A 120,719-nucleotide genomic window follows, 5' to 3' on the forward strand; every position below is an offset into this window, starting at 1 on the left:
TTATAATTAAGTTTCTCCGGAAATGTAAGTATTAGGTAAGGCAACTACAAAAAAGCAGTTTTTATAAATAATGGTTATGACTACAGCCTACACCATCATGGGAAGACTGATCTGTTGAAAATTGTCCAGCAGACAGTTACTGACATTGTTCACAAGAAGGCTAAGCCCCTAATGATCATAGCTTAACACGTTAACTTTTCAGAGTGCTACATCCAAGGACATTAATGGAAAGTTGAGTGGAAGGTCGAAGTGTGATGGCAAAAAGGTGTACTTTTTTATTGAATTACTGAAACAAATGTTACATTTTTGGTATTGAAAGTTATTACAATGCACTTGCACAACTTTATATGATTTCTACTTAAATTTTCAAGAAACAGTCATAGAATTACATCCTTGAATAAAGAGAACGGACACAGGGAAGTTGAAAATCTTACAATGTATATAATTGACACAATATTGCAGGTACAACAGCAAATGAGACATGTTATTGTGGATATTTCTCTAGCTCTTTCTGACACCTGTTTTCACCATAGTAACAAACTCTCAACAGATTTCTGATAACAACAAAATTAAAGTAAATCTAAACAAGAAATAAAGCATTTCTTTTCCTCATACATTGGTGCCATTTTGACACACAATTCTCAGCTCAGAGTAGATGGACACTGTTTTTAAGATGGATAATATGGATTGCATTTTTGCCACCTTCAGTGCATTGCAAAAGTGTTCATACAGTAGAGGCAAGCAGAAAACCAAATTAAATCCATCCAATTTAAAATTTGCCATAAGTCCAGTGGTGGACAAAGCAAACAGGTGGGAAAGTGTGCTCTGGTCAGGTCAGAACAATACTGAACTTTCCGGCCTACGTGTAAACCACAATGTGTGAAGGAAAACTGACAATGTGCATCATCATAAACACAATGTTCACTCAGTGAAAAATGGTCACGGCAGTATCATGCTGTTGGGATGATTTATTTAATTTAGTATGGGAAAACTATCCGAAGTTGGTGGAAAAAAGGATGGACCTAATGCAGGGCAATACTGGCGGTGTCACCTTCGATCACAATACGGACCCTAAACATAAAGCCTAAGATAACATGGAAGGGTTTAAATAAAAGCATAATCATTTGTTAGAATGGTCCACTCATAGTCCAGATATAAATCAAATGGAGAATTTGCACCAAGACTAAAAACTTGCAAACCCTCTCCATCCACTCTGCTGAATATGGAGCTTGAGCTATTTAGGAGAAAATAATGGCAAAAAAAATGTAGTCTTTAGATGTACAAAGCTGGTGGAGACATAGTCCAAAAAAGCTGTAATTACAGCAAAATGTGGTTCTACAAAGAAGAGACTCGGTGGCGCTGAATACATACAGAAACCACACTTTACAATTCTTATTTGTAAAAAAAAAAAAGTAAACAATTTTATGATGTTTATTTCTGTCTATCACAAAAAAAAAAATAAAATTGGAGATTTTTGTTTGTAAAGTGACAAAATGTGGAAGATGTTCCAAGAGGTATGAATACTTTTGCAAGGAAACAAGCAGCTATGAAGGAAGGCAGGGTCGAGGAATACATGCTGACCTGAGATCAGTGCAAACCTTTGTCAAGCTTCTGGAGTTTCATGTTTACACTCCGTCACCATACTCAAACAGGAGTCAGCCTGCCGGACCACATCTATCTGCATACACACATTCCCGAATCAATAGTCTTTTCTGGAAGGTGTTGACTTTCTTATTGATCGAGTACTTTGTGATGTCTTTGTGCAGACAATGCCATTTAGTGGCCTCATAAAAGTGCATGTTTCAGTAAATGGGAGGGGAACAAAGAGAGCAACTATGAGATCAGAAAGTGAATGAGAAAAGGGGTTGAGGTTTGGAGGGGGTTGTGCAAATTTCAGCCGATGACATTGTGAAGGAGTCACTAAAATTGAAGTTATTGTTCTGAAAGGTTGTCTTTGAGCTGGAATGTTACCATAACAGGCTAAGTAATTTATTATGTTTTTTTAGGGCGTTCACATTTATTGTCCGTCATAAACTGAGACCCTTGCAGTGCTACTTGTTCAATGTTAAAATATGTAATTTTCTATCCTCACTAACCAACATCGTACTATTTCTCTCTTTATATCTCTAAACTGACCCCAAAGTATCAAAGGCAGTCACAGGCACATTTCCTAGCCGGGGACAAGCAGAAAGACAAACAGCAACCACTCATTCATTAATAAAGCTCTTTTTTTCAAAAAAATTAAAATATCATCTGAGAGACTTTTCTATCAACACGTGAAAACAAATGCATTCACTTTAACAAAGCCCAAATGGAGTTGGATTATTTCCAACACTCTAGGTGCATATAGAATATGTTTTTTTTTTAACATGTACTTCCATGGACAGTCCCATCTGTAGTAATGACACACTTTAAAAAAATCACATAAATTTAATTTCTCTATTTCCATTTCACTGTCACATGTAATTCTGACAGCACATATGCCATTAATAGAGAATGTGAGCTATTACAGCAGTATTTGAAAATGCTATTTTTGAAAAATGGACTACATTAATCTCCTGTTGCTGTCAGTTTAACAGTGCTCTGTCATACATTGTTAGACCGGAGCATTTTAATAGACCAGAATATTTTAATAGATTTCCTTTCTGTGCCATCTTAACAAGATTTATGCAGACTCCTTTGTTTGTCCCCTTTGCTTTGTCGGTCACAGACAAGTACACACATTCACATTTACGCAATGAACTCATACATACATGCAAGCATTGTCCCCTCATGCTGCATGCGAATTCATTCGAACTGAGCACTGCGTCACGTCTTTGAATTAAAATGTAGTACATGATTTCTTCCTAGCAAGCATCTCATCAGGAAAAGCTATTACGTTTTCCCCAAAACATTCCCTGGAAGGTTGACACATAATAAAGCACTGTGTCATTGTCATCTTTGCCTCACCATCATGAAGAACACTCTAAAGGTCATTATAACTGATGAGTGGAAAAAAAGAAGAGAAAGGAGTTGGATATGGAAATGTTGCAGGGAAATAAATGGCAGATAATGATAGAAATACATAAGAGGGAGAGCTCATTGGATTTTTTACCACAAGAAAACAAAATCAAAAATATGTACACTGCTTAGTCTGCCATTTTTAAAATGTCCATAATTTGCCTTGACTGTGGCAATGACCGTTGCTACACTTACACATAAAACCTACTGCACTAAACATCTGACTATGTGTGCAATGGTTTGGATCTGCTGTGAACCTTAAAAGAAGTACTGGACAAAGTGCTGCAGGAAATTTGTGTTTCTGTTTCTACATACATTTTTGCTCTCTTACAAAGGCCACCTTTAAACTAACTACTCTATCCCACTCTGTCAACTGGGACTTGATCCGGTCATGTGAGCATTAAAACCAGAACCTCAAGTTGATGCTACACAGCCAGCAGGGGAGTGGAGTAAATGAGGGGCAGGGTGGGAGATGGATGTGGTGGTAGCAAAAGGGAGGAGAGGATGGATGGAATGGAAGACAGGACATGTTGCTCCCCTACGTAGAAGGAACATGTCTGTGTGAATATTATGACAACTTTTATTGCAGATTAAACATAAACTGGTGCAAAGTGCTGACGGCATGAGCTCACATTCCCCCGCAAAGAAAGATTATATGTAATAACACCGCAAAGCCTAATGCATCAACAGCTCTAATGGGTCATGTTGTTCTGATTATCCTTTGTGAAAATAATCTTTTGAATTTCTAGTTTGTGTTTTTTGCTTATAGAAACAGTGATGTGATTATTCCAATTAGTGCTCTACTGATAACTTCTAATAAATAAATAATTTCTAAAGATTATAAATGGAGCTCAAAATAGCACATAGGGGCTGCCATAATGCTCCTTTCTCTTTATTCCCACCATGTCAATATCTACATTACTCTTAGCAGTATAGTCTGATAATGTCTTAGATGAAAATATTATTTCAGAAAACCCAAATTCTAGGAACAAAACATTAGCGGATGCCAAAAAACCAACTCTAACAGTGTCATAGAATATCGACAAATAAAGAACAGGATAAGAACAGAAACACAGATGACTACTCATGACTCCATTGTGTTTCAAAACCAAAGAAGGTCCATCAAAGAAATTTTTGTTATTGTTTTTTTATATGCTTACTTTTGGCAAGGCAACTAACCCACAATCTTTCTTCCCTCCCTGTTAAAACTCTTCAGTCCCCCATGTCCCAAGCTCAGTCCCATGTAAGAAGACTATCCCATCAATTATCGCTGAAGCAGCAGGACGAGCAGTGAAACCAAGAGGATGCTGATGGAAGGGAGGCTTTGTGACGCTGAACCTCTCACTTCCTTGTTCCTTGGTGGGTAGGCATAGACCATGGGTTGCTCGGTGACTGGGGCGACAAGGCGTGGCCCCCGGGAACACATGTCATCTGCACACATGCCACTTCCGGACCCGCTGACATCATCACCTACAAAATAAGCACAATTGGTTTTTCTGTAATTATCTATGTGGTATTCAAAATTGATATGTCTTTTCTTTAGGTTCACCTGTCTAAAACTTCAAAGAAAAAGTAAATGAAATTTTGCATGAGCATTCTTTAAAAGCCCAACCTTATTGACTTTCCGGGGAAAAGAATATACAAAAGCTGTCTCATATAACATATGTCTTGGAAATATTAAACACTTTACAGATAATTTAAGGGACCATGATTTCAGTTTAACGTTATCTAACGTTTCCAACCACCACAAACACATCTGACTCAGCATATGAACCAAGAATTTAGAGGAAGACGATAATTATACCCCTGTTACACTGTAGCATATGTGCTTTGTGTTTCAATGGTGCAAAATGACGTGGCTTTGAGCAAATAATAGTTGCCTTTTTATGCAGCTGAAATTGTAGCACATGTAATGCAATCTTCACCTAAGCCGGGCTGCCACAGACATTTTAGGTGTTCAAAAACTCCACGTCACGAGCGAACATGGGCCTGTTATGCAGCTTATCAAGCTGAGTTTTTAAAATATATTACACATTTTATTTGTTATGAAATACAACTTTCCAATTCAGTCTTCTTAAAGCATAATCATTTTTGAAAAATCGTTTTATTAATTAGGTCCATGTACATTCATTCTTCAAGGTTTCTAAAAAGTTGAGGGCATAAAAAGCCTAAATGCTTACACCAGCAGAGACAGACTTGTTTCCAGTGGATGGTCATGGAAAATGTTTTGACTGTCTTTTTCAAATTACTCACTGGTATCCTGAAAGTCGACATCCTGGCCATTGAGGGCATTCTTCAGCCTGTGGGTCATGATCTTCAGCTGCATTATTTGCTGGCGTATTTTCATGTCTGGTTTGGTGATGTCGATTTCCACTTCAGGGTTGTTGATCTGACTGGCCAGGCCATCACCTATCACCTCAGGCAGATACCTGGTAAACATAAACATTTAAGAAATGTCACTCTAATGGGTCACAATACCCAAAATCTTCTTTTTCTTAAAGTTATACCTGTACATGCTTATATGGATTTTGTGTAGTCACTGTGACAGTATAATGGGTTATAGTTTTTTTGCAAACGAATAACAGCTTCTATTTTTGTTATGATTTGCGGGTGTTTTTGGGTTTTGTTGGTCTGTTTCACAGTTAAGGTTTTGAATCGTTCTTCCGTTTATTGTTTTCCTGGTTATGCTTTAGTTTCATGTTTTTCTAGTTGTATTTCTATTAGTTTGTATCCTTGGATTTCCGTTCTGCTCAAGCCATGTTTTGTCCTGTCAATCAACATTTATTTGGTTCACCTGCACCTAGCTAATCTGTCTTCTTGCTTTTCACCTGGTTCACGCTCCATAAATACACACCTGTTCTGTCATTCGTCGCGGAAACATTTTCTGGATCATGCTCATGTCTTGTTTTCTCGATCATGCCATGCCTGTCTTGCTTGCCTCGTCTGCCTGTTTTGTTCCTGCCTCTTTTGTAGTGAATGTTTTGTTAATTAAATCAATTTTCACTTACCGTCATGCTGCCTGCTAGTCTGCATTCCGGGGTCCTCCAAGTCTTAAAAATTTTAAATGTAGCCTCCCTTTCCCCTATAATCATTTACATGGCAGTTTATAGAGATTACACAAACTAATAAAAAAATATTAAAAACTTCGTCTCTCGATGTAGCTGTGCCCTGGTTCAAGTCCCAGCCATGGTGAACTATGCTGCATGCCTTCCCTCTCTCTTCATACCCTTTTCCTGTCTGCCTACTTTCAAAGAAAAATGGCAAAAAAAAAGAATTATTGAAACAGTTTTATGGAATTACTGACAGCGAAAATAACCTCCAGATTAACCAGATATCATTCAAAAATCAATCATTGAAAGGGCAGAGAGTTATAATTCAAGGGGGGATTTTAAATACAAAATTCACATGGTGCACACTAAGGAGAGGTTTTTGCACAACTATATGTTGTGTAAACGTTGGTTGTTGACTTGCAGTTGGTGTTTGCTGTATTTTTGTCTGATCTGTTTTGTCCAGAAATATAGTCAGAAAAAGCAAGGCAAAGCTCAATAATTATTTATTTTATGTTTTGGAAAAAGGTCATATGAAATAAATAAATAAATGGGTATTCTTCCCACTTATTTTGAAAAATTAAAATTAAATTAGTCATTTTTGCTCTTTTTTAAACTGCACCATTATTAAAGAATTGTGAACGGTCTTGAAAAGCAAGCAGGGTAAATGAAAGTTCCTGAAAATAAGTGCCTGGGGAAAATATTCTCATAGTTGAAATGCACCTTCCTGCATGGGACAGATCTTTTTTTTCGGATTTGTACTCCGTATCAGCTGATGCTTATTCTTAAATGACTCGGATTGGTATCTGGAACAAAAAAAGTCTATTTAAGATATCACTAATTGTTATGTTTTAATTTTGCTTAGCTTTCATTAGCATTAGCATTCATTCTTCAACTTATTTGTTTATTTTAAATACACATTCATTTTTAATCCTTACCTGGCACGACTCATGCCATTCCAGCACTTGTCCTCAGCCCCCGTTCCACTGGCCACTCTGTCACTGCAAAGAATCTTTGGTAGAGAAACCCAATATGGCCGCATTTCTTTCAGCTTCATGTTGACATCAGACACCTAAGGCAGAATTGACACGAGATCATTGTTAGTAACAGCAACAAGGCACATTTAAATAGAAGAAGGAACTAAAAACTAGCATTAGTCAGACACAGTGTGCACTTTTCTGACTGATTCAACCAACTAACATTTATTGACTTCTAATCACCTCAGTTTCTGTACAAAGGCAACAATACAAGCTAAAGTGGTTTAATGTTTATGTATGTACATGTTTGGATAGGTCAGGTAAATTCATTGATTCAGCTGGGTAAATACTAACCGACTTTGCTATTTTGTTGGTGCTGCCTCCCAATCTGTCATCGCTGATGACCCTTCTTCTGCTTGTGACACCTTCAAATCCTGAACCAGTGGCTCCTCCTTCACTGAGGCTGCCACATGCCTGGAACAGCTGGTGAAGGCAGAATCAAGAAAACATAAAAAGAGAAGAAGAGGGTAGAGAAAAACACCAGAAAGGGGACAAGTTGATGAAAGGGGTGATTAAAGAGTGACGCAACTAAGTGTTCTCAGTGATAGATTGTGCAACATTGTAAGCAAACACAGAGATTTTTGGTGGAAGTAGAAAAAAAACATTTTTTGTAAAACCAAGAAAGACACATGTTACTGGTTATTTGCATGACCAAAGAGTCAACCAGTGCATTTCATACTCATAGCTCATTGAGTCTTGTCTCCATGGACTGCACAGGTTGGAAACCCACTGCATGGGGAATATTTTCAAACAGAGCCATAAAAATGAAATCTTTGAAACTTCATGCTTAGCAAAACTATATCTGGCATTAGATTTATCAATAAATGATACTGCATTACATTGTTTTGGGATAAAGTTCCATGTGAGAATGAATGTCATTTTTTAAACACAGTGCTTTTATAAAGAGATGAGAATCAAAGGGTCACACCGTGTGTGGTTAACATATTGACACAGGTAAGAGATGTTCCACCAGGCCACAGTTCACCTCGGGCCATCTTGGCCTTTTAGGAAACCTACACAGAGGAAGCTTTGTTTCTCCTTTTGCCATCCACAAGGAGTTCCGACTTCACTAAACAATTCAATGCGGTTTTTTTTGTACTCTTGCCAGTTGCTATTCAGGGCCATATAAAACTCTTGCCCAAACGCCATTATGTCTGTAAATAAAAGTTTGCCTGCAGACTGCATCATGACTTACAACTTCATTTTAAACTAGATATAAGTAACAGTACAATAGTGTCAATGTGGTGAGAAGCACAAAGTGTATTTTATAAACATAATGTGGAAAGACTAGACTTGACAGACAGTACCTTAAAATGTATCACATAGTGGAGACCTTTTGTCTGGGATGCTATTTTTACTTCTTTAGCAAACACATTTAACATTTTCAAAGCCTTTGAAAACATTAAATAGTTTTTTAAGTAAATATTTATGTCAGCAGTAACAAAGACGTCTGTGGGTACAAACATTCATTACTAGTGGACTCATGAGACAGCAGACAGGTGCTAGGTAACCAAAAGGACTACAGCTTCAATGGTGGCCAAAGCAAACATTCAGGTATGAAAGGAACTTGGAGAGGGTATGGTGAAGGACTTTCTGTTGGCATCAAGGAAGTTCTGGAAACCTCAGAAAAGGTATGAAGGAACTATTTCAGGCCATCAATGTTTCTGAGGGGGAGCTAGTAATGCAAAATGAGGATATTGTTGGGTGGTGGAAGGGGCAATTGTATAGGGCTTTAACAAGTCTGAGGACTTCAAAGCTATACTACAATCAGTCATCCACCCATTCAAACACTTGCAGTGGTAGGCTACATTGTAACCACAGCTGCCCTGGAGCACAGCTGCTACAATCGGCACCACCAGGCCCTCTGACCACTATCAGCAGGCAAGATGGATGCAGAGTCTCGCTCAAGGACACAACAATGGCCATGGTTCTCTGGGAATGCTCTGGTTGAGGCAGAACATAAGTATATTGGATGGTAAGATGGAGCAGGAGATGAATAGACGGGTCCTCATCTGCTACTCTGGTCTATTTTAGTAAAGAGCTGGCTTTTCTGGCCAGGTACTGGCTTTCTTGGTAGCATTTCATCAGCTTGTCCGATTGGGGCTAAAAATGGCTGATGTATGACGTAAACAGCCTGCAGATCACTGATTGGCCATGAGTGTAGTCAGCTTTATGTCAGCAGAATGAGAAAGTGTTTGTCAAGGTAGCAGAGAGAATGACAAGCCACAGATTTAACCGCACACCGCAATGCCGAGTGAGTACAAAAATATTAAGGACCACCATGGCCAGAGCAGGTCAAACCGATAGCTGTGGCAGAAGTTCAAAAAAACTGTTGGAGGACATGTTGTGTGACAGTTAATCTTTATTTTACTCTGCATGTTTGCACTTGAAACGTTTGTCATGTTTGGTAGGCTCACACTAAACTATAAGGCAGTAAGGCTCGATAGCGGCACAGAAGAAGATGCTGACGGGTTGAGGTGGAGCTTTAAGCCAGCCGAAAGATATTGAGACTAAATTGGGGGGGGCGAGATTAATTACTCCAGATATTCTGCGGATCCACCTCGAGAGTTGGTCATAGAGCTTAAGTGGGAAACAAGTGTGAAATACTGATTCATTACTAAAAAAAACAGCTGCAGCACATGAGTCCACCAGTGCAACTTCCTCTGGTGTCCAGCTAATCTGTTAAACCTAATGATCAGCAAAATTCCATCAAGATAAAATGTTGAAGAATGGTGAACACGTTTGAATGCATTTGGAGATTTAATGTGGGGATTCATCAACACATATTTTTTGTAATTGGTCAGTTGAATGTTGCCAAGTTATGATTCATGCCCCTTTGGTTTTGCGATCCCAACTGCACGTTTTGATAGGATATATAGCTTTGTGATCTTACCAGATAGACTTGAATGATGCAAATAATAAAGTGAACTATAAAGGGTGGTTTTGTGGTTGCATGCCTATTGTCAAACTATGATCATAAAAATGTTGAAACAGTCTTTAAGGTCTCATGGATAAATAGGCACTAAATCATGTAATTTTATAATGATCCAAAAACTTGTAAGATGAAGAGAACTGCAATCCAATATCTCTTTTAATAACACCTAAAATACAAGGCAAAAACACAACTGCAAAAATCCACCTTTAAATAAACAAAAATATTGAGTAAAAACATGGTGAAAAGACCTTTAAAGCTTGTTTTTTATTTGTTGCATACTGTAAGAAATATTTCTAATTTCATTCAAGATCTTCATCTCTGCAGGTAATAAAAAATTTTAAGAATTTTAATTTAGACAAGTTTCATTTCAGGATGTGATTTACAGACAAGCATTATATGAATTTAGTTCTTTAATTAATTATTCAAAATTGACACCTGTATTGATTGTACAAAGTGAATACAAAGCTCAAAGGAGTACATTTCTCATTTAGAAGACACAAAGCAGACTCATTTGTAGTCAAGTCTTTTCTTGGTTTAGCCTACTTAATTATATGAAACTCATTTACATAATGCTAGTAGCAAGTTTTGACCATCACAGACAATCAGTAATTGTCTTGCAGTCCATGGGAGGATATAAAGATACTGCCACGAGCAGACAGAATTGTTATCAGTAAAATAGGAATAAACATGGCATTACATATTTTGACTTTTGTTGTTTTTTAACTACATATAAAACTTTATGGTTCAACCATTCTATAATTTTTATATCTTTTTCCCACTTGTAGTAAAACAGATTTTGTAGTTGATGCAGCTGTTTAAAGGTGTATGTGTAAACCAAAATGTAATCTAACCTTGCTGTTGATGGTGGGCATGTTGTCCATCACAGTGGACATGGCTTCTGATATCTGATTTGGGAGGGAAAGGATCACGCTATCCACATCATTCAAGCGACGCTCTCCCACCTCAATCATTGTATCTGCAAAGCATTAAAAAAGAAGGAGCAATGAAAGAGCAACTATTTTTCAGGCAGTTGTGAATTGACATATTGGGCATCTTTTCAGCAACCTTTATTGATGCTGTGTTTTGGGCTGAAGCTCTGAGCAAACATATGAAACAAAATATGGATAAACTCAATCCATATCTCAGAATTAGGGGTGTCACAAAAATCAGGCTTTGGTGTACCTTTATTTGAAATCATGGTTTGGTACATTGAAATCAAAATAAAGAAAGATACAAATGTCCGTCCGTCCGTCTGTCCACCTACCTACCTACCTACCTACCTACCTATATAGTTATATATATATAACCATATATATATATATATTAACTATAACTATATATATAATATATATATATATATATATATATATATATTATATATAGATATAGATAGATATGTATATATCTATCTATATATATATATATAAAGATGTATATAGATATATATAGATATGTATATAGATATATATAGATATGTATATATATATATATATATATATATATATATATATATATATATATATATATATAGATATATACATATCTATATATATAAGATATTTTAGAGTTGTTTTAATATACTGTAGATGATACAGTGTATGAGTTGTACCTAAATGCACCAGGAGGTAAAGCACAACAAGTGGACCACGTGGGGTCACCTCCCACCAGAAAGATTCTCAAAAATATACTTTATACAGACTATGGTCCATGTCTGCATCTATATTCTGTAATGCAGAATATTGCATTGTACATTGTATATTGTACATTGTAAATTGTAAATTTGTATATTCTGTAATGCAAAAACAGAACAAAAGAGCAAAGTGTACCGGAGTCAAATTCCTTGTTTGTATGCACGAACTTGGCAATACAGCTGATTCTGATTCTGATATAGATGGTATTTGGAGCAGGTTAAATGCAAATGGGAGGCTAGGCTTGTACCTCAGCTTTACTTTACTTGCAAAAGTCATGCTTACATTTGGCTTTACTTCTTTTCAAGTGAGTAATTAATTCAGTAAAAATAAGCTATGTACCTTAACGCCTTTAAACATTAGCTGAAGTGACACATTTGTCGTTTCACTTCAATGTTTTTCAGTATAATGGTGGACATCAGTGAGCAGAAAAGATGCTAAGTTATTGTTTAACTTGTCTGGGAGGCACCTAAAACTCACAAAACACGTTTGTTTGGCAATTTGCTGCTTTTATTGCACCTTACATCCGAGAAGTCGCTATGACTTTCTTTAAAGCTGGGTCTATTTTTCCATAAATGATAGTGTGGATGTTGTTCAAGCTAAGACGTCTGAATCCATCTCGAAGCAGATCTTCGTGATAGTTGGGACTCTATAAACTCTGCTTTGTTTTGGTGCTGGCTTTAAAAGTTGGCAGGAGAACCTAGAGTGGCGCACTTCAGTTCTGGACAGAAATATTCTGCATCTTCTCTAAATTCTTAAAAGAATGCTATATTTGTTTGCTACACTCGCATGGCAAACTGAAAGACTTGAACAAAAGTGTTTTGGCTTGAATACATGTACACCCCTGGCAATATGTGTTTGCGAACTGACCTGCTAGATGTGACCATTCTGTGTGGAGGTCAGCCTGATTGGCGAAGCAGCCCTTCATGACATTGCTACAGTAGTTGGCGCAGGGTTTAGCAGTGGGCATGCCACGACAGTGCGGACAGTAAGTCATCCTCATAATAGCTCCCATGCACTTCGGGCTCAGTGGCACCTGCGGTAAAGCACAGGCAAAAATAAACATAAGTCCCATGAAAGAACATAAAAACTTTCTAAAAGGAATACCTGAAATCACTGGTTCATAAAACTGGACATTTGTCCACTTGTTTTAGTGGCACACTTATATTCTAATGGAGAAATGAATATTGGATTTAAGAAATTAGTTTTTTTATTTAATGTGAAGAAATACGTTTTTTGCTGAGGCAGTAACAGCCACAGAGCAGTGGGAGGTAAACTCCTGTGCCGACCTTTGAGTTTGTACCAGACTTTGTTCAAGCACCGTTACCTTGGAAACCACAAAGGGAAAATTTATTTTTCTTTTTACATATGATAAAAAGACCCTGACATTGATACAACTGTTCTCTGTCCCCCACTCTGTCCTGCCTCCCTCTTCCATTTCTCTCTGTATTTCCACAAGGCCATTCCCAAAGGGGAAGAGGCCTTCGTGCGTGAAAAATGAAACTGGGTTAATACCAGTAAGCTCTGTTCACAAGAGAGTACAGCTATGCATACAAAACCTCAAGAAGTATGTAGCGTGTGTCTATGTGCAAGAGGGAGAAAGAAGGAGAGAGGTGGAATGAACCCAGCTACGCATACAAAGCTCTTCTAAGCTGACATCTGGGCCAGCTTGATGCTTTTACTGAAAACCCCTCCTCTAGCAGCAAAGTCCCAGTTAAAACCACATTTTATCAAATTTAAAGTAAAAATAGGGCAATAGTAGGGGTATGATAGCAAGAAAAGACAAAGACATGTTTTACAAAACATGGAATGTGCTTAAGTCAACTTGTCATTAAACTAAATTACCTGAAAAAAGAATGAATTGCCATGTTAGGGCATTAAGCTAGATCATCTCAAATCAGAAAAAGTGGAATTAAAAAGTAATTTGTGCTAGAGAGTCAAAAAGTGTTCTAAGGAAAAGAGAAGACAAAAAAAATCAACACATTTCCAGATACAATTTCAACTCAAATGACACATGAGTCACACCCTCATTCCTTCACTTCTTCCATTCTTCCATCCATAATGTTGCCCTAATTATCAAGGGATAAGTAATAAGATTGCTTTTTAGGGAGCAGACGATTCAGAGTGGAGTACAGTAATGACTGGGGAGGATGACAGAAAATTTTAGAAATAAAGGTATGAAGAAATATGGTCAACTAAGGTTAATAAAATGCCTGTTAAAAAAGAGGAGGGTGATATTTTTTTAATCTGTGGGTTTAGTAACATCTCATTAAAGTTCAGTTTGGTTTTGGCTTTAGAGATGACTCCGATTGTGAAAATCTTATTTAACTCACATCTAAATGTGTATTAGAAAAGACAATCAGAACCTAAATGATAACATAACTGTGGTATACATCCCTAAAAATATATTTCTTTTGGGGTAGACATGAGACACTTGGTGCTAGACTTCAGATGGTTACCAGTATCAAGCCACGCCAAGGTCTTAAACAGTTACGGTTTCAAAACCGCTAAGGTTTTTAGTAATATCTTTTGTACACTTTAAAGTTCTTTTAAAGAGATGCCAGGGAAAATGCTGGAATGACCCCAATGTTTTATATTTGCTATGGAGCACAAAGTGCCATCCAGTCCCTTCTCCACGTTGCTGTGCACAACTTAACACAACTTAGCTGGCAAAAAAAATAATACCTTCTCATTCAAAGAAGACAGATAAATATCATAAAAAAACATGGACTGTCAATGTGTGTAAACTTAAAGAATGCCATGGAATGCTTTTTGTGGAACTACATTATTCGTCCTTCTTCTCAGAGTAATCTTCTGCATTTTGAAAGGTTGAGGAGGAGCAGAAAGAGGGACATGCCCAGAAAGCAATCTCAAGAAACTTCACTGGTCATGACTCAATCATCTGAGGGTAACACTGTTTTTAAAACTACAGTTGGTAAGCTAAAGTTGGTTTGACAGCTGGTTTAAAATAAAGCCAACGATCATTACCTCAGTAGATCTTTACAATTTATTCAATTTCAATTCAGTTTATTTATATAGCGCCATTTCACAACACATGTCATCTCAAGGCACTTCACAAACGTCAGGTACATACATTTCAATTAATCCTAATCATTGAACAGTGCAGTCAGATTCAGTTATTTATTCAAATTGGATAAAAAGTTTTTCTGTCCAAAGAAACACTGCAGATTGCATCCAGTCAGTGACTTGCAGCATGAGCAATCCGGGAGGAGGGTATTATTGAGTTAATACCGTGATATCATGAAATCATGGTATAATCGCCCAAGGATACCATACAATGAGAATCTTATGCTGGCCCAAGTCTAGTTGGAACAAGAAATGTTTACTTCCCAAGAGCATTCAAAATCCCTCCAAGGCCCTCCAAGGCAACTCTCAAACTCCAGATTGCTCATCTGCAAGCCCTCAGAATTGACAAAGACTACTAGATAGATGTCGAAAACATATTCTGAAAAAACTGAAACGAAAGTTTGGTTGCCTTCGATTTAAGCCTGTTGTAGCTACCTTCACATTGGTGATAGATTCTTTACACACACACAGAAACAACTGTCAAATGAAACTATCTGAATACTCCATATGGTTGCATTTCATGAGATGTGGTTGGAAACCATCCAGTTTTTGTTTGTGATTCCTTAACGTGTTTTTAGAGGGACATACTTTTGTTTTTGACCCTCATAACACTGACCCACATCACTACTGTCTGACCCATAGCTCTGTATTAATATATTTCCTGGTAGATCTGGTGTCTCTCTTCTGTAATTAGCATAGATATCCAAACTTCCCATTCTCACTGCAAAAGAGAGTAAGACAATCTAGACTGCGTGCCTCCAGAGTCAGCTGTGCAGCACATGGCCTACTTCCAACATTCCCCTTCCCGAGGGTATAAAACAGACCAGAGAATGTTAAGGACAAAGCAGCTGGCATAACCTAATGCTTTACTGGAAAGAGAGATTGAAACTTCTGGCACAGATCTTTTCTCAACATTTATTTTTACCGTCTGGCGCTTAATTAAGCTTTATTTTTCTACAGTTTCCTAATGAGACAATATCATGTTTTATTACACGCTTCTATTTTTTAATGAATCCTGCCCCACGCAGTAAGAATTTATGCCAACTTTACAAACGGTCTTTTCTGGAAGTCATGAAATGTGCACATACATTGAAATCTTGCTGATTTATGTCAAATTAGCTTAAACCCTCCAGGAGAAGGACACATTTAAGATCTTGAGTCATTTGTCCCTTTCATTTTGCAAGCTTAGTTATAAATAGAAAAGCAGATCTCATTAGTGCCAAATCAGTCAAAAATTACACATTCTCTTTCAAATTTTAGAGATCCTCATTCTCAGAATGTAAAATATTAAGCAAAAAGGGACCTGAGGTTGTATTAAAATAGGAACACATTCGATCATTTTGCATTAGCTCTGCTAATTATTCATGCAATTTTCCCAGCCAATATTGTTTAATGATACATTACCTGGTGTCCTTCATTGTATCCACATATAATCAAATTGATTCAGGGTAGAAAAAAAACCAAAAAACTAAATAAATTATATATATATATATATATATATATATGTATATATGGTTTTATTTATGTAGCACTTCTTAAAAGGTTCTTCACATGGATAAAACCGTACAAAAAATTTAAAATATATAATAAATACAAAAGCAGTGTAAAAAGCAGGAATAAAAAGAATAAGAGCGAGTTCAATGTACAAAAGCTGATTCAATGAAAAAAATGTTTTAAGGAGAGTTTAAAAGAGGACATGGAGGAGGCCTTTCTGATATCAAGTGGAAGAGCAATCCCAAAAAGTTGAGCCCTGACCATGAAACCCCTACAACCTTCTGTTGGAAGCCTTGCTGTGGGAAGAGAAAGCAACAGTTTATTAGATGATCTTAGAGTCCTAGGAGTGATAAGCTCAGAAAGATACACAGGAGCAAGACCTTTCAACGATTAAAAAACTAATAATAAGATTTCAAAGTCAGTTCTGAACCTCACGGATAGCCAACTGCTGCAGGGGTTGTTGTTGTTGACCGTTTTGTTTTTTGTTTTTTTATCCGTAACGAAAAAATCTGAAGGCCATCATTTTGAATGATTGTAATTCATACCCCTGACCACTTGGTGGAGAGTTTGCAAATTAATTAGCTGTAGAGAGAGCTTACCGGATCGGGAAACCCCTCGTTTAGCCTTGTTGACTTCTGATCACTTCCGTGGCAGAAATGTTCCCTGATTTCAAAACTTTGGCTGAAGTGATGCTTGTAATTCTGGTGTCTAGTGTGGTGGCAGAGCGTGGATTCAGCCTCAACAGCAACATCAAAACAGCCACGAGAAGTCGTCTATGTGAGGCAAAAGTCCAAAACCTCATGACTGTAGCCTCTGCAGCAGTGACACTCCATATTTGATTAGACACATACAAGTGTGCAATTCAGGTCCGTGTGGACCAGTAGAAAGTTGTGAGACTGTCTGTTCAGGTCACAGTTCAGGTTTTTTTTTTTTTTTTCCTCTTGCTCTTGGTGGAAGACACACGCGTTTTCTCTCTCTCTCTCCCTCCCTCCCTGCTGATCGTTGCTTCTGCTTTTGTCTGTATTTTTCTCAGAGCCTCTCTTTGCATATCCTCCAAACTTGTAAATTATGGATTCGGTCAGCTGGTCTCTCAACGTAATTGATAAAATCTTTTCGACAGGAAGACAGGGTAAAAGAGAACCCTCTTGTCCAGACGGGACAAGAATACACAATGGATTCTTGGCAGCAGTGGAAGATTGTGTGCCTGACTACGATGTCGGTCGAGGACGTAGAAGATGTGTACATATTTGGACTTTTGATAACAGGGATTTCTGCTTTTTGGAGTTGGTGGTTACCTGGCTTATTGAGTGATTAGCAAAACGTGGGCGGCTGTTCATAGCATTCCAAAGCTGCCTGCGATGATGGATGGAGTCTGTAGAGCGATCAACACTCAGACTGAAATGTTAAGAGAGCAGAATTGCAAGCTGGACACGATTCTTGAACAGAATTGCAGCCTGGCAGCGTTTGGACTCAGAGGTTAAAGGATATAATCTTGGAGAAGTTGTACGCTCGATATCTGCGAAATTACCAGAAATTTGGCTATTTGGATTCGCAATTGAGACATACTAGTAAAACTCTTAAGTTAGTTGGAAATTCACAACTGCCTGAACCACATTTATTGTTTTTCTACATCTGGCGCCCCCATGTGGCCTTGGCAACTTCTGTTAACTGGCTATCGACAAAATATCTCACGACGGTCTTACCCAGCACTCCCCTACTGTGTGCTGATAGGACTATGCAGCCGATTGATAAAACTTCCACATCTCTTCTCAAGGACAATGACGCTACTATTAGTGTTGACAGTCTAATTCTTCAACACACTCAGACTTATATATTCGCACCCTCAAGATTCCACCATACCCTTGCTAAATCTTTACTTATGTGTGTGTTGCTTACCCCTGCTGAGATTTTTTGTACTACTTCAGACTGTATTATGCTCAGAATAGAGTCTGAAATATGATTTTTTTCCCCCTCCTATCTTAATGTACCTAAATGTGTGATTTCATTACTTTTCATAGATTCTCAGATTTCTCAGAAGGATTACCAGCAAAAGCCAAATATTATTAGTATATGAAAATTTGATTAAGGCTGTTTTTACACCAATGAGCAGAGATTTTTAGATTTATTAGAAGGACTGTATTACAACAAGTTCATAACAGTTAAAGCCAAACATTACTAGTATTTAAAAAGTTTGTACTAAAAATGTTTTATACCAGTGACCCAGCTACTCTACTTATACTTCAGTGAGTGCCCATGACTGTTATTATTTGAATGATGGGACCACAACTGCCGAGCATCTGGGCTAGTTAGCGTCTTGTCGATAGAGTCCAGGACATCAGTGTAGCTTTTCACTGGAGATATAGAGGGGTGCCAGGCGGGTACTCTAAACGGGTGCGTTTTGATGTTGCTGTGGTCATAGGTGCAGATTTTTGTGGCTTGCCCATTACAATGTTTTCAAAACGTTTGTCCACGTAGCTCTCCAGGCTATCCAAGGTTTCCTTGCCAGTTTGTTTTATTGTGACAATATGAGACAACTGTCAGTATTTTAAATATTTCTATTTTTGGCTTGTTTTACCTGAACTTGTTGTGTTTATTTGTTTACCAGTATACTCCCATATTACTTACACACAGCTCACGCAAGATAGTAGCCACTCATTTCCCTCTCTGCAAACCAGTTTGTTTTCCAAAGCCCCTTGGATTAAACCCAAACTTTAACCCTGAAGCATTTCAAGCATTGCATTTGTGACATATGACTTAAACCTGAATAATAAAGGTAAAGAACACATATTTGTGGGTTACATACAGGGGTTGGAGAATGAAACTGAAACACCTGTCATTTTAGTGTGGGAGGTTTTATGGCTAAATTGGACCAGCCTGGTAGCCAGTCTTCATTGATTGCACATTGCACCAGTAAGAGCAGAGTGTGAAGGTTCAATTAGCAGGGTAAGAGCACAGTTTTGCTCAAGATATTGAAATGCACACAACATTATGGGTGACATCCCAGAGTTCAAAAGAGGACAAATTGTTGGTGCACATCTTGCTGGCGCATCTGTGACCAAGACAGCAAGTCTTTGTGATGTATCAAGAGCCACGGTATCCAGGGTAATGTCAGCATACCACCAAGAAGGACGAACCACATCCAACAGGATTAACTGTGGACGCAAGAGGAAGTTGTCTGAAAGGGATGTTCGGGTGCTAACCCGGATTGTATCCAAAAAACATAAAACCACGGCTGCCCAAATCACAGCAGAATTAAATGTGCACCTCAACTCTCCTGTTTCCACCAGAACTGTCCGTCGGGAGCTCCACAGGGTCAATATACACGGCCGGGCTGCTATAGCCAAACCTTTGGTCACTCATGCCAATGCCAAACGTTGGTTTCAATGGTGCAAGGAGCACAAATCTTGGGCTGTGGACAATGTGAAACATGTATTGTTCTCTGATGAGTCCACCTTTACTGTTTTCCCCGCATCCGGGAGAGTTACGGTGTGGAGAAGCCCCAGAGAGGCGTACCTCCCAGACTGTTGCATGCTCAGAGTGAAGCATGTGGGTGGATCAGTGATGGTCTGGGCTGCCATATCATGGCATTCCCTTGGCCCAATACTTGTTCTAGATGGGCGCGTCACTGCCAAGGACTACTGAACCATTCTTGAGGACCATGTGCATCCAATGGTTCAAACATTGTATCCTGAAGGCGGTGCCGTGTATCAGGATGACAATGCACCAATACACACAGCAAGACTGGTGAAAGATTGGTTTGATGAACATGAAAGTGAAGTTGAACATCTCCCATGGCCTGCACAGTCACCAAATCTAAATATTATTGAGCCACTTTGGGATGTTTTGGAAGAGCGAATCAGGAAACGTTTTCCTCCACCAGTATCACGTAGTGACCTGGCCACTATCCTGCAAGAAGAATGGCTTAAAATCCCTCTGACCACTGTCCAGGACTTGTATATGTCATTCCCAAGACGAATTGACGCTGTATTGGCCGCAAAAGGAGGCACTACACCATACTAATAAATTATTGTGGTCTAAAACCAGGTGTTTCAGTTTCATCGTCCAACCCCTGTAGCTGCTTGGCATAACAGGGAGAAGGGGAAATGAAAATATAGATTTTTTGCTTTGTTTTGTTTTACTGTTATTAAAACCTCAGGGGAAACATTGTGGTTGCTGTCTGTCTAAGAGCATTTTGTGTTGGGTCCTTTATCCAACACAATGCCCACACATTTATGGCACTTCTGGCATCCCAAGTTGTCTAAAGTCATACATTTGTGACTCGAGTCTATATTCTAAGTCAAATGGCTGGTGTCCAAGCCTCTAGTCACTGTGCAACTATTGTAAAATTACATCATAAATCATATGAGGTACCACTTTTTGTCCTTCTCCTCTTTTACAATTTATTGCTAAATATAATGCCAGGCCTTTTATTTCACAGTGTGAAAAAATTTTTTTTAATTTGAAATGCAGATTTCACACTAGAACTCCCAGGGCTGTCAATTTGACGGTTTTGAAAGTTTGACATGCCATAACTCGGGTTTATTAAAACTCTTATCTTCCTGTCATCCTGACTTTATCTAAACCTCTCTTGTGTATTCCTATGTCTCTATTTAAAAAAAATAACAAAGTATATAAAGGTTCTAAGTATTTCTACCTCTAACAACCACAGCCGCTATTTTGACGGCCCTATTATTTACATTGATATTTTTTTCCCGCGGCTGAGTATTCGCGCGAGCGTTGCCTAGCATCCGCCACTCTAGACGTAGTCTAAGAAGGAGATTGTTGGCATCCTATAAATGGCTTCTAGAAGGATATTTTCTGCTCAAGAGGCATTGGAAATGCTTGAAAAATTACATGTTTGTGATTCTGGGGTCGAGAGGGATTCTGACGGCCCTTGGTCAGCATTCAGTTCCAGTGACAGCGGGTCAGAGAGTGAGCCTCCCCCCGGCTAAAAAACACGAGTCGTCCCATTAGCAGGAGGTTGTGCCGCATTATTTCAAGGTAGTAAAAGACTAGCCTATGTAGCGATTTTATCATTTTAGGCTATAGTTTACAGATTAGTAAACTAATAATATATAAACTACAGCAACAGTGCCACAATCAGCGCAGGTTCAGAGATAGGGAGACGAGCCAGGTGCCCAGTGCCCAGCTATAAACCCAGCAAACCAGCTCACTGGCAGGAGAGAAACTAAAAACAAGGTACTGATAATGGAAAAAGAAATACACAATAAGTTAGGTCATAGATATAGTAGCCGAGTAACAACAATCTATTCTGCGCTTTACAGTGTTTTCATCGCAAGACGAGTGCGCACCTGAGAAGTAGGAGGAAATAGGAAAGGATGGCACTGTGTGGACAGTGGTAGGGGAGGAAGAAAGTAGAGGGAGGCGTCAGAGCCAGAACGCGTTGACAGAGCGCCAGATCCAAGATGCCCAGACCGCATTCCTCTGCTTGGTGGATGCCGAAATGCACATCCACGTTCAGGGCTGTAGTGTGGCTGAGGCCCGCAGAGTTTTAGGAGATGATTCCTCCTCAGACATGAGTGTGGATGAGCTGAAGGCATTTTTAGCACTGGTTTATGTCCGCGAAGTGAAAGGAGGGCGTAACATGGAGCTGTCCAGCTTTTGGTCAGATTAGTAAAGCTTTTTTTTAAAAGCTGTATTATTTTTCAGTACTATTTATAAATAATAATAAAGCATAATAGGTTTCGATTAAATACTATTATTATTTCCTGTCCAAACCATAATTTTATAGCGTGCAAGAAAACCTTTAGCATTCTGACCGCTTGTAATGCGATGACTCATCACCGCCCTCGCATCCAGAATGCTCGCCGCCAAATTGACGGACTTGGGAGTTCTAGTAGTGTTAGAATTCTGGGAGTCCTAGTGTTAAAAACTCACATCTTGCTTCTTTTCCCCCACAATCTACAGTATATGTGCAATTTGGAGGTGTGCATGTTTCTACCCAGCTGGCAACCACATAGAGCACAGCACATCTCTATAATTAAGAGGGTTGAGCATAGAGCTTTTTTCCCTAGTTAACTTTTTGGTTTTCCTTTTTTCAGCTGCTCAATTCCTTTTAGTATGGCAAAAAGTGGCAAAAACCAATGCACATAGCAGCTGGAGTATAAAAAGCATTAGAATAAATCAGACTACTTTGACCATGTCTAGCCAGGTTTTGGTGTGATTAGATTGTAGTCATGGAATGAGGTCAGCATTGGTACTCCTCCTCTGATGACCAAGCCACACAGGTGCATGTGGGCCACACCTCAATATGAGAGCAACTAATGCTGCTGGACATGTGCCAGTGACTTTGCTCCTTCTAACAGTGGCAGAGAGAGGCATGCCAGGCCATGCTGCCTGGCTCTCAACACCTTCTGCCTGTGCCAGCAAGACCATAAATCACAAAGTGAAATCTGAAAGGATGGGGAAAATTCTTTATGTGAGGTCACACAGTTTGTTTGTTTCTTCTTGGCATTTCTTGTTTCATGCTTCTATACAACATCACCTTGCGATTTTTGATCAAGAAAAGATTGCTAAATTCATGCCTTTTCTTGCTAAATGCCCGTCTCCTTTTCTCTTAGGGGTACTTCTCTCACCGCTCTCCTTATCCAGTGCCTGACAAGAGATAATTTTAGCTGTGGCATCAAAACTGGCTCAACCACGAAATGATTTCTTGGTTTTGCTCCAGTCTTAACCTTACTCTTGTGTTATGAGCAGAGGGAACAATTTCTCTTGGGATATATTAACCCTCCCTACATTCACAGGAAACATTTTTCAGTTTGGATTTGACATTAACTGGTGTTGCAGGGGATGATGGTCCACACTGCAAGCCATACTTTATAGAGTCAAGTGCTTCTACCACCATTAATCTGCCACAGCTACTGTTCATATGCAGTGGTAAAACTGGCATGTGTGGGTCTGTTTGAGCTTAGATGTTTACATCAAGCAGCAGAATAATAAGCATCACTATGGAGAGATACACACATACATTTAGCACACTTATATTAATAAAAATGTTGCAAAACATAGCATTGTAAAGTATAACGTAGCATGATTTTTTTAAAGCAGTAAAAATAATCTTCTAAGATGGGGAAAACAGGACTAGAAACGTAGAATCTGCAGTTTTGAGTGTTGAGGTTTACCTGTAACACTTTGCCCACCACTTCTCGACTGGTATTTAGTCCCTGAAGGAATGCACGTGCTGCCACAAATGTACGTGTGACCTGTGTTGTCACTTTATGGGGTGCCTCGCCAAAAAGTCGAAGTGTCTCTATTTTCTTTGATACACACTCCTGGTAGTCCTCACCTGTAATAAGCAGAACATATTATCTAAAACGTACAGTCTAGGTAGAGCATTGTATATATTGCAAATGCTTTAATTCATAGGACACGATATAAGTTGACATATTTTTTTTTTCATACACTCCTTAGGAATGATTTTAAAACAACAAAAATATCAACATGCTAATTTGTTTGATTTTACTTGTTGAGTTCTAGCTTCAGCTTATTGATTGTTCTTGTTGAATACCATACAAAAATAAAGCTTACAACCAAATACCCAATCACTTCAAGATCATGTTGTCATGTTGTTGCAAATGATGTAAATAAAATAATTTTACATGAACAGTGTTTTCTTTCTTTTCAAGGACTCTCACAAACATGACCACATAACAAATTAAGAGTTGTATGCTTTTCTTGCCATTATTGTACTCCCAAACGTTTTGCAAAACTATTTTGCAGGCAGGACTAAAAAATTTGTGTTTTCTTAAAATAAGAAATAATCTCAGAGAAAGGGGCTGTCATACGTTGAATTTTCTGATTTTTAAAGCAGCATGTGATAATTAACTATTCTGGCTGACAATGACAATGACATTCCACTTTATTAATTACTTTAAGCTCAGTTACAAAACATAGCTCTGTACACATCAGTTTTTCAATTGAAAATTTGTCAGTTATTTTATTTTTTTTAAAATCCTGCATAATCCCTGTATTTAACAACATCCATCTCCATCAACCTACTTCTCTGGCTTCGATGAAGTAAGCATCACCACAGCATGTTGCTGCCATTAACATGTTTCACTGCGGGGATGATGTGTTCAAAGGTTTAATGTTCTGTTACACAAAGCATGTTGCATACAGGCTTGGTCTCAACTGATCATAGCACCTTCTTCAAACATGTCTGCTGGGTTCCCTTAACGGCTTGTGGCAAACTGCAAATAGGAGTTCTAATGGCTTTGTTTTACTATTGACTTTATAGCCACTCTTCTATAAAGGCCAGGTTTGTGGAGCTTCTCTGATTAATGCTCTCCTTGTCTGGCCCAACGGTATAGGTGAACTCTATTCCTGAATAGGTTTGCAATTGTACCATCCTCCTTCCATTTTTTAAAGATTGATTGAACAGTGCTCTGTCAGATATTCAGAGATATGCACATAGCTTATAAACTAAACCTGCCTTAGACATCTCCACAACCTTGTCCCTAAGCTGTTCAGTGTGTTCATTGGTCGTAATGTTCGAAAATGTGAAAGAATTATGTTGTATAAATACTGTAGCTTCATTGGCATACTTTAAATCTGTCTTAAAATATCAATGTTTGCAAAGCACTCTTAACAAATAATTTGTTCTTTAGCAGAACACATCGCAAGTCATCATCTACTGCAATAATTTTATATTACATGAACTTACCCAATGAACTCTGTTTATTTGCCTGGTAAAAGAGCTTCTCCAGCAGCCTGGTCCAGAATTCATTTAGCACCTCTTCCAGATTGACACTGGCACGTCGGTAGTAGTCCCTCAGATCCTGGTATAGGTCATGAAAAAGCTGGGAATTTCTGGAGTATAGAACGCCCCATGTTGAAGTGAAAGTATCCTGAAGGGTTATCATGGACCTGTTCATCAAATCATCCATGTAGCCTAAAAAACACAAACAAATAAATACATTTAAATCATAGTTATATTGCCAGCAAATATAACCTTGTTAATTAGCCACTTTGTTCTACAAATTGTTGTTGCTCAAAAAACATAATCATGTAAAATGTGAAGAATTTGATTTGACTTTATTTGATTGGGAAGGTTTAGTTGAAGCTAAAAACGTCTGTGGAGACGTGCTCACATTTCCAAATGGTATAATAGAGATCTGACCTTCGAGATGAAGTTGTTTTTTTATTCATTCTGCATTTTAAAGGTTTACATTTGCTTGGCAGAAGTTCGGAAGACACAAAGAAAGGTCTGTTTTTAGAAAAAGACAGGGTCACTGGTGACAGAAACAGGAGCATATGAAGTGAAGTTTCACTGTAGCAGAAACATAAAACCCACATTTAAAAGAGCTAAAGTGAATCTCGGCATTTGAGTTACATAATGATTTAATATGCTAAGCTCATACTGCCCCATCTGTGTAGCATAATTTAAGCACTGGCCTTGTTAGACACCACATATCAGTTCTGCTTTTCCCACTTAGTAAGAAAAAGAAACAGTTTGCTGCTTTCTTCTGATGATTTATCATGCTTCAAGGTAGAAACAGGACACTCACTGAAGCTGTTGATTTTTAACAGGTCTGTATACCCCAGAATATTGATAAAGACAACATTCTGTCATGTGGGTGATTCATATTTCACTTCACAGAAAAACCACCACTCATCAATTATTATTTCATTACTATTTTCTCTTTTGAGTCTACACATCTGTTGCTAAAACTAGCTACCTCCAGAGATTTCCCTTGTTCCAATTCATACTGAGAACAATGTCAGTAAACACATTTTGCAACTAATGTTTTAACTTCACGGGGTTGATTTTTCCAAGTTACAGGCTACTAGTATTTGGTATTTTGTCTAAACTATATATAGGATTATTTTAACAGACTCAGGATGAAATGTTTGTCCATTGAGTTTCAAGCCTTTGAGCGTTTTCTTGTCCAGGTATTTGGCAGCACAGGTTTGAGGGGTTGCTGCTTTGATTGGAATAAAGAAATACAGCCAAATTAAATGTCTGAGGGGAAAAGAAGGAGTATTTTCTGAAAGAGAGACATTGTGAGTTAAAAAAAAAGTGCAGTGACAAATAATATGTCCCCTTACAGTTTGGTTTTTGGTTTTTTGCAACACTCTATTACAATTACTGTAATTGAACACATTTTAATGTAATTACACAATACCGTTTTCAAATGATTTATTGATTTATAAAGAAAGACTATTTTTGTCTCTTTCTCACTGTTGATTCATGAACACTAACCTTGACTGAGGCAAGTGAGGTCAGCAGTGCTTTAAAATGTTCTGGCTTCCTTTGTGACCTTTTGGAAGAGTTGTTGATGAGGTCTTGAAGTAATGTTTGCAGACTGACACACTATTCCATGTTTTCTCCATTGTGGCTCTTATGGTTGGTTTGTTGTAATCTTACAGCCTTAAAAATGGCTTTGCAGCCATTTCTATACAGTTATATGTCAGTAACTTTTGTTTCTCATCTGTCTCCGAATTTCTTAAGATAATAAGATATATATATATATATATATAAGATAAGTGAGATTTTCGTAAAATTCATTAATATACAGTATTCATACATATAGGTTATATGTTAAAGTTTAAGTGTATTTAAGTGATTGATGAGATAAAGAGAACATTTCCAGTTTATTGCAAATGTTTGCAGTAAACTTGTTATTACCTTAATCTTTTCTGAGATTAATTTATCAGAAATGTCACAGCAGTAAGTCGGTAAATCAATTGACTGCATGACACAGCAACCCCTTCATGTTTTGTTTTATTTCTTGTCATCTAAACATAAAAAAAAAACTATCCAGGACCTGCCTAATATTTTCTAAAGTCAGTAGAAGGGCAAGTAGAGGCCAGAATTAAAGCTACATTAGATTCAGTTGTTCACCTAAGAGGGCAACATACCTTCACATAAATACACGCACATCAACTATATCCCCACTACAGAGTAGGCAGAGGGCATGCAGACAAGACTGATGCAGTTAAATGATTCACCTTTCTCTTTACACTGGTAATTTGTCAGTGGGATCTGGTAAATGGCATCATGCTGTTGGAGTGACAAATATCATTAGCATGATGCAAAATGTTTGTGTATGCCTGTCTGTGTTTTGCATGAGGAAGTTATCTCTGTTTGTGTCGCTATGGGAACCACTAAGAGAACCACAAGCTGAAAGATTTCCATGTTTTACTCCCACTTAGTACCATGCATCATTAGGGCCTCGCCCAGGATTCAAAATTTTGCCTATTTTCTAGAGAGAATGTTGATGAATATATTATCTCTGATGCAAATACATTGTATACATTTAAATGTACACTTAAATGTACACCTCTTATCCAGGTATTAGAATATTTTACATTGAAGTACATTGAAGTGCATACAACTGTATGCACAGCATATATGCTGTGCAGGCAAAAAGATAATACAAATATAAAATTGATCGATGTAACATTTATGGAAGGAAGACAAATATTGTCACAGAGGCTATAGGGTTAAATGTAAACACATGGTGAATATACATGAGGTGAGTATAAATAAGTATCGGCGATTTTGCATTTGTATATGTGTATTTTTCTTCTTTTAGATATCTGATATCTATATATATGTATAATCTTGTAAAATTCTGCCCTTCTTTGAGACACCAACCATAGGAGCAACATACTTCGAGGAATGTTCCAGCGTAAATTGGTACCACTAATTTTTGATGAATGTGGCACTGGATTATTTAAAGACACATAGCATGCTTGGTGCGACGAGTTGTGCCATGCGGGAGGGTGGGTGGCCGGCATCCTGGCATACCTCCGGTGTTTGAATGTGGAGTTGGCGTGCAGGGGCTGGGGTAGCGTTGCGTGGGGCCCTTGCCTTGCCATTGTGGGTTGCTGTGCAGTGGGGCCGGGACGTGGCGGGGGTGCTTGGAGCGGGGCTGTGTGTGGTGCTTGCACTGTGTGGTTGTTGCTTTGTCGGCTTTTCAGGGATGAAGCTCACCTGTGGGGGTGTCCCCATGTGCTGTGGGGAGGGGATTCATGGCATTTGGGCTCGGTGGCATGTGTTGGATATCTGTGTCCTGGTTGGGGGTGACCCTGTGGGGAAATTCATGTTGGTGTTCAATGGGGGAGGGGCTCATGGGGTTGGGATCGGAATTCATTGTGGGGTTGGGACTATTATATCATATGGCGGCTCGGGTTGGTGGGCTAGTTTGGACCATGTAGACCCCTCTTTTGTACATGGCCCCCTCTCCTGTTGAGGATGGGGGTCATTTGGGACTGGGGTCAGGGCGGGGGGTCGGGCTCCAGGCCGGGGTTGCTCAGGTTCAGGCACGAGCCCGGGTTAGCACCTCTTGAGTCCGGGGGCTGCTAGTCCCTATGGGATATTGGCACCTGGACCTGGCAGTATAGAGTATTTATGGGGAGTGTGAGTGAGTGTACAACATCCATCGTTGTTTGTCTTTAGGTTGGGTGCGTGGGTGTGAGTGTTTTTATGTGTACGCATGAAGGTGGGAATGTGTGAAGGTGGAATGACTGTGTGTGCCTGTGTTTCGTGTCAAGTTGGTTCTTGGGCTGCTCCCTCTCCTGGATCAGTTTAGGCCCCCCATCAAATGTGGGGCCTATTTCCTCCCTGCCACACTCCCTGCCAGTGGTTGGTGTCTCTGCCTGCTGGTGTACTTGTGGTTCTCGGTATCTGGGGCTGGGTGCTTTGGTGTGTGCTGGCTCACACCTGGTGGTGGCTGCTTGCCGGGGCCTGGACCCCCAGGCTCAGTCGGGCCTCTGCTTGGGGAGTGATATATCCTGATGTCTCGGTTCTCTGGGTCCATGGCTGGATCTGCTCGAGCATAGACGGCTGCCGGCGGGGCCTGTGGTCTCGTCGCTGCAGCTCCCTGGGGCTTCTGCACTGTGGCTGCTGGGTGGTTCCCCTGGGGCTCTCCTCTGCTTTTCTCTGTGGGGGGGGGGGGGTTGTGGTAGTCCCGGCAGTGGTTCTCCTGGGGTTCTTCTGCTATGGGGGCCCTTTGGATGTCTGTGGCTCGGATCTCCTCCGTATCTGTCCCGGGTCCAGGGGGGCAGGTCTGTGGCTCCTCACACTCACTAATGCATATTTTTATGGATAAACCTTGTATACACAAGAGCGCTCACACTCAGATCCACAGGTGTTTAGAGTCAGGTGTTAATAGATACCCAAATGTTCTAAATTGAATCGCATTTACCACTAAATACATCTTGCATTCATAAGTACCGTGCACTTTTTGGTAAAAAAGCTGGTAATATGAACGTTTCTGCAGGTGTAGAAGCAAGCAGGGTGTTATCTTGTATCCTCTTCATCCTTCTTGCTTTCCTCCATTCTTTTCTCCTTCTCTACCCTTTTCCTTTTTGCCCCACCTTTCTCTCTTTCGTGCTTTTGTTTTTCCTTTTCCTTTTTGCCTCCATGACTAAAAACAATTGAAATAATCCGAAAGCAGTTTCTAATAAAGTTTATTTTTATAAATATTAACTCGGCCAGACAGGACACAGTAAAAAAAAAAAAAGACACATAGCAAAACACATTGTGGCCTGAACAGACAGATACACACCTACAAAAGGTAAATGAAGCATGCATAACTTAATGACTTTATTCCTGGGGTTAGAGTGGAAATAAGGATTTTAATTGTAATTACCCTACATATCACATCCAGGCTCTTTGACAAGTCAGAGTCTCATTTAACTAAATTTTTTACTTCTTACCTCCCACTCCTTTTAAACTGACCACATACAAGTACAAAGGGAGCCACATCTAACATTCATTCATCTTCTATACCGCTTATTCCATAGTGGGTTACAGGGGAGCTGGTGCCCATCTCCAGCAGTGTACGGGAGAGAGGCAGGGTAAGGGAAACATAAAACTGTCCAAGGATTAGAGTTGTAACAAAATATCCAGCTAATGAGACTAAACAATACACAATACTGGGTTTACAAGAAGGAACAGAAAAGGAGAAAGTTTATCAATATATTTTTCTTCATTTTTTTGTATCAAATGTTGTAGGCAAGGTCCACTGAGAAACCATTATTAGCTCAATCTGTCAATAAAACATAGACACTCAAAAACAATTTCCTTTTATTACATACTAACATAAATGCAACAGGGTTTCAGTCTTACATCATACCCATTACATACCTAATGGGTATGGTGTAAACATTATTTTCATTTGGACTCTGAGTTTAGTTTTGTCTAAGCTCTGTGCTTCTACATTGCTCGCTTTAGCTTAGTTGCAGTGTGCTAATATTTGAACTTGCTATTATTGCCAATTCTTTAATCACCAATTGAGCCACCTATTTAAGCATTTCTTGTTCTCAAAACTGAAATGCATGGCAATTTCTGGAAAGTTTTTTTTATCGGATGGAAAAACTAATTATTAATATATGAAGAGTAGTTTTGTCAAGGCAAGGACACCTCCCCCTCTAAATATACAAAGGATATTTAAAGATTTGCACTCTTGTTATTTCCCTTCTTTAACAAGGACAACAAAACAGTAAACATAGCAGGCAAAACCAAATGTCTGCTTCTGTTCTGAGTAGCATCTATGCACAAATGGCTTTCTGGGAGCCGTTAGACTGTTTCTGAGTCAGACTGACTCTCCATCAATGGCAATACTTATCACAACCACAGTATGCCCCAGGAACACTGCTAAAACCTCAGTGAGAATTTAGATACTATTAAAAGGTGCCCTACATTAAACAAGCCAACACATCACATAATGCATGCCATTTTTCAAAAAGCTCTCAGTGGAAGCCTTTATTGCGCTTTCTCTCGTCCCTCTCCAAACATTATCTGGCTGGCATAATGCACCATTTATTCAGGCTTTTTATTTGAACTACCCATCTGGTTCCCTTTCACAACTTCTTTTTGTTATATGTTTCATCTAACACCCACCATTGCTTATGCTTGCTGTCATTTTGTTCATTTTTTCTCTTTATATCTTAATTTGCTTTTCACATCTTGCCCCAGTTTCTGTATTCCTTACATAGGTATTCTCTTTCCATGTTTCAGTTTTTCATTTCATCATTTTATTCTCCTAATGAGCCATCACTTCACAGAGGAAAAGTGTATTTGGCACAATTAGGTCAGTGTATGCTGTGTCCCCATAGACCTGATTTGGATGTAGATAAAATGAGTCAATCAAGCCCCATGATGGTAGTAGATGTCCTTGTCTTTTCTGACATTATCAGAGGTGTCCCAAAAAGCAGAAAATTAGAATTACCCTGTAGTAGTTCCCTGTCCAAGTAAGCCTTCATTTAGTCATTTGGAGCTTCATAGTAGGGATGTCTCCATCCACTCCCAAGTATTGAATCAGGGTAGTGTTCAGAACATTGTTTAAAAATGTTGTAAAAATCAAACAAAAATCAGGAGTTAAGTTTAGTTGGGGAAGCTGATATCAGTCATTTAGAATCTGGTGTTTGGCTTGCAAAACTGTAATGTAGGCATGAAAATTATTTTGATGATCTTACAAATCTGTAGTTTTGTTAACAGTCTAAGTGTTTTCACCCTTTACAATGGTGTTCACAGAGAAATAAATACTTTGTAAGCTGCAGCAGTATCCTGTCAGCGTCCATGTTATGCAATCTGCTCTGTAAGTTGCACTCAGCTCTTAATGTAGGACATTGTTGCCAACATAGCCAAACCCTATGGCTGCCCTTGACAGGTTTTTATTTTATAGATTGTTTTGGTAAATATAGTTATTCAAAAGGTAATAATAAAAAAATGTAAATGGCGTATCAGGATACGTAAGCTCCTAACTCTATGCCCTCTAAGACCATATGGTTAAATCCCAAACTAGACTTTATAAAACCAAAAACAGACAGACAGAAAAACTTCAAGTCAAACATAGACTCCAGAGTCCTGAATGTCACTGGTGAGTATGCTAAGTGGGACACAATTACATTAAACTAGACCATATAATACTACACTTTGAAGGTAGTTTTTAAGCATATATAGTAAAGCCTGCAATTACTGGGAGAGTATGTGTTAAAGTACACTTCTACCAACATGTTTCTTGTGACTGGTAGTAATATTAATGTTTTGGAGTGGCCCAGTCAAAGTCCCAACTTTAATCTGACAGAGAACATATGGAGGGAGCTAAAGATTAGGGTGATGGCAAGCAGGCCCTTCAGATCGAAACGTGCAGCAAATGAATAAACGAGCTGCAAACACAGAACATGCTGCACATACATAAATGATGCAAACGCACAAATGCAAAAAAAACAAAAATGCTGCAAATAGCAAAACTTCTTGCAGTTGTTTTGCTATTTGCAGCATTTTTCCTTTGCAATTGTTTAAAAACATGCAGTTGTTTTGCTATTTGCAACGTTTCTCTTTAGCATTTCTTTTTTGGTAACTTGCAATTTTTTTGTTGTTGTTTTTTGACATCATTATGTGTTCACAGCACATTTTGTGTTTGCTGCCATTACACCTGACAGCCACTGTACTTCAGCCTTTTGGAGCTCATCACCAAAGACACCGTTTTCAAGGTACTGCTGGAAACATTTAAAAAGCCTGAAAGTGTTTAAAGCAAAAGTTAAATTACTGTAATGAATATAAAGATGTTTCAACTGATTATTAAGAAGCATATTAATAATTTTCAATATGCCATTGTTAATAAAATGTAGATAAAAAACTGTTTTTTTTGTTTTTCAAATTAATGATCCTTATATATTGTTTTATTTTATTTTGAGAGACACCTGTTTCATTCTCTGTCAGAAACAAACTTCTTGCTTGAATAAAAAACTATTTTAATTTTAATCTGACAGTGATTCAATTGTAGTCAAACTAAACCAATAGGGTGGCATCACTATTTATTACTAATTATTTCTGTATTTTTCTTTGCCTTGGTTGCTTGTGAAAAAGGAGCACTATACGTCCATCTTAAATCACAACTAACATATTGGAAGCAGTAAAGTGAGAAAAGTTCTCCCATGTGTACCAATTAGCGAGAACATTATAATAAACTGGGATCTGCATAAGGAAAAATGTACTAGTGATACTATTGTTGAATATTGTGATGATTATATCAATAACAATACACAAATACGTCCGTCTTCTCTTTTTTCTCCATCTTTACAATTTCTCCACCACTTCCTATAAGCTTTGCCATTCTAAACAGTACAAAAATACATATGGTATGCATCATGGGCACTACAGAATTCCCAACAGGTCAAATATAGTACGTGCATGTATTTTACCTTATAATAAAGAGGAACTTGAAATGTATCACAGCAAATATTGAAACCAAGCAATTGCAGGCATTGATATACTGATGACCATTGCAATTCAACAAATGATGCACATCTAATTACACCCACCTACTATTCAGTAGGTATTTCTTTTGCCACTAAAGTAGCCCAGACTTGTCAGGAATGTTAACCATCTTTCCAGTCTATATTTCACTATTTAAGCAAAAGCATGTCAAATGAGCACACTAAAGGGAAAAGGATTAGGAGAGCAGTGTGCAGTTGTTTGCAGAATTGGCACAATGAAAACATTTTAGCATTCTTCCATACCTTGTCATAATTGTGGGACAGGATGTCATGTACTTGCTTCGTTAACAGGTGGATCTCCTAGTGCTCCTAGTGTGGTAAGGCATATCCGTCACTTCCTGTTTTCGCTGTTGCAGTCAGTGGATTGTTTGGTGTGTGAAGGCTTTCTCGTTTGATCTGATATCTCTCTACTGTGATATCTCTTACTTGTTCTAATACATAAGCATGTTAAAATATAATTCCTGTTGCTGCATTTAACGTTTGGGGACTCTCCGTGTCTTACACGGTTTTTCTAGTAGTGGTAAGGGGTCGCTAGCTTAGCTTTAGCTCCACCATGGCTACCCGTTCTGCTTTTTCTCTCTCTGAGTCTCCTCCTCTCTCCTGCTCTCTGTGTCAGATGTTCAGTTAGTCCTCTGCCTCCTTTAGTGATAATAGTACTTGTAATAAATGTAGCATTTTTGTAGCTTTGGAGGTGAGGGTGTCGGAATTGGAGGCCCGGCTCCGCGCTGTTGAAAAACCAGCAGATAGCCGAGGCCCCTTAGCTAGCGCAGAGACACCAAGGGTAGCTCCCCCGAGCAGTCCTTCAGCAGAGCCCGGGTGACAGTATGTAGAAAGCATAGTCCTAGATCTGTGGGAAGAAACTTGTACCATCAAAAACTGAATTTGAATTGCTCAGACTGAATCTGTAGTTGCGTAATTTAAAATTAAATGCATTGGTTTGAAGATGAATTTCACTAAACTGAAACTGAATATAATTGTTCAAACTGAATTTGTTTGCTTTAAAATTGCTTTGCTTTGTATTGAAAATTCAGTTTGATTAATTTCACTTTCAGGTCAGAAATTCAATTCCTCCGTGGCCCACCCTATCCCATGATTCATTGCGGGTCGAAGTTCAAACGGAAGTAGCAAAGGCCGGAGAGAGAAAAGTTGTGAATAAAATTATATTGCGCATTCTGTGAACTTTAATAATGTTTTTAGACCAGAATGTAGTTGTGTAAACCTAAAATATCTGATCAGTTTATCAAGATATCGCTTAGTTGCACAAATGCGCCGATGTGTTCGTCCGCTGCCCCAGCAGCCGCTCGCCTCGCCAGCTGTCAGCTGACAGGGTGGTTGAGGTGCGCTAAACCCCAAGAGAACAGCTGACTCCCGCCACATTGTTTTCAAACTCCCGCTGGGTTTCCCCAATGGGTGGAAGTTAGAAAGATATAATTTAGTTGGATGAAATCTAATATTAATCTTTAGTTTACTTATAATAATAATAATAATAATTACTATTATTATGCACTGCAAATAAACTGATTTAAACGTTATTCCTAAAGTTAATATGTTAGTGTTTAAGTTGTTGAAAGCTTTACAAATACATTAAACAAATGGTATTTGTCATCAATGTATTTTATCTAGTGTTAGATTTATATCTATAAACACAAAAAATATGTTCAACATTTTAAATGGCTAAATAATGAACAAGATCATAAAACAATAACATATTAAAACAAAACAGCAATATAAGTGTGATACCCTCCAAGGTAGAAACATTGTGGATTAATTTAATATTTTATTTTATTAATGAAGAAGGTCCCATCACCATAAATGATACACTGATTTTAGTTGGACTGTAGTTGTAATTACCATACTTCGCTAGCAGAGGGAGTTGCTCCCAGAAGTGTGTGCTAGGTGTGGTAGTTGCTGGGAGCTCAGATACGGTTAAGAGATGGTTGATATGTTGTTAAGAGTTGTTCAGTAATGGTTTAGAGGAGCACGTAAATATTTGCACTGAATGTGATACATTTATATTTCGTATTCTTAAATTGTACGTTATTAGAGTGAAAGAAATGCTCCAAACTTAAGGGAAAGTAAACACTAAATGGAACCATAGTAATTTCTGTATACAAGAATGAACCAAGAAATAACTTGGAATTTGGCAAAATGTTCAGAAGTATTGTGAAACTGAAGTAAGATTAAGGTGTATTGTTTATTATTGTGATTTTTCTGGTAATAAATCAGAGCAGAGCCTGCTTGCCGACAGACCGCATCTAACATGTCGTCTGTGCTTTTTCCTGCAAAATACAGAATACAGGGTATTAGCATGGCTAAAAACAGATCTCTTTTGAGGCCTGTAACATAAGCCATTAGCAGTATGTAAAAGAGTAAATAAAAATCGTGTAGTTATTTACAGTAGAGACAGCGTTATTAACCTTCAGGCTCCATTTGTTAGGACCTTAGCTCTGCGCTTCATGCTAACACGGTTCCTAGCCAACGGAAGTTACACTGAGGTAAGGGCAAGAGAAACGCAGACCGACGTAACACCGGCGGCAAACTATGCTAATCTGGCATGTTTAGTTAATAGCTACAGGTAGCATAAGTGTTACTGTTTGACCATCATTTGTTTACATGACACTTCTTATAGATGGTCATTTGACTTGGTGATTGACGACCGCCAAGCTCATGTATGCTGCACTTTTCTAGCTCAACATGCCGTAAAGGAAGTTTAACCTGATGTGAAACGTAAATTGATGAATCTGTGTTTGATTAATCTGTGGCTATCCTCAAGGACCCGGATGTGTGACACAAAAAACTGAATTTTGGAACTCAAATTTAATTACAGACTTGAAAGTAATGAAGCTGAATTTTTAATAAAACAAAATACATTTTAAAAGCAAATGAATTCAGTTTCAAACCATAAAATTCAGCATCAGTTTAGTGAAATTCCTTTTCAAACCAATGCATTTAATTTCAAATTACACAAATACAAATTCAGTCAGAGCAATTCAAATTCAGTTTCTGAGGACACAGGTTTCCCATATAGATCCCAGCCCACAGGTCACCACCAACCCATCTGCATTTCTAACAGATTTTCCCCGCTCAGCAACACACCCGCAGAGAAGCCAACTCTGGTAATTGGCAGTTCCATAGTCAGAAACGTGGCACTAGAGACACCAGCGACCATAGTCAAATGTCTGCCAGGCGCCAGAACGGGCGACATGAAATCCTACCTGAAACTGCTGGCTAAGGATAAGTGTAAATACAGTAAGATTGTTATTCACGCTGGCGGTAATGACACCCAGTTATCTCAATCGGAGGTCACCATAGTTAGTGTTGCTTCGGTGTGTAAGTTTGCCAAAACAATGTCGGACTCCGTAATTTTCTCTGGTCCCCTCTAACCAGTGACGGCATGTTTAGCCGCATGCTGTCATTCAACCGCTGGCTATCTAGGTGGTGTCCAGAAAACGATGTGGGCTACATTGATAATTGGCAAACAGTCAGTAAGTCAGTCATTTTCTACCGCTTATTCCATAGTGGGTCGCAGGGGAGCTGGTGCCTATCTCCAGCAGTCTATGGGCGAGAGGCAGGGTACACCCTGGACAGGTCGCCAGTCCATCACAGGGCAACACACAAACAACCACGCACACACACACCTAAGGGCAATTTAGAGTTACAAATTAACCTAACAGGCATGTCTTTGGACTGTGGGAGGAAGCCGGAGTACCCAGTGAGAACCCACACATGCACAGAGAGAACATGCAAACTCCATGCAGAAAGACCCCAGGCTGGGAATTGAACACAGGACCTTCTTGCTGCAAGGCAACAGTGCTACCAACTGTGCCACCGTGCAGCCCCAAAAATTAATTGGCAAACATTTTGGGGAAAACCTGGTCTGATCCGGAGAGACGGCATCCATCCCACATTGAATGGAGCAGCTCTTCTTTCAAGGAATCTGGCCGAATTTATTAGTTCTCCAAAACTCTGACAACCCAGGAATCAGGGTCGTAGCTTAACACTCTTCTCTGCAGCTTCTGTACTGCTACCCACCCATTACCCTATTAAGACAGTGTTTCACCCACAGCCAAAATTGAATAGATTAAAAAATAATCTAAAAGGAGGAAATCATGAAAATCTCATAAACATAAACACAACTCAGACTAAAAAGAATAATAAAACAATTAAATGAGGCTTACTGAACCTCTCTGAAGATCTCTTTCTTCAAATACTTTGCTAGTTAGTGACCTGATTTGTGACAATCAGATTGATCTATTTTGCCTCACAGAAACCTGGCTGCAGCAAGATGATTATGTTACTATAAATGAGTCAACTCCTACTAATTATTAAAATTTTCACATTCCTTGAAATAATGGGCGAGGAGGTGGAGGAGTAACAACCATCTTTCAGTCAGATTTATTGATTAATCCCAGACCAATCAATAGCTACAACTCTTGAATATTTAATCCTTAGTTTTCCTCATCCAAATTGCAAAGCACTAAAACCACTTCTGTTTGTTGTTTTGTACCATCCACCAGGTCCTTACTTTCAATTTTTAGATCAGTTTTCAGACCTTTTATCTGATTTAGTGTTAAATACAGATAAGGTTATTATAGTGGGGAATTTTAACATTCATGTTGACACTGAAAGTGATAGCCTAAATATAGCCTTTAATGCTATCTAAGACTCAATTGGCTTTGCTCAAAACATTAACAAACCTACCCACCTTTGTCTTCATTCTATGGACCTTGTGCTGACATATGGCATTAAGTGTAAAGACATAATATTTTTTCATAACCCTGTCCTGTCTGACCATTTTTTAATAACCTTTGAGTTTAATTTAACCGAGTACTCCACACCTGAAAAAAAATTTCATTATAGTAGATCATTATCAGACAATGCTGTAACAACCTTTAAAGAATCTGTTCCACTTTTGATTTCTTCATTATCACAGAAAAACACAGTGGAGGGCAATCATTTTATTTCTTCCCCTTCACAAATTGATTCTCTTGTTCATAGTGTTACTTCAATGATGAAGTAACACTATGCAGCCCCCTTGAAAAAGAAGGTAATTATTCATAGGAGGCAGGCTCCCTGGTTTAATTCAGAGCTGCGTACTTTAAAGCACAATGTTAGAAAATTGGAGAGAAGATGGCGCTTTACACACCTAGAGGATTCCTACTTAATCTGGAAAAATAGCCTACTGTTGTATAAAAAGACACTTCGCCAAGTTAGAACAGCTTATTTCTCATCATTAATAGAAGAGAACAAGAATAATCCTAGGTTTCCCTTTAGTACAGTTGCTAAACCTACACAGAGTCATAGCTCTGTTGAGCCATCCATTCCCTTAGCTCTCAGCAGTCATGACCTTATGGGATTCTTAAATAAAATTGATTCTATTAAAAATAAAATATTTGACATACTCCCAAAGATGATTACTTCATCCTTAGCAAGTGAGACAACATTGGAAATAACTGCATAACCTGATTTGTGTTTGGACTGTTTTGATCCTGTGGAGCTTCCTGAGTTATCAGAAATATTAGCTTAATCTAAACCTTCAACTTGTATGTTAGACCCAATCCCAACCAAATTATTTAAGGAAGTGTTCCCTCTAATTACCAGCCCCATTTTAGATGTGATTAATCTATCCTTAGTAAATGGATATGTACCACAAGTTTTTAAGGTAGCTGTAATTAAACCTTTACTTAAGAAACCTTCACTTGATAAAGATGACTTGAAAAATTACAGACCTATATCCAATTTTCCATTCTTATCTAAAATTCTTGAGAAAATAGTTGCTAATCAAATGTGTGAGCATTTACACATCAATGACCTGTTTGAAGAGTTTCATTCAGGTTTCAGAGCTCATCATAGCACTGAAACAGCTCTGCTGAAAGTCACTAATGATATTCTTATGGCCTCAGATAATGGACTTGTGTCTGTTCTGGTTCTGTTAGATCTCAGTGCTGCATTTGATACAGTCGATCACAATATTATCTTAGAAAGGCTGGAATATGCTGTAGGGATCAGGGGAACAGCGCTAGGCTGGTTTAAATCTTATTTGTCTGACAGATTCCGGTTTGTTCATGTAAATGATAAATCATCTTTAAACTCCAGGGTTAATTGTGGAGTACCACAGGGTTCAGTGCTTGGGTCAATTCTCTTTACTATATATATGCTTCCAATAAGTAAAATTATCAGGCAGTATAAGATAAATTTTCACTGTTACGCTGATGATACTCAGCTTTACTTATCCATAAATCCTGATGAGCCCAACCAGTTAAGATAGACTACAAGCATGTCTTGAAGACATAAAAACTTGAATGACTTTACATTTTCTGCTTCTGAATTCGGACAAGACAGAAGTTGTTGTCTTTGGACCGGAGTCTTTATAAAAGACTGCTTAGTCAATCACTTAACCTGGATGGCATTAAATTGACCTCTGGTAATAATGTAAAAAACCTTGGTGTTATTTTTGATCAGGACATGTCATTTAAATCCCATATTAATCAGGTTTCTAGGATTTCCTTCTTCCACCTCCGGAACATTGCCAAAATTAGAAATATCCCATCCAGGAATGACACTGAAAACTAGTCCATGCATTAGTTACTTCAAGGTTGGACTATTCGTTACTATCAGTGCTTCAGCTGATTCAAAATGCTGCAGCAAGAGTTCTGATGAAAATTATAAAGAGAGATTATATTTCTCTTATTTTAGTTTCCTTTCATTGGCTCCCTGTTAAATCCAGAATATAATTTAAAATTCTCCTCCTCGCATATAAAGCCCTTAATGATCTAGCTCCATCATACATCAGAGATCTGATTGTTCCATATATTCCTAACAGAGCACTTTGTTCTCAGACTGTAGGTCTACTGGTGGTTCCTAGAGTCTCTAGAAGTAGAATAGGAGGCAGATCCTTTAGTTATCAGGCTCCTCTCCTGTGGAATCAGCTCCCAGTTTTAGTCCGTGAGGCAGACACCCTGTCTACTTTTAAGGCTAGGCTTAAAACCTTCCTTTTTGATAAAGCTTATAGTTAGAGCGGCTTAGGTTATCCTGAGCTATCTCTGTAGTTATGCTGCTATAGACTTAGGCTGCTGGAGGACATAATGACCATTTTCACTCTCTTCGCTACATTCTCATACTACTCTCCAATTTTAAATTTTTTGCTGTTCAATTCAATTCAATTCAAAAATACTTTATTAATCCCAAAGGGAAATTAAATATTATTTATTTATTTCAGTGTTTAACTTTATGTTCTCTCTCTTTTCTCTTTCTAGAAGCTACACCTGGCCTGACTCTCTGTCTACCTGTGACAACTTCATGGAGGGGTGCATTGTCCAAGCTTCTGCTGGCAACAACTTAATGCTCACCTTCTACTGATGATACACTTGGCCCTGTCTTTCAGTGTTTAACCCTATCTCTCTCCTACTGACTGAGATTTTACTGTGACTAACTGTATGTGCTCTTTTTCATACTCTAACCTTGAAAACTGGTTCAGAGTTTATCTGTTCTTTCTTCCTAGATGAAACGACTAAAGGAGCTACATCCATTAACATTTACTTTTCCTTCCCATAGAAAGTACTCCTGGATCAATGCTTCTGTGTTCTGCTTCTGTGTTCTTTTGTGTCTCTGCTCTGTTCTCTCAAACCCCCAGTCAGTCGCGGCAGATGGCTGCTCACACTGAGCCTGGTTCTGCTGGAGGTTTCTTCCTGTTAAAAGGGAGTTTTTCCTCTCCACTGTTGCATGCATGCTCATCCAGGAGGAGTGATTGCTACAAGTCACTGACTGGATGCAATCTGCTGGGTTTCCTTAGATAGAAAACATTTTATCCAATTTGAATAAATAACTGAATCTGACTGTACGGTTCAATGGCTATTATTAATTGGAATGCATGTGCCTGACTTGAAATCTAAATGATTCGATTGAATTGACTTAGCCCATTTTAACGTTACCCACCTGTCACACAGTGCAACAGGAAACAACACTCTCCAATTATTCTTAGCTCTGCCCGCCTCCCTCCCTGTTGGATGGGGTAAAGGGGAGTTAGGTTTAGCCCTAACCGGCTAAGTTATGCTTGAGGTGCAAACACGCCCTCCATTTCTGCTACCTGTGCAACCCCTTCTCTTTTCCAATGGTTATAATCAGTCTGACAGAGAGAGGTACCCCCAATCCTTGTGGTTTTTAGTATAACAATGGCCACCAGTGGGCACTACATGGACACAGTGTATTATTTTACTTAGAAATGCAAAAAGAACAGACACACTCCCCCCTCACAATGTCACTGAAGGCAGTATTTGGCCAAATGCCAAATGTCAGGTTTGGGACTTTTGTCTGTCTAACACATCTGGCCACTAACATGAGCCAGTCAATTTTACACTGAAAAAATTATGCATATAAAACACATTTGCATGCTCATATATACACAGTGTACACACTTTCAGGCCCAGAGCCAGCTGTAAATGAGTATACTAGTCCTTTAATCTGTGGCTTTGCTGGTGCTTCAACCAAAGTTCCTGGACTCAAAAGGCCTAGCCATACTGGGTTGGAACAGTAACACCCTGCACTTAGCCACATGGCACTAGTTAGCCCACACCCTGCTAAATACAGCCAGATGTGCAGGAATGGAAACAGGGTACAATGTCACTACATGTTTTTCTGGTCATATAAAAGAAAAAAAGGTTTTCTGTTTGAAACACTGTTCTTTCCTAAACATTTGTTTTTTACAATTAAATCAAATGAACGTGACACCTTAAAAAAAACAATATGTTAGTCAACAGCAATGGATGTTTAACTGTTGCCTGAAATAAATGGAATCAGTTTTTTGTTTCACTACAAAACAAAAACAGGATGTCTTTAACAGGAATGACTGACAAAATGTCATTTAAATGGTAGCAAATATAAAATGTCGCATCTTTTTAACCCCTGTCCAAGGCTTAGTTCTTTCTAAAAGCACAGTCAACAGCAGACAATGTTCAGATTTTTGCATTAACAATAAGGACATTAGTCAAACTGATATGTTTCTGCTGGGAAACAAAAAATGAAAATACCCAGTGAAACCACCGTTTAAGAAAAAAGAGAAGCCAGTCTAGGACAGCCAAGCCACAGGAGCTCTAAGGTCTCCACAGCTTCAGAGAAAATGCAGTGACTCCCTGTTCTTGATCTTGGATCTATGTGTGTGCCACATGTCTGTTCACAACCAAAGCCTAATGCTCCTTATTGTGGTGTAAATCTTGAGAGAAACTCCACCTTCTCGTTTTTTTTTTTTTTTTTTGGCCTCTATTAAAAACATGAAGTGAGTGTCATATATTGATGATGGCATATCTGAATCCAGAGTGTCTAATGGACTATGTTAAGATAAGACATAGACTGTTGTCTTGATAAAATTAGAAAAGCACTCAGAATGTGCAGACCTGTTCCAAGGCCACTGAATGGCAGCTGCTGACAGAGTTGACAAGTTGTCCTGTCATGGCCAGGCAATGAAAAAAATATTGGATTCAGATGGTGCTCCGCATCACCACCAAAATCTGTTCCTTGTCCCAATTTACACCTTGTTTGCAAATTTTATCAAAATCCATTAATACATTTTTTTTTAGATATTTTGCAGATGGACAGACAGACAGAAAAACTAAATAACATAACCTCCTTGGTGGAGGTAAAAAGAGATTTTGAATTAGAGTTCCCCAACTTCATGTGTGGCTGCTCTTTCGAATTGTTTGTGACTCTGTTGTTTGGGTAAATGGGAGAGCTGATGCCATTGGGTATCAGAATAACAATGCTGGTCAGAACAAGAGCAGAAATTACAACATCTAAAATAGCTGGCAGAGTTTTAGTGCTTTAAACTACAGGTTTTGAAGCAACTGTTTATTTTATCAAAATGGTCAATTATCAGAAGAGTGGAGTCACAACAAAGCACATTTAATCCCATAATAACAGATCCAGATTGTCTGGTTTCCTAGCAACTGCAGCCACACAACATTTGTCCTGACTTTCTTGTTTACTAGATAAACTGACATATAAATCATCATTTTATGAACTGAATGTCAAGTTCAGTTTTAGCAATTTTATACATAATAAGTAGGGTTAGTCTTGATATAAAAATATATCCAATTTATTTTGATGCAACTGGACTTGTTGCTTCTCCATCAAAGTTCATAAAATCTATAGAAACAGTAACAACAATGACCAGTTGAAAACAATAAAGCCAAACATCTCAAACTGCGTTAAAAGCCAAGGAGAAAAAAAGTGTTTTCAGAGAAGAAAAACAGGAAGTGAGTCAGCCAGAGGTATTCTACATGTAAGAGGCGCTACAGAGGAATTAACAGCTCCAACACTGGAATCCAAAAAATGTCTCTTCATTAAATAAGATCAAAACCACTCTGGAGCAACACCCTGTTCTCCAGGTGAGACAGAAGGATTTGATGGGCCACTATGTTGAAGGCAGCTGTTAGATAGAACAGCATTAAAATAATGCAGTGACCAGAGTCTGTGGTTAAAAGAATGTCATTAAAACCCCTCAACAGCCCTGACTTAGTACTATGATGGTTTTGAAACCAGATTCAAATGGCTCAAGAAGGTTGTGCTCATTTACTGTAAGTATAAAATCAACTGGCTGTAGACAATTTTCCAGGATCTTAGACAGAAAAGGAAGTTTTGAGATGGGCCTAAAATTTGAAATTCCTGTGGAGTTCAGGCCAGGCATTTTAATCAATTGGGTCACCATTGCATGTTTAAAACTTACTGGTACATATGACTAGCAATTGTAAGACACGTAGTAGTAAGAGAAGTAGGATAAGGTCAAACTGGTTAAAAACAGCACTGTGTAACAGAGATGGAAGGGTCATAAGAAGGATGACTAATGAGGGCTCTAGTGCTTGCAACCTTGTTAATGAAAAGGCTCAGAACGTTCTCACACATTTCAGTCAAGTTCTTTAAACCTGCTGATTGTGGGACACTAAGAACTGAGTTAATGGTTTTAAAAAGAACATGAGGATTGTTACAGTTAGAGGCAATTATGTCAGATTTTTTGGGGGTTTTTGCAGTTGTAGAATTTGTTTAATAAAAACACCAGCTATCCAGCAATCTCTCAATGTCTGGAAAGACACCTGTAACTTGCCCCTCAGGTCTTATTTTCAATGGAGCCACAGCATCTAAAACAGTCTGGCAGGATGAGTTAAAATGAGATAAGACGGTCTCGGCATCTGAGTAAAGGCCCATAGAATCACTGGGTCATACCTCAGAACAATAGGCTGCGGAGAACTGTGAAGCAGTGGAGAAGTTAATAACCTGACAGGGCTGCGCAGGAGTGGGAGGTTTCACAGTATGACAAAGGAGTGTCATGTCAAACACAACAGGGATGTGGTCTGAAAAGGCAGCATCGAAAACCTCCACACTGAAAACATTAAAACCATGAACTAAAAAAAGATCTAAAGTTTGGCCACATTTTTGTGTTGGACCAAACACAAACCAAACATAATCAAAAGAATCAATAAGATATAAAAACTCTTTGGCCAACGGTTTATCAGGACAGCACACATGAATATTAAAATCTCAATTTAAAGCGCATATGTAGGCAGGATTCCTGCCAAAATATCTGCAAAGTCTTGTGTGTATTTTAGAGGTTTTTTTAAAAGAGTGATCAACACCGAGAGGGCAGATACAAATTTAAGTCAAGATGTTTCTTGCCATATACATAGCAAGCAAAACAATAGTTATCCTATGCAATGCAATTCTTACTTTGTTTTGCATCCTTATCTAAATATTTCCACAAAACAAAACCACAACTACAAAGAAGGGATAGTGCTGTGAATATAATGAAAGCAGTAGTGCCAACTTTGCACACCTTATTGACTAGGGTGTTGATATTACATTTAGTAAAAGCTATGTGTGTGCAACTGTTCTTGTGGAGGATGGGGTGGGTGGGGTTCTCCGTCAGACTTTCGTTAATGGGTCTAACAGCCTGAGGGTAGAAGCTATCACTTTCACACTCCTGTTGCACCTCCCTGAGGACAGGAGTGTGAAAAGGCAGTGTTGGGGGTTTGTTTTGTCTTTGATAATATACATATACAGCACTCTTGTGCTGTATATGTCCTGCAGTGATGGGAAGGTCTGCACTTGTAATTTTCCGTGCAGTTTTTATGACCTGTTGTAGTGGCTTCCCGTCATGTGTGCTGCAGCTGCTGTACAAACACTGTGATGGCGCTGGTGAATGTCTACTTCCCGACTGACTAACTTTGGCGTGTCAAACAGGAAGCCCAGCACCCAGCCAGTGAAGGGACCAGTCCAAGTCCAAGGGATCACAGCTTCTGCGAGAGTCTAAGTGCGATGACAGTATTAAAAGCAGAAATAAAGTCCACAAATAGCATTCTGACATAAGTGTTTAGATGTTCCAGGTGTGTGAGGGCCATGTGGAGGACAGCATTAACAGCATCTTTACTGGATCTTTTTTGCTTGTATTAGAACTGCAGTGTCAAGGTTGGGTGGAATGTTTTCTGGATGTGGTAGTAAGTGCAACTAGTCGATAGTTATAGAGTCATGTGATGATGTTTTTCTTAAGAACAAGCACAAGCGTTGAACTGGAAGCAGTTGGGATCTGTGGCTAAAGTGAGGGACATGTTAAAAATATCAGTTCACACATCTGTCAGCTCCAATGAGAAAGGTCTGAGCAGGAACATTATTCGGCCCTGCTGCCCTATGATGGTTGGTACTCCTCAGAGCTGAACACACCACTGTCAGTGATGTGTCTTGTGCATCTTCAAAGGACAGGATCAGTCTTCGTCAATCGGAGTTGAGGGCGTCAAAATAGGCGGCAAAATCATTCAGCTCTTCAGGCAGCATGGTGTGTCTCTCTGTTGGACCTCTTTTCTTCTGCTAGAAGTTGGTAATGTGTTGCAGACCCTGCCACAAGCATCTGGAGTCAGCTGAGAGATAATATCCCTTAATCCTGGACTGTCTTTTGCCCCCCAACATGTTTGGTTTAATGACTTGGAATCTGGTTTATTCCTATTTATTTTGCATAGTATGACAATGTAAAGCTCCGTTCTGAAAGCAGGACTGTAATGCAGTTTTTAAGCACGCCACTAGGGGCGCTACCAGTTTACATACACATACAAGCCTCTACCTCTGTTCCTATCCGAGGCTGCTGACCGGTCCCCATGGTGAATGGAGTCTTTGTCAAGCTGAACAGCACAGTCTACTATGGCATTTGAAAGCCAAGTATCTATAAAGATGAGAGCACAGAATGTACTCATTGCTCTCCTCTCCTGGGGCCTCATGTACGAAAGCGTGCGCAGCTTTCATACTAAAAGTTTGCGGTAGGGAGACATTCTGAAACCTGCTGCGAAGACATGTCACCGCACATGTAGCCTTTATACATCTCAATTTGCGGTAGATTTGACGTAGTTGCACGTGGCACTTGGACCGCCCAGTCCCCGCCCCAAATACATATGTAAAGTAGTATAAATAGCCGGAAGTGACATATCACGTGTCCAAATAACCATAGCAATAGGGCTGTGACAGTCAAGGAACCGTTTCCTGATGGCGAAAAAACGCTTCGCATCGTGCCACTGCATTTGCACATCACAAATAGGTTGCACATATATTGAATTAAATGTATAATCATAAAAGCATTTTCACTTAGAGCTGGTGCCCTTATAGCAGTATGAGAGCAGGAGTGTGATGACTGTTACACCCGACCTGTCAGTCAGCTCCATCTGAAAAGCTCCGGTTGAAAGGCAGCATTGTGAGAACTGGCAACACACGGTTCCTCTTGGTTTACCTCTGTAACACTGAGGTCACCTCCGTGCAGAGCTCCAAAATAATTACTCTGCCCATGGCTGATAAGCCATGCATCATCATGCGCCACCAGATCAGTACGATCTCTGAAAAAAAAAACACTTCCTCAAACTTCTTCCACTGGAGATGGCCTCCAGCTGTGCCAAAGCTGCCATCATTCCAAAATAACGCACAACTTTACGCAGCTATTTATGGACATGTGTGATTGTCTCCAGCTTGTCCACTTTAGGAATCATCAAACCTAACTTGTTAGGAATCAATCTGCTGATCCAACCCAGTTTTCTCTTTCAGTGAGAACTAAAGTGCCCCTTAGATTATTTACATGCATTCTATGCTTCTCAGTGCACAACCGATGCACATTTACATCTACAGGTGAAAAAAACAGGAAGCTTCACAGTTTCCAGGTGACTAAGGTTGTTTCCACCATTTTCTGAGGTGTTACATTATTGTATGGGGGAAAATGTGATTTAGTTTCATCGCTCAGGTTTAAACCATGAAAGCTCAAACTCATGAAAAAACATCAGCTTTGATGCTCTATGAATTAAATAAAACTGGATTTAGTCTTATTTCAGTGGATTTCGGTGAGTTTTAGTTTTCAGTAGTTTATTATTGTCGATTGAAAACGTTTGCGTGGCTTCCGCACATTTTCACGGCAGGTCAAAAGTTTGCGTGGATTTACACACACTTTCACGTTACGTTCATTTTGTACATGCCAAGTTGTGTGTAAAACGCTTACGCAGGTACGCTTTGTACATGAGGTCCCTGGTCATCAGCTCATCCATCTTACTGTCAACCAAGCGGACATTGGCTAACAACAGGCTAGGCAGTGGTGGTTAAGTGGATCTGGCTTTTAGCCTAGCATGTAGCTCATGTCTCCTGACACGTTTCTAATTGGGATGTGCTGGTCCTTGGCTTGCTGACTGGTTGCTGGCAGTTGCCAGTCCGGCGAAGAAACAGTTAACTCTTTCAGCTCGTGCCACAGTTCATAAGAAAAGTGTCCAGAATGAGCATTTACAATATTGAGGAGCGTTCTGCTGTATTTTATGATTGCAATTGGGAATAACCCATTTAATACAAATAATAATAATAATAAAATGTAAATAAAATGTGCACAAAGTTACTTGGTTGAGAGAACAAAACAAACAGGTCAGCCACACTGACACCATGATCAAACAAATCCATCTTGAAGCTGGAGTAAGATAATATTGGTGTAACCTGTTCACAGAGACAGCCATCCCTGTAAACAGTGGCTAAACCTCCTCCATGTCATCCTTGAAGAGCTCAAGTATTTACAGTTTAGTGGCAAAAGTTCACAAAAAGGACTGCACTCACTTATGGTTGTCCATGTTTTAGTTATAAATATAAGTTTAGTCCAGTTTATGGGAGGTGAAGAAATCCTTTATAATAATCTTAACGAGAGTGTGAGCCAGGGTCTTAGCCATTCAAGGTGCCCAGAGTTGCACCATCTATCATTCACAAAAAAACGTCAGACCCCCTTCTCTCTTCCTACCCCTCTCATTGTTTTGATTACCATCCATGTTTATGTGTGTGTCTGGAATTAGCGAGGATAGCCATGTCACAGTCAGCATTACCAGGCTTCTCTCTCTGTAGACTCTATGAAGCTAAGTTAGCGCTGCCAATTCATCCACTATGTTGGGAAGGGATCTCACATTTTCCATGATGATTGATGGGATTGTGGGTCTGTACCTTCTCCTCCAGACACGCAATGCTCTTGCAGGTTCCGCATCTCTTCCTCCTCAGCTTGCGGGGAATATTGGGCTGCTCAGTGGGAGGCGGCACAGTGGAGCTGCCGATAGCTAGCAGTTGATCTCTGGAGTTAACAATGGGAGCATGGTTCACGCCATCTCAGAACACAAATGCCATTAAAAAAATCTTAAATAAAAAATAAAAGTAAACTTGTCAGCAAAACGGTCAACTCCATAATGTGTACAACAAGGCAGAAAAATAGGAACACACAACACTTTTAAAGGGATTTAGATTTAAAGAAAGAAAAAACACAAGAAAGAGTGGGAGCTGCAGAAACATGCTGCCTAATCATGTGCCACCTGAAAAAAATATTTCCTTTCTGTCCAAAACTACACTGCTCAAAAAAATAAAGGGAACACTTAAACAACACAATAACTCCCAAGTAAATCAAACCTCTGTGAAATCAAACTGTCCACTTAGGAAGCAACACTGATTGACAATCAATTTCACATGCTGTTGTGCAAAAGGAATAGACAACAGGATGCAGGACAATGCTAGACTTCATGTGGCTGGAGTGTGTCAGCAGTTCCTGCAAGATGAAGACATTGAAGCTATGGACCGGCCCGCCCATTCCCCAGACCTGAATCCGATTGAGCACATCTGGGACATGATGTCTCGCTCCATCCACCAATGTCACGTTGCACCACAGACTGTCCAGGAGTTGGCGGATGCTTTAGTCCAGGTCTGGGAGGAGATCCCTCAGGAAGCCATCCACCGTCTCATCAGGAGCATGCCCAGGCGTTGTAGGGAGGTCATGCAGGCACGTGGAGGCCACACACAATACTGAGCCTCATTATGACTTGTTTTAAGGACATTACCACTTTAATTTTGTGTGTGACTACAAATCCAGGCCTCCATTGGTTAATAAATTTGATTTCCAATGATGATTTTTGTGTGATTTTGTTGTCAGCACATTCAATTTTGTATAGAACAAAGTATTCAATGAGAATATTTCATTCATTCAGATCTAGGATGTGTTATTTAAGTGTTCCCTTTATTTTTTTGAGCAGTGTACAGGTCCTTCTCAAAAAATTAGCATATTGTGATGAAGTTCATTATTTTCTATAATGTAATGATGAAAATTTAACATTCATGTATTTTAGATTCATTGCACACTAACTGAAATATTTCAGGTCTTTTATTGTCTTAATATGGATGATTTTGGCATACAGCTCATGAAAACCCAAAATTCCTATCTCACAAAATTAGCATATTTCATCTGACCAATAAAAGAAAAGTGTTTTTAATACAAAAAAACGTCAACCTTCAAATAATCATGTACAGTTATGCACTCAATACTTGGTCGGGAATCCTTTTGCAGAAATGACTGCTTCAATGCGGCGTGGCATGGAGGCAATCAGCCTGTGGCACTGAGGTCTTATGGAAGCCCAGGATGCTTCGATAGCGGCCTTTAGCTCATCCAGAGTGTTGGGTCTTGAGTCTCTCAACGTTCTCTTCACAATATCCCACAGATTCTCTATGGGGTTCAGGTCAGGGGAGTTGGCAGGCCAATTGAGCACAGTGATACCATGGTCAGTAAACCATTTACCAGTGGTTTTGGCACTGTGAGCAGGTGCCAGGTTGTGCTGAAAAATGAAATCTTCATCTCCATAAAGCTTTTCAGCAGATGGAAGCATGAAGTGCTCCAAAATTTCCTGATAGCTAGCTGCATTGACCCTGCCCTTGATAAAACACAGTGGACCAACACCAGCAGCTGACACGGCACCCCAGACCATCACTGACTGTGGGTACTTGACACTGGACTTCTGGCATTTTGGCATTTCCTTCTCCCCAGTCTTCCTCCAGACTCTGGCACCTTGATTTCCGAATGACATGCAGAATTTGCTTTCATCCGAAAAAAGTACTTTGGACCACTGAGCAACAGTCCAGTGCTGCTTCTCTGTAGCCCAGGACTGGGGAATGCGGCACCTGTAGCCCATTTCCTGCACACGCCTGTGCACGGTGGCTCTGGATGTTTCTACTCCAGACTCAGTCCACTGCTTCCGCAGGTCCCCCAAGGTCTGGAATCGGCCCTTCTCCACAATCTTCCTCAGGGTCCGGTCACCTCTTCTCGTTGTGCAGCATTTTCTGCCACACTTTTTCCTTCCCACAGACTTCCCACTGAGGTGCCTTGATACAGCACTCTGGGAACAGCCTATTCGTTCAGAAATGTCTTTCTGTGTCTTACCCTCTTGCTTGATGGTGTCAATAGTGGCCTTCTGGACAGCAGTCAGGTTCTCAGTCTTACCCATGATTGGGGTTAGGAGTGATGAACCAGGCTGGGAGTTTTAAAGACCTCAGGAATCTTTTGCAGGTGTTTAGAGTTAACTCGTTGATTCAGATGATTAGGTTCATAGCTCGTTTAGAGACCCTTTTAATGATATGCTAATTTTGTGAGATAGGAATTTTGGGTTTTCATGAGCTGTATGCCAAAATCATCCGTATTAAGACAATAAAAGACCTGAAATATTTCCGTTAGTGTGCAATGAATCTAAAATATATGAATGTTAAATTTTCATCATGACATTATGGAAAATAATGAACTTTATCACAATATGCTAATTTTTTTAGAAGGACCTGTATATTTAATGTTGTTTTATTGCATTTATTAAATTGTTTTTCTTTCTTCTTGTCAAATTTAATTCAAAAACTTTCATACCATAACAACAAAGACTATTCTTTTCTTTTACAGGTTTCATAGTCAGAGCTGTGTTTTTTTGAGAATGAGAAAACTAATAAGTTTGATTTGACAGTTTCAGGATCAATAAATTAAAATACCTTAAGATTTTAAAGTTTAAATAGTAATTGGCAAGTTTACTTTGTAAAACCGAAAAAAAAAATATTGTTTGTATTGGGTTAACAGTTACAATCTGATGCAATGAGTTTATTCTTTTCTTTGTATGTCAGCTCAGTTTTTTTCACAAATACTTCTCAAATAACAAATAACAGTGGTGAGTAGTAGTGGTGATGTTCTTAACAGGAAGAGGAGGCCCAAAACAAATTCAGCTTAAGGACCCATACAACCTTGGGCCAACCCTGTTCACAGTTAGGAATACTGGAAACCTTGCTTTATCCCATCTGTCATCATATGTTATATTAAAGTTCCCTAGAGTTTGCAGAAGAGACATTGCATGTATGTTTAGGCAGTTACTGGAGGTGCTTCAGTCATAAATAGTTTTAAAGCAGCTGGTGAACTTAAAAGACTGGCTGAACATAATGTCAGTGAGCGCAATCAGGATGAAGAGTGGCCAAGCAGATGCTTTTGATCTCACCTATTTGCCAATTCATACTTTTGAAGTTTTAGCTTACCTTTCTGGTACATATGGCATCATAAGACATGGAACATTACATACTGACCATGTGTTATGTTTTGCCAGCCAGCGGGATGTTTCACACCTGCTTTGAAAGTTTTTCTACTTTAAGGAAGCCAAATAGTGACTTTAACCCAATAGTTATCACTTGGCTTTTTATGGATTTAACTAAGGATTATAAATGGTCATATTCTATAAGATTCAACCAGCTTCACTTAGGATCCAAAAAAAAAATACATTAGTGCAATAGAACTTTTTTAGAGATAATATAGCATAGTAATACAAAATAAATGTGATTAGAATGGCTATTCCTATAAATAATGAAATAATACAATACAATTTATAACAATAATACAAATAATAAACTGATACACCATGGTTCAAGGGTACCAAACCTATCTGTTAATGGTACAAAGTGGGAGTACTAAAGGACAAAATAGCAAAATGTAGGTTTAACATGGGTACAAATTTGCAAAGAAGCGAATTGACCTTCAGTGAAAGCAAACCTAATAAATATCATAAACAATGAGGGGATAAAAATAGGCCATGCAGTGAGAACCCCTTTACATTAAATTACTGATTTCACAAACATCATCTAATTTATATCAGCTCCCAGTACAAAATTCTCATCATCAGTCGGATTCCTACTTTCTAGAAAAGCCTGTGCCATTGACAACTCTGACTTCATGTCTAATACATAGGGCAACACCACCAGTCTGTATGTTTGGCAGCTTCATTTACAACTAACTTATCTTTACCCTCATGATATGAAACACCCAAAAACCCAGATTAACAACTACTTAACACATTCACTCTCCCACTGCATATTCTCCATATTTAGGACAGAGAATAGGAGAGGAGAGGTCGTAGTGAGAACAAAACAATCCCCAAATGACTTAGGGGTTGGTTAAAAAAATAATATAAAAACTGCACCAATGAGTGGTACTTTAATATGTGTTTTGCTAGGACTTTGTTATTTACAAGTTGATATTGTGCTAAAGGACGCACATAACCAAAGAATAGGACATTTTGAGAACTGCTGGGTGAGACAAACTAACTTTAATAAAACTGTATGCCTCTGACAGGTTCTTGGCCTGCACATATGTGTGTGTAGTTCTGCTTTGGTGCAGTGACTGTATCATTCTGGCACTGCAGCCCAACGCTAAGAGTGAGAAGAAGGGGTCAGGAGATAGAAGGGCACAAAGCCGTGGAAGAAAAGCAAACAAGTCTCACTCAGCCACTAATCACTGTGCTCTGAAAAGGTCAGCCTAACCAGTCAAGCTCAGCTCCAGCCGACAGAACTATTGTCACAAACTGTCTCAAAGGAAGAAGTGGACCACAGAGAACACCCTTTCATTAACTAGAGTAAGTCATTAGAGACATATAATTACCCTCCTGCATCAATCTTCTTTTTTTTGTTTTTGTTTGCATCAATCTTCTTACAATGAAAATTACTTTCTCACACTTGATACATTGCAGGTACGGCAATATATAGCTTTTCATTCCATATTTAACTTGATTTCTGTTGCAACAATGAGACCTCTGATTAGAGATGGGCAAAACCTGAACCTGGATTGGTCTTGGATCTGATACGGATGTCATTCTTGAAGCCACCGACCCATCCATCAATCCAGATATATTGGCCCTGTGTTGTTTGAGGTCCAGTTTTGACAGAATTTACTCCAGATACTTAAGATTAAAGTCAACAAAATGTTGTACACTTAAATAATAAAGTATTTAACTGATGTTTCAAATGTATATTTTTTTTAGATTTGGCAGAAAACAACATTTAAATCTACAGTTTGGCTGCTGCTCAACAACACCATCTTTGGACAAATATTTACATTTACCAACAAAGCTGTTTAAAATAGCTACTTTCCAAGCTACATGCACCACTTTTTATCTAGGCATGCCCAGACTGAAACTTGAAAAGAGATAAATCACTTGGAATGTTTTGGACCTTCTGACGAACAATACATAGTGCTGAATGCTTAAACTCGCTGCATTATGAATGCTTAAACTCACCGTTAAAGGTGTAGTAACTGTACGACAATGAGCTCTGTAAGGGTCTTTTAGTTTCTCTAAGAAGTCCTTCCATCTCCCTGCGGCTGAGGGTGGCCAGGTTGTCTTCCATTTCGCTGGTGCAGCAGGTGTAACCCTGAGGACAAATACGAAGGTGCTCCCCTGGCAGAGGGACAGTACAAGAGTTGGAGAGATAAGAAAAAGAAAGTACAAAGTAAATAAAAGGAAATTACCAAACAAATTAAGCATGTGTCCAGATGGTTAAAGATTGTGCCATTAAAAAAAGAAAACAATGAATAAGCTTAATTAACCGCATCTGCTTTGTTTATACCAATAATGCAAAGATATTTCCAGGAACAGCAATCAGCTAAAAAAAGATGTATTGACTAAACTATTTTGACTACAACTTGGCACTTTGTTCCTGCTGAAATTAAGTTAGTGAGACAGAAAGACAGAACTGTGGTTAATAATTAAAAATGTATAGCATTACCTGCAAATATGAAAAGGATGAAGCGATCACATCTACCTTTTGGTTAGTTGTCACGCTAAAGTTCCATTATGAATTCCTTTCACGCTCTCCATAAAGTGCATTACCTTTGAACATTATAAGCCACCCTACACTGAAAATCTGAAAGTAGCTATTATCGAAGATGAATTTGAAAGTCTTTTATGGAAGGCCACATAAAAAAAGAAAACAAGTCTTGTTCTATTTTCATGTTTCCTTGCTCTTATTGTTGTTTTCTCAGTTTATTTGACTTAATTGTAAAGCACTTTGGTCAACTTCCGTAGTTTGTTATGTGCCATATAAATAAATTGACCATGATATTCTTGGAGGCAAAACACAAAGAAACTATGACCTTTGCACAGCTCTGCTGTTGAATTGAGTTATTGCAATTAAAAATAAAAGGCAAATGCTTAAAATAACAATCTTTACCTTCAAAGACAATTCATTTCTACTTCCTTAAAAACAAAAACACACAATCACAGAAAACTGACAAAAATTGGACAATATTTGTATGATACAAAAACATTTAAAATATTATTAATGCTCAGAAAGGAATTTATGAATATTATGAGATTATTCTTAATAAAATAATAAATAATATTGTTCTGTTCTCACTTATTTGAAAAAAAAAAGAATACATATTTCACACTTTATAATATACACAAACACAAGAGGCATACTTAACTCTGCCCAACCCATCCTGCTTTAATACTGTTAGATGTGATTGCTTGCTGTTTGATCTCTTTCATTTTTAGTGACACCTGGTGTTTTCCTCAGTTTACAACATTGTTATTTAATACTAGTAAAAAAGGTTGTATATTGTACGAAGTACTGCTTGTCTTGCAGGTTGCTTTGCTTCTGTTCTGATTATACATCCATTACAAAACCAAAGAGCAAAGTGTACCGAAAAAGTGTTCCCAAAATTAATATATTTAACACTACAGGGATAAAATGGCTTGGTCTTTTAAATACATACATTTTCAAAAACTGATAAATTTAACTGCTTTTTTGAACAGCTCTTTGAAGTGAATGCATCTTGAAGATTCAGTTTCCTTCAAAGTCTCTTTACTATGAGAACCAGTTCTTTTGGCTCAGCTCATTTAAAAGAGCTGTCTCATTCAACTCCCAAACGGCTCTTAAGATCTTCATTTTTAGTGTGATTCCAATGTTTCACACATTGTGCAACCACCAGTTCACAATAATATTAAGAGTGAACATCATCCTAAGCCACAACATTGAACACACCTCTAATCAAAACAGCAGCTTTGCTCATCGTGTTGCAGCTCTTTCTACACCATTGCCAAATCATCAGCCAATGAGTATACCTGCCGCCCCTTCACCCCTCTGCTAGTGCAAACAGAGATGATGACACACATATTGACCAATTATCTCTATTCAATATCTGTGAGAAAAAAGTCTGTGTGTGTGTGAGAGGGAGAAAAACAGAGAGATAGAGAGAGAGAGAGAGAGAGAGACAAGAAAAAAGCGGCTCCCATGGCACACTTCAAAGAGCCAGCTCTAAGTGGTGTTTTGTTCATGACTGAAACATCACTAGTGTACTGTGGCCTAACTTCCCACTAAAGACCTAGCTAAAGACTTATAAATGGCTTGATGAGAATGAGAGAAGACTGCGTCCTTTTATATCAAGTCTTGCTAAGATTCCTCTGAAATCTCTTGGTACTGTCTTGAACAGTTTTTACTGGTCACTGCTTTACCTACAATGGCATCTTACTAATTGACGCAAATGTATAATTGCCTACTTATGCAGACTATACTATAAACATGAACACAACACCAGGTTCTGGTTTGGTTCTTATTATGCAAAAACATTTTCTTCATTGGCAGAAGGATGAGGTCTAATAACAGGTCTAAAAAAAGCTAAGTGTGACAAGTTCAAAAGCAAGTCAGTGTTCTTAATGTAATTAGAGCTTTTCAGCTGAATGTACACATCTAACACGTTACAAGACTTGCAACGTTTAATGTGTCAGCTCACATCATCAGGCTTTACATTGTTTGGAGAAAGGCACAAGTACATTTGGCCCACATAAGTGCTGGATTAATGGTTTGACCTGTCAAAGCTGTAATTATTACACACCTGGCTGAACTCAGGGCAAGACTTTAAGCACAGTTTGATGAGACATCAATGTTACAGATTATTCTGCCATCCCTTTTAGTGTCCACCACTCGCACTGGCTCATTGAATAAGAAGGTGTTTTATTAACTGTAGTTATAAATTAATTAGAGTGCTCCATCTCACCCTATCAACCTTCTCATTTGCATTTTAAAATTAGGGTACGATTCATGGCAAGAATCCAAGTTTTTCCTGAGGATGCTTTAAACAGCCTTCAATAACTTTTTGGGTGCCTCATTGAGCACAAGTCTGAAGTGAAGAAATTAAAGGTAATTCTCTTGTTTAAACACCAAAATAGAAAAATAAATGACTAGATCAGAGAAGTTGAGAAGTATCCCTTGGCATCCTCTTAATAATAATCTTGCTTATATTCAAAATGAAAATAAATTTGTGCCAATTTTTCCTATTATTTAGGGGTGCATGATAAAACGGTGTTAGGCCCAGAAGGTTGAAAATTTGCTGATAACAAGCAGATCGATGGTGGTATGATTTATAGAGCAAATTCTATTCATTCTGTGCTCTTGCTCACACCCAGTTGCATTTTTTTTCATTTTCTTTCAGCTTCATAAAGAAGCTTTGATATAGCAGGGGTTACAATGTTACTGGTTTTAATGATCAAAATAGCATAACTATGGTAATAATATATCTACAGTTATGTCTAAGGGTGTATTCACACCAGAAAAGTCCTTTGGTCCGCTAGTTTGGTCCGGACCAAAGCTAACTTTATTTTTTTTAATTTGGTGCGGTATGTTCTCACATTGTACTTTTTGCAAGTGAACTATTACTTGTAAACAAAGCCACGCGGGTGACGATCATGGCTCCCATTGGACAGAAATGATGGGGGCAGGACAGAGCACAGACCTGGAAATTGAGGAAAACAGCTGTAGACGTGCTGTGTGCAGCACCTCTGTTCTGCATAATTGTGCCGTTATTACAGCTGCATTATTATTGTGAGGGTGAAGAGCAGCTCATTCAACACAGACTTTGAGATGTTCCATTTGTAATGTTGGAACCCCGTCAGAGAATGCGTGCTGAACGCCGACATTCTCTACGTGCCTTGTCCCACAACAAGCCAGTAGCGTTGCTAAGCAACACACAGGTTATTAGGTATGAGTACCTTACAAAACACACCTTTGCAACCGGCTACAGTGGCTTTTTATGTCCATAGAAACGTACACTTTTTGTAGTTGGTTTGGATCGGGGCCGGTTTGTATTCAGACCATAAGCACACTGCACCAGAGTACGTTTGGAAGCGGACCGAGACCACCTCAAAAAGTGGGTCTCGGTCCGGTTGTTTGGTCCGGACCATGGTTCGCTTGAGTGTATTGCACCCATTTTTTGAGGTGGTCTCGGTCCACTTCCAAATGGACTCTGGTGTGGTTCGCTTATGGCCTGAATACGAACCGGCCACGATTTGAAACAACTGCAGAAAACGTACGTCTCTTTGGACTTAACAAGCCACTGTAGCCGATAGCAAAGGTGCACGTTATACTCAAATCATACCTGGCCAGCTGATTGTTGCAACACGGGGCATGTGGCACCAGGCACGCACAGCACACCGTCTTCTTCGGAGTTCAGCACGCATTCTCCAACGCTATTCCAAACTTATAAATAGAACATTGTAAGGTCTGTGTTGAATGAGCTACTCTTCACCCTCACAACAATATTGCAGCTGTAATAACGGCACAAATATGCAGAACAGAGGTGCTGCACGCAGCACGTCTACAGCTGTTTTCCTAAATTTCCGGGTCCCGCCCCCGTCATTTCTATCTAATGGGAGCAACTATCGTCACCAGCATGGCTTTGTTTACATGTAATAGTTCACTTCCAAAAAGTATAATGTGAAAGCAAATCGCAACAAACAAAAAAAAATAATAAAGTCCGCTTTTGCTCCGGACCAAACAAGCGGACCAAAGGACTTTCCTAGTGTGAATACACCCTAAGACTATTCATATCCTTGGCAGATAGAGGTATCAAGTAATGTGTTAATTTCACCAACATCTTTCTTTAGACTGAAAGTAATTTGAATATCTTGAAGTGACCTGTCCGGAGACATGACTTGAATCTAATAGGGAATCTGTGGACGGAGTTGAAGATTAGGGTAATGGCATGGAGACCTTCCAACCTCAAGTACTTGGAGTTAATCATAAAAGTCAAATTGTCAAAACACCAGTAGATGCTTGCAGAATGCTGGTCAGCAATTATAAGAAGTATTTGACCACTGTAATGTCAATAAAGATTTTTCCTCTGATTATTGAAAAGTTGATGAATAATTTTAAACATGGCATTTTTTGATGAAATGATAACAAAACCAGAAACAATTGTTTTTCAAAAGTGAAACATCAAGTGTTAAATGTGCCTGAAACCTAGACTTTATAACTGTGCAAGAAATAGTTTTTGCAAACATTTATGCTCCTCTCTACCAGCGGATTTAAACTACACAAAAAGATCACTACCTCTAACTACTTGCCTTGTGGCAACTAGTAGCAGAGTAATGCTAAGTTACCTTTTAGCCGGATGCATATGGTCTTCAGAAAGGTCTGATAAGTCTGTTTAACTTTTATCAAAAGACACTTGACATTGTAACCATTGTAACAGCCATAACAATATGCAATATAAGACTTTTTGGTTGAAGCAGCAATAGCATCAATGCACCAAATGGACTGACATACACACACACAAACATAGAATACAGAAATGTTGCCTTCACGAAAAGTATGTTTAATACCTGTTTAAAAGCTGTTATTATCCAAAGGTACTTTTGTGTATTAAAAAGCTGCAGTCATAGCCTTAGTAGTTGTAATAATAATAATAATTATTAATGTTCATAATAACATTTATGCTTTAGATAAACTGATAACTGTGATTAAGTTGGCATTTTTAGCACTTCAAGTCTTAAGTATAGTAAATCTTTTCCCTATTATTCACCCCTACTGTAAATAAAAAGAAACAATAACAAAAACAACAAAGAAGCTGCAGATGCAAGTACAAGAAAAGGAAAGGGGATAAAACAAGTTAAAGAGATTCATTGAGGAATACACTGTAATTTAGTGGATCAGCTGCCCTCAGTTAGCCCCAACGACAGCCATTTCGACAGCTTAGACTGGCTTTAATGTGTAGGCATTGTATTTTCTTGTGGTCATTCCTCCCCGTGAGGCGTACTAGATGCCTGTCATTTGACATCTGTGCAAAGATCTTGAATATACTCTTTGATGCACATGAATAGCAGGAGGGGTGAAGCTCCCAGATGCCGCCAAACAGAAATCCTGCCTTCAAAGCGTCGGCTGTTCTTCATAAGTAACAACATACAGCTAGAAAACTGACCTGTAACAGCATTATGTTTCAAGCTGTCAAAGTCATTTTATGTTATAGATATGGCAGACTCATTTGTTTGTATTAGTAAACTGCAATATGTACGACTGTTCGTTTCAATTTTGATGAAAGTGACAACAAGCATCTCTCCTGCAAAGTGAAAACGAAAATGCAAGCTTATAGTGGCAGCATGACTTTATATGGTCACTAACCTCAAAACTTCCCAGACACCAATAGGATCTGATTTGACACGATATGTACAAGCGAGCTCAGCCAAAAGGTACTCACACAGCCCATAGCCCGGAAGGCTCAAATCATCTACATCCATTGCACCATTACAATCCTGGCTGGTCAGATCTAACTAAGCGGTAAAAGATCTGCCCAAAATCAGCTAGGTGATCATAATGTTTCTGTTGATCAGTCTAAAGAAAATATTTTCAGTTTTACCAGATTGTTCTGACGAAATCAAAGCAATAGGACTATAAACTAATTTTGCATTCATAATTTAAGAGTATACATTTTCAATTTAAGAACAGAATTGCTCATTCACAGTCTTCAGTAATTTCTACGCTCTCTCTCTCTTTCTAATATGGTGTGCTTCCCTTTAAATCAATGTTGCTGTGCTAATATTTAGCATAGGTCTAGCCTACTCTCTCGGCTCTCATCTCTGCTTTCTACTTATTTTTGCTTTCTCTTGCAGAGACCCAGTTACCACGCCCTTTCACGTTTCCAGCCATTGGAATGAGAAAGTATGACTATAATCCCAATCTTTCCTAGGGGCGTGCTTGTTTTTTTCTGATGGGTGAACTTGTGTGACTATGGTATGTGCTCTTAGATTAGGAAAGTATGATTCCCCCAAAAATGACAGGCATAAGTTTCATGGTTGAATGTTGAAATCCTAAGAGCATGTAAACTGCAACCATAAATATCCAACATTCAATTCGTACCACAATATCGTACCACAAATCTTCACAAGGAGAAAGCTAGTCCCATGAATGTACCCTCCACCAAAAGCTTTATCAAGACCCTCAGTCTTTTATCACTTCTTACTCTTTCTTTTTTTTTTTTTTTTTGCTTTAGACAGATTCAACTGTTAAATTCCCTATCCATTAGCTTCTTATTGTTCATCAGTGAGGAAGGCTTCTATTAAACGTCAATCTCAAAAGGCAGAATAAGGTCATGCACACTGTGATGAAGCATGGGAGAGACCGACAGTCATTGGCTTTTAGAGATGGTGGGAAAAAAGGAGAGGCAAGAGGGAGACAGGAAATTAAGAAAGCATCACTGCTCTGGGAATCTCTGGACAAAATGGGTTTCTTGTCCAGTTTGGTCAATTTTAAAGTGGTATCCATTTTAGGGCTGTCCTTCTAATCTCTGGCTTCAAACTATAATGAAACTAATGCTCTGTTTACACACTGCAATGTATAACATCCATTATAGTATTTGGTGTAACTATTCAAGTAAGATCTTTTGAAGTTGCACAAGTTAATTTCACTTTACAATTGCAAAGAGCATGCAAATTCTTAAGTAATCCTTAGTCTGTTGAGGGCACTTGGCTTTGTAACAATGTCTTTGATTTCATTTCAAATTCTGCATAGGTAAGAAAACACAACCACTGTGTAGCTGTCAGAACTATTGGATATATTTGAAGTGATATTTTGAACACAATTATGTGTTTGTAGTACATATTCAGTGTAAATAGTGGAAAAATCACAGAGGCAATCACAATTTATATTCTATTACCCAAATAAAGGAATGTCACAAGTTACTAAAAGGAAACTAGTAGCTGCTTATTCTTGCTCCACAAACCGACAACAAAATACTCACTAATTAGGCTACTGTTCAGTTAAATTTATTCAGGCGTTTTCATGGGTGCCTGATTCTGTTATAAATAGAGGAGAAAAGCCAGAAGATAGGAAAAATACATAAATTATGTCTTTTACAGGCACAAGAGAGATGAAGTACTGTAGTGTTTAAAATAAGCACCGCACATTTGGTTTGTTGACATTTACTCCAAATAGCTGCATACTATCTGACCAACAAGCTTACAAACTATGTTCTTGAGCTTCACTGTCTACCCTTAGCCACGTGCATCAAATTCAAGTCACTAATGTCAGCCTCCTAAGTGCTTAATAGAATGACTGCCATCTTCCAGAATGTTTACCCAAATGCTTATGTCACTCGCTCCATCAGGTTGCAAAGGATTGTTGGCTAGCACCACGTTCAAGACAATCCAGACTCATATCATGTGTTGTTCCATGATGGTAGAATGACTACCTGTGATTTTCAAATACCTTTGAAATAAAACTGAAATGTATTGAGGGTAAATTAAACCTAATTTTATGTTTTGACAACAACCATCACAGTAGTTAGTCGTAATTTTGTGTTTCGGTCAAGATATCAACTATTGATTAATGTCAATGCAATGCAAGGTCCTCAAAACATATAGTAAGACAAGAGTTTGTGTGTGTGTGTGTGTCTGTGTGTGTATGTGTGTACGTGTGTGTGTGTGTGGGTGTAGGTGTGAGTATGTATGGTTGTTTGTCCTGTGTGTCTCTGTGTTGCCTTGTGATGGACCTCAATGCTTATCCAATGACTAGAGGAGATAGGCGCCAGCCCCCCAAACCCCTGCATAGAAAACTGGGTATAGAGAATGAATGGATAGTCTATTTATCTATGTAGCTTGGCCACCAGTGCACGGACTTAAATCAGGCACACTGACTGAATTATTCTGTTTAAGCAAGTCAGAAGTCTTGCAGCAGGGTTTTGGACCAGGTGAAAACCAACAGCCTTACTGGGATAAGCAAAGAAACCACTGCAGTAGTCTAATAACATAAAGACAAAAACATAAATTATCATGTTAAGTTTACTTTGTAGTGCCATTGATCAATTTTGAGATGATCCTCAGATTAAAAAAGCTGTTTCAAATTATTTGTGTTAAGTAATATTCCAGGTTAAAATCTTCATTAAAAATTACATCTACATTACTGAGACTGGGCTTCTGTGAAAATCCTAAATCACCCAGTTGCATTGTATTAGCAGTGATGGCACTGTCTGGTAACCACTGCTTAATACTTGTAAATGCATAAATTAAAGAAGTCAATTTGAAAATTATCAGCTTCATATAAAGTGTGCAAGGAAAAAATCTTTGCTTTCTTAGAAAACGATGAAGGCCAGACTAAAGTTTGCCAGAGAGAACATAGACAAAGACCAGGACTATTGGAAATCTTTGGACAGATGAGTCTAAATTGAATTATTTGGACACCAGAACGGAGAACATTCTTGGACTAAATAAAATACATATTTCCATGAAAATAACATCAGACCACCTGGTAAGTATACATCTGGACGATCTTGGCTGAATAAGATAGATCTTAAGTAGAAGAACCAGTTTAAGGCTGACAAAAAGGGACAGAGAACAGTTCAAACCATAAGAATGGATTAGAAAACTAACTAAAATGATTTATTATCTGAAGGAATGTTCTAAAGGAAGATAATTTAACAAAAACTACACAGGTCTCAAAATGGAACCTTGAGGAACTCTCCATGACAGCTCTGTAGTTTCTGACATGATCCAATAAAACTCCTACCTGATAAAATGAAGAAATGCATCTTAGCTGAGATCTAAACATTCCAGCCAAATCACAGTCTAGGATTTTATTTAGAAAATTATGTGAGGATATGTCTGTTTCTCAGGATATTATGGTTAACAGTCTCAAAAAACAATAATTGTTGTGAATGTATTAAGCATGAAGTCAAAAAGTTACCCCATTCAAAACAACTAGCAAAGTCCTCCAGATTTGTCAAGGAAAAATTCTAACTTTACATGTGAACATTTTGTGAATACCCTTTTCCTGAAAACATGTTTAACAAAATGGCATGACGAGAATCACAGTAGCATTATGGCTCCTGGTAATGACTGACTGCATATAACTGAGGAGATTCAAATCACAATTTGCAATGCATGTGTGTAAGTGCGTGTGTTTGCATGCATGTTGAGCTGTGGGACCAAAGGGATTAGCAGCCTAATCCAGCCAGTGGTCAGACAGTGTGTGTCCACAGCTCGGTGGATTATTGCCTGTGCCACAAAAAGCATTCATAGAACACCAGGAATCGCACACATGCACACACGCACCCCAGACCCACATACTCTTGAACAGTGGATTAGGGCTAAACACATGAAGAACAACAAGGCTGTGTGGCAGCAGAGGTTGACATAGCTGATCCACCAGCTATATATACTGAAGTTTCACACACCAATCCAACCAAAAGCTCATTATAAATAACACTATCAAACTAGATCACCGTCTACCATTTTATTATATGTCAATCAGGACTTTCTTTGGGCTTCTAATTTTCATACACATTGAATGATCCACAGGTTACCCTGTCTTTCACCTACAGACCCTGGATACTCAGCCTGGTAATGTGAGCCGCACAGAGAGTCACATAAATAGCTTTCTCCAGCCAGACTAGGTGGCTGCCACACAACACATTTATAACACATTAACACTAAGGTCAGCTGCTTTAACCCACTGCGTTCTTCAAGCTTAGTGTGTTTCTACACTGCTGAATGGCCAGATACTTATTTGCCTATGCATTTACTATTGCACAGTAGGAGACAAAATTGTGCTGCTCTGTACACTTACATGGAAAAAGGGATCTTTCATTCACTTGACCTGAATCAGTCATTAATTAGTAAAGGAAGTTTGTCTAATAAATTATTTACACTCAATAGGACAAATGACTACATGTATTAAGTGATAATGTGTTTATTTAAATAAAATAGATAGTGTTGTTGGATCTTAACACGCAGACAGAGCAATTATTGACTGAAGCTATTAAAACATCTTCTAAAGGTGCAAAATTCAGCTCTAAATATGTAATGACTATAAATTAGAAGCTGTTGTGAACACAAACACGTTTCTGCTAATGTACCAGATCATATCTACCCACAGAGATCTCATCAGCCTAATCTGAAACACATTTCTCCTGAGCAACACTTTAACACATCCCACAGGGAAAGTCTGACTTCTCTTTACATTTTAAAGAAATAAACTAGTTTTTTCTGATGCAGTAAGGTGTGAAATAAATTAGACATACCAATTATTCTACACTCACTAGCCACTTTAATAGGCAGATCTCTTCAATTGCTTGTTACACTAACAGTTGGTCAGCTAATCATATTCCCACAACTCAAGGCATTTATGTATTTTGAGGTGGTAATGATGACTTACTGAAGTCCAAACTGAGAATCTGAAAGGGGGTAAAAGAGGATATAAATGGCTTTGAATATGGTATGGCTGTTGGAGCCAGATGGGCTGGTTTGTGTATTTCAGATCTAATGGGATTTTCACATGCAACCAAAATAGCTTACTCTTGATAGAGGTCAGAAGAGAATGCACGGACTAGATGGAAATAATATAAAGGCCATGGAAGTTTAACTTTCCATACGCTACATCCAGGTGTGGGAAATACCATCTTTGAATGCACAAATGGAACCTTACAACAGATGAGCTACAGAAGTGGTGTCCAAATTCAGTCCTCAAGAGCTCCTGTTCTGCATGTTTAAGATCTTTCTCTAGTTCAGAATAGCTAATTCAAATTACGGCTCATTACCAGGCCTCTGCAGAACTTGATGACATGCTAATATGGTAATTCACTGTTTTATTAATATGTATTGGAGCAAGGACACTTGTAAAACATGCAGGACACTGGCCCTTGAAGACTGGAGTTCAACACTCCTGAGCTACAGCAACAGAAGATCTCACTGGGTTCCACTCCTATCAGCTAAGAACAGGAAACTAAGGCTAAAATGTGCATGGCTCACCAAAACTGGACAGTAAAATGTTGCCTGCTTCTCAGCTAGAGCTGTAACATTCAGATGGTAGGACCAGAATTTAGCAAAAAAAACATTAAAGCATTGATCCGTCCTTGTTTGTGTCAATGGCTGAAGCTGGTGGTCATGGTCTAATGGTATGTTTCTTGGTGATGTTTTCTTGGCATGCTTTGGACCCCAAACTAAGCATTGTTTGAACACCACAGCCTACTTGGCCACAGTGTATCCATCTTTAGATGGCTACATCCAGAAGAATAACACACAATATCAAAATGCTCAAATATTCTCTAACTTGTTTCTTTAACATCGAGTGAGATCACTGTACTCCAGCCTCAGTAGTCACCTGAAATTTGCATCATGTACCTGCCTGAACACACCATCTATTGGCAAGGTAGACAGATTGTATTTTAACAGATCTGTCTTATGTTCTGCGCTCTGGGTATGTCTTACTAAACTCAGGACGGAGGTACAGAGTTCTTCCCCATAAACGCAACGGCTAAAGGCATTCTTTCCTTTATCAGTTAAAGTCATTATTGAACACAGAGAAAGATATGAACTTGTCCAGAAGAAGGCAAAGCTACCTATAACTAATTCCTTGGTAACCAGTTTAGTTATTTATTAATGTATTTACAGGCTGGAGGAGCATGTGTTTTTTTAAGGTTGCATGGGTTTCTTTAGTTTTTTCTAATTATGAGAAGATGACACTGTTTTAATCAACTTAATTTTTGTTGTTTTTTAATTGACAAACCTTGCTAGTGATGTGTTTTGTAATGAATTAGTGCTCTGTAAAGTAGTAATTCTATTCATTTATTTATGTATTTATTATCAGTGTGATGTAATGAAAGAGTGCAATGTGGTAAAGCAGTGTAACCCCTCTGCCCAAGGCAAATTTCTCCCAAAGGGGACAAATGAAGAGACTTTGGACCTGCAGCCATCAAACTGTGCAGTAACTGTGTAATGCTATCATCATCGACCAAAATCTCTGAAGAATGTTTCTGTCATCTTATATGCCGCAAAGTATAAAGGCAGATCTAAAGGTAAATTTAGATCCAAAAAGGTACTTGTAAGGTGTACCAAATAAAATTGCCTGTGAGTATGCCGCGTATAACTGGCTAAATCAATAAATAACAAATATACCAAGAGGAAGTATAGGATTAAATCTTTATGAACCATGCTTCTCTGAAAGTTATTATATAATCTTCAATAACAACGGATGTGAGCCAGATGCTTGAGCATCACCCTTGAGAGTTAGTGATACAGTGCCATTGTTTACTGCACAAAATGAATTGAAAATGGCAATTCCTAATGTTGTGAGAAAAAGACTGAGTGGGTGAGGAATAGCTGCAGTCTACACTGAAATTTTCTATTGCACAGTCAAGTGTATGAAAATGAATTACATAAATGTTAAGCCCCGCAGCCCATTCCTGCGACATTTGCAATGTGTCACACAGTATCTGCAAAGAAAGCAGCAATTTTGCAGCCCTCTTACAGGATCTGTAAATTATAAAGAACATGATGGATTACAACAGGTCTTGTAATTAAGTTAGTGTAGGCCTGAGAAACATGACTTTGCACTGACAGGACATGTATGGAGTGTCAAAGAAACAACATTGCACAAACATTTTGATTTTTGTTCTGTTCTGTATTTCTTAGCGTCCTTCAGATCCACCCCACACACACACACACAAACCAACACACACACACAAACCATCACACACACACACACACACACACACACACACACACACACACACACACACACACTGTGTGTTTTGAATAACTGAAGAGTGTGAATGCCATCTACAATAACTGAAGGCAGCAGCCTGTCCCATTCACTTAGCAGGTACCAAGTGTTGTCAACAAGAGTCGATCTGGGGCTGTAGTTCACTGCGTATTAGCCTAATAGCTTATCCATAGTTCCCCCACCGTCTTTGTTGGCATCTTTACAATTTATACCACATATTTTTTGCTTTGTGTGCAGCCAGAGAATTCACTAAACTGAACCAGAATGCAATTAAATGTAACTTGCACAGAACTATGAGAAATTAAACATCCAACATCGTGTCCTAGTTTCACCCTCTAACCCACCCTTCTCTTGCAAGTTGCAGACATGACTTGACTTGAACTTCTCAGTGTGTTACCTGACATGATTGTCAGTGTGAGTGTAAGTGCAAAAAAATAAGAGACTTGTGGGAGAAGAGGTCAGTAACTTCCTGATGTGTTATAGACATGCTATAATGCAGACCACTTCTAAAGAAATTAAGTAAGCTGCAGGGAGTTGACCTTATTTCTGTGTATAGAAGATTTCTTTTTCTGTTTTCAGATGCACGTAGGTGGGTATTTCACTGATGATCCCTTAAGAGCTCTTGACAATAGGTGTCAAAATTTGGCACATCAGAAAAAACCTCCTGCCACATCAAGTGTACAAAACAGACTGATGTCTCAGTGTCACACACAACTATGAACCCTGGAAGTCTGAGAAAAACTGAAGGAAGAGGGAGGATGGGGAAGAACTGACAGATGCTCTTTTCACAAAGTTAATCTGTAGTTCCTCTGGATCTTAAGGCGCTGTCAGAAACTCTGAAAATCACAAAGGTTACTTAGTCTTTAAATAGGAGACGAGGCAGTTTAGTTATCCAGTTGCTTGCTTATTGTTTTCCTCTCTAAATAGGCTGCAGTTATGAAAAAAAAAAAAACACTACAGAATTCTGTTTTTTGCAATTTTAACAGTAGTCAAAACAGAAAACTTGAAACGTATAGCTGAAAAACACCATAAGTGGATACTTTAAGCATTTTAGCACATTTCAACAATTTGCATGTTCACTTTAGGTGCACAGATTATCCTGTTCCTGGTCATAAACAGCAATTACCAGAATATGTCTGGTGGCAGTTACACACGGCACAAGTTGTCTGTCTAGGACAAAGTCATGGGGTCTCCAATTGACACCTAATCTGTATCTATGCATTTTTAGTTGGAAGTTGAAAGTTTGAGTCAAAACTCAAAATGCAAAAAAAAATTTTATAAATAAACATCAGGTAATTGATTAGTCAAAACATCAGAAATATAATCATTTTGGGGTCAGAAAAATTAATCATACCCATGTACTAGCAGAAGACAAAGTTAGATATATTTGGTATCAAAAAGGCGCTTAAAAATTACATCAGACGATTTAAAATAAAAGTAGAACAGAAAGTCTGCTGTTCATTCAGGCTTTAACTTTTGAAGTTACTTTAAGAGATAACAGGAAGGCTAAATAGAGGACAGCAAAACAGCTCTTTTTATTGTATATTAGCAGCCTGACTCACCTATTGTGTCTTTGTTTTAACATAATAGCCAAGTTGTACAATTAATCCTGTCTCACACACAGGGATAGACATTTTCTCTGCTTCTAATAAAAAATGTTAATGACTGCTCATGGCAGGCCAACTTCATAACCATTTTAAAACACAATGAATTCCCCTAACATCGGTATGGGAAGTCAAAGCTTAACAGAACTCACAGCAAAGATCTGTTCAGTGCATCTCTAGCATGCATGGCTAATAGTTGTTAGTTTGTTCCCCGACTAAAACAATTAAGAAATTCCACTAATTTTCTTACTTGCAAACTGAACACACTTGGCCCAGATTCTTGGATCAAACTGAATACAGCATGAGAATTTCCAGCTCCAAAGAAAAAATCCAACAAGCAAGAACCAATATGCAAATTTCACACGGGCAAGGGTTCATGAATCAGAGACCTTCTTGCATTGAGGTGACAACCACCAGCCTATTGTGCAGATGTAGCTTTGAACTTGTTTTGATCAATTAGGCCCACAGTTCATTTTTTATCACCTGTCTTCTATTTGAAGTAGGTTTCCACAAAACCACAGTTATTTGCAAGCTCTGGGCTGGAAAGGAAACAGGCAAAGATGAGTGACTTGGATTGAGATTTGTGGGAACTAAACAGATACATTCTTCAGAAGATGCTGATTAAGCTACATTCCATTGACATCTCAGGATTCTTTACACTAAATAGGTACAAATTATTTAAAATGATTTTTTTAGCAAACAAAACTATTAAAATTACTTGTGCTTGAAGAATAATATTATAAGGATATTGTTTTGCTTTTAGTTCAGTGTTCATATTAAATCTTTTAAGATGGCATTAGTTTATACAGGTCCTTCTCAAAATATTAGCATATTGTGATAAAGTTAATTATTTTCCATAATGTAATGATGAAAATTTAACATTCATATATTTTAGATTCATTGCACACTAACTGAAATATTTCAGGTCTTTTATTGTCTTAATACGGATGATTTTGGCATACAGCTCATGAAAACCCAAAATTCCTATCTCACAATATTAGCATATTTCATCCGACCAATAAAAGAAAAGTGTTTTTAATACAAAAAACGTCAACCTTCAAATAATCATGTACAGTTATGCACTCAATACTTGGTCGGGAATCCTTTTGCAGAAATGACTGCTTCAATGCGGCGTGGCATGGAGGCAATCAGCCTGTGGCACTGCTGAGGTCTTATGGAGGCCCAGGATGCTTCGATAGCGGCCTTTAGCTCATCCAGAGTGTTGGGTCTTGAGTCTCTCAACGTTCTCTTCACAATATCCCACAGATTCTCTATGGGGTTCAGGTCGGGAGAGTTGGCAGGTCAATTGAGCACAGTGATACCATGGTCAGTAAACCATTTACCAGTGGTTTTGGCACTGTGAGCAGGTGCCAGGTCGTGCTGAAAAATGAAATCTTCATCTCCATAAAGCTTTTCAGCAGATGGAAGCATGAAGTGCTCCAAAATCTCCTGATAGCTAGCTGCATTGACCCTGCCCTTGATAAAACACAGTGGACCAACACCAGCAGCTGACACGGCACCCCAGACCATCACTGACTGGGTACTTGACACTGGACTTCTGGCATTTTGGCATTTCCTTCTCCCCAGTCTTCCTCCAGACTCTGGCACCTTGATTTCTGAATGACATGCAGAATTTGCTTTCATCCGAAAAAAGTACTTTGGACCACTGAGCAACAGTCCAGTGCTGCTTCGCTGTAGCCCAGGTCAGGCGCTTCTGCCGCTGTTTCTGGTTCAAAAGTGGCTTGACCTGGGGAATGCGGCACCTGTAGCCCATTTCCTGCACACGCCTGTGCACGATGGCTCTGGATGTTTCTACTCCAGACTCAGTCCACTGCTTCCGCAGGTCCCCCAAGGTCTGGAATCGGCCCTTCTCCACAATCTTCCTCAGGGTCCGGTCACCTCTTCTCGTTGTGCAGCGTTTTGTGCCACACTTTTTCCTTCCCACAGACTTCCCACTGAGGTGCCTTGATACAGCACTCTGGGAACAGCCTATTTGTTCAGAAATTTATTTCTGTGTCTTACCCTCTTGCTTGAGGGTGTCAATAGTGGCCTTCTGGACAGCAGTCAGGTCGGCAGTCTTACCCATGATTGGGGTTTTGAGTGATGAACCAGGCTGGGAGTTTTAAAGGCCTCAGGAATCTTTTGCAGGTGTTTAGAGTTAACTCGTTGATTCAGATGATTAGGTTCGTAGCTCGTTTAGAGACCCTTTTAATGATATGCTAATTTTGTGAGATAGGAATTTTGGGTTTTCATGAGCTGTATGCCAAAATCATCCGTATTAAGACAATAAAAGACCTGAAATATTTCAGTTAGAGTGCAATGAATCTAAAATATATGAATGTTAAATTTTCATCATGACATTATGGAAAATAATGAACTTTATCACAATATGCTAATATTTTGAGAAGGACCTGTAAATGTTGTTAATCCCTAACCAGGAACATTGTTTGCACACTAGGTAAAATGAGTTAATATTTCACAAAAATTGGGCATAGAAAAAGAAGACAGAACAGTATAAGGTTTGTGTTCTATTCCACAGTGGATTAGCTGACACAAAGAAGCTGACCTGCTCTTGTCAGAGCCTGTCAGAGCAGCAAGAGCTGAAACACATTTAGTCAGAGATGCGGACTCAGAAGTGCAGGTTGGTATAGTAGCAAACTAATGGAAAATGGGAAAGCGACTACGTCAAACAGCCCGTTTAAAAGAGAATATGGGGAGTAAACAAAAGCTCGGAGAAGAGAGTGACAAGGAAAGTCAATTTAAACAAAACATTAATTGCCTTTTTACTGCACAATGTAAAATGTGCTCCTCAAACCAACTATTATCTGTAAATACATATTTAAACTAATGGATTCAATATTGTGCAAACTCAATTTTTCTAAATAGCAAATAATTTCCAATTTAAAAGTTTGAGTAATTAAGCATGTGGCTGTAGGGACTTGTGCATGTTTGTGCACTAAGGTGCACATAATTACCTCAGCATTATTACCTCGGGTAAAAGATGGAGCAATTATGTAAGCTGGGTTTAATCAAAATAGGGTAGGCAGAACAATTCATGTTGAAGAAGGACTTATAACCAGTTCCCAAAACCTCTCTCAGTTTCTGGGATACAAACCTTCCTTAAACAGTGGTACAGGAAGAAGCCAGCAGTCTTCAAAAAACTACTATATTTAGTTTCTAACACATGTATCGAAAAACTCTTGACTAGCCACTTGACTAGTCTTCAAAGTCAAGTGCTGGCTAGTCAGAGAATTTTGTGCTTCTTTTTGACTAGATCTCAGTGTAAGTACAACTTTTCTTTGAATGCCTCAGAGCTTTATCTGTCAGAGAACATTAGTGCACAAACAGCATCATGAATTAAATTAAGGTTGGGGAGAAGTCTAAAACAGGGTTTGGTAATAAAACAATAACAATCCAAACTTCTCACTAAGTACTGTCCATCCATCCATCATCAAAAATGAAAAGAGTATGGCACAACTGCAAAAACGTATGAATTAAGCTTGCTGGTTAAGGAGAGCAAAATCAAAGAAGCAGCCAAGTAAGCCCTGGTAACTCTGAAGGAGGTGCAGGTGTTTGTAGCCCAGCTGGGAGAATATGTTGGCACAAGTATTATTGGTCCACTCTACAAATTTAGCATGTATGGAAAACTATCAAGAAAGGCATTGTTGAAAAACAGCCACTAGAAATCTCATTCATAGTTTGCTACAAGCTGTGTATGGCACACAGCAAACATGGGGAAGAAGGGAAGAAACCAAAACTAAACAGGTTTTAGTACACTCAAAAGAAAGGGTTTTGTAAAATTAGCACTGCACATTACCCTGAACGCATCCCAATAGAAAAACATGCTGGCAGCATTGTGCTGTAGGGATGCTTTTTGATAGGCAAGGTAAAGGAGACATAAGGGCTTCTGATTCTTGGTTGTTCTAAATGACAACAGACAGGGTGATTCTTTTTACAAGAAGGGCTAGTGCAAAAACTAAAATTAAACAGTTTTGAGAAGTTATTGAAAATATTCTACTAGTATGTGGTACAAAGTCCAATTTTCAGCAAAGCCACCTTTGCAAACAGCATCATTTAAGGCTGCTCAGAAAACCCCAGAGTGGCAAAAACAATGTCCACAAGCTGTTTCTGACCACTATGCTGCACATCCAGAAACTTGCTACTTTTATTTGGGGATTTCTTCACCTTCATGACAATAAATACCTATGCCAGAAATCCTGGCTGTGTACACCGATACAACAAACCTACAATCAGTACCTTATATTTTTTATTTCAAACTTTCAGAAAACTTCAAACTAGTTTAGTTTAGAATTTTTATTGTTTCTCTTAATCTTCACAACATCCAATAGTACTACAATTGTAGAAATCCATTTGTAAAGATCCCTTAATAAAAAATATTTTTCATAATTATAATAAAACCAACACTCCTTTACATCAATATTAAAATAAGTGTCACCACACATTACGGTATTTAACGATGGAGTCATTGCAGAAATGTGGCCAATTGTTGAGGCCTGGGAAACATGTTGCTTTCTTAAAACATGTTGCTTTCTTAAAACCTGGCTTATTTACAGACATTTTAAACACTCGCCAGTCTCGCTGGTCTCTGTTTTTCTCCCGTTTCAATCTAACCATCTCTTACAGACCAGGTTAAAAAAATATAAAACCAGATGCCCTCTCTAGACAGTTTTCCTCAGATGATGTGGAACAGGAACCAGCACCCATCCTTCTTCCCAGTTGCACTGTTGGAACCATCACATGGGAGATAGATGATCTGGTGAAGCTGGCCTTGAGACCTGAACCTGAACCTGATCCTGGTACAGGACCTCCCAACCGTACATACGTTCCCTCCTCATTCTGACCCCAGGTAATTCACTGTTTCACACAGCTAAATTCTCTGCTCATCCTGGAGCTAGTCGCACCACAGCTATTGTCTGCCGAAGATTTTGGTGGCCCTCCATGCACAAGGACATCAAGGAGTATGTGCAAGCGTGTATGATTTGTGCTAGGAACAAACCCCCAAATCAGCCACCTGCGGGGTTACTCAATGCACCTAAAAGACCGTGGTCCCACATCTCCCTGGACTTCATTACAGGTCTTCCCAAGTCAAAAGGTATGACCACTATTTTAACCATCATTGACCGTTTTTCAAAATCATGCCATCTCATTCCACTCAGAAAACTTCCCTCAGCCTTCCAAACAGCTCAAGTCTTAGTGAAACATGTTTTCCGCCTACATGGCATTCCTAAGACATCCTGTCCGATCGGGGTCCCCAGTTTACCTCACAAGTGTGGAAACAATTCTGCTTGGCCCTGGATGTTAAGGTCTCATTGACTTCCGGTTATCCCCCGCTATCCAATAGACAGTCCGAGAGAATGAATCAGGAGCTCGAGACTGCACTCCGTTGCCTCACCTCCGCCAGCCCCTCTGATTGGAGCAAGTGTCTTCCCTGGATTGAGTACGCACACAACTCCCACGTTTCTGCTGCAACTGGCCTATCACCTTTTAAGGTTTCCCTAGTCTATCAACCTCCCCTCTTTCCATCTGATGAGAAAGAAAATGCTGTCACATCAGGCACTAGAGACATCAGTGACCATAGTAAAATTTCTGCCAGGGGCCAGAAGGGCGACACCAAATCCTATCTGAAACTGCTGGTTAAGGATAAGCGTAAATACAATAATATTGTTATTCACGCTGGTGGTAATGACACCCGATTACGTCAATCGGAGGTCACCAAAGTTAGGGTTGCTTGGGTGTGTAAATTTGCCAAAACAATGTCGGACTCCATAATTTTCTCTGGTCCCTCCCCTGATCTGACCAGTGACGACATGTTTAGCCGCGTGCTGTCATTCAACCGCTGGCTGTCTAGGTGGTGTCCAGAAAACGATGTGAGCTACATTGATAATTGGTGAACATTTTGGGGAAAACTTGGTCTGATCCGGAGAGACGGCATCTATCCCACTTTGGATGGAGCAGTTCTTCTTTCTAGAAATCTGGCCGAATTTATTAGTTCTCCAAAACTCTGACAACCCAGGGTTCAGACCAGGAAGCAGGGTCATAATTTAACACTCCTCTCTGCAGCTTCTGTACTGCTACCCACCAATTCCCTATTAAGACCGTGTCTTGCCCACGGCCAAATTTGAATAGATTCAAAAATAATGTAAAAGGAGGAAATCATGAAAATCTCATAAAAATAAACACAACTCAGACTGAAAAGAAAAATAAAACAATTAAATGTGGTTTACTGAACATAAGATCTCTCTCTTCAAAGGCTTTGCTAGTTAGTGACCTGATTTGTGACAATCAGACTGTCTTACTTTGCCTCACAGAAACCTGGCAGTAGCAAGAGGATTATATTACTATAAATGACCCAACTCCTACTAATTATTTAAATTTTCACATTCCTCAAAATACTCGGCGAGGAGGAGGAGTAGCAACCATCTTTCAGTCAGATTTATTGACAAGTCCCAGACCAATCAATAGCTACAACTCTTTGGAATATTTAATCCTTAGTTTTCCTCATCCAAATTGCAAAGCACTTCTGTTTGTTGTTTTGTACCTTCCACCAGGCCCTTACTCTCAATTTTTAGATCAGTTTTCAGACCTTTTATCTGATTTAGTGTTAAATACATATAAGGTTATTATAGTGGGGGATTGTAACATTCATGTTGACACTAAAAGTAACAGCTTAAATATAGCCTTTAGTGCTATCTCAGACTCAATTGGCTTTGCATAAAACATTAACAAACCTACCCACCTTTGTCTTCATTCTCTGGACCTTGTGCTGACATATGGCATTGAGTGTAAAGACATAACAATATTTTCTCATAACCCTGTCCTGTCTGACCATTTCTTAATAACCTTTGAGTTTCATTTAACCAAGTGTTCATCATTGCGTAATGCATTAGACAAGGCAGCCCCCTTGAAAAGAAAGGTAATTATTCACAGGAGGGGGCTCCTTGGTTTAATTTAGATATGCGTACTTTAAAGCACAATGTTAGAAAAGTGGAGAGAAAATGGCGCTCTACACACCTAGAGGATTCCTACATAATCTGGAAAAATACCCTACTGTTGTATAAAAAGACACTTCGCCAAGCCAGAACACCTTATTTCTCATCATTAATAGAAGAGAACAAGAATAATCATAGGTTTCTCTTTAGTACAATTAATAAACTTACACAGAGTCATTGCTCTGTTGAGCCATCCATTCCCTTAGCTCTCAGCAGTCATGACTTTATGGGATTCTTCTTAAATAAAATTGATTCTTTTAAAAATAAAATCTTTGACATACTCCCGAAGATGATTACTTCATCCTCAGCAAGTGAGACAACATTGGAAATAACTGCAGAACTTGATTTGTGTTTGGACTCTTTTGATCCTGTGGAGCTTCCCGAGTTACCAGAAATATTAGCTTAATCTAAACCTTCAACTTGTATGTTAGACCCAATCCCAACCAAATTATTTAAGGAAGTGTTCCCACTGATTACCAGCCCCATTTTAGATATGATTAAGCTGTAATTAAACCTTTACTTAAGAAACCTTCGCTTGATTGAGATGACTTGAAAAATTACAGACCTATATCCAATCTTCCATTCTTATCTAACATTCTTGAGAAAAATAGTTGCTAATCAAATGTGTGAGCATGTACACATCAATGACCTGTTTGAAGAGTTTCAGTCAGGCTTCCGAACTCATCATAGCACTGACACAGCTCTGCTGAAAGTCAATAATATTCTTATGGCCTCAGATAATGGACTTGTGTCTGTACTTATCCTCTTAGATCTCAGTGCTGCATTTGATACAGTCAATCATAATATTCTCTTAGAAAGGCTGGAATATGCTGTAGGGATCAGGCGAACAGCGCCAGGCTGGTTTAAGTCTTATTTGTCTGACAGATTCCAGTTTGTTCAAGTAAATTATAAATCATCTTTAAACTCCAGGGTTAATTGTGGACTACCACAGGGTTCAGTACTTGAGCCAATTCTCTTTACTATATATATGCTTCCAATAGGTCAAATTATCAGGCAGCATAGGATAAATTTTCACTGTTACGCTGATGATACTCAGCTTTACTTATTCATAAATCCTGATGAGCCCAACCAGTTAGACAGGCTACAAGCATGTCTTGAAGACATAAAAACTTGGATGACTTTAAATTTTTTGCTTCTAAATTCAGACAAGACAGAAGTTGTTGTCTTTGGAATGGAGTCTTTAAAAAAGAAACTGCTTAGTCAATCACTTAACCTGGATGGCATTAAATTGACCTCCGGTAATAAAGTAAAAAACCTTGGTGTTATTTTTGACCAGGACATGTCATTTACTAAACAGGTGTCTAGGATTTCCTTCTTTCACCTCTGAAACATTGCCAAAATTAGAAATATCCTATCCAGGAGTGACGCTGAAAAACTACTCCATGCATTTGTTACTTCAAGGCTGGACTATTGTAATTCTTTACTATCAGGATGTCCACAAAATGCAGTTAAAAGCTTTCAGCTGATCCAAAATGCTGCAGCAAGAGTTCTGATGAAAATTAAAAAGATAGATCATATTTCTCCTATTTTAGCTTCCCTTCATTGGCTCCCTGTTAAATCCAGAATAGAATTTAAAATTATCCTCCTCACATATAAAGCCCTTAATGATCTAGCTCCATCATACATCAGAGATGTGATTGTTCCATATGTTCCTAACAGAGCACTTTGTTTTCAGACTGCAGGTTTACTGGTGGTTCCTAGAGTCTCTAGAAGTAGAATGGGAGGCAGATCCTTTAGTTATCAGGCTCCTCTCATGTAGAAACAGGTCCCGGTTTTGGTCCGTGAGGCAGAAACCCTGTCTACTTTTAAGGCTAGGCTTAAAACTTTCCTTTTTGCTAAAGCTTATAGTTAGAGTGGCTTAGGTTATCCTGAGCTATCTTCCTTATTTTGTACCTCCGCCTGCCTCCCTCCCTGTTGGATGGAGTAAGGGGGTGTCAAGTTTAGCCTAAACCAGCTCAGTTATGGTTGAGGTGCAAACATACCCTTCATTTCTGCTACCTGTATGACACCTTCTCTTTTCCAATGGTTATAATCAGTCTGACAGAGAGAGGTATCCCAATCCTTGTGGTTTTCAGTATAACAATCGCCATCAGCGGGCTCTAGATGAGCAAACTTTATCAGTTTATTATTTTACTTAGTGGCCCTACACGTGGCCCGTTCTAGGTTGGCCGGGCTCTGGCACTCGGTGGTTTGGTCTGGCCTCCCTGGCGGCCCCACACCGTTCCGGACCCTTTGTGGGGTGCCTTGAGACGACGTTGTAAATAAGTGCTATATAAATAAATAAACTGAACCTGAAACTATCTGTAGTTATGCTGCTATAGGCTTAGGCTGCTGGAGGACATAATGACAACTTTCACCCTCTTCACTACATTCTCACACTACTCTCCAATTTTGCATTATTTGCTGTTATTTCAGTTTTTAACTTCATGTTCTCTCTCTTTTCTCTTCCTAGAAGCTACACCTGGCCTGACTGTGTCTACCTGTGAGACCTTTCAGGAGAGGGGCATTGTCCAAGCTTCTGCTGGTAACAACTTAATGCTCACCTTCGACAGATGATCCACTTGGCCCGTTCTTTCAGTGTTTAACCCTTTCTCTCTCCTAGATGTAGCAATTGACTGAGCTTTTACTGTAACTAATTATATGTGCTCTCTTTCAGACTATATCCTTGAAAACTGGCTCAAAGTTTATCTGTTCTTTATTTCTAGATGAAATTACTAATGGAGCTATATCCACTAACATTTACTGTTACATAGAAAGTACTCCTAAATCAGTGCTTCTGTATTCTTTGTGGGTCTCTGCTCTGTTCTCTCAAACCCCCAGTCGGTCGTGGCAGATGGCCGCTCACACTGAACCTGGTTCTGCTGGAGGTTTCTTCCTGTTAAAAGGGAGTTTTTCCTCTCCGCTGTCGCTACATGCATGCTTAGTATGAGGGATTGCTGCAAAGTCAACTCCGGTGACTGTCCACTGTCTCTACATGCTCATCTGGGAGGAGTGACTGCTACAAATCTCTGACTCGATGCAATCTGCTGGGTTTCCTTAGATAGAAAACGTTTTATCAAATTTGAATAAATAACTGAATCTGACTGTACTGTTCAATGGTTAGGATTAATTGGAATGTATGTACCTGACTTTTGTGAAGTGCCTTGAGACAACATGTGTTGTGAATTGGCACTATATAAATAAACTGAATTGAATTGGATTTAGGCCTAATGTGTGGTGTGTTTCTGTGTGTGTAGGTATGCATGTGTGCAGTTACATGTACATATGTGGAGGTACATGTTTGTCTGTATGTGTACATATGTATATGTGTATAGGTATATGTATGTGTGTATGTGTATATATGTGTGTGTGTGTATGTATGCAGTTTAGCTTTATTGTTGCTTTTCTGTTAATATGATTTAATTGAGTATGTGTGCAGTTACATGTACATATGTGGAGGTACATGTTTGTCTGTATGTGTACATATGTATATGTGTATAGGTATATGTATGTGTGTATGTGTATATATGTGTGTGTGTGTATGTATGCAGTTTAGCTTTATTGTTGCTTTTCTGTTAATATGATTTAATACATGTATATGTATACACATGCATATATATGTAGATATATGCATGTGTATATGTATATACAGGTCCTTCTCAAAATATTAGCATATTGTGATAAAGTTCATTATTTTCCATAATGTAATGATGAAAATTTAACATTCATATATTTTAGATTCATTGCACACTAACTGAAATATTTCAGGTCTTTCATTGTCTTAATACGGATGATTGTGGCATACAGCTCATGAAAACCCAAAATTCCTATCTCACAAAATTAGCATATTTCATCCGACCAATAAAAGAAAAGTGTTTTTAATACAAAAAACGTCAACCTTCAAATAATCATGTACAGTTATGCACTCAATACTTGGTCGGGAATCCTTTTGCAGAAATGACTGCTTCAATGCGGCGTGGCATGGAGGCAATCAGCCTGTGGCACTGCTGAGGTCTTATGGAGGCCCAGGATGCTTCGATAGTGGCCTTTAGCTCATCCAGAGTGTTAGGTCTTGAGTCTCTCAACGTTCTCTTCACAATATCCCACAGATTCTCTGTGGGGTTCAGGTCAGGAGAGTTGGCAGGCCAATTGAGCACAGTGATACCATGGTCAGTAAACCATTTACCAGTGGTTTTGGCACTGCGAGCAGGTGCCAGGTCGTGCTGAAAAATGAAATCTTCATCTCCATAAAGCTTTTCAGCAGATGGAAGCATGAACTGCTCCAAAATCTCCTGATAGCTAGCTGCATTGATCCTGCCCTTGATAAAACACAGTGGACCAACACCAGCAGCTGACACGGCACCCCAGACCATCACTGACTGTGGGTACTTGACACTGGACTTCTGGCATTTTGGCATTTCCTTCTCCCCAGTCTTCCTCCAGACTCTGGCACCTTGATTTCCAAATGACATGCAGAATTTGCTTTCATCCGAAAAAAGTACTTTGGACCACTGAGCAACAGTCCAGTGCTGCTTCTCTGTAGCCCAGGTCTGGGAAATGCTGCACCTGTAGCCCATTTCCTGCACACGCCTGTGCACGGTGGCTCTGGATGTTTCTACTCCAGACTCAGTCCACTGCTTCCGCAGGTCCCCCAAGGTCTGGAATCGGCCCTTCTCCACAATCTTCCTCAGGGTCCGGTCACCTCTTCTCATTGTGCAGCGTTTTCTGCCACACTTTTTCCTTCCCACAGACTTCCCACTGAGGTGCCTTGATACAGCACTCTGGGAACAGCCTATTCGTTCAGAAATTTCTGTCTGTGTCTTACCCTCTTGCTTGAGGGTGTCAATAGTGGCCTTCTGGACAGCAGTCAGGTCGGCAGTCTTACCCATGATTGGGGTTTTGAGTGATGAACCAGGCTGGGAGTTTTAAAGGCCTCAGGAATCTTTTGCAGGTGTTTAGAGTTAACTCGTTGATTCAGATGATTAGGTTCATAGCTCGTTTAGAGACCCTTTTAATGATATGCTAATTTTGTGAGATAGGAATTTTGGGTTTTCATGAGCTGTATGCCAAAATCATCTGTATTAAGACAATGAAAGACCTGAAATATTTCAGTTAGTGTGCAATGAATCTAAAATATATGAATGTTAAATTTTTATCATGACATTATGGAAAATAATGAACTTTATCACAATATGCTAATATTTTGAGAAGGACCTGTATATGTATATATATAAATAATTGTGTATATATATTTATTTATTAGTTTTTGGTTTGTGAATTCTGGATCAAAAACAGAGATGTTAATTAGGAAGGTTACACAAAGTTTATTTAAGTGCAATTAGGGGGAGAAGGGGTATGAAAAATAAGTTTTACTTCTTCATACCCCTTTTCAGACAATTTATATTAATTAATAATCAATGTCAGATCTCAGGTTAAATATACTGACAAGTTTGCTTGTTGGAAAATGTTTATTTTACTGGTTTCTATTTGTGTTTAAGTTAATTTAATTTATTTGGAACTGGAAATTTAATTTAATTTAATGTTTACTAAACACTTCTTTGTATGGCATTTGGATATTTGTTTGTTTGTTATAAGCATTTCAGAAATTGATTTATTTATTTACTGTTGTTTGTCATTGTCTGAAATCATTGTCTGAAATAAATGCATAAATGAATAAATATTAAATTGAATCAGTTCAACACCACATCTGGGACTCCGCCGTAAAAGCTCTTCACCACACTGTGGCTCAGAACAAACGCTTTGCCGACAGGAGATGCAGACATGCCCTCCAGTATCAGCCTTGGTGATGTCAGGGTTTGGGAAACTTGTTGCTTGCTTAAAAAGTTTTTTCTCCCAAGAACTTACCTTTTGTGTGCAATCTTCCTCAGGTCTTCCTGACCTCCAGGCTCCAGTCTCGGTGTCGTTCCTCTGGCAAGATCCAAAGTATTCCTGACTTCAAGTTCCCTCATGCTTACTAAGCTCCAGCTGGCTGACTCCAAGCTCCAAACCTCCAAACAACCTGCAAGCGAACCTAGTCCACCCTCCAATGTGAGTACAGAATCCACCACCAAGTGCACTCACATCACTCTGGCGTTGTCTATCCTGGAAAGGCAATCCAAGCTTGTGTTCCTCCAAACCATTCATCGGAGGATTTCAAGTCTTACCTGCACAACAGACATCCACCAACCTCCCAGGCTCCGCTTCATCTTTTCCCTCCTCTGAAGACTTCATTCAGCTCCACTCCATAAGCAAACAAGATCTTCCAACTTCTAAAGTTACCTCTTAACCCCTCATCCACTTACCTGTTCTCCCTCTCCATACAGCTGGTTTGGTTACCTGAAGTTATCTTTTAATGGAAAATAAACTGTTAAATTTTCCTGTCTCCTGAGTGTTATCTGCATATGGGTCATAGCAGTTAAATTTACCATGACACCAAAATCTTTTTGTAATCCTAAAAAAAAAAAAAACTTAATGACAAAATTTCCCTCACTTAGATTAACACGTGGACAACTAAGACTAATGCTCCTTTGCCATTAGTCTACACAGGTCGGGTTGGCTGTATAAAATTTGGTTTGTTTTCCATTACAACTGAGTACCCTCCCAACATTTGCAGGATTGTCAATAGCAAGGTGATGTGATTTGTACCAAACTAAAGGGTATAAACCAGAGGATGTGCGAAGGTAGGTTAACACTAACTAATGTGACCTTATAGTGGTCATATACACAATAAGCTTAGCATACAACAATTTAACAGTTGAAGTTATTAGTTATTAAAATATGATGTGACTAGTGACATTTCCACCTACCCAATCAGTGACGACACTCTGATTTTGGGTTTTCAGCACGACTCGGCACAGTTGGAATCGCAAGCAAGCAGGTACTATTGTAACTACTTGTTGGAACTGTTACTATGTTTATAAAAATAGTAACGGTTCCACATAACTAATGGAAAAGTTTAAAAAGTGAATAGAGCCATAATGAAACATACTGATTAGTGGAAAAGGGGCATAAGATTTTGACCCATAAAAGTACTGAGTTTAGAGTACTAATAAAAGGAAATCGTGAGCACAAATGACACATGTAATCGAACACTTGACTGCAATCCAGAGTGGTGCCTCCCTGCCACCACTCTTCAAAATCAGTCATCAGCTTCAGACATACAAAAACACACCCCTGCCATTCCAATTTAAGCATTTTCAAAGCCAGAAAGAAAGAGTGTCAAATCCTTGATCAGGTCTTCTTTAATCCTAATAATGACTCAGATAAGCACTAAATGTTGGATGATCTACCAATAGATCCTTCTTGGAGAGCGCATGACAGAGTTTCTTTGCCTCACTCATCAGATCAAAGGACAGACCGCCCTTTTACTTCCTCGCTCAGTCCTGTCATCTTTTTCTCCTTTCTATCTCCATACACCCACACCCCTACTCCCCCAACTCACTTCTCACACACACAGGCACACACAATCTTCCCCCTTTCTTTCAGCCTATGGCTGGGAATCCAACCAGTGAAACTGGGATTTCATGCAGCAGATCCACACTTGCCCGGGTCCTCAAAAACAGACTTGTTTTATTTATGGCTTTAACTAGTCAGCAGTCATTACCTTGGGGCGTTTCTCTCACCTATATTATTTCATGTCATCTGTCAAACTTTAATATAGATCAAGATAAATAGTGTGATCACCTTACAAATGGTTCCAATACTGCTGTGAAGAGAGTTGAAATAAAGTATGTAAATTGTCTTTCTATCCACACCTGTAGCATATTAACATTATGATAAAATCAACATTCAGCAAAGGCCCAATCACATGGCAAACCAGCAGGACAATAGTGTATTCTACAAACTGACAATCAAATATGTAATGATTATGGCCATGGGATTTAATGATTGCTCCCTTTGGAGTCTGTTAACCAGTGAGTCATTCTGAAAGTGTGATCTGAAGGAAGGCCTGACATGGGAGCTAAAACTGTACAAGGAAAGCCCTGTTTTGACGAAGCTGCGTGAGAATAGCATACGTGCCAAGCTGTCTATTTTGGAGTCAGGTCAGGGCAGGCTAACACTTTAGGCTCTCTTAGTCACTATGAATCACTGAAATGTCTTGACAACAGATGGATGGGCATGGCTAACTGACACCAGAGACTGAAACAAACAGAAACATGAATGTCAGATGCCAAGACACCACTGTGTGATGCATTAACAACAGTTTGGCAGCCAAGTGAAAAAAACAAAAACAAATGACAGAGAGGTTGTTCATATTCAGCGCACAAATCACTGAAAGGCCATTACATCCCAAGATAAAGATGAAGATGTTTAGGAATTTCAGAACCATTAAATATGTGGTTGATGCTTTCTGGCACTGTCTACAAACCACAATGACTCCCTATAAAACTGCACAGAGCACCATTTTACCACAGCAGCTAATTTCAGGAAGCCAGGCCACCAAATGATTGCTCTATATAGGCCACCAGCCTGGATGTCACACATCTTATGCATGATGCAAAGCAGCACAGACTTGGACCAGATACACACTACATATAAAGAATGTCTTTATATTATATGCAGCCAACACTCAACTGTTACCTGTCAGTTATGTTGAAATAGTACAAATTATTCAGATTTAAATGAAAATAACTAAACACAATAAGTAAGTCTTAAACATTAATCTTGGTAACTTGCATTAAAATTGGTCCAAGAAAATGCGTAACTGTGTATACAGTAAGTGCAAAAATTGCGATTATGATACTGATTATGATTAGTCTTTATTTTCCTTACCATTACACAATGGCCCCACTACTCTCCATGAGCTTTAATGTCTTAGACACTAAAAAGATACATTAGAAGTAGGAAATACTGGCAGTATAGTCCACCCAGCTAACCAAATGTATTATTGATATGCATAGTGTGAATGCATGACAGTAAAAATATAATAAGATAACAAATATTGGCACAAGCAATCCTTTGCAACTGTCCACACTGATATTGGATTGATGATTGTGATGAAATACCGTGAAACTCTAATAAAAATATATAATGTAAAGTGCAAGTGACTCCTACCTCACTCTCCAAATATTTTCACGTTTTGTCTCATTAACACCTGAAATTTCAAAAATAGATTTAATAATAGATCAAGAAAAAACTAGTGCAAAGTTAGGAAGTGGACAGAATTAAATACATGGTACACATACCTTTGCGCAAAAACAAAAGAAATAAATCTAAAAAACTTCCCTTTCCATTATAAAAAAACATCCCCATAGCATGAAGATCATGTAGACCAAAAAATTTTAAGATTTTCCCATCTGAACAGAGCACCTCCTTCCCCATCTATGTTGTTTACCCTACATGGGTTGTGGCTAAATGCAAATAGGGGTTCTTAATTTTTTTTCAACAATGACATTCCTCAGGCCACCTTTTCATAAATCTACCTGATTTATGAATCTCTGCAGCTCCTCCAGAGTTACCATGGACCTTTTCACTGTTTTTCTTATCCTTGCAAGGCCTGTCAGTTAAGGTGGAACAACCATGTCTCAGTAGGTTTGCAGTGGTGCCATACTGAAAGGTGCTCAATGAGATAAGATGATCAGAGCTTCAAATACAGCTTTATAACCAAACCTTGTTTCAAACGTCTCCACTACTTGATCTCCCACCTGCCTGGTGTGTTTCCAACTCCTGAGGCTTTCAGGGTACAGCTGTATTTACACTGAGATTAAATTACACACAGGAGGACTCTGTGAATTAGGTGACTTCTAAAGGCATCGGTTGCACTGAATTTAATTTGAGGATATCAGAGTAAAGAGGACAGAAATTGAAAAATGCATTTAGCCATTTTCACCTTTTGAAAGAGTAGTGAACCAAAGCAAATTACTCTTCTCCGGAGCTGTCAGGGTAATCAGATCCTAAAAGGCATTGAACTGGCATGCATCTGTGATGTTAAAAGGTTAAAGTGGAATGTGTCACTTAGACAAAATAGGAAGACAGCTATTTAACAACAAAACGCAATGCTTTTTTAAACTGACAAATGATGAAAATTGTTGGAATTATGATAATGATTCACATTACAGACATATGAGCTGTCAATGAAAAATAAATCCCAAATTATGAAAAACATAAATCCACTTCTTTCAATTTAACCGCTTTCTTAGGTGTTCAGATTTTTACAGACAACTATGCAGTCCTTTAGAATTCAAAACCTGGCATATCGTCCATGTGGGTGCAGCTTTATTGCAAAGCTCTGACAGGTAAATGCACAAGATGTGTAAAGGAATGTTTCTGCCTTTCACTCCGTACTCCTCTGTCTAATCCCCCTATCAGTCCAGGCTTGAAAGAGGGCTTTTCATAGTTTCTTCTATGAAAACAGAAAACTTAAATGCTTGTCAAGTGTGCACTCTGAAGCATAGACCTGCAACATCAGCTCTTGGCTCTTCTAAACCTTTTCCTCTCCCTTGTGCACCTCTCATTTTAGTTTATGTTTTTCCTTTATCCATATATTCTTTCATGCATACTATTAATGTTTTCCTCTAAAACCCTGTATACACACTTAATTCACTTAAAGTGCATTCTGTTATCTGTCCTGTTTTCTTAGCTCTGCTTTTAGTTTAGAAAACTTTTTCTTCCAATTTTGTAATATCTGTTTTACAAGCAATCAAACACACTTTCTGCGAGGAATGGCTTGTTCACCCCAAGCATGCATGCACCATTTTAAGTTCCTTAAGGTGTGTGTTTGTATACGTGTGTGTGTGTGTGCATGCGGAAAGTATCAGCACTGTACCTTTTGCCCTTTTCCACTGATATCAACTTCAGCTCTGCTCGCTTTTTAAGCTATTTCTATCTATAACGGTTTGTGGAACTGTTACTATTTTTAGTACCTGGACTGATGTGGTTCCAATTGTGCCGAGTCATGCTAAAAGTGTGATATCAGAAGACTGTCGGTCACTGAGTAGGTAGAGTGGCAATGTCACAAGTCACAGCATATTTCAAAAACTAATATCTTCAACTATTAAGTTGTTGTAAACTGGGATTATTGTGTATATGACCACTATAGCAAGTTAGCAGCGGGTAGCGTTAGCTTATCCTCACACATCCTCTAGGCTGTACACCTTAGTTTGATACCACTCCATGGCTTCCCTCTCTCCTGTACTTATCCACAGTGCTTCGGGTCTCACTGCCCAAAGCCTTCTCTGGCTCTCTTCTTTTACTCTTTCACAGCAGTCTAGGCTGTTGTGTTTGTGTCACTACAAATCACATCACGTTACTTTTAGGGACTGTGCAGCCACCTTGCTATTGACAATTATGCCCACATTGAGAAGGTACTCAATTGTAATGGAAAATCAACCAAACCATGTAGAGTAAAGCCGACCCTAGCCAAGTCGAGTAGGTACTAATACAAAGGGGCACTTTTTTCCACTATCAGCTGTTAAAAAGAGCTGGCCTGTGTTGAAAAGCTAAATGGTTATCCCCCAGAAAGAGATGAAGGGAGAGGAGAAGGACGCAGGTTTTAAGGAGGCCACAGGAAGACACTGTCTTTTGAAGGAAAGGATAGATGGTTATCCATCCTTCTCCCAGGATGTAGGAGGAGAGACTGAAAGAATAAAAAGAAAAAAAGTTTTTAAAGAATTTGTGTCACTTGCAAATCTCTCTACTGTATGGTGGCCAGGAAGTGCAAACCAACATTACAAAATCTGAAACACTTTTACAAAGCTTGAGAAAAATTCACATTTCAGAAAACATTTTAACAAGATGTAAAACACTTTTACAAGTCCCAAAATAAATGTACATTTCAGAAAACAAATAAACATTTGAGAAAACAAATTTAAATGTAAGAAAACAAATTAAATTTCCGAAAACAAATTAAAATTTAAGAAAACTAATTTACATTTCAGAAAACAAATATACATAAAACAAAAAAAACATTAACAACATTCAAAACACTTTTACAAGTCCCAAAAGACATTTACAAAGGACAAAACCTAATGGAAAGGGATGTACCAACTCCAGGGCTCACCCAGAAGTGATAACGGGATTTTGTCATTTGTAAATGTGTTTCAGGACTTGTAAAAGTGTTTCGCGTGTTGTTAAAGTGTTTTCTGAAATGTAAATTTATTTTCTGAAATGTAAACATGTTTTCGGAGATGTACATTTGTTTTTGGATGTGTAAATTTGTTTCGGGACTTGTAAAAGTGTTTCATGTCTTGTTAAATTGTTTTCTGAAATGTAAATTTGTCTCAAGCTTTGTAACAGTGTTTCAGATTTTGTCATGTTGGTTTGCACCTGCCGGCCACCGTACTACTGCTTTTACCTCTCCATGAATCCTAGCAGAAGGACTGACACCAATTAAAAATGTGCATGCATAGCACTGCTAAAATACCACAAGTTATAACAGTTTTAGAATATCAAAAGGGAGACTACAATTTTAATGTTATTTTAGCATAATATTTTATTCAATCCCCTTTTAGCATGTTGTGTCATGACATGTTTTGCCCTTGGTAATAACTTAATTAAACGTGCATTGAAAGCACCTGGGGACAGCTGATCTTAAATCTTTTATCAAAATACCCAAACTCAAAAGATAAAAATATATCATTATTACCTCTGATCTGGCAAATATTGTGCTAATATGCAAGTTTTTAAAGCCAGTTAGACATTGTCTAACTATTAAACTAGTCTGTTTGCACAATCCATTTGACTGTCATGAATGCTTGATTTCGTTTCACTCTTCAGCTCACCCAATATGTTTCTTTAATATGTAGGCCTGGAAACTGATATGGCAATGGAAAAAGCTTAATTTTGTGTCTGGTGAAATTTTCTTGGGCTCTACTGAAGTATATTTTGGATTAACGTCTTACTTTTTCAGAGTTTTGCAGAAGCCAACACAGTTTTATTCAAAATGGCCTGGTATTTCACAAAATCCACAATGCCTTGTTATCTGACAAGGCTCCAAGAGCCTGTGGAAGAGAAACAGGCCCTCAGCATCATATGTCCTCCACCATATTTAACAAGGAGCATGCAGTACTTTCCACATATTCATTCAGTTTCACTCATGAGTATTTCTTGCAACCTTTTTCTAATTTGCATGCAGTTATAGCCCCAGGAGAGTTCAGCAAACTCTACACATTAACATTTGCGACGATAGAAAAAGCAATGGTTGGCAGATGCCGTTTAATGGTTATAAAGTCTCACTAAGCCCAAGATGCTAACTCGTTGGAGATAATCTTTTGCCTGCCTGGCCTCCATGGATTTCCACGTAAAACATTTAAAACATTTTAATCCTAATTACATTTCTAATCAATTTTATTCATTTTTTCAAACTAATGAATGCTTTTACATGTGTTATAGGGTGCCAATAAGTGTGTAACTAGAGATTTAGCAAAAACAAATACAAATATTTTGTTCATGTGGATTTTTTAATTTTCAAACCATGATGATAAAAACAAGAAATAAAAGATTCATAAAAAGTAAATGAATAAAATAAACATTTATTTTAAGACTTGTATTAATCTTTCCCAGGTGTGCTAAAAACTTATGAAGTCATTACAGATATTTAAAAAATGAAACTACTTCACTTTACAAAACACATCCGACCTCTTAAAAATATTCTGAACCACATTACTAACAAGTAACCTTATTACTGAACTTCGTCCTCCTGATCAGTTTTTTAATCAGCTGGTCCTCCTGCTTTCCTTCCTCATAATTTAGCTACATGTGTAACGTACAGATGCTCTTAAAGCCAGCACTTGCCTTACAGCATATAGTGTATCTGCATTACAGGGAACTATAAAGCCCATAATTTTGTAGGTCAGATTGTGCTTTCCACCCATGCCCATCTAACCATGCAAACTACACTGTTCTTGATTTAGTCAACATGAAAAACTCTTCCAATTAACACATCTGTCAGCAAAATACTAAGTTGCAATATGTCAAACTGGTATGTCAGATCATTTCTTGTGCAATGTATTTGAGGAGACTTTGATTTCATCCAAAACAAAAAGAAACTAAAGATCCTTAGGGTAAAACTCATAAAAAATGCAGAACGGGTTGGAGAAAAAGTAAAAAAAACTAAACTTTGAAAGAACCCCTGAGTGGAAGAAAATACATAAATTAATAAATTTTGGTTAGCTAGAAGGTTTTTTCCCTCAAAGCAATGAAACGACAGTTAAGCGTAAAAGGGCAAGAGAGGTAGAGTGTTTGCTTCACTGAGGATCAGCACTGGGTAAAGACATTGAACATCAAAGCTGGTCCTGGGCTAGAAATAGGCAGAAAGATAAGAGCAGTCTGGCAAGAACTCACAGAGTGAAGTCTCTACCAAGCATCTTTAGAGGAAGAAAAGGAACAAGGACTGCATGAAAGAGTAAAGGGGGAGAAATTAAAGAGACTTTTTTCACTCTGGAGAAAGAGACATGAAGCTGACAGAGTCCTATTAGGGTAGATGTTTCCAAAAAGCACAAAGGGTTCCTTTTACATACTATATTAAGAGCAGGGGTAGTCGTTAGTTAACTGTCGGGGGAGATTTTTCTATCACCAAACACTACTGCAGTGCACAATCCTGCTGCAGGGTGGTTTAACTGCAAGGACCAACCTGCTCATATAAGCAGATATTGCCAGTATGTTTTTGTACACACACACACATGCATTCATTTGCATCATTCAGACCAAAGAAACACCCATACAGGCAATAAAAACCTTAAACCAAGTGTTTCTGTTTGCTAAACAAGTCAGAGACAATATATCTGACAAAACTGACTGGAACGCCTCCAAAAGCTTTTCCACAAGGACACAAAAAGGCAAATTGCCTGAACTGAAACCATTCATTTCCTTTTTCCCTACCAGACATGATTTATTGAAGGCTCAATACAGTGTGCTGGAAGGATTATGTCAATTGGGATAGACATTTGCAGCAGTTAAGGAGACTGTTTGCCATCTGAATCTCCTGCTGTCAACGTGTTTTACTGGAAATGCAGGTGGATCACATGGCAGGGAGTCAGTGAGATTCTTGAATACTGGAGTTCTTATTGTTGAAAGTGATCAATTTGCATAAAACTTAATTACAAGATGCAGGCAACTAATCAGTAAATAAAGAGTAAATCATTAGGGAAGGAGCTTAAAACCCCTTGACTTTCTTTTGGATGCACTTTCGTTTGCCAGATCAGCAACTGCAAAATGACAATTGTCTTTTCTTGGCTCGTCATAAGGATTCACTGTGTGCTGCTACTGATACTAACTGATAACATAGCATATTTGATGACAAAATAAATGCAGTGAAAATCATTTCTGTCAAAGCGCATTTCTTTAATAATCTTTATTGGATCATGCAATCTGAACAAGAGAAGAGTTGCTGCAAAACAAGGTATTGCTGTTGTTGTAAAACAAAATAAAATGATTATAGAGTTTCTATTTTAAACTGGCTTTTGCATTTTATATTAGTGATTAGCACCATAAGAGATTTTAAAAGTAGTTTTGGTGTCTATATCTAAGGGAATGTAGGTCCTTAGCATAGCTAAGATTTTTAAATAGCTGACATTATAAGTGCCACATGCATGAAAACACTGTATTGGACCACTCATTCATTGGTGATTATTTTTCACAACTAGCTGAGGATAAGCACTGGGAATGTCAAATGATTTGAGCTCCCTCACCTTCAGTGTCACAGCTCACTTTGGTTTGGTCGGATTGCCTACGTACCCTGTGGGCACACATCTCTGTGATTTAATTTGGATGAGTTAGGCAATGCTCCACTGACTGCAGTCACAAGCACAAGCAACTGTTTTAATGTATTCTGCCAAATTAGCAGATAGAGCAAATTGGCATTTGGCTAAAACCTATCAACCTTAAATGTTTATGCATGCCTGGCTTAAAATTTGAATGCATGTTTCTCCAATGCCCACTTAAATAAACATACGCACACAAAACACTTATCTAGGTATTAATTAAGGGAGCTCAAGGAAAGCTATCTGAGAAGACAGAAGAATCAACTCTGTCCAAAGCTTAAACAGCAGCTACTTACATCATCCAAAATTAACAGAGCCAGTGCCTGAGGAAGACAACCAACTAATTTATATAACAAAGTGAAAAAAAGGACTTTGGGACAGGCAAACTAACTGCACTCAATCAAGACAACTAAGGCAATAGAGTTAGGTAGGGATGTAGAGAAGCTGGAAGTAGGTGGAGAAAGCTAACTAGAAGAAGACAAGCCTTTGGGGACCAAAAGAAAGTGTAGAAAAAGAATAAAGAGAAGAAAGTCTTAATTATAAACTCACATCTCAAAAATCAATGAGCTTGACAAAAAGGGATTTACAGATTAAAAAGATAGTACACTGTGAGTGAGGGTTCATTCATCAAAGAGAACACCACACTGATGAGAAAACACCACAGTGGGAAACAATCAGGGTGTGCTAATTTAGCCAACGTGTCAAAATGAGTACATTCACAAATAAAAACTTGTAAGTTTGAATTGTTCTAAAATCCACAATATGAAACAGTATGTCGAGATCACACCCTTGTTTACAGAAAGAAATTCTAAGCAGGATAATATATAATTAAAAACAGCTTCCTGGGAGACAACTTCCACTGGTACCGGTACCTCAATTCAGCTCATCTAGTCCCGTAGTCCCAAGTCATTCATCAGCAAACATCACATGAAACACCAGAGTCATTCATCCTGAGCCATAGTTGCCTTTGCCCAAAAGGATTTGTGATTCAATTTGACTGAGTGATGATTTGGGCCCCGTTGCTGTAACAAAGACTGCTTGGGCCTGCTGGAAAGGTATCATACATGGGACATTGTGCACCGTGGATTTCACTATTGCTGCTTTTATTGATTCGCGATGTTTATAACAAGCTTGTTAACAAGTAAATGGACAGACTTTATATAGTGCCACTTTCACCCAATCCCACTTACAAACGCACAAATAACTCACAACAATACACACATCAGTAGCAACTTGGGGAACCAGAGACTCCACATTGACATGAGGCAGGATGAAGCTGGAATTTAACCGACGACTTTCTGATTTCAAGACGACTACTCTTCTCACCGAGCTACAGTTGCCAAAGTGTAAGGGGTCTGATTGGTTAATCTAGTGTTTTATCTTGTATGATACGAATAATAAAGCATTAACAGAGAATGACAGAAACAGACAAAGAAGTACTTTCCATCATCTCTCCATCTTTTTCTTCTTACTGGATGGCAGCAAGAGTTTGAAAGATATAAACAAAAGACTTTTAGGTTTACTCAGATCTTATTTCGTTGGCACAAACTTAAATGCAGAACGAAGACCAGACCCAATAATTTATTTAATGAAGCAGGTAGTTACTTCAATTACAAGCACCATTATTATCACATAATAAAATGGGTACAAGACTGTTGCACATTTGGATCTCCTTAAAGTGAGTTGTTATGCCCCTGAGTCAGGCAAACAACATTCCTTTTCGCTTTCTTAAAGTTTTTGTGAAAGGACTATGACTACCTCACTTGGTGAATCAAGGGCCACCTTATGCCCTTGATTCACCAAGCGAGGTAGTCACACCTCAAAGGTAAATTCATTTTGTAGCTCAAGTGTAAAATGTACAGATTGCAGAAGGCCTGTGCAGTCAGCTGGCTGGCTGGATTTAGATGAAAACATACAAACCACCTCTGCTTTGTGAGCACTTGACACACATCATTTCTTGCCATTAACAAGCACAGAACGAAGTGTGCTGAGACAGTACAGATCACTTTAGGCAACTCCAGTTCTTTCAGTAACACTTATGCTTGAAATAGAACAAAGAGACTGGCTCATCTTTGCAGGTTTTGACAGGACAGAGCTGTTTTGTAAAGAAGCTCCTGATTATTATGGAAACATATGTATGAATAAAGAGTCCATAACTTCTTGCAATTTAAATATTATCTCTAAATATGCAAATGGTAACAACATTTTAAAATAAAGTACATTTAATACTTCTGCATAATTGAGTTTACCATTGTGCTCAGAAGATACACAGTGTTTGTGCAATAACTGTGTCTCAATTCGGTGCTTTAATTGCTCTGAGTTTATCTTTGCAACGCAGTCTATCCAAACATTACCAGCCTGCTAAGTACTATACACTTAAAGTCCAGTGTGCACCTATGTGTAACACAAATGTTATAATCTTATAAGAAACTAAGTGTAAAAAATTAATGATGGTTGGTAAAATCTATAACTATTAAGGAAATAAATCTCAATGCTACAAAGGGCTTTTGTAGTGTTTTTTAAACAACTTTAGCTATGTGCTGTGAAACCAAATCATGGCTTAGTGTACGATTTTCACTTCTGCTCAGTTGCTTTACAATTTTGTTTTCTTTCATCATACTCTGCCCACCTTAATCAATATTTAAACCTGCTATATTCTATTTCTGAGTTAAGTATTTAAAAGCACTTGTTTTTGGTAGAGGTTATATACATACATTTTCCTTTAAATAAGATTATTAATATTATTATTTTTGGTGAAAGAAAAATACGATAGCATTACATGACATTTTATATCACTGATGTAATGTAAAGATGTCTTCTGTGCAAACTCTCAAAATGAGCTGGCCAAAACAATTTGGTTGTGCAATAATGTAGTGAGGCACTCATATATGAGCTATTATTTCTCAGATTCAAATGCACACATGCAGAGGGCCAAACACATTTCATACATAAACACATTATATGCTCTATAGAGATGAGTCAGTGAGGCATGCAGTAAGCTAGGGTTGACAGGGTTCATTTGAAAGATGTAAAATATTTATGCAGAAAGACAGTGCAGGAAAGGATGACGAAAATAAAATAGCATGAGAGAAACTGAGAGATAACAAACAACAAGGCACAAAACAACGATAAGCGCCCCAAAATGAAATACTCCATGTTACACCTGAACAGAAAGCAAGTGTCATGAGTCATTGTCATTTTAAGTTCATTAACTTACTGTATAGCACTTCCCCCTGGTTGGTATGAGAGAAGAGAATATGGTTAAAAAAGCTAATATTTCCTCAGTGCACCTTAGCATAAATTTGAGCATCTACAGCAATGTTCAATTATCATCCAAAAATAGAAGGATTATGGCACATGTGCATACCAAGATGGTATTGTACCTAAATTGACAGTTTGAGTAAGGAGAACATTAATCAAGAAAAGTAGCCAAAAGGTGCATAGCAACTCTGAAGGATTTGCAGCAATCCAAACCTAAGGTGGGAGAATCTCTTGAGAGGACCACCGTTAGATTTGGACTTCACCAATCTGCCCTTTGTAGAATACTTGCAAGAGTACTAAATGGTGCCAGAGCTACAGCGTAGTGTGAGAATGGCCCAGTCAAACTCCGGATCTAAACTGAGAATCTGTGGTAAGACTTGAAAGTGTCTCTTTAAAGACACTCAACTTCTATTCTTTGCTGTTTTGAAAGGGGGAATGGACAATAATCTTTTAGAAAAAAAGGAGTGCTTTCATAAACAAGTCATCAGAGGTTACTTTTTGCTAAAGTTAGGAAAAGTAAAAGGAATGAAGCGGAAAGCAGGAAAAGTGGCAAAACAGAGGAAAATTAGAACAATCCTGTAACAGCAAACAGGATGACAACTGACAGTAATTACACATTTCCCTCCCTAATTACGAGGGCCCTTTTTTTTCCAAGCCCCTCTTCTCTTGAGGCTTCAGTAATCTTCTGGTCAGTCCTGCTCCTCCATTTATCTCCACAAGTAAATAGCAGGGCCCATTCAAGCCAAATAAGCAAACCACCATCAACTGTATGGGGCTTTCCTTAGCCCTAAATAACCCTTGAGGAATGATGTCACATAAACCTAGATCTCACTATCTAATTATAGAAAAATGTGCTTCCTTAGAAAGACTAAAAAAAAAATCCAACTGCAGACCAGTTGGAAGGATCTTTAAGGGAGTGGAAGAAAGAAACAAGACCACAAACAGGGAGAGGGACATGAACAGAGACTCCCTTGCATAGCTTAAAGTATTCACTTTTTTATTCTGCTGGCTATGAAAACCTGTAAGGACCAAGGACTTCTAAAGTGTAACACAATTATAAGGAGGCTGTCTCAAAAATGTACAGGACAGAAAGGCACTCATGCTGTGAGGTCTTCTAAGGCCTGAAAGAAGTGGGCTTTTTAAGCTGCTAGGAAGATAAAGGAACACTATAATTAAATTCAAACCCAGAGCAAAAAAAGCTCCCTTTTATTAGTTAGTTAAAACTATAATAATACTACAAGCCTGTTTCGATTAAACTGACTATTATGTGGACATGAAATTCAAAACATATTCACGAATAAAATCCTACATCAAGCTTGATAGACATAGGAGTTCTTGGCTAAAATCATGCTTAACTCCAGATATTTTCATGCACAATTTTCAGTCAATTTATTGAATCACTGCATGTGTGTCAGAATAATGTGCTATTCTTAAAGTCATAAACAAGTGGCAGAAACAAATGTTTTTGGAGAGCATCTTTGTGCACTTGCAAAATTCACCATGAAAAATAAATGAATTCCCAACTTCCTCTGCAGCTGCAGATAAGAAAAAATTAGAGTGAGATAAAAGTCTCAAAAAAGTGAGAGGACTTTTAGAAAAAGAAAGTAGCAAACAGAAGGGAAATTTGATAACATAAACTATTACTGTATGAAATGGTTTATCTGTATGAGAGAGAATCCCCAGGAAATTATGAATGTTAGAAAGTTAGAAAAAACAATAATACCTATTGTGTAGAGACCAATGCCTGGCAGCTAAAATACAAAAGCTCAATGAAATAACCAGTTAAAAGAAAAAAAAGAGATTTAGATTTGCTTAAGCTGAGGAGAAGGTGGCAACAGATCCAAAGTATGAAAAGCGTTATAAAGAGTGACCTCAAGGAAGAGAGAGAAATTTACAGCATTGGAGCAATTTTAAAAGCTAACTTTTGAGAAATAGAAAACATATATTTCCTTTTGACATCTATATTGTTGCGTGTGCACACCATAAAACAACAGTTCTAGAATATTAGTGCATTACCAGAAATGTACATCTTTGAGCACCTACTTTCTAAAAATGGAGACAAGCTGTAAATCCTACTGCACTTTCAGTAGGAAAATAAATGCAACCTAAAAATCTCCATTATGAGTGGTCCCTTGGAGGTGTGAGGTGAGGCACTGACAACATGGAATATCGTACCGAACGTGAATGTCAATTTTATTTATACAGAAGATTTAAAATCTTTTTTGATTGAGGGAATATAAGAAATATGTTGAAAATTAAGCTACAATGTTAACTGTGGTTACAGAATTTTGCCCAAGCCTACTGGGTGATCAGGGCTTGTAGCTGGTTAAACAAAACAATATTCTGGGACTTTGGTTTTGTGTTTTGCCTTATTTGTGGATTTGGCACTTCTGGCATTCCATGTTCAATATATCCAAAATTAGTCCTTTCTAAAGAACAGAAGAAAATATCTATTTATGTTTGTCACTATACTGCCACAGCCACAGGATTCTCCCTGGCAAAAATCTCTAGATGAATACTCCAATCCACAGTTGCAGATGGTGCATATGTGTGGGCTGGTTTAGGGTGTGTCACACTGTAGAATTCACACTGTGTGCTCTCACTTGAAATGGTACATGGCATCTTGGTTTGGGTCTACACCATTTATCAAGCAGCAAGGGACAAACAGGAGAAGTAGCTGTAGAAAAAGGAATCTCATGATGAGCGCTGCTGCTTGTTCCTTGTCAATTCAAATACCTACCTACCTAGTCCACAGAGAGTGCAGCTGACGGTGACAAGCAGCACAGCAGCCTAATGTGCTAAGCATACATATTTACATGCTGAATAAAGGGCAAAACAAAAATGCCAGCAATCAGTAACATGCAAAATCTTCACACAGTGGTAGCAAATAGGAAGGAAACTGTTTCATGACATTGATTTTGCATTAGTTATCCAGAGTTCAAACATCTGTTCTGCACACATAAACATAAACACACTGAACAAATGCATTCATATCTGAACTATTCCTATGCTCACATACACAAAAATAAAAGATAGAAAAGGAGCTTGCAGTAACAAAGTAATAATTCTCCTTTTGACATAGCCAGTTCCTCTGAAGAGAAATGAGGAGTTTTACACAAACAGATTGCAGCCCTCGGAGGAAAACACACACACACACACACACACGCATATGCTCCCATTAAATATTGCAATGTCTTCCATATATTCTCCATTACCTAATCCAAATCAGTTTCCTGGCATCTAACCTCTTCGATTTGTTTTTTCTTACTTCATCTTTGGCCTGAAAAGGTCTCTCTTTGTGCCCAAAAACATCCCGATGAGGTAAGAGAAAACAAGCACACATGCAAGTTAGAACGACACTGTCACCCCCTGTGTAGACATAAATTTAAAACTGCTCTTTGCTGTCATCTTTGTGTCTGCTGCTTCTGTGTGTTCTTGCCCAGGAAGAGCTCTATGTGTGAACTCTTGCTCTCACATTAGTGGACTGACATGGATCAAAACACAAGAGGAGCCCAAGAGAAAAGAAGCCAGAGGAGTGAGTGCAAGTGAGGTGCAAAGTTGGACAGAACACAGGCAGCAGATACATGTCAAGATAGAGCATTGTGCATAAGGGGTTTGACAAAATGTTGTGATATGAAGACTCCCAGATATTTATCGTCGAAGGGTAGTCTGTCTTATAAAATACATTTCTCAGCTAGATATGGAAATTACTGCTATAAGCTTGACATCCTGTGTTTTAAACTAATACTTCAAAGTAAGAAAGGAATTTACTATTGAGTTATCCTGTTATGTTGAAAACCTGCCCATAAGTTGCTTGTCGGGCTAGCCGACAGCACTTGGATATAAAACCATTAAAAAGGCCATTATTACATTAAAAATATATATTTTTAATACTTTTTGGTATTAATTAAAAATCAAAGTGTGATAAAAACACACACACAAACATTTGAGCATAAGGCAACCATCTAACCGTTAGCTGTACCCCAAAGTATTGACTAAAGTTGGCATCTGCATCAGAGCTTCTTATTGGTGATACACTAAAGAGCTATTGCTCAGACCAATTAAATCTGAACTGGATAAGTCTACACTAAACCCTCTGGGTTGGGGGTCAGTCTTTGCCTCATGAGGTTTTCAGTCGTGGTGTTTAGTTCATCTTTGATGGTAGGATGGGGGAAGAGATAGAAAGATCAATGGATTAAGTCTTCATCTGCAATAACATGGGCATTGCTCAGGTCTGTCTTGGTAAAGGTAGAATTGAGCCAAAAAGTGAAGCTCTCAATTTACCAGTCAATCTACCTTGCAACCCTCACCTATGGTCAGGAGATGTGGATGGTGACTTAAAGGACAAGATTAGGGAGACAAGCATCTGAAATGAGTTCCCTACATAGGTTGATTAGTACAACTGTAGAATATAATGCAAATATATTGTTGTCTACAACAATATATTTTCCAATGTTGTGTACACTACAACAGTGTAAACAACATTATTATTGCCAAGTACTGTTTAGAATGCAAGAACTGGTGGGTAATATTTTCCAGGTCTCATTCAATTCAATTCAGTTTTATATGTATAGAGTCAATTCACAACACGTCGTCTCAAGGCACTTCACAAAGTCAATTCAATCAAATAATACAGATTTCAAGTCAGGTACATACATTCCTCTCAAGTGTCATGTGTCATATGTCACATGTGTTCACTCTTTGCATGCTAATGTAATATACAGCCTGTTGGATGTATCACTGCTAGCATACAGGATGCTAAAGGTCACAGAAAGTGATAAGACAGAAATGTTGATTTCACTGCTATATTTATCAATATATTGCAACCAAAAGATTTTCTGATATTGTGCAGCGATAGTGGCTGGGGTCACCCTTAGAGATACAGTGCCGAGTTTTGTCATCCGGGCAGAGTTTATAATACAGGTCCTTCTCAAAATATTAGCATATTGTGATAAAGTTCATTATTTTCCATAATGTCATGATGAAAATTTAACATTCATATATTTTAGATTCATTGCACTCTAACTGAAATATTTCAGGTCTTTTATTGTCTTAATACGGATGATTTTGGCATACAGCTCATGAAAACCCAAAATTCCTATCTCACAAAATTAGCATATCATTAAAAGGGTCTCTAAACGAGCTATGAACCTAATCATCTGAATCAACGAGTTAACTCTAAACACCTGCAAAAGATTCCTGAGGCCTTTAAAACTCCCAGCCTGGTTCATCACTCAAAACCCCAATCATGGGTAAGACTGCCGACCTGACTGCTGTCCAGAAGGCCACTATTGACACCCTCAAGCAAGAGGGTAAGACACAGAAAGAAATTTCTGAACGAATAGGCTGTTCCCTGAGTGCTGTATCAAGGCACCTCAGTGGGAAGTCTGTGGGAAGGAAAAACTGTGGCAGAAAACGCAGCACAACGAAAAGAGGTGATCGGACCCTGAGGAAGATTGTGGAGAAGGGCCGATTCCAGACCTTGTGGGACCTGCGGAAGCAGTGGACTGAGTCTGGAGTAGAAACATCCAGAGCCACCGTGCACAGGCGTGTGCAGGAAATGGGCTACAGGTGCCGCGTTCCCCAGGTCAAGCCACTTTTGAACCAGAAACAGCGGCAGAAGCACCTGACCTGGGCTACAGAGAAGCAGCACTGGACTGTTGCTCAGTGGTCCAAAGTACTTTTTTTGGATGAAAGCAAATTCTGTATGTCATTCGGAAATCAAGGTGCCAGAGTCTGGAGGAAGACTGGGGAGAAGGAAATGCCAAAATGTCAGAAGTCCAGTGTCAAGTACCCACAGTCAGTGATGGTCTGGGGTGCCGTGTCAGCTGCTGGTGTTGGTCCACTGTGTTTTATCAAGGGCAGGGTCAATGCAGCTAGCTATCAGGAGATTTTGGAGCACTTCATGCTTCCATCTGCTGAAAAGCTTTATGGAGATGCAGATTTCATTTTTCAGCAAGACCTGGCACCTGCTCACAGTGCCAAAACCACTGGTAAATGGTTTACTGACCATGGTATCACTGTGCTCAATTGGCCTGCCAACTCTCCTGACCTGAACCCCATAGAGAATATGTGGGATATTGTGAAGAGAACGTTGAGAGACTCAAGACCCAACACTCTGGATGAGCTAAAAGTCGCCATCGAAGCATCCTGGGCCTCCATAAGACCTCAGCAGTGCCACAGGCTGATTGCCTCCATGCCACGCCGCATTGAAGCAGTCATTTCTGCCAAAGGATTCCCGACCAAGTATTGAGTGCATAACTGTACATGATTATTTGAAGGTTGACGTTTTTTGTATTAAAAACACTTTTCTTTTATTGGTCGGATGAAATATGCTAATTTTGTGAGATAGGAATTTTGGGTTTTCATGAGCTGTATGCCACAATCATCCTGTATTAAGACAATAAAAGACCTGAAATATTTCAGTCAGTGTGCAATGAATCTAAAATATATGAATGTTAAATTTTCATCATTACATTATGGAAAATAATGAACTTTATCACAATATGCTAATATTTTGAGAAGGACCTGTAGAGCTGTTGCTCCATTGAAACAAAAGGAACCAGCTGAGATGGTTCAGGCATTGGATCAAGATACCTCCTGGGAACCCTCCTTCTAAGCCATTCTGGGCACATACCAGTGGTAGGAAATCCCAGGGCAGACCCAGAATTTGAGGGGTAATATATTTCCATTTGGCCTAGGTATGCCTCAGGTTGCCTCCCCCCTGCAACCTGATGTTGAGTAGAAGAGAGAGGGAAGGTGGGTGGGTGGGTGGATGGATGGATGTTCTTTAAAATGCATCTTGGGATTAACAAAACCTTTTTTTGTAAAAAAATAACTATCGTAATACATTGTTGGCATTGGGACCACATTTGATTGGTACAAGCATAACTTACTCAATATGGTCAAATAAAATCTGGAATGAATCTCATTAATAAACGTTTATCCATTACAGATTATTTAAAATGCAGTCTGGAATCTGTAAAACCTTCACTGTATTTGCTGTGTTAGCAAAACAATGTGGATATTTAGTTTTGTAAAAACTAGGAAAAAAAACATTCCTAAAATCTTGTCTAATTCTGCGAAACCCACAACTCAAATTAAGACTTTCTTGTTTAATATAAATAAATTTACATTTAATTTAAAATACCTAAACAGGCCAAAAGTAAAATATTTTTAAAAACACTTCAGCTTGCCATTAAATGTTTGTTAAGACTTGTTCACAAAATACCTGGACTCAAAGGAAACTTCAAAGAAACATGTCCAAACAGACTGTGTCATGGGTAACCCTTGCCTTCAGAAAAGTATCTTGCACACAGTATAGACAAACAACCTTCCACAATTGTGTTTCTTTGTTTGTGTGGTACTCCACTGTGAATGCAATGATTTGGATGGCTTTTTAATTAGTTAATGTTACTATGAATGATTACCAGGTATGATGTGTTGTTTGTTTTCATCTTATCATCAGGTGTCTTTCTAAGGCAGAATGGCAAACCAGGGCAGGTGGCCTTAAAAGCCTTATATAGACAAGCTGATTATGGGATGTTCCATTTGTAATGCCCTGCCTTGGGGTGTTTGTGTTTGCGACGCCATTTTTTACAAAAGAACAAATGCATGCATATGTAACACAATGCAATTTCAATTGCTGGGGAAAAAAATTAATACAATCTGTGAGTCCTCCTTCCAATTGGCCTGTTCTACAGACTGTGTTGTAGATTTCCATATTTCCAAAAGGTCCAATAGGGAAGAAATATTCAATGGGAAAGAACCTTTTTCTTAAATAATGCTATTACTTTTCATAATATTCAACATTTGGTCCTTCTCTTTTTTTGTTAGACTGCCAACATGGCAAAAAAGGAAAAGCAAAACCAAGTCAGCCAAAGTCAAGTCAGCGGTCCATCTGCCCTGCTTCTTTCTCTTTAGTGAACATTAAACACATGTGGTCTGTTTCATGCTCCTTGCAGCCCATTATAGCTTAATGCTTCAGGAGCCTTCTCACTGACTTCAGCATTTTAACAACTTCAGTGTATTCACACACACACACACACACACAAACACACACACACACAAACACACACACACACACACACATGCAGGCTCCCAGATGCAGGAATTGACACTAATTTAACCACAGCAGAGTTATGGGCCTGCACACTGAGATACAGAAACAACTGTTGCTTTGGCTTTAATCTGTCTAAGAGGGGAAGAAGAACAGAAGTGCAGAGGTTTTTGCTTACATTAACCTTCAAATAGGCATTGGCCTTCTTATCTCCAAGCTATCAATGAGTTCCATTTATGCGTAATTCAGAGTAGTCAATTTGTTTTTTTTAATGCACAGAATAAAGACAGAGTCTCAGTTCTACAAAACATACAAGATGAATTTAGTTGGGCTGATGCAAGTACTTTTTGCTTGTCATTCCCCTCTAACTCCTAATTATTCTATCTGGCATCTGCTGTATTCTTGTAAATATTGACCACTAAAATATTTGTAAAGAAATTACTTTTGAAATATGTTAATATCCAATGAAAGGTTAACAGAAAGGTGAAAGCTTAATTAATTTTATTTATATTGATACTGACAGCTACTGTATTGAAAACATAGTACTGATGTTACAATGCATTAAGCATAAATGTCAAAACAATAAACGATATCAGTTTGTGAGAATGACACTTTAACAATACTTTGGAGAAAACATTTTTTGTATTTTTTTTTAACAAACTGTCTCTAAAAAAATCTATAAGTGTATTCAATTAAATTCAATTCAGTTTGACTTATATAGCGCCAATTAACAACACATGTTGTCTCAAGGCACTTCACAACAGTCAGGTACATACATTCCAATTAATCCTAACCAATGAACAGTGCAGTCAGAGTTAACTTTTTATTCAAATTGGATAAAAAGTGTTTCTGTCTAAGGAAACCTAGCAGATTGCATCCAGTCAGTGACTTGCAGCATTCACTCCTCCCGGATGAGCATGTAGAGACAGTGGACAGTCACTGGCGTTGACTTTGCAGCAATCCCTCATACTGAGCATGCATGTAGCGACAGCGGAGAAGAAAAACTCCCTTTTAACAGGAAGAAACCTCCAGCAGAACCAGGCTCAATGTGAGCGGCCATCTGCCACGACCGACTGGGGGTTTGAGAGAACAGAGCAGAGACACAAAGAGAACAAAGAAGCACTGATCCAGAAGTAGGTTCTATGGGAAGGAAAAGTAAATGGTAATGGATGTAGCTCTAGTCGTTTCACCTAGAAAGAAAGAACAGATAAACTCTGAGCCAGTTTTCAAGGTTAGAGTCTGAAAGAGAGCACATACAGTTAGTTACAATTAAGCTCAGTCAATCGCCATTTCTAGGAGACAGAAAGGGTTAAACACTAAAAGACAGGGCTATGTGGATCATCGGTAGAGGGTGAGCAGTAAGTTGGACGATTCCCCTCTCCTGAAAGGTGTCACAGGTAGACACAGAGCCAGGCCAGGTGTAGCTTCTAGGAAGAGAAAAGAGAGAACAAGGTTAAAAGCTGAAATAACAGCAAATAACACAAAGTTGGAGAGTAATGTGAGAATGTAGCAAAGAGGGTGAAAGTGGTCATTATGTCCTCCAGCAGCCTGAGCCTATAGCAGCGTAACTACATAGATAGTTTCAGTTCAGATTATTTAGTTAAACGGCACTTATTTACAACAATGTCGTCTCAAGGCACCCCACAAAGGGTCCCACTGATGGTCATTGTTACTAAAAACCACAAGGATTGGGATACCTCTCTCTGTCAGACTGATTATAACCATTGGAAAAGAGAAGGGGTCATACAGGTAGCAGAAATGGAGGGTTTGCACCTCAACCATAACTGAGCCGGTTTAGGCTAAACCTGACTCCCCCTTACTCCAACCAAAAGGGAGGGAGGAAGGCTGATAACCTAAGCCACTCTAACTATAAGCTTTATCAAAAAGGAAAGTTTTAAGCCTAGCCTTAAAAGTAGACAGGGTGTCTATTCAAGTCAAGTCAAGTCAAGTTTATTTATAAAGCGCTTTTCAGCAACAAGGCACTCAAAGCACTGTACATGAGGAAAAACATTACAATGATACAGAAAATGAAACACAGAAAAACAAATCAAATGACACTAATAATCATTGGGAGTTTACTGGTAAGAGCTGGTTCTAATCCAATCTTTCTAATTCAATTCAATTCAATTCAAAAATACTTTATTAATCCCAAAGAGAAATTAAATGTTGTTATAGCTCATATTATGAAGGTTTCCTCAAAGAGCCATTGTAGATGCTGATGGCTGTGGGCAGGAAGGATCTCCTGTAGCGCTCCGTCTTACAGCAGATTTGAAGAAGCCTCTGACTGAAGACACTCTGTTGTTGTAGGACAGTCTCATGAAGAGGATGCTCAGGGTTCTCCATAATGTTCTTCATTTTATGAAGAATCCGTTTTTCCACAATGATCTCCAGAGGTTCCAGAGGAGTCCACAGAACAGAGCCAGCCTTTTTTATCAGCTTGTTGAGCTTTTTTAAGTCCCTGGCTCTGATGCTGCTTCCCCAGCAGATGATGGCAGAAGAGATCCCACTTTCCACAACAGATTTATAGAAGATATGCAGCATCTTGCTGCAAACACCAAAGGACCTAAGCTTCCTCAAGAAGTAGTCTGCTCTGTCCCTTCTTGTAGATGGCTTCACAGTTGCATTTCCACTCTAGTCTGTTGTCCAGGTGAACACCGAGGTATTTATACTCCTCCACCACCTCCACTTCTTCTCCCATGATAGAAATAGTTTTTGACTTATTCTTGTGTCTCTTAAAATCTACAATCATCTCCTTTGTTTTAGTCACGTTCAAAATTAGATGATTGTTTCCACACCATGCCACAAAGCGGTCCACCACCTTCCTGTACTCAGCTTCTTGTCCATCTCTGATCCACCCCACGACTGCAGAATCATCCGAGTATTTCTGCAGATGACAGGAGTCTGTCTTGCACTGGAAGTCTGAGGTGTACAGAGTGAAAAGGAATGGTGAGAGTACAGTGCCCTGTGGTGCTCCTGTGCTGCTGACTACCTGGTTAGACACACAACCCTTCAGTCTCACAAACTGTGGTCTGTTTGTCAGGTAGTCTTTGATCCAGGAGATTGTTGAGGCCTCCACCTGAGTCTTCTGGAGTTTCTGACAAAGCAAATCAGGTTGGATTGTATTAAATACACTGGAGAAATCAAAGAACATGATCCTCACAGTGCTATTGGCTTTATCCAGATGACAGTGGGTTTGTTGAAGCAGGTGTATGATGGCATCTTCAACTCCAATTCCACAGTGATAAGCAAACTGAAGGGGGTCCTGATGGTTTACTGTTTGCTTACTCAGGTGGGCCAACAGGAGTCTCTCTAGGACCTTCATGATGTGAGATGTCAGGGCAACAGGTCTATAGTCATTGAGGACTGATGGGTGAGTTTTCTTTGGTACCGGAACAAGACAGGAGGTCTTCCACAACACCGGAACATTCTTCTGGGCCAGGCTAAGGTTGAAGAGGTGCTGCAGAATCCCACAGAGCTGCTCTGCACAGGCCTTCAGGACTCTAGGGCTGACATGATCTGGACCTGCAGCCTTATTCCTATTCAGTCTCTCCAGTTGTCTCTTCACCTGACTTCTTGAGACACACAGGTGGAAGGGGGAAGCAAAGGAAGCATCAGTATCTTCTGATATGGTTGAAGGCAAACCTGTAGAAGCAGAAGGGTCTAGGGCTGAGGTGGAAGATAAAAAATGTGAGGTGTTACTGGACAGCTGTGGGCCCTGTGGGTCAAAGGAAGATGGAATGTCTGTTTGGCTGTGAGCAGGAGAGGAGGATGCGAAGCTTGTTTCTGAACTGAACCTATTGAAGAATGTGTTCAGTTCAGTGGCTCTGTCCAGACCTCCATTGGTGTGATCATCCTTCTGCTTGAAGCCTTTGATCTTCTTCATCCCTGTCCACACATTTCTGATATTGTTTTGCTGGAGCTTGCTGCCCAGCTTCTTCTTGTACACCTCCTTGCTGTCTCTTATCTTGACTTTAAGTTGCTTCTGTATAATCCTCAATAATTATCTGTCTCCCTCTCTGAAGGTTCTAATAGAGGTAGTTAGCTCATTAAGTCCTCTGTGGTAAGGAATTCATCCAGTGCAAGAAGAAAAATTATAATATTAATCCTTGAGGTCGCTGGTATGGGGCAGTTGTGGTCCCATCATTCAAATAAGCTGGGTCACTGGTATAAAACAGTTTTAGTCCAAACTTTTTAAATACTAATAATGTTTGGCTGTCACTGGTATTATATAGTTGTAATACAATCCTTTTAAGAAATTTAAAATGTTCTGGTCATTGGTGTAAAAACAGCTTTAGTCCAAATTTTCAAATGCTAATAATATTTGGCTTTTGCTGGTAATCCTTTTGAGAACTCTGAAAATTAATGAAAAGTAATAAAAACACACATTTAGGTAGATGAGAAAAGAGACATCATTAGGTAAGAAGAGGGAAAAAAAATCATATTTCACACTTTATCCTTAGCAGGATACAATTTGAGATTGCAAAAATAACCTCAGCACAAAGCAACATATATACGAAACAACATCATGCAGGGGATCCGGTGAATGTGGTGTAAATGTGCATATGTTTATCCTGAGCATGTGTGTATGTGCATGTGAGTGTGTGTAAAGTAAGTCCGTGAAGCACTGTCACAGAGGCCATTGTCCTTGATGATACGATGGAATGTCCTGAGCAGGTCCACAGATGTCCTCAGGGAAGGGACCGAGGGAGCAGAGCGTCATGTATACATAACTTCCAGGAGAAGTTGAAGATAGCAGCCATCAAGGCCGTGCAGGGGAGCCAGATTCAGAAAAAAACAATTATTTAGGTTATACTGACTCTTAATTTTCCGTCAGCCTTGAGAGTCTTGCTGGTGCTTCTCAATGGCGAATCCAAACAGCCAAATTCCAGGTCCTCTCCGCCAGATCCGAGCAAACAACCTTCTCCAATATTTATCCCATTTCACCCCTGAGTCCAGGAACCGCAACCTGCCAGTGATCCTGTGTAAGGATCACATCCAGTCTGCGATTGAGCTCACGTAACTTCTCAGTCTGAGTGTTGATCACTCTGCAGATCCCATCATACATGCCAGGCAGCCTTACAATGCCCAGAACAGCTGCCGACGTTTTTTGAATTTCTCGATATGCCAGGTAACCGCCAACTCCAAAAAGCAGAAATCCTGTTATCAAACATCCAATTGTGTACACATCTTCGACATCCTTGATTGACAATATCAACAGACACACAATCCTCCACTTCTGCCAGAAGTCCATCGTGTATCTGGAGAAAAATGTCCCATCTGGACAAGAGGGTTCCCCTTCTTGTCGAGAAAATTTTATCAATTGCACTGAAAACCAGCTGACCAAATCCATAACTCAGAATTTTGGAACATATGCAAAAAGAAGCTCCAAAAAGAAAGACAAGACACAGAGTTGAAGCAGGGCAGATATAGTAGGGTGCGGGAGACAGAGAAAAGCGTCCTCCTTCACCGAGAGCAGAAAGAAAGAAATAATAATAAAAAAAAAGATTTCTCTTGAAATTTTTTTTTTTTTTTTTTGACCCATACCGGGGCTACGGACACATTTTAGAAACACCTGTTAATGTGTAATTTTATGTTTTTGAGTAACCTCGGGGAAAATAAGTGATTTAATTACACTTAACAAAACTCAACCTTGTTTTACTCTTTATACAAAAGGGATAAGCAAAATGTCATTCTAGCTGAAAGAAAACAGTTAAAACAGTCTACCCACTCATAGTTAGTGTTACCTTTAATAACTTTAGTGAGATGCTTCTTGTAGCCATCTTCCAGTCTCTAATGTCAGTCTGAGGAAAGTTTACATTTCCGTTTTTTTGGTGGATTTATTAGTATGTTTTGGGCTGGACATCACTGCACTCAAAGATTTACAATCACAGACCAATTATTACTAAAAAAAACAATAAATAGAAATGAAACGACATTTTAAAGATTATTGAACAGGACACCAGTTGCATTAAGTAGTACAATTTTATCACTAAACAAAACACACCAAATGCATTTAATTATGTTTTTAAATGTGCTGATAATTTTTTGCTAATCTCATGAAATCAACAGTGAAAAACACAGTAAAATTAACAATCTTAACAGTATTTTCAGTTTTTGGGGTTATTTAACATCATCTTGCAGAGAATATTGTTACCACAAATCAAAATTCTTATGCTGATAAAAAAAGATTTTACCATAGCGACAAATGGTACCATATTTGCCCATCCCTAGTTCTGCTGTCCAAATTATTTAGGACTCATCTGTCTATGAACATCAATCAAGAAGTTCTTGTCTTTGTCTATTCCCCCCTGTGGCAAACTGCAGACTGGAATTTGTGTTGTTCTTAAATATCAAAGATTTCCTTCTTACACACCTCTCATTGAAGTTAAACATGCAGTCTTTTTCCTGATTTTAGAGATATGCACTTTCAAATCCACAGTAACAAGCACTTGTTAGCACTGGGTCCCTTGATTACATTTTAGGGTTTGTGGATACTTATTTAAGCATCTTGCAGTGAACTTGAATGTTGCAATGAACTTACTTGGACAGGCCTCATAGAGCACTTATAGCTCTGGCCTCCTTATCAGGGACTTAAAAAAACAGCTTACCCTTATTTCACCTAATAAGGTCATGCTGACAGCAAGTGATGGGTGCAGAAATATTGTGGTGTTTCAATGTTGCACCACTCAGTAATCAAAATCAAAGAAACAAGCAATATTATTTTTTTATAGAACTAGGTAACCCTGGCAGCTTTGAAACCAACTGCTAACATTGTTAAATAGCAATAATTCTCATCAGAATCTGTGAATAATTTAGACAGATTGACACTATTGACAACATGTACACTAACAAACTATGGAGTTAAATTTGTCTCAATATTATTCAATCAAACAAAAAACTAATCTCAATCAAAAAAAACTAATCTCAATCAAAAAATATTAAGTTGTGATCAAAACTTTCAGAGTTTTTTCTCACAGAGAAAAAAGTTATTTGTAAAACATAAACTTTTATTTGCGCATGTCAAAAATCTTTGGTTACGAGTCTCGCTTTTTTGGTTTTGACGCTCTCTGTTTTTGGTTGAACTCAACGAATTTTGAGTTCTGGAAACATGAACATCCTGGGCGGGGCCTAAAGACGAACGCTGTAAGACGTTTCCCTATTGGTTAGCGCTGACTAAAGCAGCAGACTCTGATCCCCCGCATCTCTGAACTTCTGCTCGAACTGCAGGGCTTGCAGCGTTGCTTCAGTGAGGAGACATCAACTGTACAGAAGAAAACTGCGGTCAATTGAGCCGAAAGTCAGAAATACGCGGTCACGCCAGCCGACACTAGCTCTCTCTTAAAGATTAGTGTCGCGCATACAAGGCGCATTACGGTAATGGAGCAGAAAGGACGCCGATCCTGGCAACGGTTGAGAAAATAAGAGGAAAACAGAAAAGTAACCTTCAGAACATTTATATTAATTACATTTTTTACAACTTTCACATTCATGTTTTATGTAAAAGAATAAATATTTTATATTTTACTGTACAGTTTTGGAGAAATATCTTGTCAAAATACCTCAAAATGCTCAACCATTATATGCATTTGTCCCACTTTCAGGAATTTATTTCTCCAAAACCATGAGGTGACAACACAATCTCTTCAGATTTTATCAGAGGGTCATCTATATTATAACCAGAATTAGTATTTCATAATTTTACTGGAAAGGTTTGGAGAAATACACAACTACCTCAAGTATAGTATAAAACAGAATCTATGTCGGGCAGACGGCATCCCATAATCCTGTGTGTTGTCCTCACAACCCGTGATACTTCCTCTCCTGTGCAGTTCCCTCACCACACTGTCATGCTGAGACACGGAGTGCTTTCCACCGTGGCCCTGTAGATATCTGTAAGCAGCTGAGGAGATGAAGAAGAGCTGTTGTTGTACCTTCTTCAACAGGCGAAGGGCATTTCCGGTCCAGGAGAGGTCAGAGGAGATCTGGATGCTCTTGCACTTTAAGCTGTCCAGACCACTTCCCAGGATCTCATCGACCTCACCAAAAAGAAGCGTTTGTGGTACTTTGTTGGGGTAATTGTGTATTTCTCCAGAAACCTACAGTCAGCGCTAACCAATAGGGAAACGTCTTACATTGTTCGTCTTTAGGCCCCGCCCAGGATGTTCATGTTAGTTTTTTTTGATTGAATATTATTTTTTTGATTAGGTTTATTTTTATTGAGATTAGTTTTTTGTTTGATTGAATAATGTTGAGACAAATTTAACTCCATAACAAACAAACTAACAAATGCAAATCTGATCAACTTGCTTTACATAGAATAATTGAATTACTGTATTCCTCAAATGACATAGCCAATGCTTATTCAGTCTATCAATCAAATATTGTGAGCTTTGTCCAAACTAACCTTGATATTCTGCACAACAATTTGATCTAACTTTGTGTCCATTCAAACTTCAAATGAAAGTTAATATATATATATACTCCGGCTTCCTCCCACAGTCCAAAGACATGCCTGTTAGGTTAATTGGTTAATCTAAATTGCCCTTAGGTGTATGAATGAGTGTGCATGGTTGTTTGTGTGTTGCCCTGTGACGGACTGGCGACCTGTCCAGGGTGTACCCTGCCTCTCGCCCATATATATGTATATATATATACTGAGAGCGAACTGGCAAACCGTCCGGCGCCTCAGGAGGGGGAAGCAGTGCTTCGCCAACACTGTTTACAGTGGGGGTGGGGAGCTGCTGACCTCGACTGGGGACATTATCGGCCGGTGGAAGAAGTACTTCGAGGATCTCCTCAATCCTGCCATCACGCATTCCCTGGTGGAAACAGAGGCTGGGGACTTGGGGTTGGACTCTTTCATCACCCAGGCTGAAGTCACCGAGGTGGTTAAAAAGCTCCGCGATGGCAGGGCTTCGGGGTTGGATGAGATCCGCCCTGAGTACCTCAAGTCTTTGGATGTTGTGGGGCTGTCATGGTTGACAAGCCTCTTCAACATTGCGTGGCGGACAGGGACAGTGCCTTTGGATTGGCAGACTGGGGTGGTGGTCCCCCTACATAAGAAGGGTGACCGGAGGGTGTGTTCCAACTACAGGGGATCACACTCCTCAGCCTCCCTGGTAAGGCCTACGCCAGGGTATTGGAGAGGAGAGTCCGGCCGATAGTCGAACCCCGGCTTCAGGAGGAGCAGTGTGGTTTTCGTCCCGGCCGTGGAACACTGGACCAGCTCTATACCCTCTACAGGGTACTCGAGGGTTCATGGGAGTTTGCCGAACCGGTCAACGTGTGTTTTGTGGACCTGGAGAAAGCATTCGACTGTGTCCCTCGTGATGCCCTGTGGGGGGTGCTCCAGGAGTATGGAATCGGGGACCCTTTACTAGAGGCCATCCAATCTCTGTACAAGCGGAGCAGGAGTTTAGTTCGCATTGCCGGCACTAAGTCGGACCTGTTCCCGGTGCATGTTGGACTCCAGCAGGGCTGCCCTTTGTCACCGGTCCTGTTCATACCTATTATGGACAGGATTTCTAGGCGCAGCCAAGGGCCGGAGGGGGTCTGGTTTGGGGACCAGAGGATTTCGTCTCTTCTTTTTGCAGATGACGTGGTCCTGCTGGCCCCCTCTAACCAAAACCTACAGAATGCACTGCAGCGGTTCGCAGCCGAGTGTGAAGCGGCTGGGATGAAGATCAGCTCCTCCAAGTCAGAGGCCATGGTTCTCGACCGGAAAAGGGTGGCTTGTCCTCTTCAGGTTGGAGGGGAGTTCCTGCCTCAAGTGGAGGAGTTTAAGTATCTCGGGGTCTTGTTCACGAGTGAGGGAAGAATGGAGCAGGAGATCAACAGACGGATTGGTGCGGCTGCCACAGTAATGGGGGCGCTGTGCCGGTCCGTTGTGGTGAAGAGAGAGCTGAGCCGAAAAGCGAAGCTCTCGATTCACCGGTCGGTCTACGTTCCTACCCTCACCTATGGCCATGAACTTTGGGTCATGACCGAAAGAACGAGATTCCGGATACAAGCGGCTGAAATGAGCTTCCTCTGTAGGGTTGCCGGGCATCCCTTAGAGATAGGGTGAGGAGCTAGGCCATCCGGGAGGGGCTCGGAGTAGAGCTGCTGCTCCTCCACATCGAGAGGAGCCAGTTGAGGTGGCTCGGGCATCTATACCGGATGCCTCCTGGATGCCTTCCTCAGGAGGTGTTCCAGGCACGTCCCACCGGGAGGAGGCCCAGGGGACAGCCCAGGACACGCTGGAGGGACTATGTCTCTCGGCTGGTCTGGGAACGCCTTGGGCTCCCCCCGGAGGAGCTGGAAGAGGTGTCTGGGGAGAGGGACGTCTGGGCGTCTCTGCTGAGTCTGCTGCCCCCCGCGACCCGGTCCCGGATAAAGCGGAAGACGACGAGTACGAGTACGAGCGAACTGCTTTATCCGCCCTTTTTTCTTCTTTTGAATTTTAATGTAGGTATTGTTGACATTATCGCCAACTGATGGCAGAGTCTAGGTACTAGTGTTTATTTCCTGGAATCCACAGATTGTATAGACATAGATCTTTCAAAAATGATAGTGCAGTGTAGCTGGCTCTGGTAGCTTAATTTACCTAATATTTAGGCCTGAGCAGCTAAGTGCTGCAAAGGCCTATTGTAATCGCTCCATTTCTTCTTATTACTATTCATCCGCCAAATAAATTGCCTTTTTGGATGCTTTAACAAACTCAAAAACTCACCAAATTTGGTGGAGACATCAGTCGTGCGTGAAATTTAAGCATTTTAGGGGTTTCGCAAAAGTCGCAATTAAAATAGTTTAACAGCGCCCCCCTGAAATTTTCAAAACACCCTCCTCGTTGACCTTACTTTATCTTAGTTATGAAATTTGGGATACTTGTAGAACTCCCGGAGATCTACCTAAATCTCTGTTGCAGCTATGTTCTATGACAAACAGGACGTCATCCATCTTGGATTGAATTTGAGATTTTGACCAAATTTTTGCTGTTTATAGCCTCTAACATTTGATCGAACTCCTCCTAGAGATTTTGATTGACTGGTTTGAAATTTGGCAGTTTGCGCAGAAGGGATGAGGGATCTAAAGATATCAAATGGGCTAAAGGGGCGGAGCCAGGCCTCAAAGTTGACCTCTCACCAAAAAAAATGAAATTATTTCAAAATCACACTGTGTACTCTCAAAGCATTGAGGATCAAAAGTTATCAAAAGCTTTGTTCTACAAGAAAGCGTGTGGGCATGGCCAAGCCATACGTTTGCCTCTGATTTCCACATTTTTTATCTGATCGCCACCAAATTCAATATGATTGATATTAGTCCAGCTCCCTAAGGATATCCAGTGAAATAATGTGTGGGCGTGACCTAATGTCTCCACAGCGCCCCCTAGAAGCACTAAAACAACCAGCCCCAAGCCATGCTTTGACCGACCATTATGAAATTCAGTACACATATGTAACTTCTCAGGACCTACAAAAACGTCTTTTGGACCCATGGTCCAAACCCCACTGGACGTCAGCCATTTTGGGTTGAAGTTGCCATTTTCTCTTGTTTATACACATCCAATCTGAACAAACACCTCCTATAGCTTTTCACCTAGAGACTTTGAAGTCATGCAGTGTACTGTCAATGCATTGAGGATCAAAAGTTATGAAGAGATTTTTGCTACATGAAAGCATGTGGACGTGGCCAAGCCTCAAAAACTGACTTCTTGCCATAAAAGTCGAAATTTTCATAGCTCCTACAAGGAAAGTTGCAGAGACATGAAACCTTCTGAGATTGATCCGCAACTGGCCCCAAATAATATTTAATGGTCAAATGCTGACATCATTGAAGCCCTACCCCCCGAGAACAGCAAGTGAAATGTTTCACTTTGGATGGTCCATATTTGATTGCCTTGACCTAATCAACATGAAATTGCCCCCAGTGACAGAAAACATGATGGTTTAAGTTGGTCTCTAGTACTGAGAACTTTGGCTGGAGGGTGTGGCCGCGGCAGCTTGGTGAAGTCTGATGTCACGCCATGGCCTTAGGTTTGGCTCTAAATTACACACGCATTGTCCAATTTTCTACAAACTGAATATGGTTGATCTTTTTCATCCCCCAAACAGCTCTAGATCCAATGTAATTCCAAGATTACATTGGAATTTGCATCAACGGTTCCCGATAGGAAACTTCAACCTCTTTATCTCCCTCATACATCATTGGATCCATTTCAGATTTGGTATGCATCATCATGGACAAATGCTGGACACGTTGGCACAGTCAAGTCATGGCATTACTTTAGCCGTGCCCACTGACAACCAAGTGTGTGCAGCTTCCATAAGGAAGGTCAGATTTCAGCCAAATTTTGAATGCTTCTCACCAGAGCAGAACTCTGCATGACCGAAGATTGTGTAAAAGCTTGCTCACAGTGCTGCCTAGTGGTCACGTGCAGAATTCAGCGGCAGGCAGGTCAGTGCCGGAAAGGTGGCGATACCAGATGTCCGTGGTTGCGACACAGGCCAAGTGCTGCTGAGCTGCGAGGGGTGCCAAGGGCTGATTGCAGCTTTAATACATGTTGTTGTACTTCTTAATTGCTCAATGTTTATGTATCCAGCAAGGTGTATATTTTTAATGATTTAATTACCCTCTTAGCATTTGTCAGTACAGCTTTGAAAATGAGACAAATATGAATTGTTTCGATCAAATTTAGAGAAAGACGTGTACTCCTGGGTTAATTATTGTACATTAAAGGGAGAAATGTAAGTTCAAATTGTTAAATGTAACAGTTTATCCTTAGTTTGTGTTTTCTAAAATGTCTCTTAGACAGCTTATTGGCTTAACACTTATTTTATCATTAGTAACCTAGCAAGTCAAAAGATGAAAAGGTTTTATGAGGAGATTTTTTTTTAACAAATGAGTTGACAAAAACAGCGTTGTCAGCAAAAAGACTACTAATTTACATTTCATAGTCAGTCTCAATTTCAGGAGCCACTGAGTTCAAAACATTTCCATACTTCTCACACTGGGTTATTGCACTGATCAGTATATATTTCAAACCACGAAGCAGTCCTTAGCAACTAGTTCTCCCAAGAAATCCTAGCAGGGCTGGGGAGCAGAAGCAACACTATGTCATTATCTAAACACTGGTTACAGATGACACTCCAGAGCATCACACATCTCAGTTGGTATGCAGCAACCAGCAATCAGCAACAACAAAAATACAGCATGGGAAAAATCAATGCCAAAATGTTACCAGCCATCCTGCAGATGTCTCACACAGCTTGCCTCTTTGTACTGGCCTATGTGACATTGAGAATCTAACACTCATTGGCTGCCAGCTCCTTTCAAAGACCCACTGACGCCTCTCTCTTTAAGAGCTGATGAGAGAGCGACATATAGAGATGAAAAATGACATCCCCTCAAAGACAAAAAGATAAGTCATCAAGACTGTAATGATGGGGTGGGACTAGGAGGGGGCAGTGCAAGGAGGAGACGAATGACTATCATAAAAATCAATCTTCAATTTTTGGTAAACAGTGACAAAAAAATCTGTTTTCCAAACTGATTACCCTAGCCGCAGTTGAGTCATCAGGCTTATTCTAAAAGCATCCATCAGTTTACTTTAGTCCCTGTGAACTTGTTCATTTTTTGAATCGCCTGGCTTATTACACAGCAATGGACCAGTAAACATTGCTTCAACACAATTATAACAAACAGCTTACCCTTAACTCAACAGCTTTCTTCTGTGGGACCTCTCTGGGGGTAAATCACTTATAGTGTTTTATGAGGCGTATCACTGTGGAAGTAATATCTGGAAATTGTTTCCTGTCACTTACAGAGCATAATTAGCCAAGAATTGGGGTATCATGTGGTGATATTGAATACTTCCTTCTGTTTTATTTCATTATAAGCTTAAAAGTCCTGTTGTTTAAATCAAAGAGAAAAAATAACCATAAACTTTAAATCCTGTACTTTAAAATGAAAGAAAATACATTTGCTTTACTTGCATATCTTGTTTGAACCTTATTTACACATAATTTAGCGATTTATTATGGACACTTTGTGACTGTATAGGAAGAAGGTAATGGGTTCATGCAGTAATAGTTTCCATATCCAGGACTGAGCGGCGCAGTGGTTATTTAAAAGGTTTAACTGATAATCACTTCTAGAGTTGAGAAGCAGTCATCTCACATCTTCCTCCTAGCCCGGACTGAATCTGGCTGATGCAGTCAGCATGTGACCTTGAATCCAACTCAGTCAATACCTTAAGTTGTTCAAGCAATGGTGTCACATTGTGAAATACCCGATCCAGATGTCAGAGATTATCAACACTGCAGAACTGGCTCACCATCTGAAAGCATTAAATAAAACCTAGTATATTTTACAAGGTGTTTATTGTGCTAGAGTGCAACCAATGAATACCCGATGTTATTACTGCTTAAGACCCAAGTGACATGGGACACAGGAAAAAATTTCCCCTTTAATTCTCTAATTATGTTAGTTAGTTACTTAGTTCTCATCAGAATAATGTTTTCACAAAAAAAAATGTAACCCCAACTTTTTTTAAGCTTGATATCACTGATTGATGCTGGCTGTTGGCAATTCTTTAAAATGATTTCTTGAGTGTGGCCAATCAAATAAACTAGAAAAAGCAAACTAGATGAGTCCCCTGTTAGTAACCCTTGATAACTGTAACTTGTGAAGACATGATAATGTGAAAGAAGAATTTCATCACATTAGAGTTATTCTTTCAACATTTATATTAGATTCTATCTTCAATATTTGAAGAATTACTTCAACATCTTTGAATTTATTAGATTTCATAAACACCCCACAGTCTTCTCATGCTCAATTTATGATTCTGAGTAAAAGCACACCAAGAGTACATTACACTGATCAGCATCAGCTAGGCATGGGTGAGTTACCAGCATTAAGACGTACCAAGACTTTAAACATTCACAGATTTAAACCAGCAAATCTTCTGTGATACCGTTCCTACGGTTATGGGTCCTTTGAATGAGAGACCAGTTTTCTATGTATTTAAACAATACAACAGTGCTTCTCCTCCAAATGTGGCTGCGCACTGCCAAAGAGCTAACTGAAAAAAGTCAAGTCTACTTTCCTTGCTCACAAAAAAAAAACAAATTCTGCTCTCTGTAAAGCCAGACTAATTAGCCATGTAATTAAATTCCCAGTGAAAACTACCAGTAGATTCAGCAGGTGCTTTTAAGTTTATTATTTGCACAGGTCTATGTATAAAAATAAATAAATGATATAGATAAGATTATTTAATTCCATCATTATTTTAGGAACAGTGGGGATATTTGTTGCGTTTCTGTTAAAAAAAGCAATTATATTATGTTATTTGTTTTGTATCTTCATTATTTTGCACAAATTCTCTAATACCATGAAGGTATTATACCATTGGTATTTTTACTTAAGAATCTCATGACAGATCATGCCATTTACCTGTGAAGTCATAACTTCCCAAAATGACTGGATATGGTAATAATGATTTGTTTCTCTACAAATAAATGAGCTTGTGGAGCACTGTGTGTAAAAGACCTCACTGAATTCTAGAGGAGACAACAGATAATTGTCCAAACTGCAACAGGGGGCTTGTGACTGACATCAGGCCATGGATGACACAGTCAGCAGCATTATATTTGCACAGTCACAGCACTGGGTCAAGTGACTGTCTGGTAACTTATAAGGCTGGCCTCCTTGGCCTATACCAGAACACATCTTAGAGAAGAGGTCAGGTTAGGAAATGTCATCCAGAGAAGGAGCTCTGTTTGGAACTCCTAAAATAAAGATAATCGGAAAGCAAGTTGCACTATTGCTTTTGTGCTTCCAAGATGTTAAGCATACAAAAGATTTTGAGCGTTTTTATCAAGGATCAATCAGGATCAAACAAACATATTTCCTGTGGTGTCTATGTTCTGTCTCAATAACTTTTCAAAGCAGTGTTTTATCTTCAGAGCCTGGAGCCATAGCTCCTCTACTTTACAGTACCATGTGACATCAAATGAGTGTGATAACAGATTTCAGAGGTGTAAAGATAGATCCCGTCTTTGTACCCTCATGCCAACAATGAATAAGAAAAAACTTTAAATGTCTTTTTTCAAATGAATATGATGCACACGTTAGCTAGAGTGTTTTAACTAGTTAAATACAACCTTAAAATCGTTTATGTATAATTGTTGAAATATGTCACATAATATAAAGTTTAGTTACCAACATGAAAACATTCTGAAGGAGCTTACCTGATATTTCAAACTGGGGTACAGCATTCTGATTGAATCCCTTTCCGCCGTAAAATCGCTGAATGTCCGAACATGTCCGGGCTTTGGTGGACCCTTTGTCCCCAAAGGCTGGCGCTGTGAAAGAGCACAGCACCAGAGCCGCTAGGATAAAGAAATCCATGCCTACAGACCAGTGTGGCTTTGGACTTCGGCAGAATTTCCAAGTGGAAAAGCAAGCGACTTAGTATAAAATACAAAGTATATCAAAACCGGGCTGTGCGTAAAATATCCTCCACCTTCCTGCTCCCTTAAGCGCGTCTGCAATTTCTGTGACCGTTCTCTGCGCGCTACTGCGCGGCACAGGAGCAATTCCTGTCTTGTCTCTCCTTTAATCCACCTATAACAGCGCAACAAGGGCAAACGCTCGCCAAAATGTATGGTTTTCTCTTGCTGAAATGTTATTCTGTAAAGATCCCCGGTCTGATTCAGCCACCCATGGAGCTTTTTGGCTGACCTAGAGAGAGAAGCAAGAGATGCAAAAACTAGGTATACGCTATTTTAAGTCACGTTAGAAAATAGCGCTGCACTGGTGTAGCCCGGGCTGTTTTGACACACGCCTGTCCAGCTTTAATGTGCCAATCCGGAGGGATCCGAGTGCAGAGCACAGAGGTGCACACACCGACAGACACCGCAGCTCAGGCTTTTCTGGACAACGATTTGCCAGCGCTGCCACTCTGTGGAAATCAGCGGAGGCGGGGAGAGGCAGGCATACAAAAAGAGGAGGATGAAAGGAAGATAGAGCTTTAAAGCAACTCTTGCCATTTCTCGTTTCACCCTGACACATTCCTGCTTATTTTAATCAAATTTTTTAGACGAATTCTGAATACAATTACCACACGTGTCAACAAGCAATTTGAAAAAAATATACCTAAGC

General features: G+C 39.1%; 1 protein-coding gene across 1 annotated transcript; it reads right to left on the minus strand.

Moving 5' to 3' along the window:
* Positions 1-250: 250 nt before the first annotated feature.
* Positions 251-120,503, minus strand: gpc1b (glypican 1b). Its single transcript, XM_047368684.1, has 10 exons — positions 119,807-120,503; positions 54,415-54,573; positions 24,972-25,199; positions 23,431-23,594; positions 12,578-12,743; positions 10,871-10,995; positions 7,379-7,507; positions 6,986-7,119; positions 5,254-5,429; positions 251-4,470 (listed from the first exon to the last, which is right to left on the minus strand). The coding sequence occupies exons 1-10, from the start codon at positions 119,964-119,966 to the stop codon at positions 4,265-4,267; spliced, it is 1,647 nt and encodes a 548-aa protein (XP_047224640.1). The 5' UTR covers positions 119,967-120,503; the 3' UTR covers positions 251-4,264.
* Positions 120,504-120,719: the final 216 nt, after the last annotated feature.

Source organism: Girardinichthys multiradiatus, chromosome 6 (assembly GCF_021462225.1).
Source record: "Girardinichthys multiradiatus isolate DD_20200921_A chromosome 6, DD_fGirMul_XY1, whole genome shotgun sequence".
NCBI lineage: Eukaryota > Metazoa > Chordata > Actinopteri > Cyprinodontiformes > Goodeidae > Girardinichthys > Girardinichthys multiradiatus.

Excerpts from the sequence above, each read along its gene's own strand:
- gpc1b (XM_047368684.1), bottom strand. The coding sequence starts at position 119,966 with ATGGATTTCTTTATCCTAGCGGCTCTGGTGCTGTGCTCTTTCACAGCG. Across the intron at positions 54,574-119,806 it reads ACCCCAGTTTGAAATATCAG|GGGAGCACCTTCGTATTTGT; the intron begins GTAAGCTCCTTC and ends TCCCTCTGCCAG. Across the intron at positions 25,200-54,414 it reads CAGTTACTACACCTTTAACG|GCTACATGGATGATTTGATG; the intron begins GTGAGTTTAAGC and ends TGTGTTTTTTAG.